This window comes from Ursus maritimus, unplaced genomic scaffold, assembly GCF_017311325.1.
Source record: "Ursus maritimus isolate PB19 unplaced genomic scaffold, ASM1731132v1 scaffold_11, whole genome shotgun sequence".
In the NCBI taxonomy this organism is placed as follows: domain Eukaryota; kingdom Metazoa; phylum Chordata; class Mammalia; order Carnivora; family Ursidae; genus Ursus; species Ursus maritimus.
In genome coordinates, this window is record NW_024423453.1 from 55,576,644 (window position 1) to 55,720,822 (window position 144,179).

General features: G+C 39.2%; 1 protein-coding gene across 1 annotated transcript; it reads right to left on the minus strand.

Annotated features, from left to right (window-relative positions):
• Nucleotides 1–20,757: 20,757 nt before the first annotated feature.
• Nucleotides 20,758–96,761, minus strand: SH3RF1 (SH3 domain containing ring finger 1). Its single transcript, XM_040625590.1, has 11 exons — nt 96,678–96,761; nt 86,918–87,190; nt 86,035–86,130; nt 59,132–59,434; nt 53,949–54,059; nt 46,070–46,230; nt 44,741–44,911; nt 41,966–42,225; nt 40,678–41,039; nt 31,514–31,854; nt 20,758–23,198 (listed from the first exon to the last, which is right to left on the minus strand). Exons 1-11 carry the CDS (start codon nt 96,759–96,761, stop codon nt 23,030–23,032), a joined length of 2,331 nt encoding a protein of 776 aa, XP_040481524.1. The 3' UTR covers nt 20,758–23,029.
• Between the last annotated feature and the right edge of the window lie 47,418 nt (nt 96,762–144,179).

A 144,179-nucleotide genomic window follows, 5' to 3' on the forward strand; every position in this document is an offset into this window, starting at 1 on the left:
CAATACATGGTGCTCAGAAAACTGGACAGCTATATGCAAAGAGTAAAACTGGACCACTCTCTTACAACATACACAAAAATAAACTCAAAATGGATTAGAGACCTAAATGTGAGACCTGAAACTAGGAAAAAACATAGGCAGTAATCTGCCTATTTGCCAAGGCAAAATTTTTCTTGGCAAAATTTTTCTAGATAAGTCTCCTCGGGCAAGGGAAACAAAAACAAAAATAAACTGTTGGGACTACATCAAAATAATAAGCTTCACTACACAGTGAAGGAAACCATCAACTAAGCAAAAAAGTAACCTACTGAATGAGAGAAGATATTTGCAAATGATAGATCTGATAAGGGGTTAATATCCAAAATATATAAAGAATGTATACAACTCAACTCCAGAACAATAAATAATCCAGTTAAAAATTGGGCAGAAGAGGGGCGCCAGCCTGGCTCAGTCGGAAGAGCATGCGACTCTTGATCTCAGAGTTGCGAGTTTGAGCCCTACGTTGGATACAGAGATTACTAAATAAGTAAACTTAAAATAATGCGCAGAGGACCTGAATAGACGTTTTTCCAAAAAAGACATACAGATAGCCAACAGAAATATGAAAACATGCTCAACATCACTCATCATCAGGGAAATACAAATCAAAAGCACAAGGAGATATAATTTCACAAATGTCAAAATGGCTAAAATAAAAAACACAAAAAATAAAAGTGTGGGTGAAGATGTGGAGGAAAAGGAGCCCTTGGACTGTTGGTGGGAATACAAATTAGTACAGCCACTGTGGGAAATAGCATGGAGTTTCCTCAAGAAGTTAAAAATAGAATTACCACATAGTCTAGTAATTCCACTACCGGGTATTTACCCAAAGAAAATGAAAACACTAATTCAAAAAGATAATATGCACCCCTTTGTTTATTGCAGCATTATTTATAATAGCCAAGATTGAAAAGCAACCCAAGTGTCTTTCAATAGATGAATGGATAGGGGTGTCTGGGTGGCTCAGTCAGTTAAGTGTCCGACTCTTGATTTCGACTCAGGTCATGATCTCACAGTGGTGAGATCAAACCCTTCATTGGGCTCCATGCTGGGCATGGAGCCTGCTTAAAATTCTTTCCCTCCCTCTTCCTCTGCCCCTCCTCCTCCTCTCTCTCCCTCTCTAAAAAAAAAATAGATGGAGAAAGAAGATATGATATTTTATATACAATCGAATATTACTAAGCCATAAAAAAAAAATGATGGGGGCGCCTGGGTAGCGCAGTCGTTAAGCATCTGCCTTCGGTTCGGGGCGTGATCCCAGCGTTCTGGGATCGAGTCCCACATCAGGCTCCTCGGCTGAGAGCCTGCTTCTTCCTCTCCCTCTCCCATGCTGTGTTCCCTCTCTCGCTGGCTGTCTCTCTGTCACATAAATAAATAAAATCTTGAAAAAAAAAAAAAAAAGATGACATCTTGTCATTGGTGACAACATGGATGGACCTAGAGGGTATTATGCTAACTGCAATAAGTCAGAGAAAGACAACTGCCATATGATTTCACTTACATGCGGAATTTAAAAAACAAATGAACAAACCAAAAAAAAAGCAGAAATAGACCCATAAATACAGAGAACAAATGGATGGGTGCCAGAGGGGAGGAGGTGAGGAGATGGGCAAAAAGGAGTGAGAGGCGTGGAAGGTACAAGCTTTCAGTTTTGAAATAAGGGGATGAAAGGTACAGCATAGGGAATATGGTCAGTGGTATTGTAATAGGGTTGTATGGTGACAGATGGTAGTTACACTTGTGAGCGTAACATAACGTATAGAGTTGTGGAATCACTGTTTTGTACACCTGAAACTAATTTAACATTGTGTGTCAACTATCCTTCAATTGAAAACAAAAAGGACAGAGGATCGGAATAGACGTTTTTTCCAAAGAAGATATACAGATGGCCAATAGGTATGTGAAAATGTACTCAATATCACTGATCATCAGGGAAACGCAAATCAATCGAAACAATGATTTATCATGCCATACCTGTTAGAATGGCTATTATCAAAAAGACACATAACAAATGCTGGCATAAATGTGGAGAAAAGGAAACCCTTGTGCACTGTTGGTAGAACTGTAAATTGGTGCAGCCACTATGGAAAACAGTATGGAGTTTCCCCAAATAATTTAAAATAGAAGTACCATATGATCTAGCAATTCCACTTTTGGGTATTTATTTTTTTAAAAACCCCAAAAACGCTAACTTGAAAAGCTATCTGACCTCCATGTTCATTGCAGCCTTATTTACAGTAGCCAAGATATGGAAACAACCTAAGTGTCCATTGTTGGATGAATCAATAAGGAAATTGTCATATATATAGTGGAATATTACTGAGCTATAAAAAAGAAGGAAGTGCTGCCATTTGTCACAACATGGTGAAACTTTAGGGCATTATGCTAAGTGAAATAGCATGTCTTTCCCAACAGAGAAAGACAAATACTGATGATCTCACTTATATGTAGAATCTTAAACATACACACACACACACACACAAATGAGCTCATAGATACAGAGAACAGAATGACTGCTAAAAGAGTAGATCTTAAAAGTTCTCTTCGCAAGAGAGAACTTCGTAATCGCAAGAGAAATCACAAGAGAAATTTCGTAATCATGTATGATAAGGGATGTTAACTATACTTATTATGGTGATCATCTCAATATATACAAATAACAAATAATTATGTTGTACACCTAAAACTAATATAATGTTATGTCTACTCTATCTTAATAAAAAATTTTAATATTAAAACTAAAAATAAAAGTTGAGGGTTCATCTAAGTATAGCTTGAGGCCCCACAACAGCACCTCTAAATGCTGGCCATCAATCTCTTACCTGAGTATCTCCAGTGACAGGTAACCTCCTACCGCCCAGCATAGGCTCTACCACCTTTGGATTACTCAGGTGGAATGTGTGTCTTCCTTTTATAAAAGACTGCCTATAATCTGCACTTTGGCCTTAGTTTCACCTCATCACACCCTTTGGGATAAATCTTACCCCTCTTCCACATGCGAGCTCTTTGAGTAATTGGTGGTCACTCCCTTCGAGGCCTCGCTTCACAGACCAAGTTCCTTGAGTTTCTGTTACCATTCTTCCTATACCAGGAGGTCTGAGATTGCTCACCACCCTGGTGCTCCCCCTGACCATCCTCCAACTTGTTGGCTCCTGGTAAGCGATGGTGCTCATAGCTTGGCACAGTGCTCAGCTGTGGTCCATTTAGTGAAGAGTGAGGAAGGCTTTGTTCTAAATACTATGCATCTATTCACGCAGCCTAGGGTTTAATTAGCTTTCTTGGCAACCACATTAAACCATGCCCTGTTTCTTAGCAGCAACTACATATTGGAGTAGCTGGATTTTTAAAACCCTAAAACAGAGCCTGCCATTTACTACCAATAGACTTTGTCTTGTAACATGGGCTGATTGGTTCAGACTTTTAGAGATCTTTTGCAATTCTGATTTTGCCCTTGCATGCATTAGCATTCCACTCTAGCTCTGTGTCACCTGCAAATAAAATAAGCTTCTTTTCTGGCTTCAGCCAAGCCACTCATTAAAAAAATCTTGCGTAGCACAAAAATGCAGAGTCCTGTGGTATGCCAATAAAAACCTTCTTTTAGATGAAAAAGGATTGATTAATTAACGAGCTTTAGCTATGGTCCTTCAACCATTTATAAACATACCCAATTATCCTGGATCCCTCAGGCCCTGTGAGGACATTAGCCTATCTTTATGGCAGCCATCATCTGAAACTCTTTTCTATTTGGGGCAAAATTACCTACCTTATGAGTCTTTTAGAAGCCAGACACCGCCTTTCCGGGATGAAAGGTGAAAAATGTTAGCTCCTGGCTTTCTCAGCTTCCTTTGCAACTGGAGTTCAGCCATGTGATCTACGCTCCACCAATTAGAGGCATTATGCTGAACTGCAGACCTAGAAGCTGGAGATGCAAAGATTTGGGGACTTTAAGGAGTCTATTCTGGCAGAATGTTGGGGACAGCTTTATACCTTTTTTGAGAGACCAGGATCAGCGATCAGAGTGTGGATGGTGGTGTTCATGCCAGCGTTGACCAGCTGTCATGTGCTCACAAGACCGGCTCTGTGATTTTTGGATATGGTTCTGATTTGTGACATTCAAGTCTGATTGTTTAGCCCTTCAGGAGAGCTGCTCCATATCCTTGGATAAAATCCCTTTTTTTCTTAAAGGAGTTAGAATCTGTTTCTGTTGTTTATGGCCTAGAAACAGTAAATGATAACCGGCTTCTCCTTATGCCAAGAGTATTGGAGTGACTGTGGCAGATCCCTTTCTGGAATGTAGACCCCTTGTATCAATCTGATTTATAAGCTTGCCAGTGGAATAAGCCTATCAGAAAAGGAGATGAAAACATTTGGACACAATGTGTTTTTAGGCTGGTTCTTCATACTCACTGATTCCCTTTCTTTCTTCCCCCCCACCCCATTGATTCCCTTTCTTTCTTTTTTCCGCCCCCACTGATTCCCTTTCAAAGAGCTTGGAAACCATCTTCTAGTATTCTTTAAGATTCCTACCAAGATCAATATCAGCTCACTAAATCTATAGCTTATAGAATTGGCCTTCTTTCTCTTTTTGAGAATTATAATTCTATTTCCCCCATCTCTTGTGCTTCTGTTATCTTTCGTAATTCCTCAGAGATTATCCAAAAGATTTCTCAGTCCCACCTCCAAATTCTCTCAACATCCGGGGATCCAATTTCCCTTACTAGGAAAATTCTGTTATTTCTGAATACCACACCATCCAGTATATGCTACAGAATCTCCTCAAAGCCTTTCCACATCCCTGAAGACCAAGGCAAGGTGTAGCCATCTGTCTGTCTGCAATGTCAAGTGAGTGAACCAAAACTCCCTGCCCTCAAGCCCATATACATCATCTTTCTACATAATAAATGCTTTAGAGATGTAGAGGAACAAAGCTAACAAATGACCTACAACCTGTCCCGGGCATACCTTCTTGCCCTTTGAACTTCACTGCTACCATTATATACTTAGAGCCTACCACAGAAAAATACAAATGATCATGTAAAAGGTAATTTATATTATCTGGGCCTTAATTAACTTCATTAAACATCACCTTTTAGTCTCAATATAGCTTATTTATCTTTGGCCAACAAAAGCAATGCAAGATTACTTCAAATTGTTTCTTAGAATTATGGATCTTAAAATCATTATATTAAATTCAATGAATTTGTACACAAATACCCACTATCCAGTTAATGAGATGTTCAGACCATTAGAAATGGGGTTGGAGGTGAGAAAGGGAAAGTTCCAGAAAAGAAAGAGGAGAATGAGGAAGGTGTGATAATAGAGTTGGGAGAGAAGTGGTTTTCAAGGAGAATGATTATATCCAGGGTAATATGATTATATACTCCAAATTTCTCTAAATTTTTTTTATATCCTCCATAATTCCTGTAAAACACATGTAAGCTGCAAACTAGCAATTTGAACACAAAATTTCCAGGCTTCTACTTAATTCCTAAAGAATAAAGTGCCCAGAGGGATTGAGGGAAGGAAGTTGAGAGAGTATTAGGTGGCTGAGAGAGGGAGGGAGGGGGAAGAGAGAAACAGAGAAAAGGAGGGGGAGAAGCAAGGAGAGGAAGGGGAGGAGAATGGAGAAGAGGAAAGGAGAGGAAGGCAGAACAGGAGAGATGGGGAAGGAGAGGAGAGAGGAGGGGGGTAGGAGAGGGGGAGGTGTGAAGGGAGAGGGGAGAGGGAGGGAAAAGAAGGGGTAGGGGGAAGAGAAGGAGAGGGAGAAGAGCAGGAGAGGGAGGGGGAAGAGCAGGAGAGGAGGGGAGAGGAGGAGAGGAGGAGAAGGGGGAGGGAAAAGGGAGGGAGAGAAGATGTAGCAGAGCAGAGGGAAAACAGAAACACATAATACCCTACCCAGCTCCTGACCTCCTACTGACATCCTACTATAGAAGACAGTTTTCTTTTTTTAGTTTTAAAAACATATACATTCAGGGGTATATACATATACCTTTAAAAACACATACATTCAGGGGTATATACATATACCTGGGTGGCTCAGTCAGTTGAGTGTCAGACTCTTGGTTTTGGCACAGGTCACGGTCTTAGGGTCATGAGATCAAGCCCTGTGTCCTGCTCTGCACTCAGCAGGGAGTCTGCTGGAGAGTCTCTCTCTCCCTCTACCCCTCCCCCTGCTCTCTCTCTCTCTCTAAAACAAATCAATCTTTTAAAAAGAAGATGCATTCAGTACTCACTTGATTGCTTTAACTCAGTGTTTCGTTCTTCTGTTTACTCAAACCTGTTTCTCTGGGGTTGCTACTTCTTAGAGGGCATGCTTTCTCTCTAAATCTGCTTTTCTCTCACAGGTGCAGCACCCTCACATAAAGGCTTTCTGAGAATTAAGTCGTCAGAGTTGTCTAGTGTCCTGGAAATAGTAAATGATTCAAATAAGGGCAATCAGACTATTTTAAGGAATTCAAAACACCACACAACAACCAGGGCTCCTTGGTAGAATGGAGATGTTTCTTCTGCGGTAGAAGCTGGGTTCCATAAAGCACTCCAGAAGAATTCTCAATACATTATGCCCAGAATGCCCCCTGTTCTTCAAGAAAACAGAAGACTAATACAGCTATACAACTCCTGATAGGTAAGGATAGTGCCATGCATATGCCAAAAACATAGAGAAATTTCTTTAATATCGATCGTGGTCAAGACAAGAGAAAAAGGAGGATCAACCAAGGCATTGCATTCAAGGGAAGAGTCCTGCCTGAGTGAAGGAAAGGCACTCCCACTGGGAACCCACCAACTTCTCTGGTTTGGGCGAGGGTAGTTAAGGCCTGAGGTGAAGCCACTGGGCAGCTGGAACAGGGCCAACTTGTTCCAGGGATGCATTTTAGAAGTTACCAGACGCTGCATCCCATGCCAGGGACATCTCCCTGTAGTGCTTCATGCTTAACATTTAGCACAGATGGGATGATGAACAAGTCAGGTCTCTCTCCACCGTGGCTCCCAAGAGGGCAGCTGTGTCGTTAAAGGTCACCAACCTCGATAACGTCGGACGGCCATGAGACACATGTGTGGTTAGTGCCCTTTTAAAGTGGTGCCCTGTCAGAAACTAACTTTGTGTTATTTCCTCTATTTGGTGAGAGAGAAAGAGGAGACCCTCCCTCAGGACAGTAGGAATGCAACAGGGACCCACATTACCTGGAGGAAAGGGGCAAACTCAGAAGACACTTTTATGCTTTGAGGTTTTCAGTTGAGATCTGTCTCATCTCTTGGAGAGCAGATGCCTGAAGAACATCTTGGTCCACAGAATGGTGAGCTAGAAATAACCCCACTCAGGGCTTCTAGCGGGACTCCTGCATTGCCCAGCTCCAGAAGGCATGCTTCACACAGGCCACAACCATGGTGCTCTCCGCGGTTGTACAAAGCTGGGGCCCACCTCCTGAGGTGCAAACATGTTCCTGGGCTGAACGTGCTTATGAGGAAAGAGTTGGTCATTTAGGGCTGTAACACTCTGGGCTTTGGCACGAGTTCCTTACAACCAAGCCCGGTTTTAAGGAGTCAGTCTCCAGAACTGCTACAAAAGGGTTTTGCTGTGGCCTCGTTGGAATGGCAGGGTCACAGGGCACAGAATTCAGGAACAGATTCAATCCCTATTCTATCCCCTTCTACTGAGTAAACCCGACCATTCCCAACTCCTTAACTGCTCTGTCCACCACTACCCTCTGCCACCCTATATCCACGAGCTGACAAGGGATCGAAGGGCTTTGACTCAGAGTCCCTGCCAGTTTGACTCAGATGGTCCTACACTGGGAGGAAGGTAATGGGGAGTATCTTTAACCTGAAGATCCTTGGCCAGTAAGTCTGTAAGTAAGGTTAAGTAAGAGTTGGGGTACAAACTTGAATCAATTTCTATAGGAGATACTAAATACGCTTGGCCACCAGGTGAGTTCAGGGCTTTGTTCAGCTCTGGGCTCTGGACATGACTTGCCAACACCAGGCTCTGTTCAGCCATCAGTTCCTCTCCATCTTAATCACTTAGTGACATGGGATCAAGCCCATCTGGACCCATCTCCACATCCAAGCTACTACTAAAAAACTCATGGACGGATATGAAGGAAGGGGTTGAAGCATTTCAGGAAGACTGGCTGGATACTTTGCCATTACAAGAAAGCTCTTGAACACTTGCTCTCTGGGGACAGAATGGGTCATGTTATTTCTCCAAGAAATCTTTAGGCCCCCAAAAGACTGCCTTTGGTACCAATAACCCTTCACCCACGCTCATCCTTAGTTGTAAGATGTCAAAGAAAAACTACAATAAATCTAAACATTTCTCTTCTCCCAGAGGTCTGCAGTTGAATCCACACTACTCTAAAAGAACACATCTTAATTCCCATTACCAGATACATGGAGACTCCCCTCTGTAAGGATAAACAAAATCACAGCAGAAAAAAAATCACCAGACAGATGAAAAGATTGCATTTTACAGAGGAGACCAACCTGATATCAGAGCAACTAGCCCCTCTCAAACAATATTGCAAGAAACAGGAGAAATGCTTAGAGAATTTTTAACTTGTATTTTTTTTAAGTAATCTCTATACCCAACATGGGGCTCAAACTCATGACCCAACCTTGAGATTAAGAGTCACATGCCCTACCGACTGAGCCAGCGAGGCACCACGTTTAACTTATTCTTAATGCATAATCACCAAAGAGAGAGAGTTTTCAGCTGGGTCTCTAAACTAGGTTCTGCCCCCAGTTCCAAGGCGGGGGGTAGGGTGCTTCCTGGACAACACCAAGCAATTCTCAGACACCAGTAGGGCATCCAAGAATTTAACTCAATTCTGACACTATCTACCTGGAGAAGATCCCACAGAGTATCAGATCCTGGAGTATCAGATCCCACAGGTTAAGGGCTCTGCCCCACTAGACTGCCCTCCCCAGGCACCCCCCACCCCAGCCCTGTGACTTCACACTCAGGCTGTTACCCATGCTTCTGGCTGGCTATAGATTGAGGGTTCCAGCGACCTCCCTCTCATGTTTGATTAACTTACTAGAGAAGCTCACAGTACTCAGAGAAACATTTGACTTCACGGATCACCTGGTTATTATGAGAAGATAGAACTCAGGAACAGCCAAATGGAAGAGAGGTCTGGGGCAAGGTCTCGGACAGGTCCTGTGGAATTCCATGCCCTCTCTAGGCATGCCACTCTCCCCCAGATAGTCACGTGTTCACCAATCCAGAAGCTCTCCTAACCCTGTCCTTTTGGATTTTTATGGAGGCTTCATTACACGATTAATTAACTCATTGGCCATTAGTGACTGATTCAAAGTCTAGCCCCTCTCCTCTCTCTGGAGGCGGGGTGGGGAGAGTGGGGTGAAAGTTCCAACCCTCTAAGTGCCTGGCTCCTCTGACAACGGGCCCCCATCCTCAGATGCTTTCAAAAGTCACTTCATTAACATAACAAGGAATTATGAATCAAGAAATGCCAAGTGTTTTAAGAGCTCTGTGCCAGAAACGGAGAGGAACACCAAATACCTACTTCTTATTATACATCACGACATCACAGTCTCCTTCGGCAGCTTTCCACACAGACAGCTGGCAGGTAGTTACCTACTGGCAGAAAACAGCTGAGCCTGGGAGGCCTCAAGTCTGCAACAAGACTGTGCTTTACAGCCTCGTTCTCCAAGCTGCCCAGAACCGCAGACACTGGTACCCTGTGACACCTGCCAGTCCCTTTGTCTTTCAGGATTGTGCCTGATAACCCATCCCCCCAGACAGAAGGCTCAAGGCGAGTATGTACAAGCACAGGTCGTTGGGGAGAATCTTGAGTCATATCAGATGACACCTCCTCCAGGTCTCCCAGCCGGGCAGAAACCAGCCCTGGGAGGGCAGCTTCAGTCCCACAGCATTAGTGAAGGGAACGTACTTTGCAATTTGAGGAACTGGAATCAATGGTCTGGACTAGCTGTCTTTGAGGATCAGCAAAGACTTGTCTGGCTCCCACGATGTTTCCTTTCTGCTAGGAGAAAACAAACAATTCTGGATACTTCTCCTCCATTTTGTCCTATCACGAAGGAAACATTTTTTAAAGTCACCCCATGTTCTTCATCTTGAGAAATCACCAGCAGAGTTAACAGACATCACAGCACTACAGAATCAACAACAAAGTGTGTTTCTTCCCTCTCTGTGGCCATATGCCCAGAGTGAGCAGTGTAATATAAGAAGCAGAGAAAATGATTAGAGATGGAAAAAAAAAAATCACATAAAGGGAACGACCAGTCAAGATGTGAATCCAAATAGCAAATGGGAATGCTTGTAAGCGTTCGCAGCAGCAAGCACTTGCCAAAGTTGTTAGTCATACCAGGGATGCGGGTTCTCTGCACACAATTACATGAACAGCACAGTAGGTAAGGGGGATATGTGACTTCTCATAAATGATCTGTTCTCATTTTATACGAGAAAAATCAATGTAAGGAAAACACGGTCATATTTATATACCAAATATCATGCTGTGTACGATGAGATTTTGATATGATTTTAAAGACATCCTTTTTTATATGTCAATCCCCATAGGATCTGCCAGCAGGATTTATACACCATTGCACAATTATATTATAGCGAGAACACCAAAATTTTATTTCAACTCTGACTGGGTCAACAAGATCTTTGCATTCTTTTCCTGAAGAGCAATAGCTTTTTAAGAAAAAAAAATTTTTTTAACAGAAGAGGGAAGAGGGTCAGGACAGCTGCCAAGAGCTTCTTGGGTTGGTTCCAAAGCACTCTGAGCAGAATTTCTTCAAATGTAACATCCCATTCAGGGATTCAGCTGGATTGTCAGAGATGTGAGAAGAGACAGGGAAATAGTTCTTTCTCGCTCCTCTCTCTGCTGCAGGAGATACTGTTGACCTCTACTTCTGGAAACTGCTCTCTTGCCTTCTGTGTGGGTGGCTTATCCTGACCTTGTTACCAGAAGGAAATACTGTACAATGTTGCTCTTCATGCAGTTACCTCCCTGTGTGCCTTTCCAAACGGCTGCCTTTGGTCCTGGCCTTGTCCGCCGCCCACACCACTTTTCCCTGAAGGAGTTCAAAATCGCCCCATGAGAACTTAAATTTCATGTTTTCAGCTCCCTACATGACATTTACAGTTGAAACTCCTGACATTATTTCAACTCAACATTCCCAAAATAAAACCATTTTTACCTGGAAATGCTCTTCCTATCCAACCTCTGTGTCCCTCCTGAAGGCCACTGCCGCAATCACTGTGATCTAAATCTTTGGTGCTTTTTGTTTTATCTCCTCTGTTTCCTATATTTATTCAGCCATTAATTCCTATTGGCTCTTTTTTTCCAACTTGACTTTCCTGGCTTTACTTTCCTCTTCATTCCCTCCGCCTCCCCATTCAAGGTATAGCTCCCTATCTCCTCATGTTCTCTCTGACCCCCTGACCCCCCTGCTTATCTCCATAACCCTAATCTTACAGATGGTTGCTGGTCACATCTTTTTCCCACGGTCACTTCTGTATTAGGAAACTTCTAGCAGCATCAAGGTAAATCCTTCTGCTTGCCTTTCATGACTTGCTAGCTTTTGGCCATGAGCGATCTACAGACTACACATTTTCTGTATTAGTCATGGGTTTTCCATCTCCCCACAAACATGCCTGCCTGATGTCTGCTGCTGAGCCGTTTTGCTTAAGGTCTGGTCCCCTGTATGTCTTTTGCTTCCCCTGACACCTATTCAAAATCTCTCCATTCTTCATTGTCCAGGTCCTCTCACCTTTTTATCTAAACCTTACTCCTACCTTCCATGGCCTCCCTCTCTTCTGAGCTTATATTGTATTTGTAATCTTTCCTCAGAGTTATTAAAATGATGCACTCTCTTCTCATATTTCATACAATTTTCAGGTTGTGTTTTCTCCTCAGACTGTAATCTCCTTGAGGGCAAGGACAGGGTCTTTTATTTCTTCTAATTATCCCCTCCTCTTGATATCCTATCTGTTTTTCCCAATCACACATTGTACTTATTTTTATCTTTGTCATTTTTATGGTACATGTTTTTGTAAGCTACCTCCAAACATCTGCAGTGTAAAAAAGTATTTCTTCTGTTTCTGCCACAATACCTATGATTGTGCTAGCTAAACACACAGTGGGGCGTGAGAACCCACTCAATAAAATAATATAATTGGTTTTGAAATATAGTGGAACATACGTGTATGAATTTCAGGCAAATAAAAAATACATTTCAGCTCTTTAAGAATCGAATCTAAATGGAATCACTTAAGTCTTTTTCACCTTTTTTTTTTTTTTTTTTAAGATTTTATTTATTTATGTGACAGAGAGACAGCCAGCGAGAGCAGGAACACAAGCAGGGGGAGTGGGAGAGGAAGAAGCAGGCTCCCAGCGGAGGAGCCCGATGTTGGGACTCGATCCCTGAACACCAGGATCACGCCCTGAGCCGAAGGCAGATGCTTAACGACTGTGCTACCCAGGCGCCCCCTTTTTCACCTTCTGATTCAGCTGTGTTATCTTTTCTTATATCCCAGTACCTTGAAAATGACTTAATACCACTAGAACTGACAAGAGAAAAAAAAGGCAAAACAAAACAACAAAAACCCTCAATGGATTTTCAGATGGGAATTTAAGAGGAGTCATTAAGGATATAAGCATTTCTAGAGGAGGACACTCATTTATGGAACATTCCACCAGATACCAAGCTCCATCACCCAACACCTACACTAAAGAGAGGGCGGGAGTGGGAGCTGGGGGGAGAGAGACAGGCAGGCAGAGAGACATAGAGACAGTGAGATAAGAGAGGAATAATCCAAACCATAGGATTTTTTTTTCTTAAGAAAGAAAAAAATGCATTCTCTGGCATAAGGCGTAGTTCAGGATCAAAGGGTAAGATTCTGATTTTAAAAGTTTTGAGTCTGCTTTCTTCAGGCCCAAGCCACTGGGTGAATTTAGATGGTGGGGGAGATTATTACAGCTTTGCTTATGTGACGCATTTCTTTTGAGATACCCTCTGGAAAGCTTCACCCACTGCAGTTTTATTACAGGGGCTGACTGATAACATGCCAATCCCACACATCTGTCTCAGTGGGTACAGAAATCACAGGAAAGAACAGTTTAGCGTCAAGGGTAGAAATTCAAGCCCAGCTTTGATTTCTGCAACCGTCACCACATCAGAGCAATCCCACAATTGCTACCCAGGAGAACAAGGACAAGCAGCACCGGCTATATATGGAGACTGTCCTATTGCCATGGTGGCCGGAGCAAGAGAGGGAGCAGGCAGCTCGTCCTCATCTCTTCATGAGCCCAGCTCTTCCTCTGCAGACAGGAATAGAGCAACGACTCCTTAGTCCTTAGCTCAGACTCGCGTCCTTGCAGGTGGCTATTTGTGCAGACTTGGCTGCTTGAGCACCGCGGGACCCATATAATCTATGGTGTCTCTTAAATCATCCTCTATGTCCGTTCTTACTTACCGTCCACAGGTGACGGATCGATCACAGCCCTTAGTTCAGGAAACGAAGGGAAGCCCTGGTACGCTCCCGGGTCAGCAGCTCCGTCCTGGGAATCCCCAAGGGGCTCGGGCGGCTGGAGAGCACAGCTCCTGGTTGGGTTGGCCAACACTGCCGAACAAACTCTGGTAAATTCATCGCAAGCGAAGCCAATAACTGAAGAGAGGAGCTTTGGAAAAGAAAAAGGGAGAGATTTATTTCGGGTACTGGCCGCTGGGGGCGGTGGCGGGCTCGAGCCTTAACAAGCCACCTCTCTGCGGGCAAGATGGACACATGGCGTTTTATAAGGAGAGACTGGGGGCGACGGGTAGTGCAGGAGGGCAGGCGGAGCGCGTGTGAGCATGCGCGGGCGTGGGGGGAGGGGTTCGGTATGTGTTGAGCACGTGATCATGGGCACGGGAGAGGGTGTGAGGGCTGTGGTCTCCCAGGCCTTCTGTTGTTATCGGAGGGCTTGCTGGCCTGGCAGTTAGAATATTCTGGTCATGACAAAGCACCTTCATGGACGCCTCAAGGGAAGTGCAGTAAGAAATAAGCACCATGGGTTTGCAGTGGGAGCGTGGGGTAAGCGGACTTGTGCACTTCTGGTTTTGACTGTTGGGGTTTATAGTTGAGCAAGAGGGCTCGCTGACGCACACAGGGTTTCAGTAACCAAGGTGGTCTCATTTAACATGGAAGAGTTTAAAGCCAGCAATTGTTTCACACCTGGGACCCACGAGACGCGGTGGTGCTGTCATTCGGTATCCTCTGAAACAGAGAAAGGGTTTTTACCCGCAGAATCCTCCCTCCTCCCCGAAACTAAGATTCTTGACCGCAATCTGCTCTTACCAGAGCCTCTTCCTAAGGCTTTGTAAGAAAGGGAAAGAGAGCGGGGCTACCAACGAAGAGGGCCGGCGGTGGCTGAATTAGCTTGTGTGCAGGCGTGAGCTGGCAGTGAGGCCTCAGTTTTCACTTTGTCTCTCCCTTACGGGAGTTTATTGAATGTGCTTTTGTGATATAATTTATAAGGAAATTGGTTTTCCTCAAAAGGATGTTTTTGCTTTATGCCTTGTAGCACCCTTGAGTGCTTAAAAAAGGGGAAAAGGTAATTCCATTAAGCTTTCAATTTGCTCTGGCAAAAGAAATGAACTAGATGTGATTGGAAAGATAAGGCGCTGGCCTTCACTTGAACTGACCTTGCTGCAGGGCTTGGGGAATAAGAAGCATGGCCTTTGTTCCACAGGTGTCATTTCATGTTTAATTAGAGAGTTGCAGTTCCGTTTTTTCCCCCGTCTATAAACCCCAACCTCAATCTGCTGAGAAAATGTTCATTAAGTTCCCAGTAGACAGATCATCTGATCATCTTAAGGGCTTTGGGAGTCATGGGTTCAGTCTGGTGATCCTTAGTGGGCTCAAGATCAAGGTGAATGTTAAAACCAAGACACACTTACAAGACGCCTGCCCTTTGGAGGATGACAGGATCTCTGCTTGCGTGGAAGGCACTGGTCCTCTCAGCCACACCAAAAAGTAGGATCCCCAAATTCTCCTCTTTAACTTTTTTGTCTATTTTTTGGAGAGCAGAGGAAGGAAAAAACTACTCAAAATTAAAGAATCACTATTGCTCAAAGTTAAGATGTTTCGCGTATCTTGGGGAGGGTTTGTTAGAACCGGGTTCTGTGATCTTTAACTTATAAATCGGTGCGTCCAAATGAGAAGCTGGATACGGTATAGCAAGGCCACATTTTTGTTTTTACATTTTTTTGTCTGATCATTTAAAAATAGCTGTTTTCTAAAACTGCATTTCCTAATATGGTAACCATTAGCCACATGTGGCCACTTTAATTTAAATTTTGAAATTTAAATGAAATCAAATTAGAGATTCACTTCACAGTAAACACATTTGAAGAGTTCAATAGCCGCAAGTGGCTAGTGGCTACCCTATTAGACAGTACAGATAAAAAACTAAAACTCTAACCTGGTGATGGGTATTAAAAAAAATAAATCTACAGTTAAAAAAAATAAAATAAAACATTAAAAAAAAACTAAAAAAATGAAAACTCTCCATCGCTTTTTGGAGCACAAGTTCTGTGAGACAGTGCTGAACTAGAAAATAAATATTGATGAATTTCTTTCTCACCTATGCTCACATATATATATTGAGAATGGCCAAACACTTAAATATCAGCTCAAAGGTAATTTTTATAAGCTGCCATTAGACCACTTCAGTCACCAATTAGGTCTTGTGATTTAATGGCTAGCTTGAGTGTGGAGGACTGATCTCTTTCAATAATGGGTCTTTCAGAGGCTCTACCTTCAAAAAGAATTGAATTCCTTGCTAGGTAAACTTGAAAAGCTGCAGAAAGAGCTGGAGAAAGCCGAGATAGCAATAATGTCAGAAAGGACTCTGAATTTTACATCTTACTTGATCAAACACTTCTGTTCTCGGAGGGAGACCTCGGTGGGTTTTGTTATTGTTTTTTTGCTGCTCATCCTGTTGCCTACAGCAGCTCCTCTGAGAGGATTAAGGCTTGTGATTCTGCAGGAACCAACCAACAGGACAGGGTCAGGCCTGTGAGTTCAAGTTTGCCAAGCAGATCACCATTGCTCTTGCTGTCTCATCTTCGACCACCTGGGTGATGAGCCAAGTGTTGAATATCCGAATCTCTTTCCATGGATGTTTAGGTAGTACGCCTGCCTAGAACCACTAAGGACCCCTGTAGCAGTTTTCATACCAGGACACACAGGAGGGACACACACAAGCAGAAGTCCTGCCTTGTTTCAGATTTGTCCTTAGACAAGATCAAAGTCTGGAAGCCTGCACCATAACATTCATCTTTATTTTATTTTATTTTTTTAAAGATTTTATTTATTTATTCGACAGAGAGACAGCCCGTGAGAGAGGGAACACAGGCAGGGGGAGTGGGAGAGGAAGAAGCAGGCTCCCAGCAAAGCAGGGAGCCTGATGTGGGGCTCGATCCCAGGACCCTGGGATCACGCCCTGAGCCAAAGGCAGACGCTTAACGACTGAGCCACCCAGGCGCCCTAACATTCATCTTTTGCTGATACTTTCCCTTCGTTTTGTACCATGGCAAGTGTCCTAAGAGTTCTTAATCTTGGGAGTACATGCAGAGGCCCTGGTAGAAACTAATTATTGACCTTGTTGTGTATCCAGTTTATTTTGTAAGGTCTTTTTCATGGGATCCATTGTACTCTAACACAAGTCCATTGGTTCTCAATTTCTCAAAGTAACGGAAGAGGAATAAAAGCCAATCCTTTGTGGAAAATCAACCTCTGGGCTCTCCTGGGCTCTTGAAGATAATGTGCCCTGAACAAAGGAGTGGAAATGTGGGATGGCTCTCTCTAAATGATATCATTTTTCTGTCTGCTCTTGAACTCAGTAGTAAAATGATGAATCATTCTCACTAAAGTGGGTATCCCTTGCTTTCCAACTTAATTTTAAAGATCTCATTTTCCTAAAATTTTTTTAATGTTTGTCTCCTCCCTTCTTCATTCTCTCTTCCAATACAGCTGACTCTTGAACATTGGGGTTGGGGCACTGATATCCCACACAGTTTAAAAAAAAAAAAAAAAAATCAGCATATAAAGTTTGACTCCCCCAAAACTTAAGTACTAATAGCCTACTGTTGACCAGAAACCTTACTGATAATGTAAATAATTAACACATATTTTGTATGTCCTGTGTTATATACTGTATTCTTCCAATAAAGTAAGCTAGAGAAAATAAGAAAATCATGAGGAAGAAAAAACATATTTACAGTATTATACGGTACTGATTGAGAAAAATCCATGTATAAATGGACCTGCACAGTTCACACCTGTGTTGTTCAGGGTCAACTGTATATGGCTTCCATTGAAGCCTGGGGCCTTAGTTTTTTCTGTCTTGTTCTGATGAGAGACTTACTGTAAATTAGTATAGGTCCCGTCATCAATGGTGAAGGCAGCCACCATTCTGATTTCTTGTACATCCTTCTACAGATACTATATATACAAGCTAATAGAAGTACTATATATAGTCTTTCCCTTCCTTTTTCCTACTGGTAGCATACTCTAGCTTATCTTTCTTGTTTATATATTTCAGAGATACCATATCCATATATAAAAGACTTCCCCATTCTTTTCATGGTTATGTAGTATTCTGATAGTAGATTTACTACAGTTCGACCCAGTTTCCTACTGATGGATATTTAGGTTGTTTCCAATATTTTGCTATTATAAACAACACTGCAATGAATATGGTACTGTCGCTTTACACTTAATAAATAAATATACCTGGAAGACAAATTCTTAGAAGTAGAGTGGGTAAATGCATTTGCAATTTTGATATATTCTAGATTGCTCTCCCTAGATATTTTATCAAATTACATTCTCATTAGCAAAATATTAAGTGTTCCTCACTTTGCCAACAGTGATATCTAATTTTTTAGTTTCCAATTTCACGGATGAAAAATATTTCAGTTATTAATATGCATTTACATTAGGAATGAGAACATCTTTTAATATATTTTAATTTCTTTTGATGAACTATTTATTTTTAGGGAGAGAGAGAGCAGGGGGAGGGGTAGAGGGGGAGGGAGGGAAAGAGTCTCCAGCAGACTCCCCACTGAGTGTGGAGCATGACCCGGGGCTTGATCTCACAACCCTGAGATCATGACTTGAGCTGAAATGGAGTTAGACGCTTAACTGACTGAGCCACCCAGGCGCCCCTAATTTATTTATTTTTAAAGTAAGCTCTATGCCCAACATGGGATCTGAGATCAAGAGCCACATACCCTATTGACTGAGCCAGCCAGACACCCCTAACTGTCAATTTATATTGGTATCAGTCAGGCCAGTTGTGGGTAAGAGATCAGACTGCAGTGGCTTAAATGCAAGGGACTTATTCTCACATAAATCATCTCTAGAGATGTGTAGTTCAGGCTGGCATGAAGGCCACAGGTGTATCAGGGTCTCAAGCTCCTTCTTTTTTTCTCTTCTATCACATTAAAACGTGGCTTCCCTCTTGAAAGTCATCTTATGGTTCAACAGTTGCTAGAGTACCAGTCATCAAGTCTACATTGTAGGCTGGAAGAAGGAAAAGCAAAATGGCCAAAGGGTGTATGCCCTTTTAAGAAAACTTACCAGAAGTCTCCTTTAACACTTTAGCTTGTATATTTCAACAACTTAGTAACAGGGCTGCATCCAAGAAAAACCGGATGCAGTTAACTGAGCACATTGCCCAGATACCAGTTAAAAAGGGAGAATTGGAAAATGAATATTGGGAGGCAATTGGCAGTTTCTGTCACAAATCCTTGGTCAATTTTACTTTTGGGCTTTTGTTCTTATTGAATTGTAGGAGCTCTTTATATATAAAGGAAATTCTCTTTGCTCCAGTAAATATCTTTTTCCTTATTATTTTGACTTTGATTATGGTGTTTTGTCATGTAGATACTTTTTCTGTAGTTGAATGCATCAGCGTTTTCTTTTTTATGGCTTCTGGTTTTTGAGTCTTATTTAGGAAGGTCTTCTCATTCTGAAATCTGTCAGTTTTTTTCGAGTACTTTTACAAGGATTCAGACCTTGAAATATTCAACTCAAGGTTAAAGCCTTCTGGAATGAAATTTCTTATTTAAGTTGGAAGCAATAGCAGTGACATCCGGCTCACTGATTACCAATAGGGATAGTTCTGTTGTCTTTGTGGAGACTTAACAGTATCACTAAATTAGTCTTACTATATAATAATAGTATTGAATGGTGGCTCAAAGATTAATGTGAATTGCAGGACAATATTGGATGTCTGGATCATCACAGTGCGATGAGTTTGCCCTGAGTGAGACCAAGGTAGAATTTTCAAATTGGAAATTGAAACAAGCCAAGCCAGAAAGTTATTAATAAAAAACACAAAAGAACTAAAAGAAACATTCATTTGTAAATCAGAGAGAGTATTTTAAAACTGTCACAGTTCACATTGGCTGGTTACCACTCCAATAGCTTATGTCTCTGATAATAATTACTCCCAGGAACAGAGTGAAGTCCCATTGGATATATCCATATATACCAGAGCATATCGCATTATAGTCTGCAGTTCACAGGAATTAGTGAAGGGCAAGGCCTTGCTAAGCCTGGACGTTGGCTAATCTCTTTTGTAAATATCCTCTCTATTACTGTGGTAGCTTGGCAAATTCTTTCTCTTGGAAAGGAATAATTTCAGTAGGATGCTACCTTGATAAGGACATAGCTTAATTGGTTCAAACAAATTTTTTAAAAATTTCACATGGATACACACAACTTAGCCTAATATCTATTAAAAGCATTTTCCAAACTTCAATTCTAATGTTGCTTAGAGCTCTGGATTGAAATATTCACCTGAACTTCTGGAGCTGTGAAAAATGTCCTATTCTCATCAGGAACACAAAGTTAAATGCATAGCAGTTGGAAACACCACCATAATTTGCCCCTTCTAAGTCTAATTAGACCCAATAATGGCATTATACGCATGTACTCCAAGAGAATGAGTGGAAATATTTGAAACAAGAGATGAAAATAAAGCCACATACGACAATAGCACTTTTCAAACCAGTGATTTTGCCTCCTTAGCTCCTTACCTTCACTCAGTGTGGCAGACAGGGAAGGAGCGGGGAAACTAAGTAATAATTGACTTGGCCAGGTTGTCACAAAGGTAGTTTTTGGCAAAGCTATGATTTATAAACTGGAATTCCTGATTTTTAATTCTGGTAACTAATTTGATAGTAACTAAAAGTTAGGTTTGGAAAATATTTTCTAACATACATGGACATACATGGTCTCTTTAAACTTACAACTTGTTGGCATTCCATGGAAGAGTAAAATCATAGTCTAAAGATGATGTTCCCATGCTTTGCTGAGACCTACTGGTTATCACACAGTTGGATTATAGGTCTAGTACTTCTTTCTATGGCTAAGAAACAACTTCTAGTGGCCACCAGACATTTTAGTTGCCATTAAGAGGGAGAGGGGAGCAGAAGTGGTAAAACTCACAAGCTCTTTTAAGAAGACTTTAAACTTCTTGGGGAACTAACCAAAGAAGTTTTGTTAGTTGAAGAGGTAAAATGTATCATAACCACTAAATTAATTATTGTAGACATCTCCTGTTTGAGATATATGCAAAGAATTTTTATGAAGTAGAAATTACATCAAATGTGTCTCAGGTAAAAAAGAAAAAAAAAAAGAAAAAAATGTTAAGAATTAACGCAAGGGACACATAATGATTGAACATCAAATTTTAATCTTGAACCTTTTCTCCAGTCTTCAAATTATTAACACGAAAAGGAATGATAAATTGCAATTTTATCATTGCCATATCGCTGTGTAACAAGCCCTTGTTACAAAATCTCCATCTACGGTCTCCAAAAAACCAATAGAAAACCCATACATTATATTATCTAAGTGATCTATTAACAGATGAAATTTTAACCAACTTCATACCAGGAAACTATTAACAGAGGTACTTCAATCACATAGCTTAAAATATGGAGAAAAGACAGGTAAAAAATTATCTTAAGCTGTAGTAGTCTTTTTACTTTTTTTAAAATTTTTATAAAATACACTAATTTCCCAAAATAAAGAATATTATGACACATTGGTGTCAACTTACACAGATGAAAGCTGATGTCAGCTTTTTCCTAACTAAAGTTCATTTCACCAAACCTTTATATATTACATGAATATCCAAGTAAAGTATTTTTTTTAAAAATTCATCACACAGGAACATAATGTACAGTGTTTTATAAAAAAAAAAAAAAAGGTTAATTTAGGAATGATTTCATTTTCAACCACATAATATCTTTTTAAGACCATGAAACCTCTTGCTATTGCAAGAGGACTTTTCAGTTCATGTTCCTATTTCCCAGTTGTAATTCTTAAGAGTAAAAAATGAAAAGTTTTTTTTTTGTTTTGTTTTTGTTTTTTCCCCACAAGAAAACTATAGCAACAATTTCATTCACTACCAGGCTTTCTTCCCTCCTTTTGTTTTTAGGACTACCCAGACCCACAACTACGTGGCACCGGAATGTAATGGGGAGAAGAGGCCAATGACATCAAAGAATGGATATAAAGACGGGCTCAGCTGGATCCTGCCGCAACTGTAAGGTGTGGGCACTTTCACTGGAGCAAGGCCTCCCAGAGCCGCAAGGGAACTGTCACAGGAGCAGTCTCCTGGCTCATCCTTTACATCAGTCAGCTGGGAGGACAGAAAGGAACATTTTCACTAACGACTTGTATAATGGCTGATGGATGCCTTAGCCAGGGAGGGAGGGAGTATACCCAGAGACCTTGGTCAGGAGCGAAAAGAACACTGTTTATTTTACACCTCCTGCATTGGTCACTTCTGAGCCAAACTAACCTCAACAGGAAATTGCAATGAAATATACACACCATGCACAGTCTATATTACTGTGGGAATCCAGTAACACATGCAAGACGGTGGGAAAAGAATCACAATGGATGAATGTAAACTTTTCACAGTGTTTCTTATAGCCTTTGACTTCAGCACAAGGGCATCACTTACCACCACAATCTCACAAACGTTTTATTGTGTCCTGGGCATGCAGATCACTTGGGGTAAAAATGGGCAATTACATTTCATAGCCATTCTCAGGAGTATAACTTCAATTTTCCCAATTTCCAACCAATGAATTGAGCTCCTTCTATTATCAAACTAAATATATTTCTGAATACATTTTTGTTCAAGGGTGGTGCTTTATTTTTCCTTATCACTTCATTGACTTCATCCTAGGGAAATTAAAAACCCACAAAATTATATCGAGGACTAGGTGTGTTAAGGGTGATTCCTGACCAAACCAGAAAGTCAGGGAATCACTAACTTCTTTTCTCTCAAGTTTCTGTCTCCCTACCCCAGGCCTTTATTGATACTGATTCAGTTATATGTTTTGGTTTCCTGAAGAGGGAAACCAAATTAGAGAACTGGCATTTGTCTTAAAGAAGCAAAAAGTAACATCAGTAAGGGGAGAAAAGAAGGGTTCACTCTATGTCAAAAAGAATCTCTTGCTCTCAACAGGAGATAATCCAGCTTCTCCTTAGCTATCATTTCATAAATTAATAATTTCTTAAAATCATAATCCAAAGAATTTATCTATTACAAGAAAAATTCAAGTTTAAAAAAGCAAATAAATTAGTTAAGCCTTGTAAACAATTGTCCATTTTAGCTATATATCTTTTTAAAAAAGGTTTTTCTGTATAGTAAATCAGACAGTACAAGGCACACCTTACACATCAGAATCCAGAGTGACAGGACATGGACACACACACACACACACACACACACACACACACACACACACACAGCTTCTTCATTCACACTGTTGGCTGGCCTAACCATGCTGGGGGCACTGGGGTCACACACCAATCCTTTGCTCATCTCCTGACCATCTGGAAGTCCACAAATGTGCTCTTTCCATTAAATTACTTTGTGCTATTTTGTTGTGTGAAGTGACTTTCAGCTTCTCAATGTTAGTCTCCTCAGATGTTTTCCACAAAGCTTCCTGGGAAAAGGCCAGTTTTCCCATTACGTTGCAACGTGCCTTTGAACCAGCCATCTTCTCGCTTTTTATGAACAAACACAATATCTCCTTCTTTAAGTTCAAGTTCTGCTTCACTCTGAGGAGGATAGGAAACTACCACCCTGTGCCTAGAAAAAAGAGATATATTTTAGTTAAAGCCACTCAAAATAGCAAAAGAAAAAAAAAGGTGTACTACTGGTCTAACACAGCTTTAAACATAAACAGAATAGGAAGTAACACAAGTTTGTTTCTAACATTTGTAAAACAACTCTCAAAATAGAACTATTCTCTGTATTGTAGAGACTAGGTTTTAATAGAGTTTGGATGTGTTTAACAGCCCACTATTGATGACCTAAACTGGTTTGAGTGACCTTTACAGGGAAAGCTATTCTTGTCCCCCTCCTATAGAGAAAAGTTTATTCCATCTTCTAGGAGGAAATGCCCTGTCCTTCCCTCTTCCTCAAGAAGAAAGGAGAGAATTTATTTGATTGGTGAGACCAAGAGAAGCAGTTGAGTAGGTGGGTTCAGTCCTCTCTGAACTACCTGTGTCTCTTTTCTGCCTCTGCTTCCACACTGGAAGCACGGAATGGTCAGGGGTCAGGCTAGCCTTCTAGAAGTAGGTCTGGAAGTCTGTCTGTGTCCCTTACACTGGGGCTTAACATGGATGAGGCAGCAATCCTAAGGAAGTTTATTTGCTTTATATACCCAAATTCTCTCTCTGGCAGGCTGTCCTAAGGTCTAGACAGGGAGGGGAGGACCATAGCCACAAACACAATCCAGCACCACCACTAATGAGGTTGACATTCTGATCTCCATTAGTCTGATAACTGTGTCTCTTTCTCTATTGGTTCTCAACTCTGATATTAGTGGGAAAAGGTATAATTATCACTTAAGAACCCCAGAAGCCTTGCTGGTTTAATACTATCTACCTCCCTTCTTCCTTTCTCCTTAGTCTCCTCCAAAGTCTCTCGCTGAGCACGGAGCCTGACACAAGCCTCGATCCCACAACTGGGCGATCACGACCTGAGCCAAAACCAAGTCGGATGCTCAATAGACTGAGCCACCCAGGAGCCCCTAACTGAGGTCTCTTTCTAAAAGCCAACTAACTCGACAATAGTGATGTGAAGGAGCCACCTTGGAAGACAGTCCCCCAGCCCTAGTCAAGCCTTTAGATGACTACAGCTGAGGCTGATATCTGGACTGCAACCTCAGGAAATATCCCAAGCTGGAACCATCCAGCTAAGCCACTCCCAAGATGCCAACCCACAGAAGCTGTGGGGTAACAAATGTTTATTGTTGTTTTAAGCCACTCAATTTTAGGCATAATTTGTCACACGGCAATAGATAACTAAAAAATGTGAACATACATCTTTCTCCATTTGCTATTATGCAGTATTCAGTCATAAAGGTGATTTTTATTTTCGTTTGGTTCTTAAAGTCAGAAAATAAGTTTATAGCCTCAGAGGACCCACTCTTGACTATTAAGTAAAGAATGGTATAGCTTAATCATAACAAATTCTATAGAACTGCCCCTAAGATATGAAGCCCATTAGAGCCCAGTCCTTCCAGAAGATTGCCAGCTTCACCAATCTTCATCTCATAAAAACTAGAACCAACTCTCATTAAAAAGGACCACAGCAAGAGCCCCAGACTATTGCTCTCTTAAAAAAAAAAAAAGGCATCTCTACAAAAGTCAAGTGATTGCCCAAATAGTTCCTGAGCTACTTTGGGCACATGAACTAAATTATCCTCCAAGGTCTGAAGCAAAAGTATAGCATGGAGACTGACTTATTTCTAAGAAAGGTTCAGTTAATTCAAAGATGAATTAACGCATTGAACCCATAAGGCTCGGGGTTCAATCAAGCATGAACTGAGGGAGGAGGCACGGCACTGTGTGTGAAGCTCTGGGATAGGGGTTGCTGTAGCCTTAAAGGTCATTTGGAGTAGCTGAACTTTGGGCCAGTTATCTCTGCTCTCTGTCTCAGCTTCCTTATCTGTAGAAAGAGATTGCTGTAACTTAAACAGGTATTGTCATGTAATGGAGTAAGATTATAAGTGTGATGCTCTTAGCATGGTGTTTGTTATAGAGTTTATACTCCCAAATTCTAGCTCCCATTGGGATGACACGGCTTAGGCAGAAGCAGGCAAGGGTCTGTCTGGTGCTTGGAGGGGGTGAAGGATGGGCCAGGAAGTCAATGGCCACCTCTACCCAGGAGAAGGCTCAGGCCACAGCCTAAGGAAGAACTGCCTAATAATGAGACTTGACACTTGAGCATGATAAAGTTAGGTTTTGGAATTCCTTCTCTGCTATCTTTAAAAGCAGGACAAATAATTTCATCATAGACTTATCTGAAGGAAGGGATCCAGATGAAAAGATTTCTCAAGTCTGATGCCAACATGCTAAAAATTCATGTAAAAAGCAATGTAACAAGTTGCCATTTGGGGCAAGTTAAAATTTGAGTAAAGCTTTGTAAGTCTGGAAAGAAGCCTACAAGTGACTCAAATCACATTCAGAGTAGATCTCTCATGAAATGTATTCCCCATCGGTTCTCTGTGAGCTGCCTTAAAGGTAAAATGGAACAAAAATAGTTCTTGAAAAACTTGAAGTGAATTAGATTAATATTTGCATTTTATAAAATGCACTAAAACAATTTTGTCAAAAAATTTTTTGAACTAGAACTGCTGCTAGGCTAAGAACATAATCTTCCTGCCAAGTTCCCAGTGGGAGCAAATTTTCATTGCTAAGTTATAAACCTCTGGGGGTGGAACAAGAAACCATGTGCATAATGGAAACTGTGACACAGTCCTGATTGTATGAAGACTACCAGGTGCAGCGGTAACAGACTCCACTTAGAAATCTTCCAGCTCTGATCCTGGCCTCGAGCCCTGTGAGGTAGTTTGCACACAGATTTCGAACATGGACTCTTAGGCCAAATTCTGGGCACAACTGGCCAACTATCTCAGGCATGGAAAGTAGAATGTTTACAGACCAACAAACAGATGTAAAGGCGCAGCTGCAGAGGCCCTTCACATCTGTTCCTCTACCCTCTGCCTCACTTGGATTATGCCTGTCCTTATTTGAGTGGGGCTTTGGGGAAGTTCTGAACCTCAGGAGTCAAAGACCCCTCTCCCATAACCTCCATGGGACCCGCTAATCCCACTTTCAAAATCTGCACCCCAACTACTTCTCTTCATTGTTGCTGCCACCATCCTGGTGGACAAACTCATGATCTTCCACATGGTCAAATAATCTACCTGTCCTCCCTGCCTCCATCTCTTCTGCCCCCATTCCATTCTGCACAGAACTGACAGACTCTTTCTTAACTGGCAACTCCACTTGTAGTTTTTGTTTTGTTTTGTTTTAGATTTAACTTGTTTACTTGAGAGAGAGAGAGAGAGTGCGCGTGAGAGAGAAGGAGCAGGGGTAGGGGCGGAGAGAGAAGCCCACTCCCCGCTGAGCAGGGCGCCTGATGTAGGGGCCTGATCCCAGGACTCTGGGATCATGACCTGAGCCAAAGGCAGACGCTTAACTGACTGAGCCACCCAGGCGCCCCACAACTCTACTTGTAGTTATCTATTGTTCAAAAATCATTACTGGCTTCTAATAACTGTGAATAAGGTTAAACCTCAGCCTGGTGTGTAAAGTCCTCAAAGACCTGACCTTCATCTTTCTATCTATACCTACAATGATCTCCATGAAGGTGTCAAACATGCCTCTAAACCTGAATATATGGCTTTTACCTCTCCGCTCCTTGGCTCATGTGGTTCCTTCCATTGGGAACTCCCTGTGACGATGCCCCTGCCCATCCACACCTGATCAGCTTCCCACAGCCTTGTTTCAATTTGCAAACTCTTCTCTAGTCCCATGGCTGGAAGTAACTGCATGCTTGCTCAGATCCCAGAGGCCTCGTGTACGTTTCTTATGGCACTTAGCGCAGTGTACATTGCATTGTTACCATCTGTATCCCTGTCTCATTTATTTTCCCAGACCATAAGCTGCTTGAGGGGTGAGATGATGGTAAATTCACTTTATATGGCTCATACCACTTAGCATAGTTCATGATAATTTTTTTTTTAAGAGAGAGAATGTAAATGGGGGAGGGGACAGAAGGAGAGGAAGAGAGAATCTTAAGCAGACTCCACGCTCAGAGCGAAGCCCAATGTGAGGCTTCATCTCATGACTCAGAGATCGTGACCTGAGCCGAAATCAAGATTCAGACACTTAATCTACCAAGCCACCCAGGTGCCCCTTGTGATAATTCTTACTTAACAAGCATGTTAAATGACAAAAGAAAAGACACAAGGTATAGTAAAACTATTTTTAAAAAGGTGAAAGCTCCCTAAAAAGGAATGTAATTTGACAAATGCTAAAACATGGAAGGACCTTGAGAACATTATGCTAAGAGAAATAAGCCACACACAATAGGACAAAAATCATACGATTCCACATATGAGGTACCCAGAACAGTTATAGAGACTGTCTCTATAACAACAGTTATAGAGACAAACTCATAGAGACAGCAAAGCAGAATGGTGGTTGTCAAGAGTTGCCAGAAGAGGGAATGGGGACTTACTGTTTAATGGGTACAGAGTTTCAATTTGGAATAACAAGTTTTACAAATGGATAGTGGTGATGCTTATTCAACAATATGAATGTACTTAATGTCACTGAATTTTACCTTAAAAAATGGTAAACTTTATGTATATTTTACTACAATTTAAAACAAGATAAATGAATAAGCAAGCAAATAAAAAATAATGGAAAGATTAGGGGAAAAAAAGAAAAATGAAAAAAACGTCAAAAGCTGAGTGGTTCCTTCGCTGTTATAAAGTATGCCTTTAAACAGAGCACCTGGGAGGCAGTGTGAGGTATACAGCATGGCTCACACACTTGGTCCTGAACGGGCTTCTGCCTCTTGGTGGCTTTGTAACCCTCAGTTTTTGTGACAATTACCAAAGGGGGAATTCAAGAAACAGAGGCTTGCTGTACAAAGAAGCTCCACTGATACCCACTGCCAGTCTTCCTGGCTTGTGCTATGATGTTCAGCCTTCCACCTAAATGAACATTTGCAATCTTTTATTTGTATAAATTTTCTATTTCCTTAATTTTCTGGCCTCTCTTGCATTCTCAGTAATTCACACATTTTTGTTGTTGTTTCTAATCTCTCCTGGTACAGCCCAAATTGGACCCCTTGTGGCTCTGGGAGGCACTCTGCCATCACCCTGGTCTGGGTAAGTAACCCGCACTGCTTTCTGCCAGTTGCTACAGCAATCTAATATCCAATTAAGTATTTCACTGGCAAAACCACACTAGCTCGCTTTGTAGCTTTGCTTGAAGTCCAAGTAAATTATATCCATTGCTTCACCCAGTGGGTTCATTGTCACTAACTCAAATTAATCATGCTGGTTAAATCCAACTAACTTTCTGTAAATCTATCTCTATCCAATTTGTGTGTTTCCAAGTGTTCTAGTTTAATCCCTGATCAAAGATCATAGGTTCTTTTCCAATTTAGGAGATGGGTTTATAGGTATGTGATTATCAGTTTAATTCCTAAGCTTCAAAATACACAGAGATGATGTGCTGTGTCTCCTTAAGCCCTTATCTATTCTTTTTCAGTAGAGGAAAAAAGAAAAGCCTGTCACATATACTTTCTTTTATTGCCATCCCTTCTGAAATATTTTATTTCTATTCTCTCTTTGCAATTTCCTAATTATTTTTTCTCCATTACCTAAAATAGAGCCTAAGATATTTGTTCTGTTATTTCTGCTGTCATCAATTATACATCTTCTGCCTCCAGGATAGAGCATTGCTTGCTTGTTTTCCTCAGCCTCTCTAACAAACACAAAAGGATCCTTTTGTTCCTCAGAGAATTGTCTCAGCTGACACCAAGACCTGTCAACACACCTCAAGGTTCAGCCTTTCTTACTGTGAGACTGCTTAAGTCTTTGTGTCACATGAATCCTCCTTTCCATTGAAGGCACTGGCTGCCCTACTCACATTCTTTTACTTTAGATTTATGGGGCAGAGTCATGGTTTGAGGGGAAATTTTATGCTTGCTCTCATTATAATCTGTGGGGGAATCCTATCTTATACTGTACCAATACTATACAATGAGAACTACTTCTATGAAATTCTATTAGTAAAAATTCTACCAGAAGAACCCCAGGCTTCTGCACTTGGCCTGAGCAGGAGCTGTTGATATTTACATTGTGAATCAAGGACTCTTAAGATCCTGAAATACTTTCCAAATCATACTGATGTGAACGTTATTCTTCCCTTCATTTTTAGCAATAAGTACTTTTTATTATGTTAAAAATTTTGAAATATCAAAACAGATAATCCGTAAATGATATACTTGGTAGCTTTCTACTAACCAAAAAATTTCATTCCCAGTGGATAAGTTGTTTTCCTGTACAACTTGTTTCCACACATTTCCCCTATTGTTTTTATGATCAGGCAGACCTAAGAATACACGTTAAATAAATATGATCACCATCATTGTATGAAGGCAAAGGGGCTGTGAAAAGTTGGTCAGGCTGGCTATTATATTTAATATTCCATTGAACATATGGATTATAAAAATATAAACTCGAGCAGAAATCTTCTCCAAAGACCCCCTTTTTCCACTTGTAAAAATTGAAATGGTTATATGAAAAACCTGCCAGAGAATTCCAGCGTGCCCGTGCCCATCTGTTCTGTCATTAAATTCTCCATGTTCCCTATCTGATGTGCGTTCCCTGCTCCCTGAACCACCATCACCTGTCTGCATTAGAGATTTCTCCTTTTCAGATGCATTGAACAGCGGGAACCTGCTGTTAGAAATGAGCTCCTCTAAGAGGAAAGGGCCGGAATGCAGAAGCCACAGAGATTGAGGACATCTGGCAACTGAAAAGGAATGCATAATGGGGGAGGGAGGCAGCAGTGCCAGAGCCAGTGCCTAGGGAGAGGCTGGGCAAAATGAACTATCACTCAGAACAGTCACACAAACACCACAAATGACAGGGAAAAGAGAGAGACTCAGGGCATGAAGGAAAAACTGCAGATCAATGCCTGGGGGTGGGAAGGAAAAAAGGAGCCTTTGTGACCAAAAGAAAGTAAACAAGTCCCTGGACTAACTCCAGGGACAGAAGGCCCTATCCCTGGAAAGCGGTGTAACACTGCAGGAAAAAAGGTTGACTCTCAGAATAAAGGATTAAGTGAATGCAGGACGAAATTTCAGAGCTTTAACAGGAACACAATAAATGAGGGGAAAGACAGAATGATTTTATTTGTGGGGGGGAACACTTTTTAAGGCAATGGTTCATTTCAAAACTGGTTCTATACGGATTAGAACTACGGAAAATTATTTCACCTCACTATGAAAATATGTAATAAACTGTGTACTTTGTACTTAGTGCATGTAGGTTGTTTGAAGTTTATTCTTTCCCAGTTTATTTTTTGGTAAAAAGGTATGCCCCCCAAATTATAGGAATGAAGACCTCAAATTTTGTGGGCACAAATGTTCATCTTAAATAGAGACTTGAGGTGAATTTAAGTCTTTTTAAAGTATAACATTTTATAGTCAGACTTCAAATCAGTAACTGACAATGCTACCCAAAATGCAACACCTCCACAAATTAGAAATTTGCTTTACTTATAAAATGCAGGTACAAAGGGAATAAAGCTTACAGAAACAATAAAACAATGGCACTTTAAAAAAAATAAATGTTAACCTATTTATGCATTATATGAAAACTGTCCACTATTTTTAGTGTACTTCATGATGTTTTCCTGGCCTACCAACAGTGCTTTTTAAATTCATGTAATCCTAGCAGGTATTTGTCTTACTACAAATATCGTGTTCCCCAGTGTAACTCCTAGAGCCCCACTGGTTGTATCAAACAGATCTGCTCCCATCTGTAATCATTACTCAAGGCCAGAGTCACTAAAACAAGGCTCCTAGCTCCAAGCAGAACCGAACCACGTCACTGTGTCAGGAGGGGAGTCAGGTCTCTGAGAACCGAGCCACACTCTCCCAGCTCAGGAAGAATAAAAAGAGAATTCTCTTAGTTGGCAGAATCTCCAGCTGCTGGACAACTAGCAGGTAATGATGTCAACGTTTAATAAAAACGGCAAGGGATAAACCGAAGGAGCAGCTGCTGGCGATGGAAGAGCAGCAAGAAGAAGGAAGGAGATGTGAACCAAGTTCCAGGGATTAACAGGTTTCATCTGGATACAGCGCTGGAGTGGTTGTCTGGAGAAAATAAACACAGAGGGCTGGAGGCCTAACCCATGAAAGAAACACAGCAAACGGTAAAAGAAAGCCAGAGCTTGACTGTTACTACAAATTCAGTCAAAAAAATTTCGGGGGTTGTGGAAAAGTATCCTGATGTCAGAATAAATACTCCAGCTTAAAGTTTGCTAGGCATTTCTTCGTTTTTCTGGGAAGAACAGTGAACTCACCTCTCACAAACCACAGGTCTAGACTCATTCATGACAGGGCCCAGGGACGAACATGGCTGACGAGGCGGTGGAGCGATGGGAACAGCCGAGTCCAGAGAGCTGGTCTTCCGATGAAGAGCGTCCTGGGTCACAGCAGCGGCCGCGCCATCCCCATCTGTGGGGCAGGAGCCGGCCCTGCCGTGCGCGCCCCCTAGCGGCAGCTCAGGACCCACTGCTCCCTGCAGGGGCAACTCGCAGCCACCAAGCTCCACTTCCAGGGTGGGTGAGGCTGGAGGGGAGGCTCGCGGCTTACGTTTGGTGGAGGCGCCAGAAAGCAACTTCAACAAACCCTTTTTTTCTTTCTAGAAAAAAAAAAGTAAATTAATTGGAGATGGACGGTACTGTTATTATAATCGCAGTTGGGTGTTAAAGTTTTGATTTTTGGTTTGATTTTTAAAAAAAAAGATTTTTAAGTATCTCTACACCCAACATAGGGCTCTAATTTAGAAACCCGAGATCAACAATTGCATGCTCTACGCACTGAGGCAGCCGAATATTAATTAAATAATTAATATTTATTTCTGAGGGTATTTGGTTGTGATCTAGCTCCCAAATCTTGTATAATGTTAACCTAACCTTTTGCCTCTCTTTCTTCACCCTTTCTGCCTGCATATTTTTGCTTGTTTTGGACACTCCAGTGTTCATCACTATCTTCTACTGAGGTAGAATAAGTAGATAAAAAAGAAGTAAAACAAAAAACTCACCAAGTCACATCTCAGGCTTGGTGAAGGCAGAAGCAGACATTTTACGACAAAATGGAAATTTCTGATTATGGATTTAATTTCTTGAAATTATGACTATCTTACCTCTAATTCTTACATGCTGAATTAAACATTATAGCATTTTACTATGCATCCACAGACTTGACTCTCTCTCTCTCTCTTTTTTTTTTTTAAGATTTTATTTATTCATTTGTCAGAGAGAGCGCAAGCAGGGGGAGCTGCAGGCAGAGGGAGAAGCAGGCTCCCTGCTCAGCAGAGAGCCCCATGAAGGGCTCTATCCCAGGACCCTGGGATCATAACCTGAGCTGAAGGCAGATGCTTAACTGACTGAGCCACCCTGGTGTCCCCACAGACTTGATTTTTATCATTTACAGGTAGTGATGTCTTGATCAGAGTTAAGGACTAAAACATGTCTCACATGTCACCACCTTGAGGAAATTTAATAAGCCAATAATGACAGAAGTCAAACCATTTTTATTGTGCAAGAATCTCTTGGATTAGAAAGCCAAAACTCCACAAAATTTTATACAAAGCTTCAGTATAATCAAAACCATTTTTATGTCTCTTTGCAAGCAAATGTAGAAAAGAATTTTCTTCCCAGAAATCTTACTCCACAAAAACCATCTCTGGAATCTTTCTCTTTTGACACTTGTTCTTTGCTCTGCTAGGAAAACCAGATCTAGAGGTAACTTTTCTTCATTTCTAAAACCTGTGTCAATGTCCTGATGACCCAACATAGATAACAATCATCATTTTACATCGTTTTACTAAGATGTCAATGACATTATAAAGTCCTCTGAATGGAAACATTGCTTGAAAATAAAACGTTTCATAGAGAAATAATTCTTTAGAAAACTCTATAGGCAAACTCAAACTGGAATCATCAAGGTCCACTAAAAGGGAATAGAATTATGAGGGGCCCACAGAAAGACAGAATACTGAGGAGTTTTTCTTGAGAATATGAGTTAGTTCATACTCAGTAAAAATCCCTTGGGGGAAAATGGTCTGAATCCATAATAACATAGTTCCATTAGAGACAGAATGGCAGAAAAAAGAAGAGACAAAAGTAATGATTTAACCAGATGATGAAAAAGCATTCCAGGGAAAAAGCATCCCAGGAAACTGCAGGCCTCATTTACCAAATACTGTTCACAGTACGAACTAATCCATGGGTTAGAAACAGAGGACAGAGAAGGATGGTGGGGAGCACTGGATTCATTTCTGTACAGCTCAACTCAGGTTGCAGATGAGCAAAACCAATCAACTGATCCCCAACCCCCTTCTCCTCGTTCCAGCCTGAGGAAGACTCTTCTGCATTTTTCTTCAAGGCCTGGCCTTAACTCACCTTTCAGGCTTTTGCTTCATTCCTTAACTTCTCATTTTCCAAGGGGCTATTAATACATTCCACTAAATGACCCTATACCCTTGGACTACCTCTTGAGTGCCTGTATCTCATCCACCCAGTGCCTAGTGCAGAGCTGCACCTACTGAGGCAAGAGGCCAAGACTGAAAGAGGATGAGACAGGTGGGAGAAAGGGAAAAGACTGAGCTAGTTCCAGGGCTAAGGGACCAAGAGAGGACATTTTGCAATTCCTAAATTCCATGGAGATAAAGATTTCCCTTTATACAGTGGCCAGTGAAGTGGGCTGACCAAACGCCTGCCAAAGCTGCTGCCACACTTCTTTAAGGGCACCTGAGGTCTGGAGGGCCGACAAATGAGCTGAGAAAGAATAACGTCTACACTTCTAAGGAGGCAGTCGGCCACAACTTCCAGCTATTCCTGCCATGATGTAAGAAAGCATGCTCTAATCCCTGGACTCCGACAGATCCACTGAGAACATCAAGTCCAGTGATAAATTACAATCTCAGCAAGCCGTGGCTACAGATGTTTCTTAAAAGCTCAGTTCTGGGCACTCAGAAAAATTCAGTTAACTGAATGGTGCTCAGGGAACAGCCTCTAAAGTGATTAAGAAGAAAGATGACTTGGTTCATCTAAAATGATTAAGCACATTAAATACAGCTTGCTTTAATGACTTCTAAGGGATGTGTTATCATCATCAGCTGATGCTGACTACCCACGGAGCAGAAGGCAGAGGATTAGGTGTTATGGCAGGGTGTGGGGGTACGGGGTGGCGGTGCTAAGATGGAAAGGATGCTGCCCTAATTCCACCGAACTGTGCTTTTGATATCACATTCTGATGTTTTCTACATTAGCAGAACAGTGTGCCACTGGAGAGAGAATTTTGCAAATACAGACACTTATCATCTAAGGGCACCTTTGTTTTTTCAAAATCCAACAGCAGAAATGAAAATTATAGATGAATTAATAAAGACTACACTTTAGGAAAGCAATTTTTTAAATGTAGTGTTAGCATGCATGAAAAAGGGACATTATCTTTTAACATGAACCTTAAGAACTCTCCTATGGGTTTTCCAAGAAATTATTCCTAGACGGAATAATGTTTTTATACTCATAATTTTCTCTTCAGAAGATCTGATGATTTAAAACCACACCTCATACATAAAAAGAACTATTTGGGTCAGAAAATAATTACCAGATGATGAGAGAGAGTGATTTTTACATATAAAAATAATTTCTGAACATCACCTAAATAACTTTCTATTAGTCACATCACGGAGGATGAGTACAATATGGGAAACCTCAAGTTCTCCTTCCCAAGCAAAAATAAATTTCCTTTGAGCAACTCATAAAGTTAACCACATTCTACCCAGTGAGTCTTCTTTATTCCTCTCCTTGTCCTCAGATGTACAAAAAAAGTACCAAGAGATGAACAGTCTTACGGGCCATTGTGATAAAAAATCTACACTGTCATATTCCCAAAAATCATTCACTATAAGGGATCTCAAAAGCTTAATTCATGTGATTGTCTAATAATCACTCATTCCTTCAATATTTACTGAGTGTTGAATATGAACCAACAATGTGCTAGGCTCTGGGGATATAATAGTGAACAAGACAACAAAGAGTTCACATTCTCTAGCACAGACATAAACACTGCTGTAAAACAGGCGCTCTGCAGAAAAATAAAGCAGGGTAAGGGGAGAGTGACTGAACAAGGGGTGCTGTCTGAGATGGGAGGCTCAGGAAAGTTTTTTTTTAAAGTGCAGGGAGAGAGGGAAAGGCCATGTGAAATTCTAGAGATGAAATCAACACCACTAGGTTCAAGAATCTTGTTAAATGCTATTATAAGGATTTCCACATTTATTCCTAACACCCAGCTGATGCGACAAGAACCAGCATTATTCTCATTGCGTATACCTCTCTAAGGCTGCCTAAAATCACATTGCTAGTAAGGGGTGGAAGTGGGACTTGACCTAGCCTCTGCTCTTCTCTTCTGAGAGTTGAGCATTGGCAACATCTGTAGAAGCACATCTACTCGATGGAGTGATAAGAGCAGGTATGTTTGCCTGAGGGCTGCACATCATGAGGATCACTCTATATGGAACTGTGCACATATCGGCACTGCCCAGATCCATCCCAGCCAAGAGCAGGGGCAGGAATGGGACTCTGATCACTTAACATGGACAGTGGCTTCTCCTTGAGAAAATGAAGTGGCGAAATTCACAGACCAATTTGTTTTTGACAGCGAAATAAGAACTGGGAGGAAGGAAAATCATATAAGCAAAGAAAGTCATCAGTAGGAACTCTGGGACAAGTGTTCAGAACAGAAGAAAATGGGTATTTATTTTTTAAAGGTTTTATTTTTAAGTAATCTCTACACCAACAACCCCAAGATCAAGAGTCATATGCTCTGACTGAACCAACCAGGCACCCTGAAAATGGGTATTTAAAAACTAGATGAACCTTCTGCTTCAGAAAACCAAGAATAAGAGCAAAGGTCCTCAAACAGCAGACTGCTTGAAGACCTATGGCACCTTAAGGGAGGGAGTCACTAGGACTTAGGGAGTGGGATATTTGAGGCACTAAATGTTGATCTTTTGTGGGCTACTTGTAGAAATGTTATCTTTTAGGAACAAATCTAGGATATGGCAGAGGGCACGAGAACCAACACCTACTGCTGATTGGTATGGGAATAAATGACAATGTTAGACAAAACTTACACTATGAAGGNAGGGAAAGGAAATGGAAGCATAAGGAAAGTGGAGCCTCAGAGATGGTTTCTTTTCTTTCTCTATGTGAGGGTTAAAACTGTTAAACTATTAGAGATTTGATTAGAGGCTCTTCTAATGTCCTAGCAGCCTCCGTTAGCAAACCAAGACCTAAACCTGTAAACACCCCCAGGTTAAGAAATCAAAACCTAAGGATAACCAATCACTAACAGCCAACTGGGCTTTCCCAGATAAGGCAACCACTTAAACTACTGCCAATCAAAAAACCTCCCTGCTCTGCTTTGATGTGTCCTCTACATAATTCCTGCCCCTGGCTCCCATTGGCAGAGTGCTCCTAAGCGCTTCCAGTTTGGCACTGCCTGATTTGAATACGTTTTTACTCAAATAAACTCTTAGAATTTTTATTATGTATCAGTTTGTCTTCTACTAAAACTTAGAAAATATAAGGACAGTCAATTACATAATTGGCGCTGGAAAAAAAAAGATTTTATTTTCTGGATAAAAGCGTAACATAACAAAATAATATTTACTGAGGGGAAAAAAGTATATATACACCATAGTATTAATGGCTGTCTTTGAAATCTTGGATCATATTTATGTTTTCTATTTGGATATTTAAATTTTTCTCTCATTTCTAAATAAGTATGTATATTGTATATTTAAAAAAATTTTATAATAAGAAAACACAATAAAACACACACACGCATGCACACATGCAGGAGTATCTCCTAAGGATTGGGAAACTCATTTGCCTGGAGACTAGCTGATCAAATAATGAAGCCTTTAAACTGAACATGCAGGTAGAAAAATGTCCAGATAAAGCTGTTAAACTGATAACTGTAGAAGACATGAGGGATCCCATAAAAAGAAGAATAACAATGGCAGACAGGCCCAGGATTTCAAACAAGAAATAACTGAGATAATGTTTGGAAATATATTGCAGAGTTTCAGATGCTTATTTACTAAACTACAGAACGCAGTTACCGGACAAAATTAGCTAGAGGGACAAAAACTTTTTTTTTTTTTTTTTAAGTCAAGGACAAAAACACATTTGAGATAAGACTTCCAAATAAAATATTGTTCAAAAGGAACAGCTTAGTTAGGCGAGGAGCTGCAGTAGTCCTGCGTGCACACCAGAAAGTTATACGTCTCTATGGAACACCAGTGGCAGCTCACTGCAGACGATTTATGCATAGAGGAAAGGACAGGGCAATCAACAAGCTATCATTTGGGGGACACACCACACACTTTCTAAAGAATTTAAGTAAATGGATGATGCTGATCACAAAATGATGAAAGCAGATAGAGAGAACAAGAGGATTGTCAAGTACCTATATATCTGCTGGAAGTCTCAACTAAAACTAGGGTCCCTATACACTTAGAATCTCTAATGTACTTTTTCCTTGAATTGTTGATAATTTAATCTCACTTTGAATCTAATTCTGATCAACTGGGGGAATGGTAGAGACCAGTAGGGGTGGAAAGCTTCAGTTGGTGAAGCAGAAATATTGAAAACTTCAAAATAAGCACCCAAAGAGACGTTAGCTATAGTCAGATTTGAACTCTGAAGTTTAAAAGAACTGATTTTAAAAGTTCAAAGCAAATATATGCATGACCTGAAACTCAAAAGGAAAGATACTTCAAGAGGAATGGGAGGGCTCTCCAGAATGAAATTCTAACCATACAACTGCAAATTATCTGAGCAGATGAAAATGTGGAGGCATCGAAAGGCACTAATGTGATCCCCCAGAGAGTGGCCTAATGGGCTCAAATTTTTAAAGGACTCGGTACAAAAAGATCAAGAGAAGGAACCATAAGAAAGAACATATCATGGCCCATAACAGCTTAAACCTGAAAAAAAAAAGGGGGGGGGGATAGCCTTAAAATTGTTTGAAACGAGAAGAACAGGAAAGATACAGACCTGCTGTTTGAGATGGATGGTAGTTCTCAGAAGATATGAAGAAAGGGAAGGATAATCTTCAGACTAGAAAGAAAGAACAAACCTTGATAAGAGGGAAATGGGTGAAGAGATTCGGATTTAGAGATCCAATAATTACTTGCCAGGATGAATTCACCCCAGCATACACAGGGAATTAACAGCTAAAACGCAACCAAATAATCTTTGACAGATCCTGGTGAACCTGAGATCAGGTCAACTCAACAGGACAAGAAGGGCATGTGTAATACAAATTTAAAAAAGAAGACAACAATGCACTTTGCAGACTGTCTGGAAAATTCTACAACAGTGTATTAAATGAAAGGAAATGAGACTCTGAGGAGGAGACTCTTCTAGGAGACACTTGCTAACATAAGTAACAGCTAAAATGATGGGGGACTGGGGAATAGTTAGGACGGGAGAATGTAAAAAACATCTGGATTTTGACAGGCATCTGATAAGTTCTCCCATGATATCCTTGTAGACCTGATGGAGGAATGTAGACTAAATGACACTGCAGTCATGTTAATCATGGAATTATTGATTTTATATTAACCAGAAGTCTCCCTGGTGATTCTGGAACATTCAATGAGGTAGGAGATTTAGGAAGGAAAATTTGTAATCTGTGACATAGGGAGTAGTGACAAAAACTTCAGGAGAATAGCCTTAAAAAAGAAGAAAACTCTGAAATAAGTCAAGGCATCATATAGAAAGAAGATGAACAATTTCTGCTGCCCCTCAAATAAAATGGCATGAGACTCTCTGGACCCAGAGCACTCATAGTCAATGAGGGTGTCCAAACAGAAGCCAGTGGCCATCTGTCAAGGATGGGGACTCAACAAGGATAACCCATTAGGTCCTCTAGTAGTTGATGCTGTAACAAATTATCACAAACTTCGTGGTAAACATCAGGTCCTAAAATTAAGGTGTCAGCAGGGCTTCATCCCTTACAGAAGCCCTAGGGAAGAATTTGTTTCCTTGCCTTTTCCAGATTCTAGAAGAAGCTGCTTGCATTTCTTGGCTTGTGGTTCCCTCCTTGAACCACTCTGATCTCTGCTTCTGATGTCACATCTCCTCTGGACCCGATCCTCCTGCCTCCCTTTCAGGAAGATCCATGTGATTATATGGGGCCCATCCAGATAATGTAGATTTATCCCCTCATCTCAAGACCTTTATAAAATCCCTTTTGCCACGTAAGGAAACATATTCTCCTTTCAGGGCTTTGGACTTAGTCATTGGGGAGCCATTATTCTCTCTGGCACAGGTCCCTTTCAAGCCTGTGATTCAATGAATTCTTTCCTGGGAGGGCAGGAGCTGAAGAGTCTCTGTTCTCAGTGACTCACTGTCCCGAAACCTTAAATTCTAAACTACAAGACAACTCTTTAAAGATACTGACAAAGTTGAACATGTCAGCTTGAGTACAAGTTTAATGTAGTTAATTATAAACACTGAACAGATACCAATCTTTTTCAAAAACGCTAAGGTTAACCCAACAATTAAATATTAACTTTTTAGTAGGCTGTAAAGTTTATTTCCTTATAAACCCCTATTTATAGGCTTACCTAACCATTTAAATAGAGCGACATACATTACCACTGAACCAGGTGGCTAAGGGTTTATGACTACCCTAGAGCTTCCCAGAACTGGGCTAGAACTTTAGGAGAAAATGCACAAAATACTGAGGAAAATACAGGATTTTCCTCAGGTTGCTACTTCATTTGATTGTAATACAATTATCCAGACCTTATTATCACTCTTCGATTTCTGTTCACAATTACTCACCATCAATTTCCCTGGCCTCCAACCACCTGTCTCCAAACCCAACCACAGGTTAGTCTTTCAAACACAGCTTTCCATTTATTTTTTCTCTGAAATTCAGCCCCAAATGAGAGATTTTTTTTTAAAGATCTATGAATTTAGAAAATAATTTTTCACCCATATTTCAAGAGGAAAACTGTCCATGCTGATTGTAATCAAATACACTGTAGAAAAAAATGAATCCACAATTAACACTTTTGATCAACAATTTCAATCCTTTTGTATATTAAATATTTTTTTGTAGAACTGACTGAATAGGAAGAATTAAGGACAGCACAATGATGAAAAAATGAGTAACTAAAGGGGAAAGGAAATTCTTCCATGAGATGTAAGCTGCACGAGAAGTGACTAAGTCTTATTCACTGTGGTCTCCCTAAACATACAACACAAGGCCTGGCAACTAGTGGGTGTTTCAGTGCAAAGAATCAAGAATCGAGCACCTGGCATGGTGACTCACACATGGTAAGCACTTGAAGGATTGTTGAACAACGAGTCCTTTCATTAGTTAGAAAGAATGGGACACAACATAAAGCAGAAGAACAGGACGTTGATCTTACTTTATTATCCTTGTCTGGCTTGGTTGCTGAACTGTTCCCACAAGTCAGTGAAGCACTGTCAGGAGAGGTGGGGAGTCCAGCAAGAATGGTCACCGCCCGGCCACTGGGCTCGGTCTCCAGAGAGGCAGTGGTGATGCTCGGACAGGTCAGTGAAGCAGCCGCAGCACAAGCCAGGGGGGCACTGACTCGACCCATATTAACGGCAGCCATGTGGGTGGCAGGGCCTGCCATTGGAGGTGGAAGTTGTGGGGAGGCCAAAGGATGATGGGGCAGGCCCGCAGATGCAGGGCCCAGGCAGGCGGTGTTCTGTACCTGGATGGGTGTCACCGCGGCTGTAGGGCGTTCTTGGTTATGTGCCGCAACTAGTAGACGACAGGAGAGAAAACAGCAAAATTGACTTTCTAATAAATGCTACTCACCAAAACATGACTCATTTCACTACATCAGACCATAATGAAAGGTTGCTATTGCATTTTTACAATAAATAATGGATGTATGCTAGTTTTAAAGCACTTAATGTTAGCTGCGTCCCTAGACGCTGTTTTCCTTCCAGATCAGCTCTTTAGTCTGTTGAGAGCTTGGAAACTTAGCTATAACCCCACGCTGTTCAGTTAGAGAGAAGGTCTTTCCACAGATTTATGGACACAGCCTGTCTTTGATGGTACTCTAGAGTGTCAGATTAGGGCCTCCAGGCCTTTTCAAAATGATTCTCTTTTTTAAATAAATAACTAAGTAAATAAGTAAATAAATAAATCTATCTCCCTTTTCTTATTAACGATTTTCCTTCTTTTGGTTTTTATGATAGAATTTACGTTTACCCCACCACTATTACCCAAGACTCCTGGGTAGGTTTTTAATGCTATAGAAAGAAGAAAGTTATTTAAGATCCCATTGGGTCTAAAACTGACTTGAGATTAAGTTCATCAGAAAGAGCACACCGGTTAGTGGAGTACAATGTCATGGTCATGTGGCTGATGGCAGTGAGATTTGAGCTCCTACAGTCTTGACTGCAGAAGTCATATTTTCAAGTCCTATCGACATTCTTAGTATCAGCCTAATTTCTTTCAGACTTTCAATCTGTAGATCAGGCTTGAATTAATATGCCTGCATATTTGGCTTAGCCAAAATAAGCAGATGTGGAGTACCACTGACTAGACTGCCTGTTTTATTTCCTAATGTTCTTCATTACTGTAACACGACATCTGCTTTTCTCAACATCTGTTACAGAAGAACTGGTATCAGGCAAGCAGCCCCTTTCTGGTACTTTCCAGTCTGGTCTCCTCCATACCTGTCCTCACAGCATTGCGGGCCTGGTTGACTGTCATCTGCCCGGTCATGTGCAACAAGACCTTAGCCTGAGGACTTGTCTGGATGTGAGCTGCTGACACCACGGCTGTGGGGACAACACTGGGACTCCCGGCCATGCCATTTCCCTGGAGCTTCTGGGCAGGCCCTCCTGCAGTGGAAGGACTGACCATAGTCACCCCTCGACTTGTCTGACCAGCAGTAGACATAGGGACTTTAGCTTGGGAAGCATTTGTCACGGTCCTGCCAAGACAGAAACAGAGACAGAAAGCCCAAATCCATCAGCAAAATGGGGGAGAGAAGAATTAAAGGCAAGAAAAATGACTCAGGGCTTTAAGATAGAACATTTTAAAGAATGAATGGAATTATTTTTACAAAATATAAGAATCACAAATTCAAAGTAAAGATGGCCCTGAGGGAGAGAAAGGTCTGGAAATATACTGTGAGTCACAGAAAATTACACGTCGTATTCTGCTCAAGAATACGCGGTTACTGGGTTCAGTTTTCCATATCAAGGCTCAACACCTCCACTGCCTTTAAGGCCCTGGATTCTCCTGCCTCAGCCATCAAAGAAGTTGATTTGTTTGTCATTGCTGCTAATAACATTAGCAGTTTTGCTCCTTTTTCATAGCTTTGCTCATGTTTTTTGCCCTTCTCCCTGCTTGCCCCCAGTTCTGCATCACACAAAGGCCTGCATGCGAGTGCACATACACATATGCACACACTCTTGGAATATTCTCTCTGGCTTCTTTTTTTTTTTTTTTTTTAAGATTTTATTTATTTATTTGACAGAGAGAGACAGCCAGCGAGAGAGGGAACACAAGCAAGGGGAGTGGGAGAGGAAGAAGCAGGCTCCCAGTGGAACAGGGAGCCCAATGCAGGGCTCGATCCCAGGACCCTGGGATCACGACCTGAGCCAAAGGCAGACGCTTAACGACTGAGCCACCCAGGTGCCCCTCTCTGGCTTTTCTCTCTGTCTTAATATCATGTGTTTCAAGGTCCAGCACAAATCTCTTCTTTTCAAGAAGCCTTGCCTAAGGCTTCGGCTTAAGACCTTATGATTCTATTGTTTCATGTGAATTTCTTCCTTCTATGGTCCTTGATGACATTATGTGTTATTTTTATCACGTAAATTCTTTATTAAATAGTTTTGTCTCATGTATTTTTTTTATATTCTAAATTCATTTAAACAATTCTATATACAGTAACTTTCTACTAAGTAGAATACTTCATTAACTCAAGCATCCTTATTATTTACTATGATAAATAACAGAGAATTTATTGTAAGTAAGCATTTCTCCAGAGACTTTTAGTAATTTGTTTTTGAAAGTTATGAAAATGCTTCCCTTCATTAACTTAGTCTTTGTTGTGGTTTGGTTTGTTTTATTTCCCTCAGTTGTTGTGGTGGTTTTTTGTTTGTTTTTTTCTCACCAGGGAAGGTCTATCTGCCATCTTCTGGATCCTGAATGTAGATTTTAACATATACAGAAAAGAAGGTTTATATTGATTAAAAATCTGCAAGTCAAATTAAAGCTAACATTCTGTCACCATCTGCAACAATAGTGATTTTCATTTGATTAGGCTGCTGGCCAACCTATAAATCAAGGCCAACAGCTGACAAACATGTCAGTTCATTAAGCCATTTATTTAAAATCAGGGTGTTTGAGGAATGATTTAACACAGCTAGACCTGGACCATTTATTAAAAGCCCAGTAGCTAAAAACTGGGGCTCCCTCAATGCCATTATAGGTCTTCCCATTCAGTTTCCTAGGCTACTTTCCTAAGTGACAAGAAGGTAGACTATCTTTAAATAAATTTTGGGGGGGAAAAAAAAAGGAAAGAAAATCTTGTATACTTAAAGCTCTTACTTCTTATTATCCTGTAACAGGGTTTTCCAACCTCAGGGACATTTTGGGTCAGACAGTTCCTTTTTGGTAGGAGGCTGTGCTGTGTACTGTAGGACACTTAGCAGCATCCTTGGCTTCTGTGCACCACATGCCAATAGCAACGTCCTCCCACATGCTCCAGAGTAACAACCAAAACTGTGTTCAGACAGTGCCAGATTCCCTTGAGGAGCAAAATCACCCTTAATTAAGAAGGATGAAGGATCAATGTCGTATTTAAGGAATTTTATTTCTGACTATATTATAGAAATTAATTGCCAGAATTCCAAGGCAATCACAAAGCTGTTGGAATAAATATAGAGCCAGACACCTAGGTTTAAGCACTTCTTCACTGTGCGATCTCAAACAAGCTATTTAATCTCTCTGTGCCTCCGTTTACTCATCTATTAAGTGGGGATAATCATAGCAACTACATCGACAAGTTGCTTCAGGACTCAGTTATTATGTGTAATACGCATTTTGAAATCTGCCTGCCTGGCATATAGTTAAGTGTTATGTAAACATGTTAATAATAAAGCTTTTGTTTATACTAAACATGGTATTTTTTATTTTTGAGCAGAAAAATACTGAAAATGGTATAGTTGGATCTTCTCACATATAAGTTCAAGCAAATAACTTAAAACCCAGTACATATATTGGTAGAAACGTACAATTTCACATTACTCATATGAAAAGTAAGCTAAGAATTTTAGAGTTAGAAGGGATTTCAGCAAGTATAGATATGAATTTTTAAAATGTTGGCTATGTAACAGGCAATTATAGTGTGAGAAGGAATCTTGGATAGGCTGAAAACCATGGAAAAGAACAAAGCTTCTCTGTTTAGAACTTAGTAAACCATTTATTCAAAACCATACCTTGTGACTGGTGCTACATAATTGCCAGGGAAAACCCCTATCTTGCTGGTATGCATCGATGTCCCTTTGAACCAGCCATCCTGGCAACGCTCAAACACTAAAAACATCTCCCCTTTCCTCAGCTCCAGCTCGTCCTCTTTCCGGGGAGTGTATGGATATATAGCAACATACCTAGAATAGAAAAGAGTATGTGATTTCAGGCTGAGTAACAGATAAACCCCAGGATGCACAAAAACTCTTCCTTGGTACAAAGTCTTGAATACAGATGTAAACAGAAAATATCATCCTTTAACCTGTAAGTAGCATTGGTAATTTTCCATTCAAAGAGGTTTTGCGGCCTACACTGAAAAGATGGAGGCCTTCCTAAGAACTGCCAACCTGGACCCCCCAGTGTGAAGGTGACTATCCCACCAAATGGTATTCGTGGGGTGTGAAAGAATTATGCAGCTTCCCAAAGTGCCTAACCTGCTGCCGGGGATTAGGGACCCAATGGGAAACTTGAGCTCTTCAAATGGCACTTGTTAGACGTGGGAAGTAGCCCCAAATGAGGACATATGGCATGAAATCCCACTGGGAGGCACAACACACTGCCTTCCACACACAAGCTGAACCTAGAGGCTTGGGTTGCACCTGCTTTTGTATGCTCAGCCAGGAAAAATAATGAATTTGAAAAAGTCAAAAGGAAAAAAAGCCCAGATCATAGAGAGTGCAAAACCACCCTACAATGTAAGGTGACTGTGCCACCAACATATGGAAACCAGGCAGGCGACAGTTTGTTTTTTTTTTTTAAACCAGGGCTCTAAAGTGTCCATGTATAAAATCACACAGTGTAAGAGCCACAAAAATCTAGCTGTAGTTTGCCACTGGTAAACAACTAACAAGACTTTTCTGGATACTTATTGCTGGGGACTTAAAGAACTTTTCACATGCACCCTCCCTCTATATCTGATTTGTGTGGAATACCTTCCTATTCCTTAGTATCCTAATGCAAGGAATGAAAATGGAGGCAAAACGCTCAAACAGAATTTATACAAAAAGATGGCTCCATGTACATATAAGAGCATGAAGAAGCAAACACTGTTTCCCTAAACTGTAAAAGGCCTTCACTCAGCAGGATGGCTGCCTAGGGATCTCATGTGTTGGACCCATTTTGTTTCAGCAGTTTCCTAATTATATGCATGACTGGGTATAAGTCTGCAGAACACAAACCACTTTGGTGAGCCATAAGCCTGTCACCAGCTCCTATCTGAAAGGTGTTTCTCTACCTCCGCTGTTTGGGCTTAGTCTGACATGAACTTTAAAGCAGTAATAAATGACACCCTCACTTACACACTGGGGCGAGTCTGAGGCCGTAAATGTGCAATCTGGTCAGCGGGTCCCGCTGTGGGCCTCGGTCCCATTCCGGCAGCAGCAGCAGCAGCAGCAGCAGCAGCAGCGCCCGGAGGTGTGGAGGCCAATAAAGGGGGTGGCGGAAGAGGAGGATTCATCGTCTGGTATGAGGGGAGAGAGAAAGAATAATAATGAATGATTTATTTATTTACATCATTTATGGAACGCAGGAGGGAAGAGGAATCAGGAATCCATAGGAAAAGACTTTAATGGAATCCACAGGGAGCAGAACCAGCAGGCTACCTTGTATGAAAGCCTCCTTTAAAAAAAAAAAACTCATCCCTTGTTCTCCTTTAAGATCTTAGAGCCATAGCAACTTTTTCAGCAAACAGGTAAGTAATGACACTTGGGAAGAGGGAAAGAAAAAAATGGAACAACAGCATGTAATTTTAAGATTAATAGCATTTTTCAGTATAGACTTGGGTAGAACCCCAACGCTTTTCAAGGGGGCAGCTATAATGTCACACTGCTTGCCAGGAATTAATTTGTGATTGTTTCTGTAACTTGAAACTTAAACACAACACAAAACAATTCAGCTGCACTATATCTCAAACCATTCCTTCAGAAGAAAATTTCCTTTGATGCCTGGTTTCCAAAAAGCCCAAACAATAGCAAGCCACAATCACTGGGCTATTGTTGCTACTTTTGCTTATTCTTTTCTTAACTTTGCCAGCTTTTGAAATTTAGTACTATCAAGGCTGGTAATCTTTAACAAGTGCACCAGTGAAAAGCTGCTGGTTCCTTTATGGGCACAGCCTAATGGGGTTCTGCCTACAGGATTCCATGCCTTTTGAAAATCAATGGAGCAATTGTTACTTTCTGATCTATAAACCCCAGATGATTCTTAAGGGTCTGTATACTGAAACTCCTGGGAAAACAGGCACACAAAGACTTGCCTGAACCCCCACCTCGCCTTCCCGAAATCTTTGAACCACTAGATGTAAAAACTGAATCAAAAGAGAAATAAGGAGACTAAAGAATGCACCTAGGAAAGCATAAATGGCTTCTACACATCAGTGTATAAATACGAAAAATCCAATGATCTCTAACATAGTTTATAGCACTTTGTTTCCACATTGTGAAATAAAAATGCACATCTCATCAACATTTGCTTCATCTGACTGTTAATGTACATAGTTCCAGAAACACAATAAACTGAGTAGAAAAAAAATTCAGAATTCTAGACAAATGTTGCAACTGTTTCACACATTATATTTAATTTTTTTGCTGCAGTGACTTTGGAGAAGGATTTTTCCCATAGCGAAGCTGAAGGCGTTGTGGAACATGCAGTGCAGAAATAAATGAGGCGCAGAGCTGTGTACAGAGTGCTGACCTGGACAAGGCAGAGGGCAGCTCAGAGTTAGAACCACATGAACATTACTCACATTTTCCATACAAAACATGGCAGCCTTAAGAGTTGCTACAACTCTGGAATTGCAAGCACTGGGGGACTTAGAGTCTTCAAAACCTTTGACCACGAGAAGGTCAAGCACTCACTCCATTCAGTCTCCCCCCAGTGACAAAGTAGAGAGAAACAAAGATAATCCTGGTAAAACACTCAGCACACGTGACCAGGGCAGTTCATTGGCAATAACAACAGGGTAAGACAGATAACATGTCTAGACTGTACTCGGGGTAATATATGGAGACTGTAAAATTACAACTCAACTGATTTCCACTGAAATCTTCTAAAGCCCAACCTCCAAACAGCATGGCTGTGGGAAGGAGGAAGGCCAGTGCACGCGCTCCACAAGGAGCCCAATGAGAACTGCTCCTGGAAATTACTTAAAATAGTACCTAAGCCACAGAACCAACAAGCTCCATTTCACACTCTGAGTAGAATTGTATTTTCAAGAGGAAAGGAAATTAAAATTGTCTGTTATATCTTAACTTTATTAAAACAGAGGCTGCACTAAATTAGCCCTAAGAAGAAAAAGTAAAAAAAACCTACGGACCTGATAAAAAAAAAAGTCACATTCTGTTAACAGAATATAAAAAAAGGTCAACTCTTACAGTTAAAAAATACAGTAGACTAATGTTTCACGCACATTGCTTTCACAAAGAGTTAAGTTAGAAGTCATTGGAGATACGGCTTAGAGGAGGATATTCTGAAAAACCCCAAAGGTTGTGCTTGAGAGAAAATGCAGTTCTCTCCCTTTTTTTGTAGCTGAAACAGTAATAAAACTGGGCAGATTTCCCCCCAGTGTTGGGTTATATATCTTTGGGGGAAATGTGCGTATGTGTGTGCACGTGTACTCTGTATATAAGCACACAAAGACCGAGAGAGAAAGTCTGATTAAAATCAGATTCCTCGATGTTGTTCAGCTCTGTGGGGCGGGTAAAATGATAGGGCTCTGGTGAGTCCAGGGCTGTGACAGACTAGGAAGTACTGTGGGTTGCTTTATAAACAACTTAAACTGAAATAATCTGGTGATGTGGAAGTTCAAAAGGTAATCCACTGTGTGCTGTGCTTCAGGCAGTTTGCTATCCTGCAAGACCTGAAATTTCTACAGAACAAACCACAGCCTTTCATTCACCCAGAGCTGACCTGGAGACCTGCTTATTATTTCATAGTCCAGGCCAGAGCAGGCCCCAGAGGCCAAGACACACTCTCCACCAGCAGCAAAAAACATCTATGGACCTGCAAAAGGTATCAATCACATTTTGCTCATCATATTGTGTTAAAATTGTTCAGAACCAAATACTACACTTCAATGCCATTTTCACAAGACATTGCATACTAAATTAATAAGAGCTTAAAAAGCACTCCTCACTTGTAGTTTTATTTTATGGAAATGCAGCAGGTCTATAGTATCAAAGTAAAGTTGTCTAGAGCTATGGGCCAGGCCACAGAAATACGCATGTCGAAAACTGGATGTTATTCTGTTATTCATTAAAAATGAGATTCCTCCTTGTGTTTCTATAGATTCGGATCTTCTGTTCACAGTCTGTGGCAATGGTCTGAGGCAAGAATTGCTCTTTCTGAATAACATTTGGCTTAAAAACAGGTGAATGTGAAATGACCATACTTTGCCACGTCCAGGTTCTGTTCCCCTGACCCACTGACCTTGAAAGCAGCATCAGCTTTACACTGTAGAAGGAGGTGGGCTTTGGAGTCAGGAAAACATAGATTCCAATCTTAGCTCAGTGTCTTAGGGCAGTCCTTAATGTCCCTCCTATGTTAGAATGAACACCAGAAAAGAAGTATCCTCTCTGAAAGGACTGGATTCTAAGCCAGAGAAGCCACATTTGCTAGTGCACATTGTGAGTGAAAAGTTGTAGTGTGTGAATGTGATACCACTCTGCTCCAGTGCTCTCTCCTCTTTTTGCCCTTTCATGCAACCAAAGAGTGGTTAGGTCTGGATTTGGCTAAAGACAGGTGACAAGATCCATTAGGTTTTAAGCCCAGGCCACGGGCTGCAGGCCACCCTACCAGTAAAGTGCTCTGGAGTTTGGGGCACAAGTTCAACCGACAATAAAGGATTCATTTTCTTTCCAATTGTCCTTTAGGTGTGCATTTCCCTCAGGTTGATTTCCACCTCCCAGGGTAGAAAAGAGACTGGCAGGATAGACTTTGGGCATTTCTGGGTCCCTTGGGCAAATACCACATAACATTCCCCAATGCCAGCATCCTTTATTTTTATGTTTTTCCTAAACATCTGATTTCCAATCAACCACTTTCAACTCTACACATCAACATCTCTAAACAGCCTCTCTGGGTACTGAACCCAAATGCACGTATACAGGCTGATGGAGAAACAGTTCAAGGGGCTTCGTGCTCACACTCCCTCAAGTCAGGAGTGTCAGCCACTTCAGCCTGTGTAGAGCAGTGTTTGTGCAATTATGTGAACAGTTTGCTTTATCTTATGACGACAAGTAGGAAGTAGAAAAGTAGAAACACTGACACTAGTGATTAAAAAAAAAAAGCAAACTTAGGTGTCAGAATTCAATACAATTAAGATCACGATGGAAGGTCAAGTCTTAAGGCTCAACTGGATGCTCACTGGAATTAAGCCAGTCAGCTGTGGGTATAGCTATGAAGGAAAAGAAATAAAATTAAAGAACATATTTTAAAAAATACTAGAAATAGATGCTTAGATGATTATGTCTAAAGGGGAAGATGTAATTAAGAATTTGGCACTTTTTAAAAATCTCTCCAGGAATGGAATTTCCCTCACAAATTATAGCTTGTTCTACATTTGGTATGTAAGAAGAGCTATCTATGATATTAATTGATTTTGTATAAATTACCTAAGATCTCTTTGCCTTAATATACCAGTCTGTGAGATGGAGTTATAATTAGAAATAGTTTAGGTAAAGCTGCCTTTCCCAGTGCCCTGAAGCACAGCAGAAGCCCAATAAAGAGAAGCGGTTGTTATGATTCATGAGACTATGAAGTCAGAAAACTGTCTTACTCATCTTTGTATTGCTGTCACCCAGCTTCGCAGACAGAAGTTAACAGATCCCCAGTGAGCTTTTCACAAATGAGAAAACGTTCTGTGCTTCTCCCTCTCTTAGGACAATATGATATGGATCCACAGGCTTTGGTTCCTGAGATGCTAGAGTCCTTTTCTGTCATTGCTGGGAACGTTCTGGCCATCTTCTACCCCTAATCCTGATTTTCAGAACTCCCACCAATTCCAAAGGCTCAACTTGTACCTCTCGAACTATCAATGTTGGCAGTTGCACTCCACTTCCAGAGCCCTTCCCTGATCCTGTCGATTGCAGAAAGTCCTGCTGAGCCTTCCACCATGGGGCTTCAATGGACTAATTACATATTGGCTATTCTGAGAACCCGACATCATTTAATTTGCTTCTCTAAATACACGCACATACACTATGTGTGTATGTGTAAAATTTTTTAGTTAGGGTTACACATTTTTGGAATGCAATCTGTCTGTAAGTTAGCCACGGGCTGTATTTGGCCTTTACTGACCTGCCTAACTCGTGACATCTTACAGCTAAATACCTCTCAGCTGGTACAGGGGATTGGGGATTATGAATCACTTACTTAAGAGCTCTGCCCCTGTGCAGAAAATACAAGACTAATATAGATCCTCACCCTCCTCCCTTCACAAAATTAGTTGGGAAAAAAACCCCTCACTACTATTAATAGCCTTATGTCTGAATTAGATAGATATAATGTCAGTTTTGCTCCTAATATTAGGTATCTAACATTTTAACTGTTACATGTGAAATGTATAGGACAACATGCTCCTAACTTCATTCTGCATAAAAGATTAGAAAGTCTCAATTCATGATAAAAATACTAGAAATAATTTTTTCCTATTCTACTGTTGGCATTTATTATCTAATAAATCCACACCATGAAAAGCATGGTTTCCTCTCTACCAAGCTGCATACTATTGCTGTGATAGTGCTCAAATTCTTTGAAAATATTTCAAATTTTAAATAGGATACTTGTCATGATTAATGTAAGATACAGAGGGGACATGCTACTGAGATTTTTCCCCCACTTCAACTTAACATATTAAATCCAAAACATTGCTGCCAACCTACCAGGGACTTTGAGATCTAGACATCTCCTGGGATGACAGACAGGTCTGTTTGTAATTAGTTTTTCATTAAATGGAATTGGCACAGTAGACATACTGTTTAATAAACCTTCCTCTTGCTTAACATGCAGGCTTTCTTATATAATCCTAGGATGAAATGGTTGAATGTAAATTAATTTTTATATATTCATGCTCTCTTGTGACCTGTCTCATTGATTTGCCCTAGAGTGTGCCTCCAGCTAAGAGCAACTGGCCATTTACTACACTGTAAAATTTTCAGCCCACAAGGGCTGAAATTCAGCCAGCCCTGTCTTTTCCACTAATTAATTTTTCTAAGATCAGAAAAAGCAGCCTTTTTCCCTTAAGAAATTATGCTAGAATTTTTCCACGAGAAGTAATCACCTGGAAATGGAAATATCAACTGGTTGTGTATGTATTGGGGTGGGAAGGGAAGGAAGGAAAGGAGAGAGTCTTCTCTGGAGATGAGAGGGCAGGATGATTATGGAATTTGGCTCTGGTCAAAACACCTGGGGCTAACAGAATCTCATGGAAACCACATTTCAATAAGTTAACTGAATTTCATCTTCTCCCCAGAAGAATCAACACAATTTTCCTGCACCAAATAGTGGTACTATCAAGGAAGCTGTAATCGTTCTGGGAACATTAAAAAAAAAAAATACAACTTTAACCTCTAACCAGAACATTATTAACTTCCATTTAAATACAAGAACATGCTTAACTCTATAAAGTTTTCAAAGTCTAAGTCAAGCTAGGTAATAACTCCACATTTATTTATATCCCACCTTGTTTCAAAGTAAAATAAGGCAAAAGGAAAATGACAATAAAACTAGATGGAGCCAACATCTTGACTAATGTGCTAATATGTCATGAGGTCCTAGCTGGAAGGGGGTACAGATTTGGCTCTAAGCATTCTAGCAGAAGGAAACATAATCTTTACAACATATATAAAATCCACAACCTAAAAACAAACCAGCTGCCTAGAAGACTCACTATTTCTGGTACAGAGAGCAGAGAAACCATAACACAATGACCCAGGCCCTCTGAGGCATTCTGAGAGCCAACTAGTGGCACGTGTCACAGGCCCACCTTGCAACAGTCCTCAATCGAGACCAATAATGAGATCCGGAATAGTCATCCCCACTACATTCTAGGCATGGTGTGAACTCTCCAAAGTAGATAGTGTTAGTTTCATTTTATAGGTAGGGACACTGAAGCTTAAAGAGGCTGAGTAACTTTTCATGGTCATGTAAACAAATAAGTGGCTGAGCTGGGCTTTCAGCCCAGGTCTGTGTCCCCATCACTGGGCCACGCTGTTTCTCTGAGAGCATCACAGCCAGGTGAGACTCTGTAAAGCAATTTACAGGATTGGGGCCCGCTGGGGAGATCTGATGCAGGCATCTATCTTTTCTATTCTCATGTGACTTAGCACTGAAAGAAACAGTCTGAAAGCACTGGCCTGGATGAGAAATGTCTCACAATTGCTGGTTCCTTGTAGTTCATGTGCAATTTCAGGAAACGGGGATTTAAACTATTGTGTTTCTGCTATGTAAGGTTGAATTTGCTTGTTTCTTCTTCCCTTTTAATTTGCTCTCCATAGTGTTCTTCTCTGTATCTCCCTTGGCTGCCCTCACTTCTCTTATTAATTTCTCCCGTGAGGATGTTGTAAAGCAAGTGGTGTTTAGACTCTGTAGGATGCTATGTCTTCAGAAGGAAAATCAACACAATCTGAGGGAGGCTTCCAAGGCAGCATAGCTACAGCTACCGTAGTGGAAGACGAGAAACCAAAGGTGAATCATAAATGGAGAGATTTGCAATCGGCTCATCATGTGACTCAAAACAGTTTAGCTTTTGGGATCCCGGTTTCCTCAGTATTTCTATAAAGGTGTCTTTGTAAGAAATAAGTGAAGTTTACAGTGGATAACGGAACATAAAAAAAAAAAAAGAAAAGAAATAAGTGAAGTCTAGAAACTCAAAAGAAATGAAAAAGAAATTTTTGGTTAAGCCTTCGGGAAATCAGGCTAAACGTTAATGAAAATTAAAAGTATTTTAAAGAAGTCTTCTAATGGCTTCAGGCCACTGATCCTCACCGTTAAAAATTATGCAGGCTGCAAGCAAGAGACTTTCTCATTTTTTCTGTGAGATGAACAGAGATAACAGATGAAAGAGATCTGCCCCCACCTAGCAAGTGTCAACGTGAACTGCAGGTGTTAGGAGGTGGGGTGTGCCAGATTCATGGGACTAAATACCTAAGAGAGAAACAGAGATGGAGAAGCTGTACTCACTCCAAGGGCAGCTGGGTAGGGAACATCCGATGGGAAAGTGAACGAGGGGCCAGTTGTCACTGGGCTGCTGGGGGGTGGGGTCACAATTAACCCGGTGGTACTGATATGAACCTGCCAAGAGAAAAACAAAGTTAATTAAAAGACAACTACATTTAATACAACAAACTGTACTGGCTAAACCTTGGGGAGAAAAGTCACACTTTAAAAATATATCTGTAGTTTCTATTATTTGGGGAAGGCAGAAGCTCTTTCAGTCGCTTCAATCCACATTTACTGATTACCTAATCTGTATTCGACACTGGGCGGTCGCGTGATAAATGCTGGCTCCTGTGACGTTTTACATACAGAATTCAACTGCTGTTGGCTTTCTCAATAACACACTGCCTCACTTGGGAAGCCACTGTGAACCAAACTGACCTTTCAGATGGTTAGTCTGGTGCTTGACTGGCCCACTAGCAATTTCCCTGAAGATCCTGTTAAGGTAGGTCGTAGCTGAATACTCACCTGTCTATCAATATGTAAATCTATGTGAAGTGCTTAAGGTATTTTGTTATTCTCAGGATCATTTTTCATGACTTCTACTTTTCAGTTGGGATGCATAATTAAAATGCAGCTGCCTAGACATGCCTAGAGCAGGTAATTATTTATAAAACCTTTAAAGGAACAATGTCAAGCCAAATTAGCTGTTTTCAAAGGTGTCTTATCCTTGATACTATCCAAGATTAATTTACTAGAAAGAAATTGAGTTATTCAGGTCATTTTATTGCCTGTGTTCAGTTACTCGATCAGTTTCACTCACATTGCATATCAGGTCCAATTGCAGAAGTCCGTCGTTACTTGATGCTGCAGAAGTAGGTGTGTGGGTTCCTGCACAAATGGGATGCTTTTCCTCTACTATTAAAGGAATATGGTTGTCTGGTACCTTGTCTCCCCAAGGAAACAATGATGCACCAACAACGCCAGGCCTTTGGTAATAAAACTTAATCCCAAACATAGCTCCCTCAATTCCCGTATGTTAAGAAAAAGATTATCAGGACAAAGAAAAGCTCCCAGAGATTAGTTCCCAGAAGCCTGAAGGAAACTGAGTTTCGCAGCTGGGTTAGGTCTTACCAAGGCCAGGAATAATCAGCATCACAGCATACAAGTTATTTCCACAGATAAATCTTTGTTAACATGGAATCCACATCTTTTTTTTTTTTTTTAAAGATTTTATTTATTTATTCAACAGAGATAGAGACAGCCAGCGAGAGAGGGAACACAAGCAGGGGGAGTGGGAGAGGAAGAAGCAGGCCCATAGCAGAGGAACCTGATGTGGGGCTTGATCCCATAACGCCGGGATCACGCCCTGAGCCGAAGGCAGACGCTTAACCGCTGTGCCACCCAGGCGCCCCGGAGTCCACATCTGTTAGCTCATACAATGACTGAACCAAAGGCTTAAACTACGCAGATCTAAGGGATGCCCTAACAAGAGTTTCTCCCCAAACCCTCATTTTTTGTCTCTCCTGTGAACCAAAGTCTATTTCCAATCAATTTCTAATGGGAAGCACGCTAATTTTTCATCCTAGGATAAAATCCAATGGCCTATAGCTGTTTTAACCAATAAATCTGTTTATATACATACCCCAAAGACATTTGTAAGTTGGTACCACATAAAAGATGGAGTCTTTCTGAGAACATACAATGAAGCTCACTTCAAAGTGCACGCCATTATCATGGAACCTCTGGGGTAGAAAAAACACCAAAATACTGCTTCCTGGGCCTGACCCTACAAATGTCTAAGAAAGATCTCGTGATTGACTGATGCTTCTCTAGAAGCCACAAGGTGGGAATCAAGATAGTTAAATGCTAATGAACTCATGGTTTTGGACAAAACCCCTCAATACCCTGTGAGGAGCTGGAGCAGAGGCCCTCTAAGGTGTTTGCCATCATAGACACGGGAGTGAAGCAGTGAACAGAGACTCCTGCAGGCACCAGCCAACACAGGGCCACTCCTAACCCTGCAGTCAAGGAAGAGATAAAAGTCACCAAAGAATGACTAAAGCAGAAGCAGCAGCAGACGCAAACCAGCTGAGGGTCAGCATGTCCCGAATAAATGCCTTGAACTGGGAAAAATCGACTTTTTACTGTTCTTTTCTTTCTAGAATGGCAAATTAGCTTGGGCTCCCCCACAAGAAAGAGCTCTGTGGAGAGGGAAAGAGGTGGGGAAAGCAAATGGAAATGAGTGGGTGCACCTTTGGCTCCCCTGAAGCCACTGGCAATAGAAAATGCCACAAAAACTCTTAATATTATGAAGCATTCCTCCAGCTGGCAGAGGCCAAAAAATCTGAGTGTGGCCAGAGGAGGAAACAAAATGTCTTCATCACCTACAGCATCATATGCTTTTATAGATGTCAGTCACAGACATCTGTGCATATTTGTTTTGGCGACCCACCTGGACAGCACAGTCTATAAATAATCTTCCGATTTATGTATTTGAAAGTTCAGCCTTTACTCAATAGTCACCAAATATAATAGCAAGCTAGCCCTTTGCTCCTTTCTTCTGTCCATTTCCCCATCCTGTTGCCTAGAATTTGGATGTCATGGCGAGATCTCTAAATTCCATAATAGAAACATAAGGTAAGGTTCTACCCATATGATGGAAAGGTGAGCTAAAAAGCGCCATCACACCAGCACTGGCTGCCTATATGTGGATTCCAGTCAGGTGAGAGAAATGAACACTCAATTCTCTGGGCTCCTTACTGCAGATTTTCTAAGTGCAACCAAACCTAATTAAGGAAAAGCAAGAGAGAAAACGGGCCAAGTCAAGATAATAAAACATCCTTTTTCTCAGCACTGAGAAAAAAGAGAAAAAAAAAAAAAAAAAAGAAAAGAAAAAAGAAAAGAGAAAATGGGCCAGAGGAGGAGGAATCAAATCTTCTGCTTGGTCCTTTTCGGGGCAAAGGAAAGGGCAGCCCTACTTTAAACAGTCTCACATGAGCCATCTTTCCATATACACTGATCTCCATGGTTGAGAGAATGTTTGCCTTGTCACCTATGTTACACACACTCACTGCTTTATTATGAACTGTGCTTCCCTCCAATGTACCCAGTACACTAGACAAGTAGTGTCTTCTGTAAACCTGGGCTGAAGAAGCCAGGCAGCACTTGAAACATCTCCCATCGGCTTCTTGAAATAACTTCTCCCTGAGGCAACACATTACCACCTAAAACAGAATGAATTAGAATATGGGAGGAGGGGTGGAATGGTTGAAGGGGAAACTGTTTTAAAGGAACACAGAAAGAGCCTTGTTTCCTAAGCTACTTCAACCAAAACAAAAATAGCTCCACTTTTATAGTCTTCATTCCCAGCTCTGGTGTGGCAGCGTCAGACATGCTCACACCTGACGGCTGAGTTCTCTACAAAAGATATAAATGCTAGGTTTATCCTCCTTTCTCTTTTAATTTTCTCTAATGCCAAAAGATTACCGTCTATTCTTTTAAAGCTACTCCTATTCTGAGTTGCCACACTGTTCTTACCAGAAACTTACCTTTTATTTTAACAAAACATCATTGTGCAAATGTTGCTAGGTGGCAAAATAAAAACTCAAATATTCAATTTTCTTGTAGTAAATGGCCATCATTACTAACCACCTCCGTCAAAACCTTATTCAAAAAAACCTTTTGAACCTTTCCAGAGTAAACTCACTTGGTACTTCTTACTCCAATCTATAATCCATGTCTACCGTTCACACAGGTATAATTAGTTACATGTACAGTAACACAGTTCTCCTCTCTACCCATTTTTCAAGAGACTCATTCATTCAATAAATACTTATTGTATATCTGACATTTGGGATATATTGGTGAACAAAACAAAAACCTCTCCCCTCATCACACTTACTTATGTTCTAGTGGGGTATGTCTGTGTTCCCTAGTTTCCTCATAAGATCAAAAGCATCATTTCCCCACCACCTAAAAAACACCAACAAACCACAATCCCATTCAGAAAATGAATGCATTTACCTCACAACATGCTGGATGAATCTAAGGGAGCGGGGTCAAATAAATGAGGCTGAGAGAAAACAATTTTTAGTAAAATTGGCAAGGGAATACCAAAAACCGTGTTGTAAATTTTTATTTTGTGGTCCAAAACAGGCACTTTAATTAACTGTAAACTTTCTGAGGACCAGGGCTGTGTGTTTGTTTCTTTAAAGGAAAATAACTGATTTTTGTATGTGTGTGTGTGTGTTTTTTAACTACAGCTATATTATAAAGTAGAAGGTAAAATCTGCATGAATTTTAAAAAGTAAATATGAGACTTGAAAGAAATTTCTCCCACTGCGACAGGCTGCTTTGGGACCGGCTCTCTGACCTTTGGGTTGAGGAAAAATACAGCCATCATCTAATTGGATAATTACAGCAGCCCTGTGACTTAGGCAGAGCCACTTTAGTGGGCTCATTTTGCAGTCCAGAATTAAGGCCTAACACAGGGAAGTCCTATAGCTCATTATCACAGTATACGTGGTGCCTAGAAGGGTCTAATAATAAGGCACCCAAGAAATGCCTGCTGACTGAATGCATGTTTCCAATCATCTTGTGTATTCTCATTAACACAAGAATAATGTGCAGCTATTTCTTAAGATAGTCCAAAGCCTTGATGAACTAATGAGATTTTTTAAAAAGCCAGGCTAATTTCTATTTTAAATTAAATGTTTCTTCACGTCCTCTTTTTTTTTTTTTCCCCTCTCTATAACGCTTACTGGGAAGCTTAAATAGCAGGGTAAGTCACACAGATGCAGGCAACTATCAACTATGAGTTTCAACTGTAGCATCTTCAGTTGGGATGAAGATAAAATTTTCGTTGGCAAGATCTCCCAAAGCAGCCTTGTGACAAGGTTCTGTAACACTGAGCAGTTGCTTGAAACTAAGCATTATTTAAACCATTTTGTCATTTCCAACCCTTCCTTTGAAAATGACTGGGTAGTTTCAGGTTAGTTTTCTCGTCTCTATTTTTCTACCTACAGAATGAAGAAAGGCTTTACTTCCCAGGAAAGCTACTATTTTCTTTCTTTCTTTTTTTTTTTTTAGGAAAGCTATTCTCTCCTGAATGCAAAAATAAACCGTATTTTTCAGCTAGTGAAAACACACATTTGTGGGTAGATCACTTTGTGCCTGAGCTCCTTTCACACCTTTATATGATTTACCTGAGAAGGGGCACTGCAGGAAAGGCCAGACAGCTCGCTGATGCGCGCAGCAGCTGTGGGGTTACTGGAGCTGATGAGGACAGGAGGGCTGATCTCCATGGAGTGGCGATTCTGGGATGCCTGGGAGGATTTGCTGGCCATGGTGAGAGACGTAAAGGAGTGTCGCTTTTTGGTGTTCTTCTTGGTGTCAGAGTGCTTTGGGGCATTGCTGTTCTGGGCTGCTGCCGAAGTACATTCTCCAGCATCAACTCCTGGCACAGAAGGCTTATCCCATTCTATCAGCTGCTTTGCAGCCGAGTTAAACTGCAAACCAAGGAATCGACACAAGACAGTTACACAATTCTCAAGGACTCACTGAGATTTATTTTCAACCAGCTTTTATCTAGAATTGAACATCACCACTTTACAGTTTGCACACGCAAGTATACCTTTTTTCCCCACGTGAGGTGTCTTTTCTCTCAATACTGGGATTTCATTACATTTGTCACCAATAGATGTTAAATCAAGAACAAACCATTCTAATTAGAGACCAACAAGGTAAAAAAATTTCCCCGAGAATTTGCAGAATATCTAATTTTAAAATTTGCCATTAACAAATGAAGATTCATTTCAGCTCACTGATGAAATCTAAAGAGGAGCAATTAAAAGGGTACATTTGTCTGACTGAATACTCTGTTGCGCGATAATGGCCGGATATTCGCGCAGAGCACAAGTGAACATCGAAGGGGCAACTTTTGGGTTTGGTAAAAATGGCAAGATGACAAAGAATAAAACCATTACATGTTAACTCATGCACTGCCACATAAATTAACCTCCTGCTTCTATGAATTTTGGGAGGCGTTCACAAAAAAGTTGGTAGACATTCTTGATAACTGTTTGTCATGTCATTGCATCAGTTCTTTTCATACATGCATACAGTTTAAAATCACAAGGGGGTAAAACATGAAATCCAAGTCCTATTGGCAAGCTAACTTGTCTATTTGAAAAGTTTTCTGACTATAAAGGGTCCAAGGTGTCAAAAGCTGCACACCAGGCTGGTAACACCAGCAAGAAAGGAAGGAATACAAAATTTGTTTTCCCTGAGTGTAATAAAATGTTTCCAGAAAGTGCAATAATGACAAGCTGTACAGAACTTACTTAGATATTACAGTAAAATAGGAAATCATTACGCACTTAGTTTAACCTCTCATAAAAAAAAATTAAGATAAAAAATAACAGACTTCTTAAAAAGGTAATTTAGGTAAATATTAAGGATAATAGGGATTTTCTCATCTCAGCTTTGCATGGTCAGCATTTCACAAATGCCTTTAGATAAAATACCATCATCAAACGCTATTTTCCACCCACCTAAATGGTTAGGACCATGTCTCCTTACCCTGTTGATGAGAATGTCCTACTGGAAGAACGGAAATCCTGTCAGTCAATATTTAACAAAGTGAACTTGCTCCAGCACAACCAGCCGCTCACAAAGCTGTACTAATTGCAGCTCAGTAGCCAGGGCTTCTATAGATGATTGCAAATGGATTAACAATTTGTTCCTGTGGCTCCCCAGGGACTTGAATTCATCTGGCCTGTCTGATCTACAATTAGTAGGGTACATCTTTTTCAAACATGAGCATGCATCTCCTTCAGACTTCAAGGATTTTTTCCACATGATAAACTTTCAAGGATAATAGGCAGTAATGCCACCATTAACACCTATCAATGCCTGGAGTACCAACGGCAGGAGAAAGAGGATCGTAGGGACTCTGTGTTATACGTTGAGGAATGAAGAAATGAGGTACTGTTAAAGGGTGGCCTTATTATAACATTATAATGGCCTTTAACCAAGAGATCCAGAATTTACAAATCCTACCTTGGTCTAACCATCTCACCTTCTGGTGGTCCCTAAGAAAATCCAGATGCGCAAAGGAAGAAATGTAATGTTGTTTTATTATGAGAGTGGCCCAAACCTCAGAAATGCCAGAAGAAAAGGACTCAGAAAATGCCTTCTAATATAAGCTCATTTAGATCCCAAGTCACAAATCCTCAAAGCATGACTTAATCTATATGCAAGAATCTGACCAATTAACTCAATCCATGTTGCACTGAGGAAGAAATAAGGGAAGGAGCTGAGAAGGCTTCCTTCTCATTAAGGCCAAAAATAGGAATTGAAAAAAAACTATCACATCTACTTGATATCTTAGTTAAATTAATCCTGGTATCAAATCATAGGTTCCATTAGTAATGTCTGCTTTGAAATAGCCTGAAATATTACTGTAGTCTAGTCCTGTTCATATGTAGCCAAGTGTCAGTTATAGTTAATATTGTATTAAAATTTTAGGTTTCTGTGCCCTGAAATAAACATAAGAAATAAAGTATTGTTCCCTATATTTCCTGCTGTTTTTTTTCATTATAAAAATACTGGGTGCTTCCCCTGCATCTTTTTCTGTATCATATATTATGTGCTGGATAATGTGCCAGGGTCTAGAGATCTACACATGCAGAGAAATGGTCCCAGTCCTCAAGGAGCTTAAAAACAGACATATAAATAACATGCACTCTGGATTTTCCTATGTCTTGCTTCTTTCATTCAACAATATACTTTTTGAGATTTACCCATATGGCTCTATGATTCATCTTTTTTTTTTAAGTGCTATGTAATATTCCATTGTGCGAATACAATTTATTCATGCATTCTATTGTTGATTTATATTTGGGGTCCCCTTCTTTTTCTCTCTCCTCTCCTTCCCTTTCTCCTTCCTTTCTTCCTATAGATTTTGGCTATTAAGAGCAATGCTGTCGGGGCGCTTGAGTGGCTCAGTCAGTTAAGTGTCTGCCTTCACTTCAGGTCATGATCTTGTGGTCCTGGGATCGAGCCCCAGGTCGGGCTCTCCACTCAGCAGCGAGTCTGGCTGTCCCTCTCCTTCTGTGATCCCTCTCACTCTCTCTCAAAAAATAAATAAAATCTTAAAAAAAAAAAAAAAAGAACAATGCTGCCATGAATAATCTTGTGTGTATGTTTTGGTGGACATAAACACTCATCTGGATACTGGATATATGCCTAGGAGTGAACTGCTGGGCAACACAGTTGGCATGTTCAGAAAAATAAAAGTATGTGCATGTAGGTAGACACATCGTGGTATGGTGGGAACCAGTGAACTGCAGACCAAAGACCACAGTTCTGGTCCTCATCCATAAAATGAGGAAGCTGGAGCCAGTGATCTTTTTGTCTCTTTTAGCTCTCCACATGTATAATGCATTATCTCACTTTAAACAGATATAATTCACTTTTCTATTTCACATCTTTCATTTCTATTCCTCTAAATCACCTACTATATTTTCCCCGCATTTCATTTTTACACATGGGCAGTCATATTTGTTAGCAGAATGCTGCCATGATTTAAAATTACTTTGGGGGGCGCCTGGGTGGCACAGCGGTTAAGCGTCTGCCTTCGGCTCAGGGCGTGATCCCGGCGTTATGGGATCAAGCCCCACATCAGGCTCCTTCACTAAGAGCCTGCTTCTTCCTCTCCCACTCCCCCTGCTTGTGTTCCCTCTCTCACTGGCTGTCTCTATCTCTGTCGAATAAAATAAAATAAAATCTTTAAAAAAAAAATAAAATAAAATTACTTTGGACTTCTGAAGCAGCAGAGGTTAGTACTAAAAAATGCTATCTGCTCGGGGCGCCTGGGTAGCGCAGTCGTTAAGCGTCTGCCTTCGGCTCAGGGCGTGATCCCGGCATTCCGGGATCGAGTCCCACATCGGCTCTTCCTCTGGGAGCCTGCTTCTTCCTCTCCCACTCCTCCTGCCTGTGTTCCCTCTCTCGCTGGCTGTCTCTGTCAAATAAATAAATAAAATCTTAAAAAAAAAAAATGCTATCTGCTGCCTTTATAAGTCCCGGAGAAAATCACAAAGTCAAGACTATTTGGTAGAGGCATTAAGTAAATTGGGCAGAAACTTAAAGAGACTTTTATTGCAAGTGTAACTTAACCCTCAGTATCAACAGGAAAGCAAGGATCTGATGGCTTTTAATGGAATTTTGATAACATTCATTTATGAATGTTTGTTTGAGCTCACTAGTCTAGGCTTTCTGTGACATTTATCTAACCATGACCTTTAAGTTTAGGAGTGTACTCATCACCTGCAAAATAAATTTGTATCCTAATAGACCTTCTTCCAAGCACCCGGTAAGGAATATCTGATGAGGCCTATGTTGCCTATAAGGTAAAATTCAGTATACTGGAGCTAAAGCAGGGACAAATGGGATTTGTTAATCTCTTAAAAACCATAATGTCTGCTTTTAGGAAACTCTAAAATTTAGATGGAGTATTATCAGAAGTGTAAATAAGTATGAGAAAGGAAATACTGACAAAATATTGATAATAAAAATGATAACAAGGCAGCTGAAGAAATATCAAAATAATCTGTGTACGCGCATAGCTGTGTTCTTTGATAAAGAGAATATGACCTTTTTAAAAGAAGGAACTTACATTTTTTAAGAAGAGAAAAAAAGTTTTAGTGAAAACTAAGTTGAATAGTCACTATTTGATATGAAGCTTTACAGATGAATCAGTCTAGTTTTTGAGCACCAGAGAATTATAAACAGTAGGTCTGAGGAAGGAGCCTATTCTAATTCACAACCCACTAAGGTGTCCCTTGAGCATAACACGTTTTTTAAGAAAGGCAAATAAACTTTTAAAAACATATAAAAGTAATGTATGTTCGTTATTTTTACAAAGGAAATAGTACAGAATAATATGAAGTAAAAAAGTGAAAAGCCTCAGCCAGTTTCCCCCATCCCTCTCCCCTCATTTCCCAGATATATCTAAGCTTCACAGTTTAGAACATATCCTTCCATATATTTTCTATGTAGACATCGTTAAATGTGCATCTATTTTATTAATTGCTAACACAAATGAAACCAAGCAGTATATGCTACTCTCTAACAATATCTCATGAACATCTTTCTGTATCAACAGAGACAGGCTGATAGCATGGTATTTCACTATATAGAGATGTCTTCATTTAATATATCTCGGCATGCTTGTGCAGACATATCCGCAGGGTGAACTCCTAAAAGTGAACTTATTAGATCAAAGTATAGGCTTAAAACACTTTTGAAGGATATTGCCAAATTGTGCTCCAAAAAGGTGTCAATCTTCCTCACCTCCAATGGTGTACTTTTTATTATAACATATTTGACATATAACATTGTGTAAACTGAAGGTGTACCTCCAATAGTTAACAGTCTCTGTTTCCCTACATTGTTAACAGTATTACGTATTATCAATCATTTAAAAAATGTTAGTTGGAGAGGTAACGAACTATATTATACTGTTTTAATTTGTATTTCTCTATTTGTCAATGAGATTAAACATCTATTTTTTTCCTAGGACTTGCTTATTACCACACTTTAGCCACTTTTCTATTGGGTTGTTAGTATTTTTCTTATAGATCTATAACTGTTCTTCATATATTATATAAACCATTCTTTAATATGTGTGTGTGTATATATATATATTATATATATATCTCCATCAAATTAGAAATATTGTTCCAATTTGTTAACTTGATATGTTTGTTATACATACCTTTTTATTTTATGTGCCAGATTTATCAATCTTTTCCATTATGTCATCTCAATTTACCATGCTTTATTTAATTTTTAAAAGATTTTTTTAAAAACATTTTATTTATATATTTTTTTGAGAAAGAGAGACTGTGGGCACACATGTGAGTGGGGGGTTGAGGGGCAGAGGGAGAAAGAGAATCCCAAGCAGGCTCCACAACCAGCATGGAGCCCAATGTAGGTTTTGATCTTATAACCCCAAGATCATGACTTGAGTCGAAATCAAGAGTAAGATGCTTAACCAAATGAGCCACCCAGGTGCCCCTGAAGATTTTATTTTTAAGTAATCTCTGCACCCAATACGGCGCTCAGACTCACAACCCTGAGATTGAGTCGGATGTTCCACTGCCTGAGCCAGCCAGGTGTCTCTCAATTTACTATGCTTTAAAAATTGTATTCCATTATTTATAAAAAGAAAATCACTTTTTTCCTAGTATTTTTATGGCTCCTTCTTTCCTTCCTTCCTTCCTTTTTTTCTTTCTTTCTTTCTTTTTACATCTCTATCTTCAAACCATGTGCACATTTGTGTAAAGAATAAGGTGAGGATAGCACGAGTTTTAACCACTTGGTTCAGGAGCTGGCCCATCACTGTTTATCTAACAGTCCACCTTTTCCTCACTGCTTTGAAATGCACCTTCATAAAGCCATGTTTTAAAAAGATGCTTTGGTGTTCTGCTGCATTGTTCAGTCCAGTGTTCCTTCCCCAGAGAGTTAGACACTTTAAATAATACCAGTGAACGAATGCTATAGGATCTAAATTCAAGCCATTTACCTCCTCTTAGCAGAAACAAAAATATTTTGCCTCACATCATACTCTTTGGCAAAATGTTTTTATGTAACGGCAATGAGGAATTTGTATTGCCATTAGTCTTCTATTCTTCCCTGCCATTTAGGTAACAAGATTTTTGTTTTTGGATGATCCAAATACAAAAGCAAGCTCAGTCTTCATTTATAATAGAAGACTCCCCCACAGAAAAGGAATAATTAGAAAGACTGAAGGGATTATTCAGGAGTCTTTTAAAATTGATCTGAAAGCCTCCCTCAGCCAACAGCTCCTTTTAGGGCTCTGTAAATACTTGTTGAAAGAATAAAAATGTCAGTCTGTTACAACTATCAAGGGAAGAAGGGGCTCTCTCTAAACCAGCACTGTCCAACTGAAGTATAATATGAGCCACACGTGTAATTTTAAAAGTTTAATAGCCACATTTAAAAAGAAACAGGTAAAATTAATTTTAATAATATATCTTACTTAATCCAATTTATCCAAGATATTATCACTCAACATGTAATCAACATAAAAAAACTACTGAAATAGGGACGCTTGTGGGGCTCAGTCAGTTGAGCCTCCGACTCTTGATTTCGGCTCAGGTTGCGATCTCGGTCATGGGATAGAGCGCCATGCCCGGCTCTGCACTTAGCATGGAGTCTGCTTGTTCCTTTCCCCCTGCTCCTCCTTGCTCTCTTGCATGAGCATGCTCTCTAAAATATATAAAATCTTTAGAAAATAAATTTTAAAAAATTAAAAAAATAAAAAATTATTGAAATAGTTACATTCTTTTTTTTTTTTTTTTTTTGAAATCCAGTGTGTATTGTAGACTTATCCCAATCTGGATGGGCACATCTCAAGTGCTCAGTAGTTACACATACATAGCACAGCTGTAGACTCTCAGGGGTTTCTGAGGGGAGAGGAACTGCACCCAAGGTGGCTGTCTCTGGAGGCTCCTTAAGCATAACAAATTTGCCGAACTGAGAAAGGATGACTGAAACTTCTCGCCTGACCTCCCTTGGCCCACAGTCCTGAAGCCTCCTGAGCCCTGAAGCAGTTCGCTAGTAACACGCATTACTCCTTTATGCAGCAGGGCAGTGAGGAACACAGACTTGATACAACCTTCATGATGTCCTACCAAGGGAAAAGGATTTTCATAGTAACTGCCCCACTGCACTAGGTTAGGAAGGTGAGACATCAGCTCCTTAGCTCCTTGCTTGTTTTCATTATCTTCACCTCTGCTGGCCTGAACCGTTAAATAATAAATAAACTTGAATTTTCTTTTTCAGGTTTCTGATTCTGAAATATAAAGGACAAAGGGAGTGTTCACTTCACTGAAAGCCTAAAATGAATTTTAGCTTAGTGAGCTAAATAAAGGATCATTCAAGAAAACCATAGGAAAAGCTGGGAATGTAAAGTTGCAAGCTCCGGGTTGGAGTCAGGTCTCTCCTCACTGGCCGAGTAATCTTGGGTAGACCATTTAAATTCCCCCATGACTTCAGTTTCCTTAGCTGTATAAAATGGGGAAGGTAATATCACTCTGCATACCCCAGGTAAAAATGAATACAGGTTAAAGTGCTCTGTAACCTTTAAAGCTCTATAGGAATGTTGAGTTACTCTCACAATTCACAGAGGGATCCCAGCTGATCCTTCTCTCTCTCTGTTGCTCTGGGCAAGTCACTTTATCTTAGGTGTGTCTCCTATGTGCCATAGGTAACAGGAAGTTGGACTTAATGATCTGTAAAGTTTTATTCCTGAAACTTTTTATTTTACTTTATTTATATAAAGTACTGATATCTTTTCTCAACCTGAACAAAAATATCTCATTCAAAATACTCAGAGGCAGACACCTCTTTGTCAAGCTAGAGCCCTCAGATCCATGGTGACCACAATCAAACCTAATGGAGCCTTTCACTCATTCTTTTTTTTTTTTTTTTTATAAGCCCAGCACAGACTGTTTAGGGGAAAGGGGGACACAAAGACACATCCCCTCTGACTTGTTAGAAAAGAGACCTCAGAAATAGCAGATAGATTTCTAACATTAAGGGTAGGAGGTGCAAAATTCACATGGCAGTGGACCTCGGGCAGGTAAGGTCAATGAGTGAAGGCCAGACAGAGACCAACACGGAACAGTGAACTCTACAGTGCACTGGGGAGTGTGGGTCCTCTCTCAAGTGGCAGCCACTTGCTGGTGTCAGCTGGAATTTTTTTTTTTTTTTTTTTTTAGGAAAGTAGAAATTTAGGCCTATGTAAAATCTCCTGATTTTTCTATCTTAAGAGTGAATTAAAACAAACCCACTCTGCAAGCCAAGCACGAAAGTCGTGATGGGGCAGGGGGCGGTCACACTAGTTGGCGTTCTCTGACCTACGGAAGAAAAAGTATGGAAGATAGCAGAGGTTGGAGGAAAAGCAAAAGGCACTCAGCATTTCAGGCTATAGAAGGACCTTGCAAAGTTTCCCAGACCAACCAACCAATATCCCAGAAATGAAAAAGGCAAGTAGTTTCAGAAAGATTAAAAATGGTGGTTGTGATGGTTAATACCATGGGGGGGGGGAGAAAAAATAGTGGTAGATGTCACTGGAAGGATGAAACAACAAAATCAGAGCTAAGAAAAGGCAGTTAATCAGCAGGCAGGAGGGCAGTGTCAGGGACTGAAGTAGCCAAAGGCTAACCGAAGGTAATCGGAAAAGAGAGGTACTGAGCAGGTCTAAGTGATTCCTGTGAGAATTTTGGTGAGGAAAGGAAGAAACAAGGGAGAACCATAACTTAAAGGGAGTGCAGTCAAGCAAAATAATTGTGAGGTGAGCAAAAAGCTGCTCATTTTGCTACATTAAGGAGGAGACGGGGGCGGGGCAGAAACAAATAACTAAAATGCAGAACAGAAAAAATACACATGATGTGACCAAGTTCCTAGAGAATGAAAGGCCTGGGAGGAGACAGAAACTTCAAAGGAAGAGAAACACTTCATCCACCAAGATGAGGGGGAGACTGTGAGCAGCACACATGCAGAAGGATTTAGAGAAAGAGGAAAACTCTACCCTGAAGGTTAACGCTAAAGAGGGAGTCATACCTGTTATTTCTGAAGCAACAGATCTATAATCTTATCATGATGCTGAGGAGAGAGACAGACCAACGGATAATTTAAAAGCAGGCTCAGTTCAGTTTTCTGTGCTTATGACTCTAACAATACACTAGGTTTGTGTGCGTCTCTATTTGGTATTTGTTCACCAAAAGCACACCACAAATAAGAAATGTCTATAGGGGCACCTGGGTGGCAAAGTGGTTAAGCGTCTGCCTTCGGCTCAGGGCGTGATCCCGGCGTTATGGGATCGAGCCCCCTCTGCTAGGAGCCTGCCTGCTTCTTCCTCTCCCACTCCCCCTGCTTGTGTTCCCTCTCTCGCTGGCTGTCTCTATCTCTGTCGAATAAGTAAATAAAATCTTAAAAAAAAAAAAATGTCTATAAACCCAAAGGATACATTCCAATGACACATTTCATTATCAAGGACCTCATTACCAGATGCAGTAATACCACATCTGGAATATGTATCAGGAGGTTAAGAATATGCAATTGTCATTAAATTCTAAGTAAAAATTTGTCAGTGTGAAACTACACACTGACAGAAATTCCACAGTGACACGTAATCAGTTAATGAACAGTGAACAAATATTTCTCCTGCCGTGGTACCTGAAGGTGTGTGTGTGTGTGTGCGTGTGTGTGTGTGTGTGTGTATGAACATGTGAAGCAGTGAGAGGTTATAAGGGGTAGGGAGGAAGGCTAATCACCAAAAAGGAATCTTACACAAATACTGAGAATACCGACCATCCTGACTTTGCACTTTTGTTTAAGATCTTCCTTCTCCTCAGCATATAGAGAAATTTTTGCTCCACACGCGTGTGAAGCCTAATAGGTACACTGCCACTAAACACTATTTTAAAAGAAATACTGTTTTACAAGACTTAAAAATTTTTCCAGAAATACATTTGATTTCATTTAAGAGAAGCTTGTTCCCCAGTGGTTTAATAATCAGGATGCTTCTGTTCATGTCCCTTATACTCCATACATGCACAAATGTGCAAAATAATATAGAAGATTCATTCAATCTTCAGGATAGAAGAAAGGACCTAACTCTTGGTTAATGAAAATTAATCTCTTTTCCTTCTTAACACCTTAGTTACTACCAAATTTAGGATGTATAAGTAATACAATAACACTTTAATAAATAATAATAAAAATTTAAAGGCCTTAACAAACTATGGTTTTAATTAACTTGTGGTTTCTCTTTTAAAAAAAGCAACCTCACATATTTGAAATTGTTGAATAATGAGTCATTTCTGAAAATTAACCTTTTAGGTGTCAGAATTTGAAAAGCTGTCATTATTCTTGATGAAAAATCAAAATGTCCTAAATACTTTTTAAGCAAAACTGGCTAATAACAGTGATTCTGTACCAGTATTAGGAGCACTAGTATTACAGGTGTTGTAAGGCTAATGCAGGGCAGAAGTGTGGGGCAGCAATGGACAGCAGAATAAAGACTACAATTCACTTCTCAATTACTGGTTGGGTATGTCCCTAAACAAGACACTTGTTTAAAAGAGGGGGAAAAAATTAACTAAATTATGATTTTAGCTGCCAGAATGTTTATTATGTAGTCAAAAAACCTGATGATTAGTAGTACTATAATAATGTAGAGAATGACAAAATCATGTGTGTAGTATCATTAAAGCACAAGGGGAAAGAATGGAAAGATATTTATCAAAATTACATGTGATGGGACTAAGCGTTATTTGTTTCCAACTTTTCCACAATGTGATTATATTACTGAAATAAAATCATTAAAAACATTATGTAAGATGTGTCTCCCAAAGAACACAGGAAAACATTAAATCATCTACACACATAATTATACTCTTGGCATGTGCCAGATCTATAATGGTACAAACTGAGTATCACAGAAGTTCGAAACAAGGAGGAGGCTGTTTTGTTCTGTTTTATTTCTGCATAGGAGAATTAGAAAAGGAGGACTTCAAGAGAAACGACAGTATTCATCTGGACCTTGAAAAAAGTGAACTTTCTACAGATAGCTTGACAAAGAAATATCCCAGATGAGCTGTAAAGGCAGCAATTCAAGGTATGTTTTCCAGGAACAATCAGTAGATCAACTTAGCGAGGGCCCTGGCTATGTCTAGGGGGATATGGCTACACTAAGTAATCTGAGGGTTCCACGGGAAAGCACTGTGGATGTGAGACACCAGTTGGTCATTAGCCTCAGCCTCTGATGAAGGCACTATAGGAGACCTGTGTTTTTCTGTTCTTTAAAGCTACTCAGAGTACTGGAAACCATGCATTTATGCAGTGAGAATTCAATAAACATTAACTGATCTTTAGAATCTCAGCTCCCTGAGTGTTTTCCTGATAGAAAACAAAAAGGAAACTCTTAAATTAGAAAGAGGCTACTGAATAATAGATGGAGCATAAACCATCTTAAATAAAGTTCCTTACCTAATTTAACGGTCTCCTTGTCAGACTGAGTCTAGTCAAGTTGCCTCTAGCTATCTATATTAAGCAGGTCTTGCTGGAGTCCAGAGGAGACCCTCTTTTGCCCTTAGAAATTCAGAAACCCATGCTCATTTTCCCCTCTATTATTGTGGCAGAACGACAACAATTGTTTTTTTTCCCTAGGCAACAATTATTTGTATCAAATTGATAACATTCAGAAAATAAGAAAACATGCACTATGAGACAGAGCCCACAGTGCGAAAAACAAACTACTCCAATGTGTTCCTTTATCAGAATTAAAAATTGAAGTGTGAAAGAAACATCAAAACAAAGTGGATATTCTAGGAGAGCTATTTAAAATGGAGCCAGGAGGCCATTAAGGAAGCAAGGCTTATGCATGTCCCCACCTGAAAGAAAAGATGAACTTTAAAATATAGGTCACTGCCAAACCACAAGCATCCTGGGGCATCAGCTGCAACTCTTCCATTTCAAGAGAAATAAACTTTTTTTTTTTACTTACAATTGGACTTTTTGCTTAGTGATAGCCTTTAGCAACTAATCATGTAGAGATAAGAACAGCTTCAGCTTTTCGGCATCAATCATAATTCTTGACAATTTTGGTGGCTCTACTGGAAATCCTCATTTTGCCTTTAAAAGCTCTCCTCTTTTCTCCCCACTTCAAAATACATTTTCAGTTCCTGCTCAAATCTGTCTCTCTCAAATTGCAATTCTCAAACACCAAATAAAAGCCTTTGGTTTGCCCTTCAGTCTTGCTGCATTTCCCATTTGACACGACATGGTGTCAGAAGTGGGATCCAAAGTGCCTGCTGCTACTGTGGAGCTCTGGATTCAAGTAAGGTGCCTACAAGAGTTCACTGTGCTCTGTCACTTCCTCAGCGTTTTCAGGTTGCAGTAGTAGTCCTTTTGGTCCAGGATCTCCCAAACTCAGTTGAGGTTCAGACTCTATTTGGGTGTCCTGGGTTGCCACCCGTTGTAAAATTTCCTGTTTTGTCTCTGGTGAGTACATACTCTTTGTTAAAATGGGTAGTTCATTCTCTAAAGAGAAGGCTACTCATCAGTCTCTTTCTGGAACTCTTGCTGGCTTTGTGTGTAAAAACTATGGACCTTTGTCCTGCAAATGTTTGTCATGCTGACCAGTTATTACTCAGGATAACTTATAATTGAACTGGCCCCCTGGGGCTCTTTTGAAATTCCTAAATTGGTTTGTCTGTGCAGCCAGTTGAAAGAGGTTGTAAGACAAAACAGCCTAAGTGGGAAGCTTATTTTCATTGACATTTCAAGGCCTCTAAATGCATAAGTACTTCCAAAATTGCTTCCCTGCAGAACGCTAACTTGAAATTAACCAAGGCTAATTCTGAGCTGTCTCAGAGACTTACTAAACTGAAGGAGTCTTCCAAAGGCTCCTCTGTTGTCTCTGCTTATATTCCCTCTGTTCCTCATCCTGCTTGCCCACCACCTCTCTATCCTTCACTAGCTGGACTTTCTTGCAATAATGACTCAGATCCAGAGCCACCAGCCTTTGCCACTCCCTTTAAGGTTAAACCTAATAAAGTGGTTCAAGGAGCCCCCTCTGTGACCTCTACTCTTTGGAAAAACAGAACTCTGGGCTATTACTAAAGAGTTCCCAGATCCCAAATATAATCCTGTAAGCTTTGCAAAGGAATTTAACCTAGTGATCCAAATTTACCAACTAGGTTACTCCAATCTTTACCAACTGATACCATATGCTCATCGGTGAAGGAAGAGCTAAAGAATGGATGGACATAGTAAATTAGAAATATCCTTTTGAGAATTTCAGTAAGTGGAGAGCAACTGACCAATCGACTGTTCTCAAACTAGCAAAAAAAAAAAAAAAAAAAAAAAAAAAAAAAAAAAAAAAAAAAAACCTTTATAATGAGATTCCTAAACTTTTCCTAAAACTATTGATTGGAAAAAGATCCAACAATGTACTCAAAACCTGATGAAGATGTTTATGATTAATCTCCCTGAAAGAATCTAAAAAGAATATCCTTGTCTAGATTCAATTAATTATGAAATGTCCACCCTTTTTAACTCAACCTTTCTGAACAGGTTCAATGAAGAACTAAGCACACTTGTTTAACCTAAGCAGCTTAACTAAGCCAGTATGGATCCTCACAGGCCAGTCAACCTGCCTAAACAGTTAGCCGAATGATCCCAAGAAAAAATAAAAAAGCCACCCAAGTTTTAAGTACCCAAATTCAAGCCACCCAATAATGAGCTTACAAACACAACACTTAACAACCAAACTTGCCTTCCAAAATCTACCAGGCAAGCCATCCCTTAAAGGGGTCTGCCACTACTGTAAAAAGCCCAGACACTGGGAAAAATTTTGTTTACCACTAAGAGGCTCCTAGAATACTAATAGCCTCTGAAACCCTAATCCCTCCCAGGGATTCCAACCTAAATACCACCACCAACAGGGATGCTCCAAGTATCAAAAGGGGATTTTTCCCATGCTTTTGACTAACTGACTGGGGAAAATAAACTTACCTATTGGGAATGAGGTAACTAAGGCTCTAATAAACACTGGAGCTACACTCAGTCCTCAACCCCACCAGCCTCATCTGTCCCCTTTCTTGGAGTACTGAAACTATACAAATGCTTGGTGTTTCTAGTCAATCCATGACTCTTTCCAAATTCCTTCCTATTCCCTTTCAGCATGGGTCCATTCAAGGAACTCATCAATTTCTCTTGGTTCCCTTTGCCCCTATTCACCTACTAGGATAAGATTTCCTTGAGGAGTAAAAAGCTCACATTTCTTTTTCTCAAAAGAGGGTTTTGAACTTCTTCAACCCCCAATTGACAATCCTCAAGCGGACTTGTCCATAGCTATCCCAGTCTTCTCAGTCATTGTAACTGAACCAAATCCCTTCTTAGATTCTATTCTACCTGAATTATGGTCTAAAAATGCAACTGATATTGGCTGCATTCATTGTGTACTAACAATAAAATTACAAATTGATGAAAATAAGCCCCTGCCTAATATTCACTAATTAAATGCAGAGGCTACTCAAGGAATTAAGCCCATTATTGAGGAATATATTAAGCAAAGTCTCACTGTTTGTCATACAAGTCCTTGAAACACTCCTATCCTGTCTAAAAACCTCATGCAAGGGGATGGAGGTTTGTCCAAAATCTGAGAGCAATAAGCAACAGTTATATCTCCGCACCGTGTGTCTAATCCTCCCATCTTGCTCTAAGCCATACCGCCAGAAAGTAAATTCTTTACAGTTATATATTTCTGTACTGCCCTTTTCAGTATCCCTATCAATTCCAGAAGCCAGTTGCTATTTGCTTTCATTTGGGAGGACAACAGTACACTTGCACAGTAATGTCTCAGGGTTCCACTGAGAGTCTAACCTACTTTTCTCAAATCTTAAAGGCAGATATCACCAACAAGGATTTTCATATCAGTCCTCCCTTCTACATTATGTACATGACTCCTCCTGTGTTCAACTTCTGGAGAGGCATCTCTCAAGAACAGTCTCCACCTCCTTCAAGAACTAGCAAAAAGGGGACACCACGTATCTAAAGAAAAACTTCAATTCTGTAAATCTCGAAGTATCTGGAACGTTTGATCACTAACCACAGCCTTCTCTGGATCCCAACAGAATTCAAGCTATCTTGACCTTTCCTGCCCCTAAAACCCAAAGACAACTCAGAGGATTTTTAGGGTTGGCAGGATATTGCAGAAATTGTATACTAAATTTCTCTGCTATGGCTCAGCCTTTATATTTCCTTCATAAGCTGACAAAGCAAAGACCTTTACATGGGCAGCAGGATCACAGAAAGCCTTTAGTAAGATAAAGAGCAGCCTACACAACCTTCCAGCCCTGGGGCATCCTAACTATTGATTACTCTTCTTCCTTTCTGTTCATAAAAGAAAAATGCGGTGTGCATTTTAATACAATGACATGGAGCCCAACCCTGACCCACTGGGCAATATAGTCAACAACCAGACCCAGTGGCCAAAGGCTTCCTTCCATGCATACAGGCAATTGCTGCCACCACTAACCTTTCACCCCATGTAGAAGAAACTATTTCACCACTGACGATGTACACCTCACTGGGTGGAAGCCCTGCTTAAATCCCATCACACTCAACATCTATCCACAAGCCGACTAACCTCCTATGAAATTCTTTTACTATCCCCTCGAATGTTACTATTGCTCGCTACAATACGTGAAACACTGCTATTCTTCTTCCTTTGCCTACAAATGAACTTCCTCATGACTGACATTGACAGACCAGCTGCTGACTCCTTGAATTGATTTACAGGAAACCCCTCTTGAAAATACTGAATTAATTTGTTTTGCTGATGGATCCTGCCTAAAAGATGAAACATGTCAGTATCAGGCTGGTTACAGAACTGTTTCCCTAAATGGAACAACTGAAGCTGACTCAATGCCCCAACCACTTCCATCCAACAGGCAGAACTTCATGCATTAACTTGAGCTTGTGTCTTAGTCAAAAATAAAACTGCCAATATTTATACTGACAGTCAATATGCCTTTGGTGTTACCCATGACTTTGTAATACTATGGAAACAAAGAGGTTTTCTGACCTCCTCTGGACAAAAGATTAAAAAAAAATAGCACTTACATTTTAAACCTCTTAGAAGCCATTCAATTACCTAAATCTTTAGCCTATAAAAACTCCTACACACTCTATGGCAAATACAGAAGAAAGTAAGGGAGAGCATTTGGCTGATACCGCTGCCAAGAGAGCAGGCCTCAATTCACCCCCTAATATAATCAGGACGTCCTTAACCTTAGCTGAGTCCTTTATCAATATGATGGGTCACCTTCTAACAGCACATGTGTCTGCCCAACAAAATTTAAAAAAAAAATTTGTTGAACAAGGATGCAAATTTAAACCCAAAAGCAGGCTGCCTTGGTGGTTCAGTTGGTTAAGTGTCTGCCTTCGGCTCAGGTTATGATTCCAGGGTCCTGGGAAGCAAGGAGCCCGCTTCTCCCTCTCCCCGCTGCTCGTGCTCTTGCCCTCTCGTTCTCTCTCTAATAAATAAATAAAATCTTCTAAAAAAAAAATAAACCAAAAACAATTTATGGGTAGGTCCAAATGGATGGCCAATCCTTCCCTCTATTAACAATAAATATATCCATGACTTAACTTGATTGAAACACTGACAAAATGCTCTTATGGGGAAAACAGTACTACTGGAAGCCATATCTCAAAGCCGCTTCTCAACTATACAAGAAATGTCGAATTTGTCCAAAACATAACCCTAGAAAACCCATTCATACCAAAGGTCCCTTTGTTTTATGGCAAATAGACTTCATCTAGTTGCTGCCTTCTTAGGGATACAAATTTGTACTGGTAATCATCTGTATGTTTTCTCATTGGGTAGAAGCATTTCCATGCCACAGAGCCACAGCCTCACCAGTAGGCAAAATACTATTTTTTTTAAAAGATTTTATTTATTTATTTGACAGAGATAGAGACAGCCAGCGAGAGAGGGAACACAAGCAAGGGGAGTGGGAGAGGAAGAAGCAGGCTCATAGCGGAGGAGCCTTATGTGGGGCTCGATCCCATAACACCGGGATCACGCCCTGAGCCGAAGGCAGACGCTTAACCACTGTGCCACCCAGGCGCCCCTAGGCAAAATACTATTAGAAAACAAGTATTTTTGCTTGGGGAATTCCCTCAGAGCTCCATAATGACAGAGGTTTCCATTTCACTGATCATGCAACTCCATCTGTAAAATGTGGCCCACCACAGTCCTCAGGACTGGTGGAATGTACCAACAGGATTAGAAAAAATCATTTGGCAAAACCCACAGAATCCTTTAAAGTGCGTAGGCCCAGAGCTCTGCCCTTAGTACTGCTTAACTTTAGGTCCACACCTACAGGAAAAAGCAGGTTGTTAGCCTTTGAAATGATCACTGGCAGACCTAAGATGATGTAATACATGAACCACTTTTGTTAAAAGAAGACCTTTAATCTACTGCAAGGAACCCATAAAAGCCCTCAAAATTAATGTATAGCTAGCTCATAGAGCAATCATTTCATAGCATACTCCTGGGAGACAAAGACATACATTACCATGACCTCCAACTTGGTGATTATGTTTATTGGAAGCATCATCTCCACAAAAATACCTTACAGCTCCAATAGAAAGGACCATACCAAATTATTAACCAATCCTTGTGCTGGTAAACTCAAGGGTATTGACTCATGGATTCATTTTAAAAGGGCATCAACTCCTGAAGGGTCATCCCCAGCCTTTGGGGACCTCAAATTAAAAGTCTTCAGCGAGCCCAAGACTACCTTGAAGACCACCCAGCCAGGATTAGAATCAAATGACACCTGATGTAGACTGCTTTCCAAGAATCCGGACCAGGCCTGTATATTAAACTCTTTAGCCAATGAACATTCATGAAATATTTGGTATCCTACTCTTTTTTACAGTCACAACTGCACTCTGCTTGATTTCTTCTTATTCCTCCTAGTTTCAATTGTTTAACTGTTTAAAGAGTTCTGATTTTACTATACCCAAAGATGATTCCCCTAAACCTACTTATTTTGTCCTCAGCCCACAGGGAAACTTGGCATAAAAGTACCTTTATTTGGTTATCCCAGACTATGGCCAAAGCAGGAAACTTATCTGATTGCTGGATATGTCATCATCAGCCCCTTACCAACCATAGTAAAACAGCTGATCCCTTTGTTATACCTGTCAATAATTTTTCATCCCTTCTGAAGTGCACCATAAATCAAACAACCCCTTCAAGCTCCACTTACCATGTCAAAATAATTTTGCTGCCAGGCAAAACAAATCCCCCATGCTTTGAGGTTCCTCCTATCTGAAGAAGTACCTACAATATCCATCGGCTCTCCTTTATCAATGGTTTCACTCAAAAATAAATATCCTCCTAGTATATCTTGCTGTGGCCCTCTATTTAACACCTTCTCCCAACTAGAAATGAGATCTGCAGGCTAGGCAAACAAGCCACTCAATGCCTAAAAAAATAATTGCACTAACCTACACACAGATCCCTGGTTTGATCATATGCCCTCTTCCAAACTGGTAAACGAATCTATAAATAACCAGACACTGGCAGGTGTACTTTGTGTACCCTCAGGACACATATTTGTCTGTGCATATAAAAATAAACCATAGACATTTGATTGTTTAGATAGTTGGAGACTCCCTGGACAATGTCTCCTGGGTTACTTAACAACTCCACTCACAATTCTTAAATTAATAACTCAAGGTTCCCAGAAACCAGGAAGACAAAGAAAGTCCTTAATATAATTGAGGATTACCCTGATGAAGATCCCTCTGTATATGACAACAGGTGTGGCCACTCCCAAGACTGTGACCTCCCTGGAGGGGTCAACCCTTCAGAAACAGCCCAGTTTGGTGGAATTTTTTGCTCCTGGCTGGGATAGGAACTGCATGGAACAAATACATGATATGACACCTATCCCAAACTATAGAAAGAATGGCCAGATCAAGTGCTAAAGCCATTAGGGCTCAAAAGAAATCTTTAGATTTTCCTTCCTGTGTGGTCCTTGAAAACCACATATCTTTAGACTACCTACTGGATGCCCAAGGAGGGGTCTGTGCTATCGCAAACACTTCCTGTTGCACCTGGATTTATACAACCCACCAGGTGGAATTAGAGAAAACTAAGCTTTTCAAACTCACCAAATCCCTAAAAGGAACTCATTCCCCTGGAATAACAAGCTGGTTTAACCTTAGACTGACATATTTATTCAGCTGGCTTCCAAACGGGATGGGGACCATTCTAAGAAAGGGACTACAAATACTACTACTCATTGTTTTATTAATCTGTTCATTCTTTGTTTTAGTGCAACTATTAACTCCTTGCCTTTCTCAATGTTGTACCATGATTGAGGAAACCAAAATTATTGCTCAAAAGCTTCAAACGATGGGCCAAACCTACTCACTTGGCCTTCTTGATACTCTTATCATAAATTTGATAAACTGCTCAAGTGAGGACAATGCCTAAGCCTTGTCTCCTGACAACCTCCCTGTTGCGCAAATGTGGTCATAAGCTCTCCTCAAACATACCAATCACCCTACCTTTACTTTCCTTCCTCTGTGGGACATAACTTTCTAAGAATGAGCCTTCCTAGAGCTGAGGATGCCTATAGTAATGTTGGATGACCTACTGGTTGATCATCAAATCTTTCCAAGGAAAGATTTCAATCAAAGGGGAGAAATGTGAAAGAAGCATCAAAATGGAGTCAGGCTTGCTAGGAGAGCTATTTCAAATGGAGCTGGGAGGCCATTTAGGAAGCAAGGCTTACGCATGTCCCCACCTGAAAGAAAAGGTAAGCTTTAAAATATACGGCACTGCCAAACCTGGGGCATCCTGGGGCACCAGCTGCAACTCTTCCATTTCAAGAGAAATGAACTTTTTTCTTTTACTTACAAATGGACTTTTTGCTTAGTGATAGCCCTTAGCAACCAATCATGTACACATAAGAATAGCTTCAACCTGTCAGCACCAATCATAATTCTTGATAAACAATTTATGTGGCTTTACTGGAAATCCCCTCTTGCGTTTAAAAGCCCTCCTCTTTTCTCCCCACTTTGGAACACATTTTCAATTCCTGCTCAAATCTGTGTCTCTTGAATTGCAGTTCTCAGACCCCAAATAAAAGCCTCTGGTTTGCCCTTCAGTCTTGCTGTATTTTTCAATTGACAAAAGTATGATGCTAAGCAACGGAATAATTCTACCTTATTGATTTCTCAACAATATCTCTAAATTTCATTTGTAAAAATTTACTTCAGAATTGAAGGAAGAAGTGTGGTAAGCAACACAGTAATTCTTCCTCTCTGACTTTCCAACAATTTCTCTAAGTTTCTTTTATAAAAATTAATTTACCTCAGAATTAAAGGGGAAATTTGGATGTGAAGCAATATAGTTCTCTCCAACTTCCCCCCAATTTTCCTACATTTGTTTTATTAAAAATGATTTCAGGAGTGCCTGAGTAGCTCAGTCAGTTAAGCATCTGCCTTCAGCTCAGGTCATGATCTCAAGGTCCTGGGATTGAGCCCCGCATTGGGCTCCCTGCTGAGCCTTCCCTACTTCTCCCTCTCCCTCTGCCTGCGGTTCCCCCTGCTTGTTCTCTCCCTCTCTCTCTGCGAGATAAATAAATAAAATCTTAAAAAAAAAAAATTTCAATTACTGAACATTTTACTTTGTAATTTTAAAGGAAAAGAATACACTGAAAAATACAGATGACAGAATATCTTCTTATACTGCTCAATCAACTCTCATTATTAAGATTAATAATCAAAAACTACTATTTTGGGGGCACCCAGGTGGTGGAGTCTGTTAAGCGTCTGACTCTTTTGGTTCAGGTCATGATCTTAGGGTTGTGAGATCAAGCCCCAGGTTGGGCTCAGGCACTGGGCTTAGGATTCTCTCTTTCCTTCTCCCTCTGCCCCTCTCCCCAACACCCTCTCTCCTTTCTCTATCGCTTTCTAATAAAAAAAACTATTATTTTGGTCTTCTGCTCCTATTACTCTCTAGAGCAAAGGCTTTAGGTTAAGAAAGAAAGTTATTGCTATTCTGAGCTCCTTAAAGGGTCAGTCACCTTGGCAACTTCCAACTACGTACCTAAACCTCTACTTCTTATTTCCTGGAGCACAGATGATAACTCCCAATTCTCTGACTCTGTAGAGGAGAAAGCGAACACTCCTATCCTTAAGGCCACTTGTGCTCTCTGAGACCTGCACATGTGATTTCCCCCTGTTAAGGCTGATAACACTTAATTCTCTTCCTTAGCCACGGAAACATCTCCCAGAATTTGCCTGTGGGTTGCTCCTAGAAGTTGAAAACAGCAAATAACACCTCATCAAACTGTATACTTTAAATATGTGCAGTTTACTGTATATCACTTATAACTCAATAATGTTATTTTAAAAAACGACGATCCTTGACAATAAGATTACCCAGCTCTGCTCAAAGGAGCCAAAGGAATAATCCTAAGCAGGTAAAAATTCATCTCAGGAAGTATTAGGGAGTCATCTCTATATTAGAAATATATAATCATTAGAGGCTTCAAGATCTAATCCACAGGATATGGTTACCATTATTTAGTCTGAAAAAATTCTAAAGTAGGCACAACCAAATACTCACCCAACCTCGTTAATTAAAAAAAAAAAAAAAAAAGATCTCACTAAGGTCACACAACAGACCTTTTAGGCTTTGAGAAATGGAACTTTGTGAAATAACACTAAATCAATGATGAACCAGATGCCTAGGTAGTGAATGATGGGAGTTATTAGGTGAAAAATGTAAAAGTTGTCAATATCTAAAAACCAATTTGGTTTTGGTTTAGAACTTTTCACTCTAAAGGTTGTTAGGCTGCTCATTCATTCATAGAACCAATATTTATTGAGAGCCTACAATGGGCAGGTGCTATACAAGGACATCAAGGGACCAAGGTAAACCAGAAAGAAGATAAGGTGCTACCCTCAGGAGCTCACTTCCTAATGTGGCAGGGAGACAGTAACCACAACAACAAGTAACTTAAAATAGTTGAAGAGAATATAAAATGCTATAAAGGAATAATAACAATGGGGATAACAATCATAGCTATCACTTATACAGCTCTGACTAGGCACTACAGCACTGCTTATAAGTATCATTGGAATTAACGCACCCTATGAAGTGGTTCTATTGTACAAATGAAGAGACAAGGATTCAAATCACTTAGACACTTAGTGGCAGAGCAAAGACTTGAATGCCAGCCATCTGGGTTCAGAGTCCAAGTTTTTCCTCACAATCACACTACCAGGTGTGTAAAGTAAAGCAACTGGAAGAGGAAGAACTACTTAAGGTGGTGAGGAAAAGTTTGTCAGAAGAAGTGACATTTGATCAGAGATCTAAAAAATGAGAAACACAGCCCTTCTTTCTGGCACTAACTAAAGAGTATGCATAGTTGTCTATTGGGCCATAGCTACTTCATGCCATCCGCACATAAGGAATGCTTATTTTTACATTACATCTATAGCAGAGGAGAAGGTTGCTAAATAATTTTTTGTTGCTGTTAAAAAAAAAAAAACTGGGTGATATTTCAAATGAATGACTAAGAATCAAAATAAAATGATAAACTTACTAAAAATTTATAGTTCACCAGAACCTACAATGCACAATGGTTGAAAAACATCCCAAATCCCATATTTAGCATTTACTTCATTCAAACTTTTTTGTTTGCTAAGAATCATGTCATACTTGTTCAAACGACTGCTAAACTTGAATGAGTCAGCTCTGAATTAATGACATTGTTAAAGCCTTCCATCCTATTTTGCAGAAGAGTGGTATTTTTGAACAAATAAGAAGAAAGCTACTGATTTCTTTTTTATACTGCATTCAGACCTTAACAAATATACCCTTTTATACATATCCTGGCATGGTATCTTCAAGAATTCCCCAGATTTCCTTAAGAGACCCCTACCCCTTCCAACTTTCCAGCTTGCTCAAGTCTAGGCAGATCCTGTCTAAGCAGAATAGAATCCACAACCTCTATGGCTCAACCCCAATCTTAGGAGCTTAAACAAAGGCTCCAAGGGAAGAATTCAAGGCCATTTATACAGCCATTCTTTGCCTTACTCACTCTCCTCAACCAGAGGCTCCCACTCTGTTCAAACCATGAGGAATTTTGTACTTTCATAAAGGGTCATTTGTTCGTGGCTATAGCACAACACCATTTTATTATCTTACTCTAATACAGGTGCAGGTTGTACTACACAGTTATGGCATGTTGAGGGAGAAGAGAAAGAGAAATTTCTGAAGAAAAGAAGGGAGGGCAAACTATTCCAGCAGCATTTCTATTTCTATCTCAATCCTCCCGCTCATTCTCTTTACCTACCTCTAATGCTCAGCTCCTTTGAATTTACCCCACCCCCTAATTCCACAGCTGAACCTCTGACCCCATGATTCTACTCCAGGTCCACAATCCTATCCCTAAGCCCATCCTGTGTAGAGTTTCTGCCACAACCAAGTTCCTTGAGCATTTCCATTAGCAAAGCCAACCAGCAGGAGTTGAGGGGGAGTTCCAACTTCTGCTGACAGCCCTGTGGAGATCAAAGATGTCACTCTGAGAGTCAGAATTCAATTCTGAACTCATTTCTTTCATTATATGTAGTGGTGAGATTCTTTTATTTGATCATTACTATACTCTGCCATATTCTGGATTATAGTCTAATCTGAGCTCCAAACCACTATGCATAAAACATAGCAGTGCCAGACCCTTCAAAATATGTTATACATTTGATCCTCTCAGAACATTTGGGGGAGGGGGGAAGGTAAAAGTTTTTGGAGCACTGTGAAAAAAGCAAAAGCACCTAACAATCACGGAGACCTAAATGTATATTTATAAGATACAAGAAAATGTTTTACAATTGGATTTTTGTCACACAGTTTATATATATATATATATATATATATATATGATAGTCTGGACCCTGATGTGGTTTACAGAGCAAGAGGACCATTTCAGGAAAAACACTCAGTTTTTGATTCCTTACAGTTGGCTTTACCCCCTCTAAAATTGCCTTGTAAGACAGTCTATACTTTACTTAAATAGTTGAATGTTGGTAGGTTGCTATTGAAATCCACCTCCCCTCAATTCCCCTGAAGGCTAAACCAGGTGTTACTAATCCCCAGACAGTCTGCTCCTACCAGAAACTTCAATCTGATGGCCTGACATCAAAGAAATGTTCATAGTCTCTCAGAGATAGATGATTTGTATATCTCATCTCAACTGGCAAAATTCTGGTTCAAATGAGAAAAATACTCATTTGAAAGAAAGGAGGCAGAAGAATGAAAATACCTTCCACTTGGGCAGTTTATCTTTCCAACTTAAGTTAGAACAAATAATCCTAACAACCTGAGTGACTCAAAATGACTCTGGATTTGCCAGGGGTGGGTCTTTTACGCCTATCTGCACAATTCGACACCTGCTCAATAACAAAAGTATAGCAATCCTTTTTCATGTATCACAAACCAAGCATTGGCATGTAATATTGATAATACCTAACAAGTAAAGACAAGCTTTCATTACTAATCTTGTGCTTACCCATGCTTTTCAGTGTAACTATTCAAATACTTGGAAATGCTTGTAATTTTCCATGACCCACAGCTAGAATATATAAATAATGTACAGAAAGGATTGCCCGAGAATTAAGAGGTTTTTTTCTGTTGTTTACTTTCAAAGGAGAAAAAATGTTTCAATAAACAGGAACATATGAAGGGTATGAATAAAATTCAAGGCTCATACATGGTCTGAATTATTTTTCCATGGGTATAAGGTAGTCAAACTGATTTTTAATGAAAACTTTGGCAACCTTACCATCTACGGGAAAAATTGAGTGCTAACTATAATGACACGATTTGTCATTTTAGTTTTCAAAATCATGCCAAAACAAATGCCTCAGATAAAAAGATGGAAAAATAAGTAATGGTGGTTTTTCTTTTTTTTACATGCTTAAGATACATGCTTTGATATCTTAAACGACAGAATTACGTTCAGTTCCCCCAAACAATCTGTTCTCTCTTACTTTTTGGCTCTTGCACATGCCAGTCTTCCTGCATGGATGTCCTTCTTGCCATAAAAATGCCCCTCTTCCATTTCTCTTGGTTAACGTTTATTTATCCATCACACAGATATCCACTAAGAACTCACTTCTTCCAGAATCCTTCTGTGACCTCAGCTAACTTTCTATGGTTGTTTGCACTGTGTTTCATTCCTTAAAAATGGCTTCAATTTGTTTTCAGCAAGAAATTCTTATGACCAAAGGACATGAATGTTTATGACATATGATGTAACGCAGGCCTATTATAAGTTGTAACATCTTATTTCATTTTTAATTTATGTTATTCTTTAAAATAATAGAACCATGTTATACATACTCTCTAAAGACTTCACTGAGTCAGGCTGGCCATAACCTTTCTGAGTAAAGCTGATTAAAAAGGGATGGGGTGGGGGGACTAAGGTGTTGCTGGAATAACTTGGGGGAATATTCATTCATTCATGTCATGTTTATTAGAGGCCTACTCTGCAAATCACCATTCTAGTTCTGATGATGTGGCAGATAATGAAAGAAATAAGCAAACAATCATACACTCAACTCCCCCCTTACTCAGAATTTTATCAACCTTCTGATTCCAAAGCTGGCAAATGGAATAGAACACCTGGAAACAATATAGGTACTGATAGGAAGCATACAGTAACATTTAACAAGACACAGGAATGCTTTTAGCAAGGGGACACAGTAAAGAGTTTCAAACATTTCAGAGTCTTCAGTAATTGTCGGCAGGATGGAGCAATTTCTCCTAATCCATCCAGGGATCTGGAAGAGGGCATTCCTGATGCTTTGTGTTGTGAAGATGATTTCTTCTTCCCCTCCATCTCCTCCTTCTGCAGGCTAGGTTTTTGTCTTTCTTTTTTTTACCCCAGTTTTATTGTGATGTAATTGACATATAACATTGTATTCGTTTAAGGTGTACAACCTAATGATTTGCTGTGTGTATATATTGCAAAAATGATTGTGAGGACTTCTTTTTTAATTTTTAAAAAATTTGTTTAATTAAAAAAAATATTTTTTTAAGTAGGCTCCACGCCCAATGACCCTGAGATTAAGAGTTGCACGCTCTACCGACTGAGCCAGTCAGGTGCCCCTGGGAGGACTTCTTTTCTTTTTTTTAAAGATTTTATTTATTTATGTGACAGAGGGAGACAGCCAGCGAGAGAGGGAACACAAGCAGGGGGAGTGGGAGAGGAAGAAGCAGGCTCCTAGCAGAGGCCTGATGTGGGGCTCGATCCCATAATGCCGGGATCACGCCCTGAGCCGAAGGCAGACGCTTAACTGCTATGCCACCCAGGCGCCCCCCTGGGAGGACTTCTTAACACCCACAATGCATAAGAGATTTGTTTACTAAGCTGAGTACTAACATGATTAAATTTTCTACAGATTTACTTACCTCAACATATGAAATCGGAAATATTCCTATTTTGTCTGCCAGCATTCCTTCGGCCCAGTTTTCATCCACTCTACGGATCACAGTCAGAACATCATCCTAGAGAAACAGCAAACTATTAGTCTACTTGATCCCATTAAGCCCATGATTTAATTTTCCTTTTCAATGAAGGGGCTCAAGTTTTAAGAGTACATGAATTAAAATGCTATGACATATCTTTAGTACATGAATCCAAAGCCGTCACTATCAAACTGTTGGTCCTTTCAGAGAGTTGTAAAACTATGAACTCCTTCTACACAGGGGTTGGCTACTTATTACAACTTCAAATGCTACCCATCCCAGGCTCTTGAACTTCTGTTTTAGATTGATTCTCAGGCTCTTATGTTCTCTCTGATAATATAGCAAATGCCCATTTAAATGCATATCCTACTGCTTTCCTTTATTAAAAAACACTATTCTGTTTATCTACTTAAAATTCTAAAATGTTTTATCAATTCAGTATATATACTCCCGTGTGTTTTCAGCAAAGAAATTTATGTACAAGATAAGGAAATAATGATGTTTCATTTTGTTATTCATAATTCAGTAAATTAAAATCCCTGAGTGGCACACACACCCTGTAAAGTGGCTTAGAATTAAATTTAGGCTCTAAATATGAAAATGATACCACCTAGAGCATCAACCAAAATTATCTTTCATATAAGAACAGCCTATGCACAAAATTACTTTTTTGTGACTTTAAGAAAACTGCTACCAAGTATTTTTTAAAGCACAGTGAAATACTAAAACTATTTTATCTTTTTACAAAAGGAAATACAAGCTATATTCCTGTGTATCCAGGTCCAAAGGAAGAGCTGGCAAACAGAAAATCTCATTCTAAATTTACCTTTGCAAATGGAAGGCAATCTTTGTCTGCTTCCTTGTCTTTCACTTCAAAGTCATAAAGTGCTTTGCACTGAGGTGGGGGCTGAGGTAACGGTTTGATAATCTGCACAAAATTGGTGGGGAAAAAGCCATGGATCCCGTTGACTTCCCCATGGTACCAATTTTCATCCACTTGTCGCCGCAAAATGATGATGTCACCTTTGCTGAATTTAAGGTCTCCANNNNTCCCTTCGTAGTTGTATAACGCTTTGGCACAAGGTAACTGAGGTATACCCTGAAGGAAAGAGAGGAGTTTTAATTAAAGGATGGTCCAAAAATGTCTGAAAATTTAACTGTATTATTATTGTTAGTCAAGGTCAACTCAACATAGCGTGCAGGTCTCTGGAGTTTAGTTGGGGGGGGATGAAACACTTCCCGGAGCAAGTGACACATGAGCCAAGTCTTCAGGGATACACAGGAGTTAGCCAGGCAAAGCTGAGGTGGAAAAGAGTGAGGCATTCGAAGCAGAGGGGACAGTACCAGCAAAGACATGGAACCTGTTATGCAGAGGGACTGGAGTTTTATAAAGAATGCAATGTTCCTGGCAAGGAATTATGGAATCTAGAGTGTAAGAGAAGTAGGCAGAAGCTAACTCATGGAGGGTCTTGAATAACGTGTTAAAAGAGGTTCAACTGCTGTGTCCATCAGGCAATGACAAGCCCTTAGAGGTGTGAGATACAGATGGCCATGGTAAGAAGCATGTGTCAGGCATTACAGTGGGAAATAGAAGGGGACAGGCATACAGCTATGTGCAAAGCACAGGTCTAAACTACTTGAAAATTTTTTTTACAGCCTAATCTTTCTAATGAAGTAGAGTAATAGGAAGCATTACTCATAGTACTGCCCTCTCCCTGGGCTCCTCTATCTCCCCACTCCCCCCAAAAAATGGATTGAAGTTTTATACCTTGAGGCAACAGAACTTCATAATATAGTTTTAAAAAATTACTTTGGTTTTTAGTCAGAGATTTAGAGTCTGGCCTACTCCTAAGCCAAACTTTTTTTTGTTAAATGTTTTTGTTTGGCTTAAGTGGAATAGCCAATTCTTGGCTCTCAAAATGCTATTGGCAGTCATCTTGTGTTGGCTTGATCCATGTGATGTTGCGTTTGGTTAATGAGAGCTGCTTTGGAGGTCAATATCCCGAGGAGGCAGGAGCTGAGCCTTCCAGAAGTTCCGAAACCCTCATGTGCCCTCTGACTTTTGGACCCTGCCTTAAGATCTTGCCTATGAAAGCATGACTCCAGTTATCTGGCTGTGACCTAATCTTATAAACAATTCTGCTGTGCCCTTTGGTTTCTGCAGAAGGGAAATGCCCATCAGGAACTCTGGTGCCTCACAATCCTGTGAACTTTAGTCATATTCCCTTCAGTGTCCAACTCTGTGGAAGGATTCTAATTTTTGTCTGCTCTCACAGAGATGCCTTACTGCATTCTCTACTTTATTACATATTTCTTGAAGTCTGGTTATCATAATATAACAATATTTCCCAAGATAGGATTGAGGAAATAACAGTAAATAAACACAGAAACGAATATCACTATGAAAGATGGCAAGAGTAATCGAGCCAGAGACAGAGAACTGACAAGTACTGTAATAAACCAACTTTTGGAACATAGCTCATGGGACCATGATTTGACAGTTTCAGGTAGGGATTGGAAACACAGACTCCAGAAGCCAGAATGCCTGGGTCTGAAATCTAGCTCAGCCACGTAACTAGCTGTGTGACCCTGCGAAGGTTAACCTCTCTGTGCCTCAATTTCTTTGTCTGGGTCGTTGTGAGGATTTTGTGAGTTAATGTACGTAAACCACTACAATAGGCCCAGCAGTTAGGAAGTGCCACACGCACCACCCAGTTTGAAAAGCCTTGTTCACCAGCGAAACACAGCACCTGAAAACGGATTTGTCTTTATGCAGCTGGATGCTTTTCCTTTTGGATGAATTCACATAGCAATTACATTTTTAATACATATTCACTGTACAGCAATGCAAAGAATGTTCCTCCTAGGAAGTGTTGGGATTTTGAAATGTGCATTTCTGAAGCACACATTTGTTTTCTAAGTGGGATCCATTCATCTTCTGGTTGAACAGAAGAAATTACAAATTCACTGACATGCACGGTTTAATAGGGGATGGCATTTTAGATGTGGCTGTAGTTCATCTTGACAGGGCTAACGTAAGGCACTGGAAGCCTGCATGAATTAATTGAAAATCCTATTACAAACTCGGTGACAAATAACTCTATTCACCACTACGGCCTGTTCTCTCGATTTTTTTTTCCCCACCTCAATTAGCTCTGTTTGGCCCACTCTGTCCAAATCCATGCCAGCCAAATCCATGCACCAAGATACAGACTTAGCACTCTTAGAAACCACTCTGAACTGCTCCTTGAAGAGATCTGTAAAATTCCCCAAAAAACACAGTATGGTTCTTTTGTGACATGCTCATGTGGGAACTAAAGGAATTTGTTTCTTCACAGATCACTTCCACACACCCATGGCCCAATGGACTTATTAACTTTTTCATCAAAGCAAATTTATTAAGTATTCCTAAAATCATCACACATTCTTAATACAATGAATGGCAAGGATAAAGCTTATGGTAACAGTGATATACATTATAGTTAGCCTAGTTACATCCTTGAGACTGAAACTTAAAATTATTAACTCATGCTGATTTGCTAAATCTTGACTGCTAATAAGGCTATTTCAATGATCAATAACTACAGAGAAAGAATCATAAAGCTTATGACAGTCTAATCCACGAGCAGACATTTGTGCATCTGGCTGTGTTTTTCTATGGTGTTCTTTTTCAATTAAATTCTAAGAGGCTAAAAAGGCAGTTTGTGTCAAGTTCCTCAAAAGAAGGTTTCCCACATTAAATAAAATGAATTCTACTCTGATTTCAAATCAAGCAAAGTTCAGTGATCTTTTAAAGACTTATTCCCACACAGACTGCAGATGATTAAGGATAAATGGTCAACCGACTTGGAAGAGCAATAAAAGAATGCATTTTCCTTTTGCAACATCTGAAGGATAAAGCCAAAACAATTGGTTTGATAGCCTCGGACTACTCTTGTGGGTAAAATATGTCCGGGGCCCACAGAGGCACTGCCTTCTCATTCATCTCCTTAGAAAGGTCCGGGAGTCATGTCATCGCCTGGGCCCTTTGCCCTCCGTGCCTTCGGCAGGCTTTCCAAACTACTGCCTTTCTTCTGTATCCTCTCATCAGGCCAAGGCCCCCAAGGATCTGCAGAGCTTACATTTCACTTGGCTACACATGAAAGGGAGGCTTAAAAGGAGAGAAAGCCAGAGAGAAACTGACTCTGCAGTCTAACCTTGGGTTTGCAGCTGTCATTCATGCTGCCAGCTTTATCAAAAACCTTGGCAATTTAGACAGGTGAGCTATTGTAACAATTCTTAACCTGAAATACATTTCAATAAATAGTGACTACTTTGCTCATATAAAAAGGAATAAATAGGACAGTGGGCCAGTTTTACTCTTCAAGTAATTTTGCTTCTATATTATGTGTACAGATATTTAATATGACATTAAAATCCTTATGAGACCTGCACACAAATATTTTTGATTAAACACTCTACACTCCATTTTGGTATCATCAAGTGTATTCCAATATATTTGGCAAAGTACTACTTGATGATGTAGCTGAGATTCTGACGGGTAAATAAAACATTCACTGCCAATTTATTTTATAGACTCTAAATGCCAATGCCCAGATATACATGCAAGACAGCCTCTTTAAATTCAAATCCCTTCATGCATTTCTTACTGCTCCATAAAGTAAAAAAGATTCAATGACCTACTAAAAAGAATATCTGGAAGATACTCTTGCTGTAGGAACAGCACCACAGTGTGTATAATTTAATAATTTAGTTATATCTAAATGGGCACAAACTATGGCTGATTTCTACCTGACCTTCTAAAACTTTCCAGAAAGTACTGAAGCACAAAGAAATTACAATAATACAACTATTACACACAGAGTAATAAATAGCAAAATGGGTTCAGAAAAGGATTTTTCAAAATGTTCTTTGTAGGGGCACCTAGGTGGCTCAGTTGGCTAAACATCTGCCTTCGGCTCAGGTCATGATCCCAGGGTCCTGGGATCAAGTTCTGCATCTGGCTTCCTGCTCAGTGGGAAGTCTGCTTCTCCCTCTACCCTTCCCCCCACTTCATGATCTCTCTTGCTATCTTTCCCTCTCTTTCTCAAATGAATAAAATCTTTTTTAAATAAACAAATAAAATGTCCTCTGTACAACAAAATACATGTTGGCTTTTCCCTACAAAGTGAAAATCTATCAGAATATACCAACAGTATTTCATAAAAATACTGATTCTGTAATAGTTAATAAGTCTTAAGTATTAATCTCAAGATGTCTAAATTGGATTATTACTGAAATACTATTGGACCATCACTTGAAATATTTCAACTTCAATATAAACATCCAAGATGAGTACTGCAAGTTATTTTTCCAAAGCAGTATCAGAAAGGACTAAGAATCCCACAATCCCATGATTGTCCATCTTTTTAATTTGTTCTTTCCTTTAACATGTACTTGTGGAGAGCACTGTACTGGGGTGTTTTATCTGGCGATCACTTTCTTAAGCTACCATCTGTTATCCACCCAAGTCTGTCATATAAAATCTTCTCATCAGACTAACTTTAATCATAGCTACCAGCACTTTGAGGATGGCAGTTGTGAATAAACAAAAATGAAGAAATGTTTTCTTCATTTTTTCTCTTTTTGTCCTTATTTTACTATTTCACGGTCTTCTTTCACGTTCATTTTCTTCAGCTTTCTCCCTAAGTAGACTGTTTGCAGGCTGCCTTTCTCCTCTACTCCAGACATGGTTCCGGTTCCACTCCGCCTCAAGAGAGGGGGCTGACTGAAGCCACTTTGTGCTGCTTTAGTGCCCTGTACATACACCAGCTCCTGCTCTCACTCCATACACTCTATCTGCTCCTTCTCCTCTCCCTCAGCTCCTACAACCCAACCCACAAGCCCTTATGGAGTTTCTATCCCAACTCATACTAAATAGCAATCAGCCAGTTATAGCTTTCAGCCTTGTTGTTTTAGTGATATTAATGGTTTAGGGAAAGGGTGGAGGGAGGGGAAAAAAAAACACCCAAGGTTAAAAGGACAGGAGACAAAGTACCAGCTTTCTCACCAATCTCTCTAGGCAGTATTCTCACGGCTACTTAATCAAACAATAATACATAATCATTTATTTAATCAATACTTAATCAAATACTTAACCAAATGTAAATACAGAATGAAATAAGCTGAGGTCAAAAGATTACATTCAAACATCCAGAGGCAGAATAAAGAGCAGAGTTTTCCAAACTTAAGAAAAAAATATGAGACTTAAATTTTTTTCTAAGAACTATAGTATAGAGAATAGATAAATACATCTCTGTGGGGCGGAATCAGGCCCAACCATGGCTCCCCTCTCCTACTTGTCCAGGAGTGCCAGATTTGAAAAGCACTGTTACAGAGAGAGAAGTGGACTAAGGCACATTGTTTAGGAAATACGTAGATTTAGGGAATTAAAAAGAAAACACTAAGAATTTGAGAGGTAGGAAGAGAACAAGCAAAATATAACCATGGTAGCAATAACTCCTGAGTTATTATTATTATAAATAACTCCTGAGACATGGTCTTATCCACATCACCTATGTCTTTATAATCTGGAAACAATTCCCAATTACCTCTTCAAACAAATTAATGTCCTAAACCATGGGTTTTATGGCCCTCCATTTGCACTGACTGTTCCAATTCATATTTTCCACTATCAGCAAGCAAACCAGTCTGTAGTTGTCACCTTCAACCTCAAACATGCCATACCCCCTGCTACTGTCTGAACATTTGTGTCCCCCCCAAATTTCACTATTGAAATCCTAACTATCAAAGGTGATGATGGTGTTAGAAGGTGGGGCCTCTGAGAGGTACTTAGGTTTTATGGGTGGAGTCCTCATGAATGGGATTACTGCATTTATAAAAGAGACCTCCCAGAGCTCCCTAACTGCTTTTGTCCTGTGAGGCTACCATGAGCAGGCACCAGCCATGAACAACCAGGAAAAGGGCCTTCACCAGAATGCAACCATGCTGGCTCCTTGATCTTGGACTTCCAGCCTCCTGAACTGTGAGAAGTAATTCCTGTTGTTTACAACCTTCCCAGTCTGTGGCATTTTATTATAGCAGCCCGAATGGACTAAGATACTCCTTCACCAAAATTCTTCAAAAGTAGCCCATCTCTCTCTCCACCTTGTGGAGAGGCACTTACATACACATATCTTGACATAGCTGCAGTTGATAATTACACTGCATTTATTCCACCTCTATTTTTATTTTATCTAGCATAACTGCTTCTGTTGTTTGGAATCAGATGTAAATAAGGCCAGGAACAGAGCTACATTCTGGTGCAGGTCAACAGGATAGATTCTGTTTCCCAGATGAAGGGGACCCTCATTCTTAAGGACCCAGTGTAGGCACTACCTCCTTCGGGAAGATTCTCCTAACCTTCCCTCCCTCAAATCTGGAGAAAGTGCTGCTACTGTGCCCATCCAGCATGTCTTATGCATCCTGTTACTATGGCTTTCATCTTACTCAGTTTACGACCTATTTCTCCTACCAGACTGTAACCTCCTGGAGATCTGGGACGATGAGTTATCCATCTTTATATCATGAGCACCTACCACGTCCATGTCCGTGAATACATTCTTGCTGGATAAATAAATTAAAAAAATGAATTTACCTCTAGGTGGCTGAGATCTACCGGACGGATGGCTAAATGTAAAAATATCACATCTAAAGGAAAAGCAACTTAAAGGACACTTCTGTGGATAGTGAGGCTCACCAGCTTAAACGTATCGCACAATATATGCTCTCACATATTTCTGTGCCTCTGGTACTCCTCACGAACGGCAAACCGTGAGCCCATCCTTGTGAAACTGTCGTCAGTGTCTCCTATGGAACACACTATATGCCAGGCGCTTGACACTGAGATGGGAGGAGCAGGAATACTGAGGAAAGAATTTCATTCCCCATTCATGAAGGCTGCTGGGAAACCTGGAGCACACGAAGGTGCCACAGAAAAACCTGGGGAAATGGGAGCCAGTCTGCTAACTGGTGTCCACTTCAATGTGCTCTGGAAACATGACTAAAAACATGATCCCTTCTGGAAATGGGCAGTTGAGTTTGTACTAAGCAAAATGCTGGCATTTGAAAAATGTGAAACAAATTACATAGCAAACCATAGCAAACAAATATTTTCCTTTCAAACTCATCTGGTGGTTATGAGGAAATAGTCACGTAGTTGATACATAGCTTTTTTCTTGGCTGGCCTTAAAAAGGGAGTATCCAACTGACAGACAAATCATTAAAGAAAACAAATCTTACTGAATTTCTCTAAGGGAAGACAGCTATTGAGAGTGCAGTCACGGAAATAAAATGCAGGAAATTTATGTCACTCATTGCCCTGAATATTAGTTTTCTGTTTCATCACATGTTTAATAATTACAATAGTATTTTTGCTAAGAGGAGGAAAAGTTATTGGGAAAATTCTCTGCAGTAACTTGAGCTATCATCTTGGGGACTCATGGCAGGATGAGGGATGTTTCCCGGTAAAAGGTCAAGTTTCTGTCTATTTGAAAAACAGTTTGATTCCTGGCAAGAATCTGCCCCTGCCCTTTCCTAAACCTCCCACTTGCCTGTGGGGGCGTGGGACTAGATGGAGAAGAATGACCATGTATCAGAACTCTGCATGGCCCTTGCCTAATCCTTACAAAAACCCAGAAAGGTAGGGAGAGTCAGAAATACAGAGGCAGAGGGGTGTGCGGGAGCAGGTTTTTAACATTAAATAGAAAGGTCAGGTAAGGCCTCAATCCAATTCAATGGCCTGGTTTTAGATTTTTCTTTTGTCCGGCATTCTTATTAATATCCCAGAGAGAGATGTTCATCTAATTTAGACATGACATTATATATGAAAGATAGTTCATAGTTTCAGAGTTAAAATAACATTGGAATAAACCCACACATAGATGGGCAATTAGACAAAAGTGCCAAGGCAATTCAGTTTAAGAAAAGAAAGTCTTTTCAACAGATGGTTCTCGGATAATTAGAAGCCCATATGGGGAAAAATGAGTCTTGACTCCTACCTCACATCATACACAAAAATCAATTTGTGATGAACCCCAAAACCAAACGTAAAAGTTAAAACTAAGTTTTCCAGAAGAAAGCACAGATTATCTTAATGATTAGGTAGGTCAAAAAAAAAAAAATTAACCATAAAAATTTATAAATTGGACTTCATCAAAATCGAAAAATTCTGTCCATCAAAAGACAATTTAAAAAATAAAAATGCAAGCCACACAAAGGGAAAAATATCTGCAATACATAAAACTGACAAAGGATTTTAATCTGGAAATATAAAGAACTTCTATAAATCAACAACAAACAACGCAATTTAAAAACAGACAAGATTTGAAGATATAATTCAAAAAGGAAGTTATTACATATCCATGTAAAGGTATTCAACGCCATTAGTCATCAGGGAAATGCAAAATAAAACCGCAATGAGATATTCTTTCACAACCATTAAAATGATTAAAATTAAAAAGACTGACAACAGGACACATAGGTGGCTCAGTTGGTTGAGCATCAGACTCTTGGTTTTGGCTGAGGTCATGATCTCATGGGTTGTGGGATCGAACCCCGTGTCAGGCTCTGGGCTCTGCACTGAGTCTGCTTGGGATTCTCTCTTGTCTCTCCCCTTGCCCCTCCTCCCACTCTCTCTCTCTCTCAAATAAATAAATCTTACAAAAAATCCACAAAAAAACAAAACAAAACAAAAAAACTGACAACAGGAAATGTTCTCAAAGATACAGAGCAAATAGAACTCGGATACACTGGAAGTGGGAATCTAAATGGTACAACCACTTTGGAAAACTGTTTGACAATTTCTTATCAAGTTAGTCATACACATACTCTATGACCTAACAATTCTAATCCTAGGTTTTAACCAAGAAATGAAGACATATGTCCACACAAAGACTGGTAACAGAAACTCTCACTGCAGCACTATTCATAATACCAAAAAGAGAAAACCAAATGTCCATCAACAAGAGAATAATGAAATCCTTAGTTATAAAAAAAAAAATTACTGATACACAAGTGAAAAAATAAAAATACTATACAATTACACTTTATATGACTTCAAGAATAGGTAAAATCCATCCAGTGTATTAAAAATCAGAACAGTAGTTGTCTATGGGAGTTGGGAAATGAATGGAAGGGTGCATGATGAAAATTTCTGAGATTAGAGATAGATTTCATATTTTGAATGGGATGTTGATTATCTAGGTATACAAATGAGTCAAAACATATTAAACTGTACACTTAAGAACTGCAATTCACATATGTAAATTTTATCTCAATATTAAAATATATAAAAAATAAACCAGTGGCAGCACTGAGAAAAAAATTGAGAAATAACCACATCCATGTGTATGCACATGGAGGAAAAGATACAAAAGTATCACAGTGAATAACAACTTATGGCAATCAAGAAAATGGCAAAACAAGAAATCTGAAGTCCAGAGGTAGGGAGATTGGTGCCTAGAAAGATGGCTACTTTCTGAAAAGGAAATCCATCATCAATGTACACAGTATGTGTATATAATGTAGGGTGTCTGCTATAATCTGACCTGGCACTTAGCACCAGTCAGCCGCTCACTAGATGTCCAGGTTACATTCTGAATCCCATAAGCAAAGTGAACAGAGAGCTGCATCGTGTTCTGTGGGGGGGGGGGGGGGTGGTTTAGATGATGAAAGTGTTGGAAAATATGATGGAAAAGCTGCAGAAAGTGAGATGTATCAGTGGTTCAGTATTAAAGTAAGTATTCAAATACAATGAAACAGTGTTACACAAGGAAAGTAAGACGGCTTCCTATTCACTGAAGAAAAGATAAAAGCTTAAATTGATGCATGCATTATTTAAGTTGGATAAAAGAATTTCCTGACAGTGAGGGTTGTTAAATATTGCAATGGATTATGATATCTCTTTCACTGGAGACTTTTAAAAAATAGGACAGTCTCACAAGTTTGGATCTGCCCAAAGGCAAAGGAACAAAGATTATGACTTATGATCTCTAGTAATGTTATGATTTCTTTGGCAATCAGACCATTTGAAAGAATAATTTTATTTTTGATGATTTTGTCATTTGTTTCTTTTTTAGGAGTGGAATCTCAATAAAGAAGGTACTAAGGTATGGGAGGGTAAGCTGGGAGGGGACATCTGGAAAAACAAAATGAGACTATGAATAAGCTTGTAGAAATCAAATCAAGCCAGCCTCAATACTGCAAAATCTACCACAACCTGTTGCAATATTATTAACAAAAGTAGAGGCAAGCTCAGCTATGGTCAGGCACACCAGGTCATCTTTTATCTCATTATTTTTGTTTATGTCAAAAAGTAAGACATAATATTACTGTGTATTACTGTTACAACTCTCCATAGGAGTGCTCTGCCAGTTAATTAATATAAGTTTACATAATGAAGACTGAGTAATTACTGCAAGATAATATCCTCTTACTTTGAAATAAATCTATTACAAGGATATAAAACCAATCCTGTGAAACCCATAGGGTAGAATCAAGATCTTTAAAACATAATTAAGTCTTCATTAAAAGAAAAAAAAATCCTATCTATGTGCATACGCTTCAGAATTTGGGCTTTCAAAAAATTTAAAGTATTAACTGAATGTAGAGACAATCTTATAGTTCTGTCAACAAAGCTCTTTTACCTTTGATTCTGAAGCTCCCCTCTAAAAAAGAGTTTTCCAATTTAAGCATATTGATCACTAAAAATAGGAAATAAGAAAAACGTTAAGGGGAAAAGATTTACTAACTAATCCAACACTGAGAAGCCCAAATCCAACTCTTCTATTTTCAGCTAAATAATTAAACAGTAGGATATGAATTATAGGTATTTTTAACCACAATGAACCATTATATAAAAATGATATATTGTTTTTATACATTTCTAGGTGATTAAAAGAATATAAAAATTAAGTGCAGTCCATATGTGTGCATCTGAGACTACTTTCAATAAGCCTTTAATACACACTGCACAAAGAAGATAAAATAATAGAGAGATAATGAGAAATTGATCATCCGAGATAGCCACTAGCACAAATTCAATTACAGTTTTAAAATATCTACTAATATAGGGGCACCTGGGTGGCTCAGTTGGTTAAGTGTCTGCTTTCGGCTCAGGTCATGATCCCAGGGTCCTGGGATCGAGCCCCATATCAGGCTCCCTGCTTAGCAGGGAGCTTGCTTCTCCCTCTCCCTGCCAATCCCCTTGCTTGTGTTTGCTATCAAATAAATATTTTTAAAAATATATATCTACTAATATAAAATGCTACATCTGTATGTTTTAAAAAAATTGTTTAGCTCAATGTTTCTTTGGGTAAAGCAACTAGTTTTTCATGTGCACTAGGATGCGAGCGACTTGAGGGCAGGGTCTGGATATCATACATCTTTGTATCCTGACAGCCCAACACACAGCACAGAATCAACTCGTTGGGTGACTGCTTTCTTGCTGCCTCTTACTTCATTTCATCCTACAGAAATCTGCCAGATTCATCTTAAAATATAGCTTTTACCAAATCATATCTGATCAACCTTTTTCTAATTCCATTTCTAGCAGATTTAGTTCAAACCCTTCTCTCTGGCACTTAAGATGCCCACAATCTGACCCCAAACTACCTTCTCAAATACCTCACATGCCTCTCCAAAAAGTATCCAATATTCTAACCAAACTAGATTGCCTCTAGTTCCCCGAATATGGTCCCTTCCCCCCCCAATCTCTGGGACTTTTCTCTGCCATTCCCTCCACCCAAAGAGCCCGCTTCCCCAGACTGCGTAACCACTTTTAAGAAGTCCATCCAGCCTTCAAGACACAATTCAAACATCAAATTTCTCAAGATCCTTTCTTATTGTCTCAATATAGATGTATATTATCATTTTCAGCCTCAGAAAGTTTTGTTTACAAAAACGCTTGTTTGTTCTCTGTTGGCTTTATTGTACTTTTTATTACATATATTTAAGTACTTTACTAACGATGGTACCAGACTCAAAACATTTTGAGGGCAGGGATAGTCTCTCATCCCTTGTTGGATCACCTGCAGAGCCTAATATTGTATCTTATATATAGCAAACATATTTACTGAAATAAATTAGATCAGTCCCTTCCTCTATGCAGTTCTTCTTCTCATCAACTACATAATTCTAAGAAAGAGGAGGAAGCTTCTCCACTCCTATCTGCACCCTCCATTCAAGTTGGCAGTCCATGTCTGGTGGTCTACTCTAAGGAATTCTGCTTAGAAAATTAGTAGAGTGGCCCACACGGTAACTGCCTGTATACACCAGCCAAGCAGAAGGTCAGGGCACTGACGTGCATGTATACTTGTATTTTTGTTATTTTATCTGACCTAAGCAAAGAAATCAAAGAAAGAGACTTACATCAAGGCAATATTTTGCAATGGTGGGCTAAACCCATGCTTTTAATTGCTTGAGTGACCCTTCCTAAGGTCATATTTAAATAACAAAAAGTGTTGTTTTTTTTTTTTTTTAAATAAAATCACAGCAGTTCTAGAAAATAGGGACAACAATTGTTAGCATACCAGAAAATTTCAGGAATTTCTAGAAGAATGAAAGCAAGTAGAATAAGAAAAATTTCTATATCTGGATTAAAAAGTATATGGGGCAGGGCTAAAGACCAAGGTGGTAACCATTCTCATGATGTCAGGTACATATCCTGAAATATATAGAGAAAAGACAGAGGTGAAAAATAACCAAAAATTTAAGAGATATGAAAGACAGCTCTAAAAAAGTCTAATACCAATCTAAAGTGAGAATCATAAAGAAAAAACACAATAAGGGGGAGGAGAATAACGAAAGAAATAACAGGAATGGAAGAAAAGTTTCATATGCTAAAGACACCCAAGATCTGAGTTATAACAATCTCATCAAATACTAAGCAGAGTTAATAATAAAAAAAAATTTCATATTTGACACATCTCATGACACTGCGAAATTCCAAAGACAAGGAAAAAATTCTAAAAGATTTAGGGCAAAATAGTTTATCATTTTGAAACTAGAATCTGACTTCTTGGCAGCAATACTGGATAAAAGAAAACGAAAGAGCAATGCCTTTGAATTTCTAAGGGAACATGATTTAGAAAAATTTAGCCAGCTAAGCTGTTAAATATGTGTGTGGACAAAAGAAGGATATTCTTGAAGATACAAAATCTCAGAAAGTTTATCCCCTGTGCAATTAAAAAAAACAAAGTTCAGAGGCACCTGGGTGGCACAGTCGGTTAGGCGTCCAACACTTGGTTTCAGTTCAGGTCATGATCTCAGGGTCATGGGATCAAGCCCCCCATTGGCGTCTGCGATTAGCAGGGAGTCTGCTTGCGACTCTCTCCCTCTCCCTCTGCCCCCTCTTTCCCAACCCCACTTTCTCTCTAAATAAATAAATCTTTAAAAAAAGTTCAAGGAGGTATCTCCCATCCTAGCAATATCAATAGAACATCAGTAAAATCCCCACTACCTCCTTTGTTATTCAAATTCTATCTCTTATAAAAATACAGACTTTTTAGTTTGCTGTGCTAATTTTCTTTATGGCTATAAAAAAAAGAGCAAATGTATAAAATAAGACAAAATGTTTTATTTAGTTTTTTAAAAAGACATAAATTATCTCCACAATCATATTTACCACTTCTATAAGACCTGGTGATTCAACTAATCAATGTGATTTCACCTTGAGAGTTTATGTCTAGGAGCTGTGCTCCTGACATGCTGTAGATCATGGGGCCTGGAGAGTTAAGCATGTTAGCTTTGGAGAAAATAAAAGCATAATACCTTCCCTTAGCTCCAAAGGGGTTAATTTCCTAAACTTGTGAAATACATGGAAGACACTTGACATGTCGCCTTCAAAAATACTTATTTCTCATGCAAACTTAAGTCAGCATATAATCCTAACTACTAGTTATCTCATCATTTACAAGCTGCTTTTAAGTGGGGGGAGGGAGGATATAGGAGTTGATAGAGTATGAATTCTTAGAATCACAGTCAAATAAACTTGATTAATCAGAGAAAAGATTCTGAAATGTTTAAAATAAAGCCATTTCTCTCTTTCTCACCAAGTGTTTTGGAAATATAAGGGCAGCTCCCACCACCACCACTCCGACTTTAAGGATATAGCATTATATTTCCATTTTAATTTTCCCTGAGTGAGAGAAATGATGAACTAGTGAATGGTTTCATATTTGATGCAAGCCCCATCCTGATTACAAACCAAAACAGGTGCTTTTCAAACTTTATTTTCAAGCTTGTAAGTCATTTGGTGTTCCTGCTACATGCAGTTCTGATTCAGTAGGTCTGGGTAGGGCTAGAGTCTGCATTTCTAACAGCTCCTAGGAGATAGCAATGGTGATGCTGCTGATCCAGGAACTATACTTTGAGCAGCATGGGAATCAGGGATCAGTCACCTTCCCCATCTGGTTGCTGATTCTTCTTCTCCAGGTGCCCCAGGATTCAATCTTCTGACAGTTTCTCTCTTCTAAGTTCATTCCCAAGCTGATCTCATCTATTCCCTTCTTTTAAGACCTTTTATGCCAGCCATGACCAATCCTGGCTACATATTAGGATCAACTAGGGAGTTTTCTTTTTCTTTCAAAGTTATGTAAAGCCCCACCCCAAACCAATAAAACAAAAATTTCCAGGGCTGGGTCAGAAATACAGGTTTTTTAAAAGCTCCTTTATGGTTCTCATATAAAGGGCTAAGACCTGTTACCTACACACTGATGTCTCCCAGACCTGATCTCAGCTACAACTTCTCCCCTGAGCTCCAAGCGCCTACTCCACATTTCCTGTTGAATGTCTAATAATGTCTCCAAGTGAACTTGTCTAAAATAGACCTCTTGATTTCCACCTGCCCCCACCAAAACCTGATCCTCTGCCACTTTTTCCCATCTTGGTAAATGGCCCCACCATTCACGTAGCTGCTCTGGCCCAAAGATTAAGCTTCACCATGATGCCTCTGTTCCATTCTTTCATATTCTACATCCAATTCATCAGTAATCCTGCTGGCTCCCTTCAAAATATATCCTAAACTGGTGCATTTCTTACAACATCTATTACTACAACCAACCTTAGCCAAAATAACACTACCTCCACATTGCCACTCTTGAACCTCTAAATGATGTCTATACTCTCTTGTCTGTTAAGTTCCCAATGGCTTTCTCGCCTACTTACAATAAAATACAAACTCCTTCCCATGGCCTCCAGAGCTTTGCATCATCTAGCCCCTACTTATCTTTAACCAACTTCTTTCACTCTAACTTCCAGCTCCTGCTAACGTCCAACTCTTAATCTTGTTGCTGCTCACGACCACTACAAGTTCTTTTCTGCCTCGGGATCTTCTCTTTTTTTTCCTTATGCCTACAATATTCTTTACAGGCTTATTTCTGCACATTGCTCAGGTCTCTACTCCAATGTGACCTCAGAAAAGCCTTCCCTGACTATCCCCAAATGGCCTCACACAAACAGCACCCATCATAATGTCCTCGCCCTACTCTTTCTACCATGCTCATCTTCTTCGTGGTGTTTCTGAAGTTATACTAGTCATTCCTTTGTTGTTTTGTTTATTGTCTCCTCCTCCCCACCCAAAAACATTAGAACATAAGCCTTAAGACATAGCTTATCTTGTTCAAGGTAGGATCATAGGCCTATGTCCATCCCTAGCAAATTGTAGGCACTCTAATGCCTGTTGGTTGTTATGAACAGAAAGTTTATGTCCTCTCCAAAATTCCTATGTGGAAGCTGTAATCTCCAATGTGATGGCATTTGGAGGTGGGGCCCTTGGGAGGCAATTAGGTTTAGATGAGGTTATGAGGGTAGAGCTCTCCTGGTAGGATTAGTGCTCTCAAAAGCACACCAGAGCTTCCTTTCTCTTCCTCTCTCCACATATGTGCACCAAGGAAAAGCCATGTGAGCACACAGCAAGAAGGTGGCCATTTACAAGCCAGGAAGCAGGCCCTTACCAAGAAACAAATATATCAGAACCTTGACCTTGGACTTCCCAGCCCCCCAAATTATGAGAAATAAATGTCTGTTGTTCAAGCCCCACAGTCTGTAATATTTTGTTAAAGTAACCTGACACTAGTAAAATGAATAAATGAGTCAACAGAAAGTAACCTGGATGGAGGGCTCTGTGATGTGCCCCAAAGCTTTCTAACTGTCCATTCTTTGGGATGCAGTATTTTTACTAATAATTTGAATGAAGGTATTTAGGGCACAATTATTTGCCAGTGACACAAAACTAGAAGGGAGAACTAGCCAGCTAATATGATGGATGACAGAAATATGATTTTTTAAAGATTTTCATCAATGAGAAATACGGACCAAATAGAGCAAGTATTTCCTGGGATGAACATTCACTAGTATATTTCATTGTTTAAACCCACTAGCACAGGTATAGGAAACTACAAAAGACCTGCCCTAACAGCAGACTGCATGAACAAGATTCAAAGATTTGTGCTATCTACAAGTTCAATATAAGCCACAAGTAACATGGCTACATGGCTACTGTCAAAATTCACTAGAACATTAGCCTGCATAAATGAGATGCAGAGAAAGGAACAGACCCTTCCACGTCCTGACTGATCAACAACATCTATGGAACCTTGTTCAGTTCTGCGTATCCCAATTTAAGAGGAATATTAGTAAAATGATCTTTAAAAAGGTGAATGGTCTAGAAATCATGTTAGAGAACATTTGTCTAAAGGACTTAGAAGACTTGGAAAAAACCCTAGAAAGTGAAGACAGTAGTAGTTGGTAGTTGCTGAGATCTTCAATGTGCCATCATACATTCACACACACAATACGTCTGTGGGGTAGGTTACCGTTATTATTCCCATTAACAGCTGCAGAAACCGAGGCCCAGCAAAGTTGTGTAACCTACTCGATGTCACACATTTTAGTAGGTGGTGGGGTTTCATTCTAGAGCACATACTCACCATCAGGACGTAGTCTTTAAACACTCAAAGGGTTGACATATGGAGCAATATTATACTTACTCTTTATAGTTCTAGAGCCTAAAACTAGAACAACGAAGGGAAGTTACAATGGGGCAAACTCATTTTCAATGTAAAGAAGTATTTTTCCTAATAATGAGCTCCTTCCTGGTCAGTAACAAGTATTCATGTGGAGGCTGGCTAACCCGCTATCAGTATGCTGCCCAGAGAACAGCCAATTTGGGTGGGGGCTAGAGGCCCCTTTTTCTTCTCAGCACCAATCTTCAACAATACATGTTTCCTTTTCTATCTAAATACAGCAAAGAACACTGAGTGGTATTGTTTACAACTCTTCAAAGCAGTGTTAGCTACTTACATTTGAAAGAACGATAAGCCATCTTTAAGTACAGCACTTGCGTGTAATTCAATTATTATAAAACAAGTAAGGGATGTTAGGTCATCCTTTGTCAACCCTGAACACAAGGTAGAGGCAAGTGTACTCACAAGTAGGGTTTTGCTTATCTCTTTGTCCTCCAATTTTAAATTCTTTCAGAAAACATAAATCTTTTCCTAAAGATTTCCTCAGCTTGTACCCTAAAGACCTTTACTTTATAAATACCCACTTGTACCAAAGGAGACATTCTTCATCCTCTAATTAATAAGACATTCAACTAAGTAAAGGACAACATTTGCAAGAACAGAAACACCAAAAAGTTATAAAATTAAGCACCGAAAGATCACCATACTGATTTTAATGAACACACAATCTGTATATACAATGAAAGTTTATTAAATAAACAAGAAAGAACATTCATACTCCATTGTATTTGTCTATATCACTGAAAGGATTAGTCTAGTAAAAGCTATCTTTCATGTTAATAATTTTACAATGAGATGCATTTTAACTACATGTTAATGATGTATCTACCATTTTAAAAATAAATACTCAAATGTTTTAAAATCTCTCTCTCTCTCTATATATATATATATTAACCAAGTGAGCCACACAGGCGCCCCTAAAATCTCTCTATATTTTAAAGTGGCTTACATATATGTAAACAGGTTTTCATGGAATTAAGGACTTAAAAGAGAAAAGATCCTATATTTAGTTCATATATGCAGTTCCCTATATATTTGAATGGAAAACATCACATATGTGAACACACATATAATGTGAACACACATACAAATAGATATTCACTTACAAGGCTGATAGATAAAGGTGCTAAGGCCTTGATTTTCACAGACGACATCCTTGAGATCTCTAAAATTAGAAATTATTAACCTAACTCTATTTTGAGGCACCGACTCAAAGGACGTTGGAGCTGAAAGGGACCTTAAAGATTATTTAGTCCAACCGCCACACATCAGGACAGGAAGGTGAACTGAATACCCAAAAGTCACACAGCTAGTAAGTAGAAAGCTAAGACCCTAAAACCTGAGACGATATTACTTTAATGGCAGAAGAAACTTTGCAAATGTGATGAAGTTAAGAACCTTGAGATGGGCAGGTTATCCTCGATTATCTAGTTGGGATAGAAGTAGTCACAAGGTCTTTAAAATCAGCAAACATTGCCAGCTGAGTTCAGTCAGAGGCAGACGTGACTGTGGAAGAACACCGCTGGCTGTGAACACTGAAGCAGAGATGCTTGTCATCGCTGGCTATGCAGACCGAGGAAGCCCACAAGCCAAGGGACATCGTGTAGCCTCTGGACAGTGGAAAAGGCAAGGAAACAGATCCTCTCCTAGAGCATCCAGAAAGCAAAACAGTCTTGCCTTTGCCTTGATTTCAGCTCAGTGAGACCTGTGTTAGACTTTTGACCTACAAAACTGTTAAGATAATAAAGTTTTGTTTCTTTAAGTCACTAAATTTATGGTAATTTGTTACAGCCAAGATAAACTAATTCACTATGTGACTCTATATTCAACATTTCCATCCCTTGGCCAGTCCAACGTCCAAGGCCACACGGGACAGACCTCACATCTCTCTTTGAGGAACTTCCCACACTCAGGTTATACAAGGATAAGTTGAGTAGAATGGTACACTGCTTGACAACAGAAAAGAAAACCGCTGAAAGCCCTATACGAAGACAACACTGCACGAACTTTGAGTAAGTTAAGTTTCAGTTTACTTTAGCTCATTCTTTGAACTACATTTGCTTCCAAGTGAAATAAAATTGACTTTGAATAAATTTTACAGTGTTCTACTTGAAACAGCTGGTTGGGACTTTTCAAAAAGCATCTTGTCAGAATTATGTATTTTTTTCCTAAGACATATTCCACCCACTAAGTCATACCAGCAGCCTTGGTAATCATGGTAGATTACAGTGTGAATGCAAATCCCTTAGATTTCCATTCCGCAATAAGCTTCTTACAGGAAGGTGTGAATACATAAAATACCTTAAATTTAATGCGAAGGAAACCTGAATAAATCTTGGCCACATCCATTTCAGGGAGGGGCAAGCAGAATTAAAAGGAAAACGTGTAGTTCAGTGCTGAACAACCAACCAATGCCAGACCAGCTGCATAACAGCAAAGGCGAAAGAAGCAATGCAGCAAAATGAGACCCAAGCCTTAACTGATTCTTTCCTTTCCAATTTCCAACTTAATGTTGGAATGTGTCTCGATTTGGGAAGGGATTATCCATGAAGAATAAAGTAGTGTGGGAAAGAAAAAAAAGGAGTTAAACCGAAAACCTGCAGATGAGAAAAATGTGCCCAAACCAGAGAGGCTAAAGGCTCATGTTCCAAGTCCTGCTTGTATAAATACTGATCCTCCACCTCATTGAATTGTTGACATTACATAATTAGCCAGTTACAACAATAACACTACAGCTTAACACACTGCCACAACCAGAGGAATTTTAACTAGTCTGGTGAATTGCCCGTCACCAGCTACATTTGTGCTAAGCTTCAAAGCAAAAATGGAAAAAGAAAAGAGATGAACGTTTAGTATGCAGACTAACACAGAGTAAACAAGGGAAATCTAGTCCATCCAGGATCTGGTCCCCCCCACCCCATTTGTTTTTGTTTGTATTTAATTGGTTCAGCCTTTACTTTTTGCCTACTTAAGTCAGATTCAGTAAAAGCACCACATATATACTGTGATATAGGAAACAAATCTAACTTACATATATTAGTGTATACACAAATCAAACTCAAGACACTTTTACTCTTTGACTTTATAAATTTTAACATAACCCCCCCCCGCCAAAAAACCCTGCAACTTAAACCCAATACTTTCAGTTTTATTCTTCAACTTTTAAAACTCTAACCTAAACAAATACTTTAAAAAAAATCTCAGATGTCTTGGGTACCTATTAGCATTCCCCTCACTAGCCAGAGGAAGAGTTTCACCTGCCAGTGACCCTTTCTTTTCTCTTTAATCACGCATTCACGCTAGGGAATGACGGCTGCTGTATTCTTTCTTGGTAAAGTAAATTAAATCTGAAATGTAGCCCAACCCAGGTACTCAGGAAAATCACATACAGTATTCTGAGCGTTCTTACACATACTGTACAGAAATGCCCAATCCCACCATTGAAACGCCAAGTATTTCTTTACAATTATTTAAGACCACTGTCCCAGGAACTATTAAATCTGGAAGGAAGTTTAGAAATCATCTATTCCACTCCTTTTGTTTTACAGGAAGATGGAATTGCAGCATCTTTTCTCCCCTGTTGCAATGAAATCACAAAACCTTGCTGGCCGAGCATTCCACAGTGAGTGGGTCTGTTCCTTCCACCGCTGTTCCAGAGTAAGGGCAAAAAGAGAGGATTGGGGCTTGCGTTTCAACCAGGGAGCCATACTGAAAATAATGACCTTTCCGTGTAATAAATCATGTTCTTTCCTCCCTTATTTGGTTGGTACCTAATCTTCATGCCATCCCTCTCTCCCTATGTCTCATATCCAAAATTCTTATAGTAAACATTCACTTCGGAAAACCCTTTTAAGAGAAGTCTCCTGAAGATTAATAAGATCATTTAGGTATCAAAGAAATGAAAATAATGGTGAAATCTGAGACATTCTGATGATTTCTATGTATAAAAGTCCCCCCAACACTCTTTTATCTGTATCATGTGGGTAACAATCTACTACATTCATATAAATCTAAATTCCTGTCTTGTCCAATTTTTATTTTAATTTCTGTAGTATTTTATTGTGGTAAGAACTCTTAACGTGATCTACCCTCTTAAATTTTACAGGGTACATTACAGTATTGTTATCTGTAGGCACAATCTTGCAGCAGATCTCTTATTCATCTTGCATAACTGAAACTTTCTACCCTCAAAATGCAGTATCTTGCCCACTCTGATCATTTGAAGCTGCTACTCTTACCCTTTCATTCTCATTTTTCTAAGACTGTGGTGGTAGAGAAGAGTGGGATGGAGACGAGCACGAGGCCACAACAGTTGAGACTTCCAACTTCTTCAGCCCTTGGAGCTAATAAAAACGAGGTTGTCTCCGAACTGGCCATTCCTGCAAGTGGTCTCAGGGGCCTGAGTGAGTTCACCTCTCCTTCAGGGTTTTACCAACCCTACTGCAAAAAGCCACTGCTGATGAAATTTTTTAAACTAAAAATTAAGATGCATGGCCTGAAAAAAAAATGATCTGACATTTCTGTTCCTAACACTCTCTAAATCCCCTTACTCTGCTACATTTTTCTTTACGATGTTTACAGTCCAATTCATATCTATCCATCCATATATATATATATATACACATATATATATATATATATATGATCGATTAGGTATCTATTCTTTTTGCTGTATACTGTGTCTCTTCTATTAAAGTGAGGTAAAGGACCATATTTGTTTTATTAACAGCTGTATCCTCAGTGCCTGAAAATGTACTTGGCATGAGGTAAGTACTTATATAATTTTTGTTGAATGAATAAATGAAGTTTTTGTTGCTTATGTGGGAGAATGGAATAGACTATCTGAAATAGAGATTATTCTGGAAAATTCAAATACGTGATTTTATAACTTTCAAGTTATTTGTATCTTACGCCAACTCTATAAATGAAAAAATATTGCAACTGATCTGTTAGAAATAGGTGATTTTTATAACCAAATCACCAATGATTGTATAAAATACCACCATTTCCAAAAGAATATGACCAAAAAAGATCATTTACTGAGCAATGGGTTGTACACAAGGATATAGTATAGAATGTATACATTCTATATAAACACATATAGCCAAGAATGCCAAAATATTTTCTCTCTTCAAAGTATTCTTAATATCCTAACACTACCAAGAAAATTCTAACCTCCTCAAAAATATTATGGAGGCTTTGAGAGTATGGAAACTAACATAATATAATAACTAACCCATACAGTTTAAAATAAAAGAGACAATTTATTAGTTTCTATCATAGAGTAATTTTGGGACTTTTAAATCCAATCTTGCTCTGATGTGACTTACAAAGGACTATGGAAAATGTTTTTTTCTGAACATGAATGATTAGTTCAGCACCCTGTTAATGACCATCATTCCCTTCCTGCCTCTCTTCATAGTTGGTTCTATTGAAAAAAGACTGTTAAAAAAGAGACAATGCCCAAAATGGAGTCATTTGTGTTAAGCCTCATGTGAGCAAACCAAGGCTTAATACCTAACTTAACTGAAACTTCAACCTCTCCCAGGAATGTACCTTTTAACCAGTCAACCTGGAATTACCTGATTAGCGCCATGAAATAATCCGTCCAATAAACCCCTGCTATTCCCCTAGTTAGGAGGGCGACCTTGCCTGAAACGATGCACTTTGCTATTAATTTCCTTTTCTGTTCCCTTTACACCCTTAAAACTCTTTCCTTTTCTGTGCCTCAGCAGAGTTCCTTTCTATTTGCTGGGTGGGCTGCTGCTTGATTCATGAACCACTGAATAAAGCCAATTTGATCTTTAAATTTACTCAGCTTAATTTTTTTTAACAGATTTGGTGGCAGTGGTGGGATCTGAAGTGAACTTCTGACAGTATTCAGAGACAAAGAAAAACATAGTAATGATACCCCACAAACCCTTCTGAATTCACTATCTTTCTCGCCACTTCTGAGGGCCATGGCCGAGTTCTAAGTTCTGAGCTCTGCTCTCTTTGCTTTGAGCTCCCAATCTAATTAGCTTTTCAATCCAGAGCATAGTAGGCCAGTCTGAGCTGGCAGACAATTCCATACAGAACCCAAGTCCTTGTTTTTGGTTCTGTTAGGTAGAAGCTAGACCTGAGCAGCGGAAGGAATGCTCTGAGGCAGAGCCCCAGGTCCTTAAAGGGGAATGACAGAGACATGAGCTGGAGGCAAGAATGGTGATAAATAAGCTACACATTAAAAGCCTGGGAGCAAACATCCTAACATTGTGGCTTCTAAGACTTTGAGTCTTGCTAAGAGATCAAGAGCCACAGGTGTGGAGCATGTGCTGTCTTCTTCCACCTCTGTCCTAGGGTAACCCCTAGTCTCATTATAATACATTTACATTGTAGGTACAGCCCCCTTGATGAACATAGGCTGCCAAGCTTAGTAGGGTCAAAAACTCCCCAACCCAACACGTGGGAGGGGTCCCCCAATGATTGGAAACAGCCTTCCTTAGAGACCACCCCCACTGAACGGCACAGCTCCTCCCAGCTCACAACAAATATCCAATCCCAAAACAGCCCTGCGGCTGGTTCCACCTCAAGGACTCTGCCCACTCTCCCACCTGGAGAGTGTACTTTCCCTTTAATAAACTGCTTTGTGCTTGCTACTTTCCTTCTGGCTGCTTTATTAAAGTGGATCCCCACGTAAATCTTCTCATGCAGAATCCAAGGACCAAGACCCCCACTCACACAATGCAGACTTTCCACCTGTAACAGTTCAGTCAGCAATTTACCATTTGTTTGTGATCTCTTTCCCCAGTTCCAGTTCACTGTCCCCACTTACTGGAGTAGCTGATTTAATCCAGTGACAACTGCTGGAGGGGTGCACAGCCTTCTCTTGGCCAGTATGCAGTAATAAGTCTTGGTTATTGCTGGTGTGTTAAGATGCACATGTTTGTCTTGTTTTGTGTAGACAAAGGCTAACTGCCAATGAGAATCTTGGAACTCAAAAAGCCATAAAGTTGGTGAGCACAGGTCAAGCACTTAACAGATGATAGAGTCCCTGCCACCTAATTCAAAAACTCCCAAGTTAGGATAAGTTGGTCATGGAACAAGTTAGATTGACACTAGGTCACCCACCAGGCTCAAAAAAATTTCCATGCAACAAGGTATACTGTAGAACATCACACCATTCCAAACCCCATGACATATCCCTTTTAGGTATTAATTTGGCTCAGCTAAAACAGGCCTACCTAAAATAGTAGTAGTAGTAGTAGTAGTAGCAGCAGCAGCAGCAGCAGCAGCAGCAGCAGCAGCAGTAGTAGTAGTAGTAATAGTAATGAAAATGAGATCCTCAAAATCCAGTTAAGCTTGCCACCTTCTGGCACACCTGCTTATTTTATGTCTACGAACTGCAGTCCTACAAGCTGTAAATATCTACAAAAATGACAAAATCTTACTAAAGTCAACATAGAATTACAATGGCCATTATGGGAAACATTCCAATTAGACAAGATTGACTTAAGAAGGGTACCTGAAATTAAGGGTTCCCATATCAAACAAACAGAATGGGATATCTATTTTCATTGGTATGTAAAACTCCCAAAAAGCTTCAAGATTCTGAAATAGCTTCATTTCAAAATTCACTGCAGAAAGCTAATGAAAATCTAAAGACATAAGACTAAACAAAGGCTTGCCAAACCATTAGCTTTATAGCCACAACAGTTCCAAGGCCAGCCACCTAAAACACCTGTGTAGCATTCTCCTAGGAGTCCATCATGAACACAATGATCCAGGGATTGCTGTCTCAGTTGTAATCAGCTGGGACACTGGAAAAGAGATTGTCATCAAAGGGCCTATGCAAATTTTTCAACATCAACTCAAATGTCCTAATATCTACCCTCAAAGGAGCCCATATGGACCCCTCTCAGAGTTGATGAGACTCTGAGGGATTTTCTGGGAAACTGCTACGTTATTCTCTTAACCAGCCAAGGGAAACTAAAAATTAATGAAAAACCTTGCCAAATTCTGGATACTGGAGCTACACCCCCTTTAAACATCACTCAGACCCAGTAGGTGGAATCCTCGGAAAACTGGCAGAAGCTGGCTAAAGGTGAGAATTCCTACCAGCCTCAGCTTTCCTGCATCTCTGCCACAGTACCCAGTAGAAAGAGGAAAATAAAATCTCTCTTGCATCCTCTTTGGGGATGTGTCCAAGGGGTTATTCAATACAGCCAAAAATATTTACTATTTGTCCCAGCTAAAAACTAAAGTAGTTCTGTGGTGAAAAACTGGCATACTGCAGAACCTGACAGAAAAGCCTTCATCCCTAAGCTAAAAATAAAACTTTGTACCCAGAGTGGAAGAAAAACCTCCCAAAGCCCTTGTAAAATGATTTATGGGTGGATCAACCTATCAGGTCATTTAAGTTGCAACCCCTTGAGGAATTGAAAGCAACTGTCTTTATCTTACAAATCTTTGCAAAACTACAAATGCAACTCTAGAAGCAACTCAAATTCCACCTATTCCTTTTTACCAATCCCCAAACCTTCCCTATTTATCTTAAAATTCTTGTAACCTGCACTCTGCCCGGTGCCTTTGAGATGTAAATGTTAAAGTACACACTTCAGAGAAGTAATTCTTATGAAAAGAAAAACAAAAGGGGGAAAAGTCATTTGGAACTTGGGCTAATGGGAAATCTTAAGTGTTCTGAATTCTGAAACTATAATGTCTCTGTTTGCATCTGTTTATGTCTATTTAGATATATGTGTTATAGATGTGTAATATTTTTTACCTCCACATGGTACTGCCAAAATTAATTTGTAAAAGAACTGTATTTAAGTGTCTTAAAGAAAATTAAATGCTTATATAAATTAGGTATTCATAAAAATTCTCAAAAATACAATAGAAACAAACCCAACCACTTCTCAGTTTCACTGATCCGGGTTCATCTTTGACAAATAAAAACTAGTTTGAGTTTGGTTTAATTAAAATAGGCATGTCTTCTGAGTTACCAGCATAAAATATAATACAGACATATAATTTATATCCCACCTGGGTTTACTAATCAAGTAAGCTCATTTTATCTCTTACAGAATTTGTCAGCAAGAAAAACTGCTTGGCATGTGGCTGATTTTATCTAATGTCTCATGAAGTTTTTGTGGGTAGTCCAAATATAATTGTTTAAAAAAGGTAAATTAAATAGATGTTAAGTGGAATAAAAATGGTTTTTAGCAAACTTTCAAATACTTTCCCCCAGTTTTTTTTGTAACCTAAAACCTTAAAGTTTTGCTAAATTAAGTTAAATGATAAATTAAGTTAAATGAATTAAATATCCAGATCATTTTCAAATCAGATGAAATACTGAAACATCAATTATTAAACACAGGCTTATCTACTTTTTGTTTCCTTTTACAGAGGAACTAAAGATATTTGGGTCTATTAGTATACATGTTTTGTGCCATGCTGAAAAATTTACTATTAGAAAACATGTATATCTAGAAATTATAAAAGGTATTTATAATTTGTCAAGCCAAAGAAAGCTAATATAAAAGACAGTTCATAATTGTTTACTTCTTTATTTTCACCAACAATTAAGATTTTTAAGGGTTAAAAATTCAAATAAATGTCATTAAAGCCACTAGAAATAAGGAAAATATCTCCAAATCCAAGGGAAGTAGAATGTGTGTTTTCAGTAAAAGAAGGTATGAGGAATGAATTTTTGTTGGAGGGAAAAGAAAACAATCTTGTTCTAAAGAGAGGTAATTATTTCAAAATGGTAAAGAGGAAAATAGGACAAAATTGAAATGTAAAAAAAGTTGTAGGTTTATGGTAAAGAAATTTTAACGTGTAGTCAAGCTGGCTAAGATTAGAATAAAATTAATTAAGTTAAATGAATTTTAATATTGAAGGTAAGTGACTGCAAAATTAGAACTTGGTTTACTCTTGATAAGAGACTGTAAAAGGTTTTTCTTCACCTTTTAAGTCATCTGCCTAGAAAACAAAGATTTTGTGTCTTGTCAAAATAATTTTGTCTTTTTTTTTTTAAGGTTTTATTTTTTTATTTGTCAGAGAGAGAGAGAGCACAAGCAGGGGGAGCAGCAGGCAGAGGGAGACACAGGCTCCCTGCTGAGGAAGAAGCCTGATGCAGCACCCATCCCAGGACCCTGGGTTCATGACCTGAGCTGAAGGCAGACGCTTAACCAACTGAGCCACCCAGGCATCCCTAATTTTTTGTCTTTCTCAGGTCTTTGATTACTTAAGAAGACTGAGTCTTCTTTATTAAAAGAGCTAAGGTTTTTAAAAACTGATTACTTTCTATATTTGCCTTCAAAGGCTTTAATTGTCACTATGGGTAAATGGATAACTAAATATCGTTTCACAGTGACCTATGATCCTATTTGACCAGGTGTTTTAAAACCTTTTATTTTCTACAAACTTCCCCAAAATCAAACTCATCTTTTTGACCTCCAATTAACTTCAGGATTTTCTAGAGGGTCCCTGTTACGTCTAAAAAGATTTCTTCCCTCCTATAAAAAGATGTTACACAAATTAGGTTTATTTAGTTTATTAAATTACATGCGAAGCATTGTCAAATAAGTGATACTAAAACTTTTTAGATTATATTTCTGTAGATATGTTATTAATATGTGTTTCAGAAATTGTATGAAACTGCTATGTCCTGGTATGTTATCACTTGTAATTCTACTTCATATCTTGAAATGTTACCATTCAGTGTTATCACTGAAATAACCAAATTGCTTTGTCAGCTGCATTGTAATGAACTTTCCATCAGATCTTTAATCATACCCATTTTTAAGTCTTTTGTCATTTACTGACAGTTACTGTTTCACCCTAATGCTTTTACAAAAGTGTTTCATCTTCAAGGACACTCATGGAAAATGGTTTCTGATAACTTTACGATCATAAATCTGAACTGGATAAGAATTTCCAGAACGAATGAAAAAACTGGATTCAAGCCAAATAAGTGTTAATTCCATGGTACTAAATAAATTGAGGAGGAAGATAATCATTTTTAGGACTTATTGTTTGAAACATTTCTGATTCTCTAATATTTTGTTATTCCAGATCTTAGGAAACCTTTTCCTCTTTTTCCATAAGCTATCAACAATTTGGTAAAAGATGCCTTTGCTAACAAAGATGAAACATTTACTTTTTCTCTCTACCTGATCCCTCCAGAATTCAGAAACTCTTGAGTATTCTTTCCATAGAAATATAGCTAGTTATTTCCATAAGTTCAATAAGAACCTGTTCTCCTTGTAACAAGACCCAACTGGAAACATTGCTTATAACACTAAGGCTTTGACTAGCATAACGTATTTGAGAGAGATATGTGTAGACTCAGATACGACCAGACAGTTTTAAGGAAATAAGACTGACTTCACAGAACTAATAAAGCCCTTTAAAAAAATCAGCCTGGTAGCTTGCTTACAAGGTTCTTGCTTACAAAGCAATCATAAAAGGATCTTACATGGTCAATTACTACTCTGGCTGCACTTGTGTAAATAACCAGGCCAAGTCTAATGCAAGCAAATTAGTCTTACTGTGATTATCCTTGGGGGAAAAAATGAGGATTACTTTAAAGAAACAAAAATTTGTTTGTATCTTTGTCCATATTAGATTCTAATCCTGTTATCTTTGAGGTTTTGTTATATACCTATAAACTGGACTAGATCCTAAATTCTTCTAGTTTCCTCAAATACCTGGCTACAACTCACCAAACTAATGTTTCCAATCCCCTCTCAGCTTTCTGATTTGGAATCCATAAGAACTAAGACCGCCCTTTAATCTCCTTGGGACTATACCAGAGCCTCCTTACTACCCAGACGGCAGCCAAACCTCAGGGGCTTGAACCTTGGGTATACATTTCACAGATAAGAAGGCTCCATTTATCATCTGGTCATGCCAAGAGCTGGAGACCTCCAAATCAAATCGACTAGGAAGAGAAGTAGCTGACAGTGAGGTAGACTGCTTCCTCCTAAGACATCAGATCAAAACTTCCTACTTATTTTTTTTAAGATTTTATTTCTTTATTTGACAGAGAGAGAGCACGCACAAGCATGGGGAGCAGCTGAGAGAGAGGGAGAAGCACGCTCCCCACTGAGCAGGGAGCCCGATGCGGGGCTCAATCCCAGGACCTTGGGATCATGACCTGAGCTGAAGGCAGACGCTTAACCAACTGGGCCACCCAGGCGCCCCAAAACTTCATACTTTAAACATAAAACTCTTTCTTTTCTTTCTTGCCTTTACTCTGACATTACCTGGAAAGATAATACCATCATACATATTTCTTAGGCCACTGCTAAAATGGGGAAACTTTGCCTTTCAGACTGCTGGATTTGTCATCAAAAACTCCAGTATGTCCATTAAAAGTACCACCTTAACGGGAGTGGTTTTTGCCCTGACAGGATTTACCTTTGTGGCAGTTGTCATTCTCCTTGGGCCTATGAATACCTAGATGGCTGGCATGTAACTGAGCAGTGCCTCCTAGGCTATCTAATTGTGCCCCTAACTATTACAGGTCATTGGTCAACTCCCCTGAATTTACATTGTCAAGGCAGAAAGAATTTACTAGAAAGCTTTTATGATTCAGGATTCAGTTCCTTTGGTAAAGCCCTATATCCCTGGTTAGAAGTAAATGCAAATGAGGCTATGATTAGAAACCTCTGCTTAACTATTGAAAATACTACAGAATCCACTGCTAAGACAAAAGCTGCCTGATCAAAATCATTAGACTCTCTGGTCAAAGTTATTCTTGATAATAGAATAGCCCCTAACTACCCTTTACCTGAGCAAAAGGTGTCTGTGTTGTAGTCAACACCACCTACTGCACCTGGATTAAAACTTCTAGAGAAATTGAAACTCAGCCACATAAGATCACTAAGCAAGCCACTTGGCTTAGAGGAGGACTCCTTCAGTGGAGTCTTTCTATGACTTGATTTTGATTGGTTTGGGTCTTGGGGACCATGGATCCAAAGTACACTCCAAACACAAGGAATTACCCTGCTTATAATAATCACAGTAATCTCCCCAGTGCATTGTATTCTCTCAAAACCTTTCAATGCATGTTCACAGCTGCTAACCGTCAAGCAAATGATCTCCCTAAAACTGGAATGTCAGAAAAGGAATGAAGAAAATGACCAACTTAAAAATTGTGAACCTAAAGTCATGGCCTATCACAGAGATTAAGCAAAAATGTCATGGCCTGTGAATACAACACAAAAGATCAACAAAAGTTATAAGAACTACAGAGCAGTAGCTGAGAGTGGTGCTAATGCTTTAAATTTTGATCACATCTCTCAGTTTAGCTGAGTCTGAACAAAAGGGAGCCATTTCTTTACAAAGAGACAACAGGCCCAAAATGGAGTCATCTGTGCTAAGCCCCACGTCAGCAAACCAAGATTTAATACCTAGCCTAATTGCAGCTTCAACTTCTCCCAGGAATGTAACCTTTAACCAGCCAAATTGAGATTACCTGGTCAACATCAGTGAGGTCATCTGGCCAAAAGACCTTTTCAATTCCCCTTAGGAGGGTGGGTGACTCTGCCTAAAACAATGCATTCTTTGCTAATGATTTCCTTTTTCCACCCTCTTTTTGCCTTTACAAACTTTTCCTTTTCTATTCCTTGGTGGACCTTCTATTTACTAGTTGGGACGCTGCTCCACTCATGAATCATTAAATAAAGCCAATTTGATTTTTAAATTTACTCAGCTGAATTTTTGTTTTAGAATAGGACTTCAAGGAGGCAAAGTGGTCAAGGGTAAAGAATAACAATACACTGTCCAGATATTAGGATGCTTAACTCTGTTTTCTTAAAGAGAGTACACTATGAAATAGTATGTAAATAATTGCTTTTTGTCTCTTAAAAGAAGAAAGGTGGCTGTTAGTGGTTTTTTTCCAAGACTTTCTAATAATTGAAGTTTTTTTTTTTAAATGTCAACAAGAAACAAATGAGTTAGGGCATGCCTGCTTGTTGGAAGCCTTCGCTAAGATAATAGGAATGTAGGAAAGAGACTTGTTATTTCCATAAAATCATGAAGTTTATGAGACTACAAAGATAAAGCTGACAGACTATCTCCATTAGCAAGGCTAACAGGAAGGTTTGTTTGTTTTTAAAAGCAGTAATAGCTTATGTCACTCTTTTTGCCTAAATCTGTCACCTGGGATATAGTAGTAAGGAGGCTGGGGAGCATTAACAATCCTTGGTGACTAACAGAAATTCACTCACAGAAGGTACCAGACCTCAAGGGCACCCCATCAGCAGGCTGTGAACCTATACCTCTAAAATCCATTCCATATAGCAGGAGGAGCTCCTGCAGGATTGTCTATATCTTCAGGGCAAATTATCTACTGAATGCTTTACAGCAACACACTTTGTTCAAGTCTAAATTTTAAAGTGTTTCTAACTCCATCCACAATACCAGGGCACATCACACAGGCACATTTAAAAAAACAGATCTGACTTCCCATGCTTGAAGATTCTAGAAAACCAGATGGGGAGGCCATGGAGCAGCGTGTAACCAACATGAGCTGTGAAGTCAGCCAGACCTGGGCTTGAACCCAGGCTCCCTCACTTCATCACAACTTACTTCACTTTCCTGAGCCTCCCATGAGGAGAGCTATTCTTTCCCGTTGGAGCCATTCAAGTTTAACAATGTAATAATATTCTGAAGAGAACTAAGCCTCATGACCTTTAAATGCAATCTGCAGCCAACCACTAATTAACTATGAGCCACTGAAAAGAAGAAGCCTGTCTCTGTATGAAGAAGGCTGGTGGAGAAGATTCCTAACTTCCCAATCATCTGAGGTAAGAGAGTTTTGTTATTTTTTGCACACTGGCTGTGCGTGGAATATGTCAAGACAAAGTCTGCGCCCTAGGGTGTACAATCTAAGTTATACTTGAATAGCATTACCTAAAACTAAACTGTACTCAGCAGTAGAAAAACGGACAGCGGTAGACAAGATGATACATGTGAAGGATTATCTCCAAGACATGTTACTTTCCTGACTCAAATTCTTTGTGCCTCACCTTAGGTTTCAAATAGTAATGTCACAAGACTACCAGGGAAAAAAGCCTCCTTATTCCAAATGTCTTACAAGTACGTTATTTGTGTTATCTGCTTCCTAGGATGAAGTTTTAATTGAAAGGGACAAGCCTTAATGGGAATGTCAAGATTTCCTTCCCTGTGTATACAGAGGTTGTTCCTTCATCCCACAGATATTTATTAGGTACCCACCGACATGCCAAGCACTGGACTAAAACTGAGAATAAATGGTGAACAAGAAAGATAGTCTCTGCAGTCTGGGAGCCCATAACTGAATTCAGGTACAATTGCCAGGAGAGAAAGCATGGCAGGATGAAATGGTAACCTTTGACTCCTTCCCAAACTGTCGAAATATTCTAAATATAGTAGGGAGAATTTTTAAGAGTGAATTGCAATCTCAGCTGATCTCTTTAGCTGCACAGAAAAAAATTACTATTAAGGAGTGTTAAATACTTTTCTTTTAAGCAAATATTTTAGTGAAAAAGTGATTACCAACGGCTAACATCCAGCCTCAAAGCTGGTGTGGACAGGAAAGAAGAGAGATAAAGAAGAGCTGACTTATTCTACATAATTAGGTAAGAAGAATCGAACAGCTGTCCAAGATCTGCTCACCCAGGAGGGAATGGGGGGGGGGGCTGGATAAAAACACCAGGGTAGGGGAAAGATGGGTCTAGGTAAGGGGTGGGGGGTGAGAAGATGGGGATGAGACAATGTCACAGCCAGGCCTCAAGCCGTAGGTTTTAGGAGTGATTGGAACTTGTCCATTTTAAACTATGTTCTCATTCAGCCTCCTCTATCCACTCAAGCCTTCAGTAGAGTCTGTTATACACAATAGGTTTGGATAAATTGTGCTTTGAGGACGAGGGAGGGGGATCTTTCCCCCTGCTTAAGGCAACAAGGTCTGAGAAAGGGCAACAAATCACAGCTGAGAAGTATGTACACAGAGTAATCAGAACCCAATGGGAGCAGGATTCCAAGCTTACAGGGACCAGAAAAATGCACATCACAAGCTTCCTGCACACACACCTCCACAACGTTACTCTCCACTGCCCATCTCCCCAAGATCCTCAGAAACACTAGGTGGACACTGGACTTCCCAAAATGTATAAGATGGAGGCTCAAGTCATTTTATTTAACTATTAAAGTAAGAGTAATGTTACAGAGCTAAAAGATTTAGAGAACTGCAGGTTGTACAGAAAATTTACTGCCAGGTAATGATTCCCTCTTCCAACCTGAGTAATGATTGTTCTATTTTCTGAGTATTTAACTTTACAGTGGTGGCTGAAAGGTGCCCAAACTTATTGTTAGTAATTTGTTTAGGCAGTTCAGGTATTTCACTTTATAAAACAGAAGTTATTTCTTACCAAAGACTGACTATAAAATGATTGTTTATATCAAATCTTTTTTTTTCTGATTCCATTATAAAGTATCCTCTTCCTTTAGGTACATGAAATGATGAAAACGACACTTACCATTTTAAAAGGATCCCTTTAACCTCACATACTCCAAAATATTCTTTAGAAAATGCCAATGTTAATACTAAAAATATGCCCACAGATACAAACATTTTCTTGACTATTATAATATCCTATCAGTAAGAATCTGTCCTTTGAAGAAAGACAGTCTCTTCAACAAATGGTGCTGGGATAACATGCAAAAGAATGAAACTGGGGGGCCACTGGCTCTTGGTTTCAGCTCAGGTCATGATCTGGGTGTAGGGAGTCTGCTTAAGGATTCTCTCTCTCTCCCTCTGCCCCTTCCCCCAAACCGCTTGTGTGCTCTCTCTCTTTCTTAAAAAAAAAGAAGAATGAAACTGGAACACTTTCTTACACCATACACAAAAATAAACTCAAAATGGATTAAGGACCTAAATGTGAGACCTCAAAACATAAAAATCCTAGAAGAGAGCACAGGTAGTAATTTCTTTGATATCAGCTGTAGCAACATTTTTCTAGATATATTTCCACAGGCAAGGGAAACAAAAGCAAAAACAAACTATTGGGACTACCTCAAAATAAAAACTTCTGCAAAGGAAAGGAAACAACCAACAAAACTAAAAGACAACCTACTGAATGGGAGAAGGTATTTGCAAATGACATAGCCAATAAAGGGTTAGTGTCCAAAATATATAAAGAACTTATATAACTCAACACCCCAAAAAAAAAAAAAAACAAAGAAAAAAATTGGCAAAAGACATGAACAGACATTTCTCCAAAGACATCCAGATGGCCAACAGACACATGAAAAGATGTTCAACATCAACCCCATATCAGGGAAATGCAAATCAAAACCACAATGAGGTATCACCTCATACCTGTCACAATGGCTAAAATAAAAAACACAAGAAACAAATGTTGGTGAGGATGTGGAGAAAAAGGAACCCTCATGCATTGTTGGTACAAATGCAAACTGGTACAGCTACTGTGGAAGACAATGTGGAGGTTCCTTGAAAAATTAAAAATAGACCTACCATATGATCCAGTAATTCCACCACTGGGTATTTGCCCAAAGAATACGAAAACCCTAATTCAAAAAAATATATGCACCCCTATGTTTATTGTGGCTTTATTTACAACAGCAAATTATGGAGGCTGCCCAAATGTCCATTGATAGATGAATGGATAAAGAACATGTGGTACACGGGGCGGGGGGGGGGGGAATATTACTCAGCCATAAAAGAAGAAGCCAGCTTGACATTTGCAACAACATGGATAGGTCTAGAGGGTATAATGCTAATGAAATCAGTCTATCAGAGAAAGACAAATATTATATGATTTCACTCATATGTGGAATTTAAGAAACAGACAAAAGAAAAAACACACAAACCAAAAACCAGACTCTTATCTACAGAGAACAAACTGGTGGCTACTAGAGGGGAGGCTCATGGGGTGACAGGTGAAATAGGTGAAGGGGATTAAGAGTACACTTATCATGATGAGGACTGAGTAATGTACAGAATTGTTAAATCATTATATTGTACACCAGAAACTAATATATCACTGTATGTTAACTATACTGGAATTAAAAAAAAATTTTTTTAAGGAAAAAAAAAAGAACCTGTCCTTTAAATTCAGTTTCTAGTACACTTACTGTTTTAAAAGGATCCCTTTAACTTCACATACTCCAAAATATTCTTTAGAGAATATTTGAGAACACTACAAGGTAAATTAAGATTCTCTATAAAACCTCAAGATCTCTGTTTTACAGAAAAGGATTCTTTTTGATATTTTTAAACTACTAGGACTACTAGTAGAAACTACTAGGACTACTCTAGTTTTATGGTTAAAAGCTTTAAATGAGCTTGTTTCATATAGTTCTACTACGACAAATCTCTCGATCTCTCTCCTAGTCGACAAGTAGCTTATTTAAGTTTTTTCCTTTTTCACAAGAGCAGTCTTTAGGTATAATAAAGTAGTCAAGGCTTATTAAAAACAATAATATCTAGGGGGACCTGGGTGGTGCAGTCAGTTGAGCATCCAACTAACTCTTGGTTTCAGCTCAGATCATGATCTCAGGGTCGTGATATTGAGCCCTGCATGGGGCTCTGCACTGAGTACAGAGTCTGCTTGGGATTCTCTCTCTTCCTCTCCCTCTGCCCCTCCCACTCATGCTCTCTCTTTCAAATAAATAAATAAATCTTAAAAAAAATACTAGTCATCTAATCAGGCATCTATAGCCTAAAAATTAAATTTTTAAGCAAGTTAATACTAAATATAAATAAGGTATCAGTAAAATTAAGTATCAGTAATACTAAATATAAATAAGGTATCGGTAAAATCAAATAAGGAAGGATACCCATACAAGCATACCTTAGAGACATTGCAGGTTTGGTTCCAGCCCACCACAACAAAGTGAGTACTGTAATAAAGCCACTTTTTGGTTTTAGTGCATATAAAAGTTATGTTACACTATACTGTAGTCTATCGATCATGTAATAGCATTATATCTAAAAAACAATAAACATATATTAATTAAAAAATACTTTATTGCGGGGCATCTTGGTGGCTCAGTGGGCTAAGCATATGCCTTCAGCTCAAGTCATGATCCCGAAGTCGTCAGGCTTCCTGTTGAGTGGGGAGTCTGTTTCTCCCTCTCCCTCTGTTCCCCCCTCCCCACCCTCCGCACGGGCTCTCTCTCGCTCGCTCTCTAATAAATAAAATCTTTAAAAAATACTTTATTGCTAACAATTCCTAACCATCATCTGAGTTTCCACCAAGTCTTAATCCAATCCTTCTGCTGCTAGAGAGTGTTGCCTTGATGTTGATGGCTGCAGACTGATCAGACTGGTGGTTGCTGAAGGCTGGGGTGTCTGTGGCAACTTCTTAAAATAAGACAACAATGAAGTTTGCTGCAACAATTGACTCCTCCTTTCATGAATGATTTCTCTGTACCATGCAATGCTATTTGACAGCATTTTACCCAAGAGAACTTTCCAAATTGGAGTCAATCCTCTCAAACCCTGCCACTGCTTTACCAAGGAAGTTTATGTAACAGTCTAAGTCCTTTATTGTCACTGCAACAATCTTTACAGCATCCTCATCAGGAATAGTTTCCACCTCAAGGAACCACTTTCTTTGCTCATCCATAAGAAGCAACTCCTTATCCTTTAAAGTTTTACCATGAGCTTGAAGCAATTCAAATAATGAAAAAGTCTGAAATATTGTGAGAATTATCAAAATGTGATACACAGATGTGAAGCGAGCAAATGCTGTTGGAAAAATGACGCCAACAGGCCTGCTCAACACAGGGCTGTCACATACCTTCCGTTTATAAAAAAAAAAAAAATACAGTATCTGTGAAGCACAATGAAATGAAATGCAAAATGAGGTATGCCTGTATTGGGTTAAACAGTCCAAAATTTCATGTCCACCTGGAACCTCAGAAATGACCTTATTTGGAAATAGGGTCTTTGCAGATGTCATTTGTTAAAATGAGGACATCCAGGATTCTTGTGGGCTCTAAGTCCAATGGCTGCTTCTATGAAGGCCGTGTGAAGACACAGAGAGACAAAGACAGAGGGAAGGAGGCTGTGTGGTATCAGAGGCTGACTTGGGAGTGATGAAGGTACAGGACAAAGAACACCACAGATTGCTGGCAATCCCCAGAAGTTAGGAAGACAGAAGAAAAGATTCTCCCCCAGAGCCTTCTGAGGGAGCATGGCCCTGCCAACACCTTGATTTCAAACTTCTTACTTACAGAATTGTGAGAAAATAAATTTCTGTTGTTTTAAGCTACCCAGTTTGTGGTAACTTGTTACAGTAGCCCTAGGAACTAATAGAATATCTCTGGCTGAGAGGCATGCTTGATAGAGAAAAGCAGCTTTCCCACAACCATTCATTCTTCAAGTGAAATACTAACGCAGCAAAGATATATAACACTGAGGCAAATTCCTACTTAGTATTAACAACACAATCTTTACACTTCCTTCATCATCACTCACTGTAAATGCCTGTGTTCATACCTACAGGCAGTTCTTTGCCCTCAGATTGCTGCAAGGTAAGAGCAAAACCCAACTACAAAAATGAAAGGCAGTGTACAAACTTGTTATTCTAACGGTATGACCACTGAAGAACGATACACTTTTTCTCTAATCATTTCTGAAAACTCTTCCTTTATTTATGGTACAAAAAATAATGAAAACATAGTTGTAATCATTATAATTCACCAAAAATCTGACAGAAAAAAGCCCACATCTAAAAACATCGACAGACTCAAAATCTTTACAGCTTTTCTGGCTTATTTAATAATTTCAACCTGCCTGCCACAGTTCAATAAATTTTAAAGGAAAAGCTTTGTGCAGAAGTGGACAAAATTGGCAAAATAATTTCTTCCATACTCCCTATCTCAATTTTTTTGTATGTGCTTCAAGCTTTCAGCAGGGACTGTTAAACACATGCTCTTTTCTTCTCCAATATTTTGGTGGCTGCATCACTAAGGAAATAGTTTATCAATGTACCAGTTGTAACTGAATTTTTCAATGAAATTATGTAATCACCTTGACATTCTCAAGAAGTTAGCTACAGTGGAAAAGAAAAAATACACATACCCATATACACACTGAAAATGAACATTTCTGGGGATACAAATAACAGTCTCATTCTAGTAAAGACAGCTTTGACTTATAAATTACCGTGAAGAGACTCTCACCAGTTCAAGCAGAAGCTTCTCTGAATGTCTAAGATGAACACACTGTGGTTTTTACCATTCTATTTTCATTAATGCTACATTCAGGTGCCCCTAGAACAAAGCAAACATGTAGCAGTACCCTTCCCAAACTATTTTAATTCAGAAAGGACTCTCTGCAATTAGTCAAATAAGTCAGTCATAAGGCAGTAAAGTCATCAGCCCCTAGTATTAATATTTTGCTGCTATTTTAGTCCCCTTAAAACACTCTCTTTTAAAGATCTGGTAATGCATTTCAATGCCATGTGGGGCCACACAGAGCAGAAGTCATGGTGAGTTAGCATGAATTTTTTTTCTTACCCCTCATCACAGCTCTGGACATGAAAATCCAAATAAGGCTGGCATTAGGGCAGGGAAAGAATTGGGTGTAAAGGCAAGTACATTACTGCTATCTCCTTCCAGAGATTGTTTTACAGATTTTCACAAATCTTCTGTTTCCAGGGCCCTTAGGGCAATACCCTGGTTAAAAATAAAATCAGTATTTCCCTTCATTGTTAAAGAAAGTAGGGTGCACAGGAAAAGAACAAGCTTTAGGGCCTGCTCCACCATGCTTAGTAGCTGTTTGCTCTTAGGCAAGCTGTGTGACTTCCCTGAGGTTCACTTTCTTCGTTTGAGTCCTGTGGGGCTGAAAGGGGTGGTGGGAGCATGCAAAGCACCAAGTCTATAGAAGTTGGCTACACTCCGTCATGTCAGCCCCTTTTCCTCTTCTCCCCTTCCGCCAGCTAAGTTTAGGTTTAAGTTTTAAGTTTCAGCAGAACACTGCAGATGTGTGAGCCTCCAACAGACAAAGCGCAAGGACTCCACCCCCAGAGAGTTATTTGGGGCATATTTTTTCTTTTAAACATAAATAAATGCCTGTAGCTATTCCAGGGCTGTTATGTTCTACTTCAATATATACAGATATTAAGTCTGCAAGTTAAAACTGTCATTCCAAAATTGTTCCCTCTGGGACAAATAAGGAGACTTTGCCCTATTGAGGATGCTTGGCTCACTGCATGGCTGAGTAATTATTACAGTGTAAACCTTGTCAGGGAATGAATCAATCCATCGATACAATAAGGAAGGAGGGTCTTACCACATAGCCCTGCCAGTCACCTGAAGAATAGGTCCGTTGGCCTAGGAACTGGAATGGAGTACGAGGTCTCTATTTAGAAGTTAATAGACACTCTCGCAGTGATGGAAAAGGACAGAGTCTATGAGCTTTGGGAATAAATTAGCTGTTGTTAGATTCAAAATCTGAACAAGACTGTTTTTCAGGTTGATATTCCTTTGTTGTTACTCATATTTTTTCTGTCTGTTCTTCCTTGGGTATTTGGTAAAATCTTTTTTTCAGCTGTGCTAACACTGAGAGGGATTTTGTTCATATTTGGGTCAGAGTTGTAAAAGGGGACTAGCATGCTCGTGATGGCTAGCATGAGAGCTGCTAAAAAACTGTACCAAGAGGACCTCCAAAATATTTTTTTTAAAGAGAGACAGTGACAGACACATGCCTAGATAATAGGAAGTTAAAATAGTTCTTCATCTAAAATTTCTTCAGTATGGTTTGAAAATTGAATGAGTAAGCATTTTAACATTTTTTTTGTGTGAAATATTCACAGAAACATGCACAAAACAAGATGTGCAGTTCAAAGACGCATCACAAAGGAAAAACACTCACGTAACCATTACCAGGGGCAAGATACAGAACTTGTGGGAACCAGAAGCCTCCTTAATGATCCTATGTAACTAGCCCCTCCCTTTCCCAAAAGGCAACCACCACCCTTTTCCTAAGTAGGCATTCTATGACACTATGGTTTCCATTTTGTATTTTTAAGATGCTATTTAAGTGAATCATGCAGCTTGTTTTCTTTTATGCCCAGCTTCTTTTGCTCCATACTGTTTGTGAAATTTACCCAGGTGGTTACATGTAGTTATTAGTTCATTCCTTTTCATTCAATACTGTATATTCTACTGCATGAATATACAATCTGTCCATCTAATCTTGGTGAACACTGGCGTTCTTTCCAGGTTCTAGTTATTACAAATGGTTCTGTTATGAACATTATTTAATGTATCTTTTATATGCATTTCTGTTAAGCTGGATCACAGGGCATGTATATCATAAATGTCTGCACATTATCCCACTTTCCTAAAGTGGGTGGACCAATTCATGTTCTCCACCAGTAGTTTCTGAAAGCTCCAGTGAGCCCATATCCTTGCCACACTTGCGGCGTGTAGTGGTATCTCAACGTAGTTGTATCTCCCATTTCCCTGTAACAAATTTTGTTGAGCACCTTCTCAAGAACCTATTTGTCATATGTTTTAACTCTCTGCATATTTTAAACCCAAAAAGACACTATTACTATTTTATGCAGTACAAGTTATTAGATTTCTCTAACCTAATCATAATCTAATCTAATCATAGTCATTTAAAGTTGAATTTCTTGAATTTCTGACCATCTGGGAGAAATTTTCTCCTTTCTAAATAATACCCTTTATTATTCTCTTTGGCTAAAATCTGTTAGTAACAAGTTCTTTCAAGTTTTGTTTGTCTGAAAGGTCTTTATTTCACCCTCATACTCAAGGAGTATTTTTGTTGTGCCGAGAACTCTAAGTTGGCAGTTATTTTCTTTCCAGAGCTTAAAGATATCATCCCAATGCAAACCAGTGCAGCCACTCTGGAAAACAATATGGAGGTTCCTCAAAAAGTTAAAAATAGAGCTACCTATGACCCAGCAATTTCACTACTAGGTATTTACCCAAAGGATACAAAAATACTGATTCAAAGGGATACATGTACCCAGATGTTGATAGCAGCATTATCAACAATACCCAAACTATAGAAAGAGCTCAAGCATCCATCGACTGAAGAATGGATAAAGAAGATGTGGTATATATATATATATATATAAAGATAAGTATACATATATACACAATGGAATATTATTCGTCCATCAAAAAGATTGAAATCTTGCTATTTGCAATGACATGGTTGGAGCTAGAGTATATTATGCTAAGTGAAATATGATTTCACTCATATGTAGAATTTAAGAAACAAAACAGATGAACATAGGGGAAGGGAAAGAAAAAAAAGAGAGAGAGAAGGAAACAAACCATATGAGACTGTTAACGATAGAGAACAAACTGAGGGTTGATTGAGGGAAGTGGGTGGGGGATGGGCTGGATGGGTGGTGGGTAAGGGGTGGGGGACTTGTTATGATGAGCACTGGGTGTTGCATGTAAGGCAAGAATCACTGAATTCTACTCCTGAAACCAATATTGCATTGCATGTTAACTAACTAGAATTTTTTTAAAAATTTAAAAAATAATAATAAATATACCATCCCATTGCCTTCTGACTCCCACTGTCTCTGCTAAGAAATCAGCTGTTGGGATAAGTGTAGCTCCTTGGGAAGTAAATTGTCTTTTTTTCTCTGGTTACTTTTAAGATCTATTTCTGTTCTCATCAGTTTTATAACCGTATGTTTAGGTATGAGTTTCTTTTCATTTACCCTTGCAGTTCATAGGATTTCTCAAATTTGCAGATAGAGGTTATTTATCAGTTAGAAAGTTCTGAACCATTTTCTAATCAAATATCAGTTTTAGTTCTCTCTTACCTTCTAAGATTCCAATTACAACGTGTCAAAACTTCTCACCACATCCTTTATGTCTCTTAACCTCTCTTCTCTATTTTTCATCCTTTTGCTCTGTGTTTTATTTTGCATACTTTCTTTAACCTATTTTGCTAATTCTGTCTTTGGTTATAGCTAATCTGTTGTTAAATCTATCTGCTGAATTGTTCATTTTGGTTATTGTAATTTCCAGTTCTAGAATTTCCATTTGGTTCTTATTTATACTTTGCAGGTCTCTTGAATTCTTTTCTTTTCTTGAAAATAGTAAACATAATAGTTTTAAAGTCTGATTCTAATAACACCAATATATGAAACTTCTATGCATTTTTCTATTGCTCTTCTTTTTCTAGGTTTTGTTAATGTTTGTCCTTCTTCCTCACGTGTTTATTTTTGATTGTCAAACACTATTTTTGCAAAATTGTTAGTAAAAATAATTTGAGGACTAGGATGTTATATTCTTGTAGAGGGGATTTAAACTCGTTTCTGCAAGATACTTGTGGGACTAGTACTCTGGAATCACCTTAATCTAATTTCAGGAAATGAGATGATTAGAAGCTGTGCCTCTATTCTCCCTGATCTGGCCCCATAATCTTCACTATCTTAAAACCTCCCCAATGCCTCCAAGCAGATTTCTTTTTTTATTTTAAAAACTTAATTTTTTTAGAGTAGTTTTAAGTTCACAACAAAACTGGAAGGAAGGTACAGCGATTTCCTATAAGTCCTCCTACCCCCACACATGCATAGCTTCCCCCATTACGAACATCCCCCACCAGAGTGGTACATTTATTACAACTGAGAACCTACATTTACGTACCATAATCACCCAGAGTCCATTGTGTACATTATGGTTCACTCTTGGTGTTGTACATTCCATAGGTTTGGGTAAATATATAAGGACATGTATCTCCCATTACAGTATCATACAGAGTATTTTTCAGGCCTTAAATATCCTCAATGCTCCGCCCATTCATCCTCCCCCACCCTTCACTCTCTGACAACCAACAATCATTTTACCGTCTCTACAGTTTTGCCTTTTCTAGAATGTCATACAGTTGTAATCATGTAGCAAGTAGCCTTTTAAGATTGGGTTCTTTCACTTAGCAATATACATTTAACATTCCTCCATGTCTTTTCATGGCTTGAAAGCCTATTTCTTTTTAGCACTGAATAATATTCTAATACTTGGATGTACCAGAGTCTATTTTTATCCATTTACCTACTGAAAGACATCTCAGTTGTTCCAAGAAGACTTTTTTCATATTACAACTTGCTTTTCCAATCTTCCTCAGCAGGAGGGTTAACCTAAATTACCTAGTCCACCACCCTGGCCCTGTGTTTTATTTTAACAAGCTGTTCCTTTACTGTATTTCCTCAAAGTCTAACCATACATTAACCCATGAATTTGTCTACTATTACTTTAGTTTTATCCAACAAGATATGTTGTTCTCTACTTTTTAAGTCCTTTAAATAGTTTTGACTATTTTACTTTAAAAATACCGAGAAAGAAACACTCAAAGTAAAACAAAACAACACTCAAGTAAAAGATGACACAGAGGGAAGACCAAGTGAAGATGCCCAAAGTCAGCCAAATATAAGTCAAGAAGAGAGGTCCTCAGAAGAAACCAGGACTGTGTGGAACTAAATTTTCATTGTTAAAGGGGAAAGAAAAAAAAAAAAAGGTAAAAGAAAAAAGATCTATAATTCTATCACTTCTATTTTTAACTATACAAAGTCCCCCACCTTAGAATAACTATGCTTGCTGTATTGTGTTTTATAAAGCAAACTACATCTGGAATGGTGGGAATGGGAATAATCCTTTCAATATAAAATTACTGAAGTTCTGTATTAAAATCAGAAATTAAACAGACCTAGTACTTTTATAACTAATAAATGATAAAGTTTCTGCAAGCAATTTTTGGTTAAAATAATATTATATCCTTTTAAAATATGACTAAAAGTTGGCACTTGACTACAGGACACTGATCAAGAGGAAATATTACAAGTTTCAATTGTTTCAACTGTTTTCTTTGCTGTATAAGAAAAAATACAATTGATACACACGAGCAGACTGCTAAATAGTTACCCTCAAAATCAGAATGTTCTCCTTTGACCAGAGAAATGAAAAAGTTTTATAACAGTGCTTTAGAAAAATCAATTGGTCCAAAATTATTGCATCTAATAAGATTTTCCACCCTTTCTAGCAATGTTTTGGGGCTGGAGCAAAAGGTAAATTACATTATGGAAAGGTCCACAACAAGGTCCTCTGTCTCCACCTTTCATTTAGTCTCCATAATCAGAAATTGTCAGGTTACTGCAGTTTTCAACACTTTAAACCACTAATAAAGGCCTAATTCTTAGAATACAGGCAAATGAATATTTTTAACACTCCTGGTTATATTAATAATGTTCTCCTTCTGCATTGAATATAGTCTACATAGAAAAGAATGTTGTCACCAGGTTCTTAACTTTTTAAGTGCTATAATTTTCCATATACTGGTCAATATAAATGTGTATTTGATATTATACACCTTTGTAAATGTCCAAAAATAAATACATAAAAAAATACATAAGTTTGTTTTTGCTCCTACCTTTTATATCATGTTCAGTATAATACATACATACCAATACATGTATTTTGATTTGTATATCTGCAAATGAATTTAGATGAAAAATAATGCATTCTCTATGGAAAGTAATCAAATGACTGACCTTTCTTAGATATCCAATTTGTCCAAATCTTTAAAATGTATAAATAAATACATTAAGCAAAATGAATACTAAAGAGAATAAAAAGAAATCACACCTAGATATATTATAATCAAACTGCAGAATCATCAAGCACAAAAATAAAAATTTTATTAAAAGAGAAAAAGGTAGATGGGGCGCCTGGGTGGCACAGCGGTTAAGTGTCTGCCTTCGGCTCAGGGAGTGATCCCGGAGTTCTGGGATCGAGCCCCACATCAGGATCCTCCGCTATGAGCCTGCTTCTTCCTCTCCCACTCCCCCTGCTTGTGTTCCCTCCCTCGCTGGCTGTCTCTATCCTGTCGAATAAATAAATAAGATCTTAAAAAAAAAAAAGAGAGAGAAAAAGGTAGAACATCTAACAGAGGATGACAATTATGCTGAAAACAGATTTCAAAAGAAATAAAGGCAAAAGTTCATGAAAATATCTTTGAAGTGTTTACATAAAAGAGCCATCAACCTAAACTTAAAAGAACAAGAGAAAAATAAAGACATATTCAGACAGGTAAAAACTAAGAGGACTTATTACCAGTAGAGTTTTATCCCCTAGAACTTTTAAAGAACATACTTCAAGAAGGAAAATGACTCTAGAAAGCAAGTCTGAGTGACAAGAAAAGAAAGCAAGGAAATAAAATGGTAAAATGAAGGCAAAGTAAAACAGTAATAATGTCTAGGGTTTAAAATAAAAAAGAGCATGTAGGCTAGGAGAGAGGCAACTGGAGTTGTATTCTAAGATCCTTGTATTATGGGGGAGGCGTTTAAAATCAGGTTTAACTTTAGACTCTGCTAGTTATATATGGACAAGGGGATCACTAAAAGAATAAAAACAGTGCAAAACTTCCACATTAATCAAGAACATACCAGCTACCGTAACAAACCACCCAGACTTCACTGGTTTAGCACAGTACTTTTCAAAACAGTCTAATGTTTGGTTGGCAAGTGGTTTTCCTCCACGCAGAGATTCAAAGTCTCAGCTTCTTTCCATCTTAGGGACTCCACCAATCCTTAGAGTATCATCATCTTCTGTATCCAGAAATCAGAGGTGAAAAAGCATACAGATGAGGTTCAGGCACTCTTAAAAGCCTTGGCCCCAAAATGGCACACATCACTTCTGTTCAAATTCCATTGGCTAGACCTCAATCACATGGTAGTATTTAATAGCAAGGGAGGGTGGGAAATGCAGTTGAGTTGTACACTCAAGAATAAGAAAATAAGTTTAAGAGCTCAGCTGGAAGTCATGTTATAGCTTCCAAACCAGAGGTATAGTGTCGTGGAATAAGAAAACAAAATTCAGCCAATTAAAAAAGGACAATAAAACAGAGAAGAGAAAAACTAAAAAGTGAGACAAACAGAAAGTATAAAGTAAGTCGGTGGTAACATCAAATATATTATAATCCTATTAAGTGTAAATTAATCAGCCAGTTAAACATTAGAGATAGTTATAATGCATTTTATTTTTTTAAAAGATTTATTTATTTGAGGGGGGTGGGGGGGCAGAGGGAGAGAGAGAATCCCAAGCACACTCCCTGCTAAGTGCAGAGCCCCACACAGGGCTCAATCCCATGACCCTGAGATCATGATCCAAACAGAAACGAAGAGTTGGACGCCCAACCAACTGAGCCATCCAGGCGCCCCTGTTACAATGCATTTTAAAATAGTAATAAAATCCAGCAATACCAGAGACATACCTAAAACATAAAGACATGAAACACTGAAAATACGGAAAAAATATACCAGGCAAATAGTAACCTATATAAATGATGTTAAAATATATTAATATCATTTTTAAAATGAGCTTCAAAACAAAACAAAAAAATTAAAAAGAACATCTATGTAGTGATAAAAAATTAAAAGGAAGGTATAACAATTCTATCTATACACCTATTAAAATAGCCTCAAATATGTATAAAGCAAAATTTAATAAACCTATCACGTAGGAGATTCCCAAAAATGTTCAATGCAGTGAACACATGCAGTGCACCAAATAATCAGAGTATGCACTATTTTCACATACCCATTTTCAAAAATTTTGTATTTGCTAAGCCACAATAGAAGTGTCAATGGATTTCCAGGAATAGGTATTATATAAGCCATGTTCCCAAATCACAAAGCAATTAAGTCAGAAATCAATAATATAGGGGCACCTGGGTAGCACAGTCGTTAAGTGTCTGCCTTCAGCTTAGGGCGTGATCCCGGCATTATGGGATTGAGCCCCACATCAGGCTCCTCTGCTGGAAGCCTGCTTCTTCCTCTCCCACTCCCCCTGCTTGTGTTCCCTATCTGGCTGGCTGTCTCTCTGTCAAATAAATAAATAAAATCTTAAAAAAAAAAAAAAGAGGGGCGCCTGGGTGGCACAGCGGTTAAGCGTCTGCCTTCGGCTCAGGGCGTGATCCCAGCGTTCTGGGATCGAGCCCCACATCAGGCTCCTCCGCTATGAGCCTGCTTCTTCCTCTCCCACTCCCCCTGCTGTGTTCCCTCTCTCGCTGGCTGTCTCTATCTCTGTCAAATAAATAAATAAAATCTTTAAAAAAAAAAAAAAGAAATCAATAATATAAAAATAAATTTAAAATCTCCATATGTTGGGGAAATTTTTAAACATTTCTAAATAATCCATAAGTCAAAGTAAAGACTGGAAAAGAAATTCACGTGTCAAGCTTGACTGTCAGTAAGAATGTACCACAGCTCACAACAACATGGATGAATAAGAAGCACAATATCGAATGAAAAAAACAAATTGCTACAGCTGATGTGTTACTACTTCTTCAAAACTACTTGTCCTTATGAGGTAAATTACACAACTCTCTTTTTACAAGGCAAGTGAATGTGAAACACAAACTGGGAGAGGAATGGGACAGTGAATGAACATACAGATAACCTCACTGGTATTGGTACTGTTCTGACTCTTCAATTGGGTGGTAGGTTCACCAGTTTACATGTAAGCTTGATAACACGCCTACCTTACACAGTCTCTCATATGTGTCAAGTTTGACTGTCAGCTGATACACTGGCACATAACCTCTGACCAATTCAACTCTGTGTTCCTTTTACCATTTTTAAATTCCCTTTCATTGAAAAGAAAGCTCCACTGTTATTCACTACTCTCTTCCTAATCACAGACTAGGAAAATACTTTAGATCCCAGAATAGACTGGAAAGAAAGAGATTTTGGACCCCAGAGTCATCTGTGGTACTAAATGAAATAAGTAAATTGACAAGTTTCTAGAGCTTAAGGGTCCAGAACAACTATCCAGTTCCTGTCTAGAATCGTCAGTCTTTTCAAAGCAAAATGATGGCAGTAAGAGAACAGTAGTCTTCAGGGTGCCCTGAGCAAGTCAGACTCAAAATTAGTTAAATAAATAAAAACACCAGAGGATTCCAAATATAAAGAAATTAAGATGATGAGCAATATTACAGCACTGTCACCACTTCCAATTTTCTTTGACCAAGTTTAAAGTACATGATCAATGTTTTTTAAACAAGCATTTTTTTGGAAAGGATTGCATTTCTTGAACAGATATAGAAATGATGAAATTTGAAATTAAACTTGCTATTGGAAAAATAACACTGCTTTTTACTACACCCCCTCCATCCAACTGCCAGAGCTGGCTTTAACAATTAACAAATACCAGTGCTAACATACTCTACAGGGAATGTGTTGATGCAAAAACCAGGAAACAGTTTATCTCCACTGGGAATATCTTGAAGAAGGAATTAGAGGAAGCAAGGCAGGGAGGAGTCAGAAAAAAAAATAAAAAAAAACAACCAACAGTATTTGCTAAACTAAAAACACATATGCACACATGGGAATTATTTTACTTTCAACAAGTTCCAAAAGTAGTAACAAAACCAGGGAGAGTTAAAAGAATAATTTAACACTGATGTTTCGGGAATGCTGAGAGGGACTAGCATTTAGACCTCATGTTGCTAAATTTGTTCATCTAAAACCTGAAAGGCACTGTCATGACAACAACTTTGCTATTTCTCAGCGTTCATCTCCTTAGGCAGCTTATTTCCCACTCAAGGTTATAATTTTGTATTCATAATACCATAATCATTTCCATGGTAACTTCTTGTGATGTCACACAGAAAACACTACTGGCTTCCCCTACAGCTCTTCTTTCCCAGTCAGAATCATACATTGATTTTTCTTCTTTCCAATGTAAATAACACACTTGACTATTAAAAGTCCTGGGAATAAGAACTGAAGTCCCATCTGTCATCACTACAGAGACAAGTAGAGAAACCTAGTGGCCACAGGATACTGGTTAAAACTACAAGTACCAGCATCTACCTACTTGGATTCATTCTAGGCTCCACTGGTTACGAAATAAGGGTCTTTGGGCATGGTAACTCATGTTCTCAAACTTCAGTTTACACATCTGTAAAATGGGAAAGTACCTCATTCAGTTGTTGTAAGAATTAAATGAGAGAATGTATACAAAACAGTAAAGCATAAAACCTAGTAAATGTCGTTAACCTTTAGAAAAGATCTTGAGTTCCCCAGAACCATAACCTCAGGATACAGGATTAAAGAGGAAGTTACGGTTTCAGTCATTCGGCAAATATTTACTGAGTGCCTACTTTGTGCCACACGGTGCTTGAGTGCTGGGACCACAAAGAACAGTGTTTGTACTATGGCCCTAACAAAAACTGTTTCTTTACCCTCCTTCTTCAGTTTAGTGCTTACCTCCCTCTCCAGGAGGCTGGTTCCTGGTATGAGGTCAACCTTGAAGCTCAGCCCTCTTTTTTCTCTTCATGCCCACACATCTAGGCAAACAGAGTACACATTTAACAACCTCAAACAGTGAGTCTCTGTGTAGATGAAAAATGGGAGTCCAAAGTGGGCAGTACTATTTCAATTTACCAACTCATCTGAAGGAGGGATGTGGTTCTTTTTAAAGGGTAATTTAAAAATGAATAAAAGTCTTCATCTTGCAGCCAGCTTATAATTATTATTTGGGTTTAAAGTATACTGACAATTGTCTGAACCTCTGAAAACACAATGGTAGTAAATACCTACCTTCAAAAACCAAAGTATCAGTTAATTCCAGGCCTGTGTAAGTGCCTATTTCTAAAGAAATAACATAATAATTTTACCTAGCAACTTCATGACAAGCAGAGAAGCAGTTTATGACAAATGAGTTCCTTACATACATTGCTGTCATCAGATATTTAATCTTTGCACCTAAAGATTAATATATTTACCATTAGAAATGCTGAGGTGGTCTTCAATAAAAGGAACCTTGAAAGACACAATTAGGTGCTTTCTGAGCAGGAAAGAAAAAAGAATAAGGAGGAAAACATAGCATTCTACATCTAGACAGTACTGTAAGTTCCCCTGAACACCATTTGGGCTAGACAGCTCTTAGAAAAACAGGTCTGTAAGTTTGGGGAAGCACAGCAGAAGACTGACAATGCACGTTAGCATATTAAGGACTCTAAGAAGTTCTGCAGTAAAGAAATCTCGTTATATTTAACCAAGCATTTTCTGAAGGGATTTAACCAAATACCCCACAGAACATACCTAAAGAAATGCTGTATTTAGTACTTTCCAATTATGCCACATATTAACATAGTTGCTATATACATAAAGTGCATCAGAGAGTATTAACTCATAACTCAAAACATTTTGTTTGTAATTCCTTCAGTATAAAGATACCCTGGAGTTGTTCTAACTGCTCAACAGTTCCTACCAGAAATAAGAGGTCTCTTCTATTAATGTATAAATTATAGCTAAATGATGTAAAAAATATATATAAGCTATTTTGTTGGTTGAGGATACACCTAGAACAGTGTCTGGCAAATAAAAATATATGTTAAATGAATGATCGAATAATCTGCATTTCCTCCCCTGAATTCTAGTCAAGAGATAACTCTTCTGATCTGTTCTTCAGACTCCCTGAGAGGTACCAGCAATCTGTGATTCTATGAAGTCATACGTTTAGAAGCACATTACAAGAACACAGAGCTTGGTACTAAACTGACAGGGTTTAAAGTCTAGTTGCACCACTAACTAGCTATGTTTTCTTGAACAGTTACTTTCTGCAAAATAGGAATTAAAACTGTTTTTTTCCCAAAAGACTACTGTGAACAAAGTGCCTGGCATAATCCTGGTACTCAGAGGGATTCAAAAGTCACCCGTAATCTCTCTCTCTCCTTCATCCTAACTTCTCTTCCCTATTTAAACCCTTAGGAAAAAGAAACTCAAGGGATAAGTAAAACTTCACGGTAAGCTATTTAAGTAAGATGAAGTAAGGCAAAACAAGTCCCACACTGAATATGATAACATAGAGAATCAGCTTCTAACGACTGTAATACTATTCTGTTTTCCTAAAGATCCTGAATTCTGTAGTTTCTTTCAATTTTGAGGTGTACAGCTTCTTTTAATCAAACTAATTCAACAAAACTTCCAGCACATAATTTCATTAAATTACCTTATTCCCTGTCAAAGGCTTTATCACCCTCAAAGTCAGAACAGCATATTTTTATGTTAATATATTATCTCTATCCTCCAACAACCCTCAAAAATAAGAATTTCCCAAAGTATACCAAGTTTAAGATTCTACAATGCTAAAGACAACTAGAGTATGAAGTTGGGTAATTACTATATACCTAATTGACACAAATAAGACTGAATCTTGCCTAGTTATCACAGATAGCAATTTCTCCCCTTTGAAGAGTCCAGGCTCTTATTTAACTTGTTTCTATAATTTGAAGCAATTTATAATATTAAGAAGTCGATTTGCTAATTAAAAGATTTTATAAGAAGGCTGAATTTCCATTCTCTGTCTCAATCAGTCATTAGTGAATGAAGGAAAGATAACAATCATATATTAAAATGGAAATTTACTAGCAACGTGGAGTTGCCTCATATACTGACAGAGTAACAAGGGAGTCAAGAGAAATAGCTTTATTAAATACGCTATTTATGTTCCCGTAAATCCAGTGTTTTAAAATTTTGACATTTGTTTTGAAACCAGATTCAAATCTAGTACATAGTATTTCTTTGTTGGCAGGAGCTGCAAGAAAGTTAATGCCAATAAGTCTAGCTATTTTACACACACTATTTGTGTGTTAAAGTATCAGAGGACCTGTGAATCAGGTCAAAATTAACACCACATGTAGGGCTTTGGAGAAACAGAACTGTCTTGTCAGATTTCTTGATTAAAACTAATTTTTATTTTTGTAATACCACTGATAAGGCAATAATAAGCATGGCAAAGTCTCTCATGCATTATCTTTTTTATGTTAATAATTATGGTTTTGTAAAAATAAGATCAAATCACCTAAAAATGCAGGCCAACTTCCAGGCATGTCAAATATAATGCCCTAAACTGAGGGGCATAGTACAGTACTGAGCATATCCTTCTTGGGTTATTTTAAAGCCATTTGATCTCATTAAAGCGTTGACAAATACTCACCTGTCAGAAAAATCTTCCAGCATATTTTTTTTACTTAGTAATACAGGCAGTAACTCTAGAGGAGCCTTTAACCAGACATAATGATCTTAACTGGACTAATAAATTTCTATCTTTCCCTTTCTTGAAATTTGCCAACAAACCATACTGACACTGAGTGAAATTTTTCTGACTCAAGGAAAGGAAAGAGAACACCAAGGATATTTAAAATATTTCTTAACAACACACACCCACGAGGGCGGGCGTGCGCGCGCGCACACGCACACGCACACACACGGAGCAGAAACTCATATTCTGACTTAAGAAAACAAGCAAACCATGTCCAAAGATGTTCTCAGATCCCCTTTAGCAAAACCGCCTCATTCCAGCTCATTATGGACTTCTACATTTTTAACTAGGCTTAGAATTTGGGGCCTTTTGTAACTGGTTCTTCCCCTATCCACCAACACAAGTACAATAAATACATTTCTTAATTAATGTCTTTATTTTTTTTAAGTTTATTGATTTAAGTAATCTCTACACCCAATGTGGGGCTGGAACCCATGACCCCAAGATCAAGAGTCTCATGTTCCACTGACTGAGCCAGCCAGGTGCCCCTTAATTTATGTCTTTAAAAGGAATAAACAGTAACGGAATTGTGGAATGCAGCAAACACAGCAACCTAAGAAGCATACATAGCACCTACATCTTTCAAATGAGTAATTTCAAGGAACTAAGAACATTGGTTCTAAAGAGCACTCTTGAGTATACCAGAACACTTCAAGAGAACATGTCATATGCAAAGCTCCACAAAGTTGTTAGAAAGCTAAGTTATACAGGTATCCCCTACATCCTGAAAGTTCATCTTACACCACTTCATTTTTACAAAGGACCTACATTCCCACCTGTTTTTGCTAACCAAAAGAAATCCGAGGAAGATTCACTTTTACAAAATGGTAATTGCTTCTTCACTACAAGCCATTTGGACTTATGAAAGGTTTCATAGGAACTCTCTACCTTTGGACAGCAGGGGAAACCTGTACCTGTTCCAGGGAACCTGAAAGAAATCCCAAGAGGATTTTTGCTCTTACAAAAAAAAAAAAGGCAAAAAGTGAAAACAGCATTCATCATTTGTTTTGCAACCAGTAGGTATACAGGCAGCAAGTACCTCATGCAGCCAGAGGGGCGTCCCCAAGCTCCTTCCCCTGGAACTACATTCAGCATCTCGGCACCAAGCTCTACAGCTTTGAACGCGTCTGTGAGCATCTGTGCTTCATCTCAATGTATTCTGTGCATCCATTAGCAAGATGTGTCCTAAGGTATCAGAAAGCCTGAGAGAGGTTATTTCTGGGGCTTGGGAATGCTCAAAACCTTTCCCACATTAATTAATAGTATTTGCTTCTTCACTCTGCACCATTTTGGCCTCCAAACAGTTTCATAGGAATACTCTACTTTAGGATAGTGAAGGAAACCAACCTGTACTGAGAATCTCAGGCTCAAGCTCTCGGGATACCCTGGGAATATCAACAGTCCAATCTTTACGGGGTACGGAGCAGAGGATGCACCAAAATACAAGAAATGCACAGAAAATACAAGAAAATTACATTTAGTACTGTTGTCATTTTACCAATGGGAAATGGATAAACAAGTTAGGGACAAAGTAAACGGGGCAATAATCTAAAAAGAAATGAGATCTGCTAACTTCTGGATATTATGCCATCTGCTAAACCAAAATTCCTACATTTTAAAATAACTCACCACAATATACTAAAGTTGTTTAGGATTAGACTCTAGCCTCTGAATCAATACTACACCAGAAAGAACTTTCAAAAAGCTCAGAGCTCTGTCCATATATGTGGTCAGCTCCACAGTGGTCTTTTGCACTCCTGAAGCTCAGCCCTCCAGCTTCTTCTGGCTGCCGTGAGCTCGGCTGGGAAGCTAAACCCAACAGTAACAGGAGACTGTGGTGGCTAGGCGAGCTCCAGCAGATCTACCTCTGTGGAGGACACTTGCTTAGAAAGCTCCCTTTTCCTTAACTGCTTGTCTACTGTGTCAAAAACCACCAAGATGCAACAGAGGACAACAGGAGATAGGGTTGTTTATACAGGTGCCACCTTCCAAAGGGCACTCACAGGAGCAACCCTCCCTGCAGGGCTGGATTCAGATCACAGGCCTAAAGACAACACCACAGGGTGTCAGAGGGGGTAAAGCAGACTGCACAAAGAGAGGAGCAGGGTCTGGGCAGAAACCCAAACAAAACTGGGTAAGTAAGTATAGCCTCTAGTCTGCTTTGCCAGGTTTTCCTGTCTGCTGGTATGCAACAGATAATATGAAACATACTAAAACAAAAGAATTTTATTTGAAAATGTAAAGATTTAGTTCAGACTTACTTATTTAAGGCCTCCAGTTTTGTGTTTTTTTTTTCCTAAAAGGAAACTACATTCCTTCACTAACCCCCCATCCACAACCCTGCTGTCTGACCCCAAGTATTAGCAGTTTCTGCCCAGAGTTTAAATGACCTTTGCCCTTCCACCCACTTTATCTTCTTTAGGAATTCCATTCATCCTTTTGTTACCCACTGAAACCCATTGTGCTCTCATTTTCCCTCTCACTTTTACTTATATTCCTACAGAAACTCTTAACAGAGAAAGGAAATAGTTATCACTGGATAGGGGAAAGGAAAAGATGAACAGTAAGTTTTGGTTTTTTTTTTTAAGTTTTTTTTATTTATTTATTTGACAGAGATAGAGACAGCCAGCGAGAGAGGGAACACAAGCAGGGGAAGTGGGAGAGGAAGAAGCAGGCTCATAGCGGAGGAGCCTGATGTGGGGCTCGATCCCACAACGCTGGGATCACGCCCTGTGCCGAAGGCAGACGCTTAACCGCTGTGCCACCCAGGCGCCCCTGAACAGTAAGTTTTAATACCATAAACCTATACTTTTTTTTTAGTAAGACACCAAAGTTTCTAAAAAAATACATGTGGGTACACACACACATCTATTTTATGTTAGTTTTTTCTTTTAATTTGAACAATTGCTATCAAGTCAAATGTTTCTTTCCTAATGATTTAGTAAATGACTATTTTCACTCCTATTAAATCAAATACACATAACCTAGAAGACCAGTAAACGACTACTTGCCATCTAAGTTATACCAATTTCACCCTGTCCTAGCACCCCAAAGACAAAAGGAGATGATACAGAGTTTCGAATCAAGCATCATACACCTTCAGTTCTCAAACAAGAATCCACTTCATCCAGGAAGCGTTCCCTGATACCAAGTTAGTATGTGGTGTTTTCACCCTGAATTCTCCTACTGCATTCATTCCCCTCATCTACAGCATTTATCACCTACACTGAACCTGTATAGTTACTTGTCCGCCTGTTCCACCGGAATTTAAGCTGTATGAGGACAGGGATCGTATCTACCTTGTAATTGTAGTATTCTTAATATCAAGCTTGGCCTATCATTAGGGTCAGTAAATATACTAGAAAAATTAAATAGTGAGTTTGAATCCTGGTTCTACCATTAATTCACACTGTTACATAAGATACTCAAGTTTTCTTATCTGCAAAATGGACATAACAGATAGATAATACTGCACTGTACCAGTAAATGCTAGCACGATTCATGGCACTCAACAGACTTAAATGTTTACTTTTCTTCATGTCTTTTCATTAGTCCTCAGATCTCTGCATTCTGTTGGGTCCCTTCCTGCCTTCTTTCCTCACGGATACCTTTCCCTCGCACTGTCATCTTGTAGGAGTCTTTCTGCCATTGTATCCTTTACTTCCCTCTTGCTTTTCCCTCCTGCTCCTCTTTCCAGATTGGCCTTGCTGTTTATTCCCATCTCCAAATCACAAAGGATCATTTGTATTTGACAACTGTCAACTTCACCTTATAATTCACCCAAGACAACACATTTTATATGACTACTTGGCTCATACTCTGGATATGTTTTAACCTATGATTATTCATAGCATGATGCAAAAATTGATGCAAATGTTAATTTCACAAATTATAATGAAACAATATGCTTTAATTTATTATTTCCAAAAGAGGTCTAAGCCTAATGGGGTGTTTAAAATAATAATTTTTAAAACCCCACGGAAATAAAATTGCATTTACCTAGCTCATAAGAACTATCTCTTTTCATAATAGCATGCACAACTTTGCATATTATTTTTCTTGTGATGCTGCTTCAAAGTTATGTGCTCAAAAAAACCCACTTTCATTAAAACAGAATTATTTCTTTTCACAGGACTATGTAAATAAGAACAAAAGACAAAACACTTAGACCCTTAAATCAAAAGTCCCATAAAAAGTCTCTAATCTATTGTCCATTAGTGAACAGGTTTTGGTATTTCAACCCCCTCTCTAAGGAACTAAATCCAAGATCACCAGGCTGCAACCATTCACTGGAGAACTCAGAATAAGCAGGTTATCTCATCAGCACCGTCTACCCTGAATGAAGAACTAGGTCAAACTATTCTTAGTGAGTTCCTTCGATTTGAACGAAGGCCTTCTGCACTTGTACAGTAGTTTTCATAATTAAAGGGGGAAAGCTCCACAAAGCCTAGATAACAAATGTATGTGTGTTGGTGGATGAAAGCATAAGTTTTATGCCTATGTATATCAGGGAATTATCAGATGTCAATGAAACTGGCACAAAATCGTGCTGCCGACATCCTAAGTTGCCATCTAGATGGCCACCACTCCTGAGTCCACTCTCATAAAGGGGGCTTCTCAAAGTGATATTAATTTATGATCTGTTTTATACCCTAACACAAAAACATAAGAAAAATTGGGGGCACCTGGCTGGCTCAGTTGGTAGAGCATGTGACTTAATCTCGGGGTTGTGAGTTCGAGCCCCACGTTGGGTGTAGACATTAAAAATAAAATTTAAAAAAAATTCAAAAATATAAGAAAAACTGCAGAACCTAGTTTTAGATACTTCTCCCCAAATGTAGCTAATTAATCTTTCTACCTTTTATACCATTACTTAGTCTTTCATGAATAGTGCTAAAGAGAAATAAATGTTTCTGTGGGATATCTAGTTTC